The following is a 144,179-nucleotide window of genomic DNA, read 5'->3' as shown; positions in this document are numbered from 1 at the left end:
TTAGCATTTAGCGTTAGCATTAGCAGGCCACATTTTCACAAAAACCAGCAAAAACATTCAATAAATAATTTACCTTTGAAGAACTTAGGATGTTTTCAATGAGGAGACTCTCAGTTAGATAGCAAATGTCCAGTTTTTCCTGAAAGATGTTTTGTGCAGGAGAAATCGGTCCGTTTGGTGCGTCACATTTGGCTACCAAAAAACCCCGAAAATTCAGTTATCCAAACGCCGAACTTTTTTCCAAATTAACTCCATAATATCGACTGAAACATGGTAACATTGTTTAGAATCAATCCTCAAGGTGTTTTTCACATATCTCTTCAATGATGTATTGTTCCTGGAAGTATCCTTCTCCTTCTGTATTGAAAGGTAAATTGAATGCCACTGGGAATTACGCACCAATTTAGACAAAGGCCACCGGACGGCCCCCTGGCAAATGTAGTCTCTTATGGCCAATCTTCCAATGATATGCCTACAAATACGCCACAATGCTGCAGACATCTTGGATGAACGGCAGAGCGCATAAGCTCATTCCCAGCATATTCACAGCCATATAAGGAGACGTTAGTAAACACAGCGTCAAAAATCCTGTTCATTTCCTGTTAGAAGTTGCATCTTGGTTTCGCCTGTCGCATTAGTTCTGGGGCACGCACAGATAATATCTTTGCAGTTTTGGATACGTGAGAGTTTTGTCTTTCTAAGGCTGTCAATTCCATGCATAGTCGAGCATCTTTTCGTCACAAAATATCGCGCTTAAAACGGGCATGTCTTTTTATCCAATAATGACATAGCGCACCCATAGACGCAAGAAGTTAATGCGTTTGAGCCAATCAGCTGTGTTGTAACAAGGTGGGGGTGGTATACATTTGGTAAAAGACCAAGTCTATATTATGGAAAGAACAGCTCAAATAAGCAAAGAGAAACAACAGTCCATCATTACTTTAAGTCATGAAGGTCAGTCAATCCGGAGAAAATTTTAAGAACTTTAAAAGTTTCTTCAAGTGCAGTCGCAAAATTGGTTCCAACCACCGTCCCTTTGTGAGATGTAGAGTAGGTGAATGGATGATCTCCGCATGTGGGGTTGCCACCATAAAGCATGTAGGAGGAGGTGTGATGGTGTGGGGGTGCTTTGCTGGTCAAACTGTCTGTGATTTATTTAGAATTCCAGCATGGCTACCACAACATTCTGCAGCGAAACACCCTCCCATCTGATTTGTGCTTAGTAGGACTATCATTTGTTTTTCAAGAGAACAATGACCCAACACACCTCCAGGCTGTGTTCAGGCTATTTGACCAAGAAAGAGAGTGATGGTGTGCTGCATCAGATGACTTGGCCTCCACAATCACTTAGTTGAACTTCAGAGTGAAGGAGAAGCAGCCATCAAGTGCTCAGCATACAGTATGTGGGAACTCCTTCAAAACAGTTGGAAAAGCATTCCTCATGAAGCTGGTTAAGAGAATGCCAAGAGTGTGCAAAGCTGTCATCAAGGCAAAGGGTGGCTACTTTGAAGAATCTCAAATATAAAGTACTGTTTTGTTACTACATGATTCCATATGTGTTATTTCATAGTTTTGATGTCTTAATTATTATTCTACAATGTAGAGAATACTAAATCATTTTAAAAAACTTTGGTTGAGTAGGTGTGTCCAAACTTTTGACTGGTACTGTATGTGAAATATACATAGAAAGCCATTAGGTTATGTCTTGTAAATATTCATTAGAGCACAATATATCCACTGTATAGTTGAGATTTCACAACAAGTACAGGCATATAAAGGGAAACCAAAACACAACAGTCCGTCATGCTGAATTGATGTGCTCCTTGGCTGCTATAGGTCAGACTTTCAATTTCCCTCTGACGATTAGATTACTTGTGAATCAAGCCAAATGATTAACTTTTTTTTGTACGAACACATTTCAACAAGATTCTAAGGCATATTAATTAACATGCAGGACACACTGAATGGAGGAGGTTTAATGAGATTCACTTGTACTATTAGCCAAAGAAATATCATTAGTTGGTTTATATGTATTAAGGATTAAAGTTCGTATTCTAATGAAATGGGCCCAGCTCATTATTAATGAAACATACATGAAATACTTCTACACTGTTATGTTTCGAATGAATCTGTATTATTTAAAAGCGGTACGATGCTGTTAATATTCTTTCCATACAATTTAGTTAATCCTATTTCTTTTCATTCACCTAAAAAGTTTGGATGACTATTTAATAATTTTTCTTTTTTACCCCCTTTTTCTCCCCAATTTTGTGGTATCCAATTGTTATTAATTACCATCTTGTCTCATCGCTACAACTCCCGTATGGGTGAAGGTCGATAGCCATGTGTCCTCCAAAACACAACCCAACCAAGCTGCACTTATTCTTAACACAGCGCGCATCCAACCCGGATGCCAGCCGCACCAATGTGTCAGAGGAAACACAGTGCACCTGGCGACCTTGGTTAGCGCGCACTACGCCCGGCACGCCTCAGGAGTCGCTGGTGCGTGATGAGACAAGGATATCCCTACCGACCAAACCCTCCCTAACCTGGACGATGTTAGGCCAATTGTACGTCGCCCCACAGACCAACCGGTCATGGCCAGCTGCGACAAAGCCTGGGCGCGAACCCAGAGTCTCTGGTGGCACAGCTAGCGCTGCGATGCAGTGCCCTAGAGCACTGTGCCACCCGTTTCATAAGAAACACTGACAGATCAAAGGAAGAACTTGACAGTATTGTGTGGAATAATGCACTACATAACTTGGGGCCAATTCAGACTTAGGAAATGTATGCCTTTCCTACACATGACTTTCCTACACATATCTCAGTAGTTGGTATTCAGACTTATCTAATGCAGGCGAGTAATGCACTCTAGAGGTGTGGCTACCTTGCGCGCACTAAATAAATGTAATTCAACTGCTAAAACCCTCTTACTTGTTGGCCTACCAATTTGCTGGTGCAGTTTTCATTCAATATGGTTTTCAGTACATTTATCTTAAGCCATCCCTTTCGGGATCGGTGTCCCTATACCGGGATGGTTGAGCTAATGTGCGCTAATGTGATTAGCATGACGTTGTAAGCAACAGCAAACTTTCCACGATATAGACGTGTCTTATATGAGCAGAAAGCTTCAATTCTTGTTAAAATCTGTTGAGGTTCAGTGTTCCCATTTGGGAACGAGCCCATCCCACGTTCAGCTGGAAGGTGTCGCATGGAACGCAAAAATATTCGTAGAAATATTTAACCTCCACACATTAACAAGTCCAAAAGCTCAAATGAAAGATAAACACCTTGTTTATCTACCCAGCAAGTCAGATTTCTAAAATGTTTTACGGCGAAAACATAGCACATATTTATGTCAAACCACCACCGAATACACAGCTAATTTGCATAGCCAAGTTGAACAAAATATGCAATCAACAAACGCAGGATTAAAAGAAAAATAATTCACTAACCTTTTGAAATCTTCATCAGATGACAGTAATATAACATGTTACACAGTACATTTATACATGTAAATGTTTTCAATAATATGCTATATATATCCATAAATCTCTGTTTACAATGACGCATTGTTCAAAAAATGCTACTCAAATGTCCTGAGAAATGATGATAGCTCCGGCAGATAACTACAGATAACAAGCAATACACATCATAAACTTTGACTAAATATGCATGTTCTACATATATATAGAAAGATACACTTCTTCTAAATGCAATCGCTGTGTTACATTTATTTTTAACGTTACAGAATTCGTTCACTAGGCTATAATATGAGTCGGCGCTCAGAAATTAGCATTATGGCTCCTCTATCTTGGAGTCCACAGAAACCCAAATTTACCACATAAATATTCCCTTACCTTTGATGTTCTTCCATCAGAAGACCTGGAAGGAATTATACTTACCAAAAACAGCGTTTAGTTTTGAAGTCTGTATCTTTCGGTTATCAAACACGACATATTTCGGTTGAAATGCAGCCAAAATTCAAGTGGATGCGCACCAAAACGTAAAAAAATACGTATTATATGTCGATTAAACTTGTCAAACTATGTTCAGAATCAAGCTTTAGCATGTTATAAAGGTGGAAAACAATCCTGAGCTCGAACAGAAACACACACATCGTTTAGTCAATCTTGGAAGAAAGAGAGCACCTGAGCCGAGCGCGCATGAGAGTAACCTGTTTTTTCGCGCGACCGGGAAACTGTTCCTGGGTCTGTAGCTGCTTGGGAAGGGTGGGGGCGATGACGTCAAAGTTGGGCCAAATTTTCTGATGACAAGAGAGAGTTTGGGAGAATGGCTGCCCTGAGAGTTCTGCTTTACATACAGACATAATTTAAACGGTTTTAGAAGCTTTAGAGTGTTTTCTATTCAATAATAATTGTTATAATTGTTATTATATGCATATATTAGCAATTTTTGACAGATTTTTTTTCTGTTTACTATGGCACGCAATTCCTCCAAAGGGGGCAGTAGTCAGCCCTATCTTTAACAGGTTTTAATCTAATTACACTGTCCAATTTACAGTAGCTATTACAGTGAAAACATACAATGCTATTGTTTGAGGAGAGTGCACAACAACAAAAAACTTTTATCACGGCAACTGGTTTGATACATACAACTCTAATGGTAAATAATATACTTACATTCAGTAATCTTGTCCTGATTTGTCATCCTGAGGGTCCCAGAGATAAAATGTAGCTTAGTTTTGTTTGATAAAATACATATTTATATTCAAATGTAGGAACTGGGTCCTACAGTTTGAACCCCTGCTGTCTCTGGCTCCACACCCACCCCGCCCGGCCATCTAGATGTGTGAAAGTTAGTGTATAAGCTAATGATCCATCATGTATGACATTCCTGGGAGTGTGTAAACTTACATTTTGTATTGCCATATCATTATTGTATGTTTTCTATAGTTATGTACTTGAAAATGTATCAATTGACCAATTCGGCACATTTGGGCAGACTTGATTCAAAATATTGTCCAGTATTGCAATGCTTCACTGGATCAATCTGAAACTTTGCACACACACTACACCTAAACTGCACTATATTCTGGCCTTTCTCTTGCATTTCATTATTATTTTTTAAATTGGAAAACATGTTTTATTCTCCTACATTAATTTCACATTTCCACAAACTTTAATGTGTTTCCTTTCAAATGGTATCAAGCATATTCACATCCTTGCTTCAGGTCCTGAGCTACATGCAGTTAGATTTGGGTATGTCATTTTAGGGGGAAATTAAAAAAAGACTCCGATCCATAAATACGGTGTGGCCCTTAATTAGAATTTCGACCTCAGAGTCACATTGAGAGAACATGTTCCTACATAAGGGGCGCGAGTGACATTTCCCATATGATAGATGAGGATCTCCATATTGCAAATGTACGGTCCCTTACTAGACGTCTGCGGGTGTTATTAAAATAGGATGACGGCCTCAGGTCGTCCCCCAGGGCCGAGACTTCTGGGAAGTAATCAAATAAAGTATTTTGGACATTTGGTTTCCGCATTACATAAAATTCCGCCAGATGGCGACTGGCTGCTTATGGCAAATGGACAAAACATCACCAAATGGACATGGCCGTTTCTCGTAGACGGAAAATATTTCTAAGACGAAACTTGGTGAGCACAGGTTTTGCCAAATTTACTTTTAGCCCAGAAACAAGATGGCGTCGAGGCCTCAACGCTCTTTTAGTTAATGCCCATTTTCTGGGATTAAAGGTTGAAAACGGTAATACAGTGCTAATTTGACCGCTTCACGTCAAAGTACATAAACCTACGGTGTAAGGAATAATAGAACCAGCCGTTTATCTATCGTAATTTACGAGAAATCGTACAATGTCCGTTTGATGATGGTTAAACAAATGTGTTTTTTCTCTCAAAAAGGTTATAGATCCAGTTGCGGTGTGTTAAGGCGAATCCGGGTTTCGGAGCTCTTCGTGATTTGTGTGATTTTCTGTGATTTTCTGTACTCACACAAACACACAGTCAATGTGGAGTGACACCGTGTGGGCTTACAGAAACACAGAGCCTGCAATAGTTACCTGCGTTCGAACCATCAAAGAACCGTCAGACCTAGAGCTCTGAAACTGTATAAACCTGTTCCAGAGCTTCAGTTGGTAGTGCACGGTGAGTTGTGTGGCTCTAGAAGGTTCTCAGGCCGAGAAACAGCCTCGTCCATTTGCAAAAACTTCAATTCATTTGTAAAGTAGCGATAATTATGACATTTAGAAAAGTCCCAGAATCACAAGACTAGGTGCATTGAAACCGCCTCGGCCCATTGAGACTGACCCTAGATGTTTCTGGCCGATAGTTCATCCAGGGACCCCATAGCAACCCCCGAAATAAGTTCATTTTCTGCACTAATTAAGGTCACTGCTTGGGCTCCAAATGACCTATTGACCCAAACTCGGGTTTCAGGGTTGCCTCAGCTAGTCCTACGCATTGTAACGGTTTTCCTGTGGTGAAGTAGAGGCGGACCAAAATGCAGCGTGGTGGTTATTCATGTTCTTTAATGAAGGAACTATACATGAAATAACTAACAAAACAATAAATGTGCGAAAACCAAAAACAGTCCTATCTGGTGCAAGCACAGAGACAGGAACAATCACCCACAAACACACAGTGAAACCCAGGCTACCTAAGTATGATTCTCAATCAGAGACAACTAATGACACCTGCCTCTGATTTAGAACCATACTAGGCCGAAACATAGAAATACCCCAAAACATAGAAAAACAAACATAGACTGGCCACCCAACTCACGCCCTGACCATACTAAATAATGACAAAACAAAGGAAATAAAGGTCAGAACGTTACACGCATTATGTCATAACTGGATCCGCAGCTCAAATGTAACTATGTTTTTAAAGTTTTTTTAATGGTTTTAACAGAAGGCCCTATGAATTGTGGGCCAGCTCTGAAATACGTGATAGTTGTCTTCTAAATGAGTTGGACAAAGTGAGTTTTGTGTCAGTATGTATAAGTTTGGTGTCAGTATGACAGTTTAAATTTGTCCACTTCTAATGTATTTAATGAGTGATTTTCCATCACCAAATGGACAGGCTGAAATCAACACCAACGAGCCACAGGAACCACTATCACTACTAGGCCATCCCAAGTTCAACGAGCCAGTCAATTGGGCATTTCTCTAGTATACTGCAGCATGTCCAATTCATGATGGTAAATGCCCATTGTAAGACATTGGAAATGGACAGTGTACAATTGTACATTTCCAATGTATTTAATTAGGGATTTAACATCAGCAAATGGACAGGCTGAAATCAACACCAACAAGTGATTGGACAGTGTCCATTACACTTACACTTTATTGACAGTGTCCATTGCCAATGCATATCCATAAGGACTTCCCATTATGAAATGGACATACTGAATCAACATCAATGAGACATTCTTACTTCCTATGACTTCCTATGATCAAACATGACAAATAGACCTTCTAGGTTGATTCAGCGCTTAACATAGTGATATATATCATTTGGTCAGTATATATATGCCATTTGGACATTTCTCATGCCATTTGGACATGGTTCACTGACTTTTGGGTTTGGAAGCCGACTTCCTATGATCATGTATGGCAAATGGACATAACATCCTGATTTGGTACTTTCAATACTTATGTATGCCATTTGGACATTTGTTATGCCATTTGGACATGGTTCACTGACTTTTGGGTTCGGAAGCCGACTTCCTATGTCATATATGGCAAATGGACAAAACATAGGCCTAATATAGAAACTCAATAAAATAAGACAAATGTATGTCCATACGGTTACTACATATGTACAATTGCCAAAAAAAAACATTATTTTTTTTAAACGGTCCAAAATGCAATTTTTACGAGGTTTTACATTTTTGAAAAAATAAAATAATAATTGAAAATTTCACCCTTGGCACCTGACTTGTAACCATTTCCCATATAAAAATATATGGTGGAGCGTGCTCACACCCTATGGGATTTTTGATTTATTTACACTTGGCATTTGCAATGTTCCGGTTGCAATATGATATTGATGAACTGCCGTCCATTTGAATGGTATTTGTAATTGTGTATATGGTTCGCCTAATGCCAATAAGATGCCATTCATTTTTGTCCATTTCATTCCCTTACTGAATATAGGGATAAATCTAAATTCTACGCCTTCAGAAAGTATTCATCAAATAAAATAAAATAAAATATTTTTTTATTGTCACATGCTCCAAATACAAATGCTTACCTACAAGCCCTTAATCAACAATGCTGTTTTAAGAAAAATACCTGCTAAGTAAAAATTATAGATATTTTTTTTTAAGATATCAAAGTAACAAATAATTGAAGAGCAGCAGTAAAATAACAATAACGACGTTATATACAGGGGGTACCGGTACATAGTCAATGTGCGGCGGCACCGGTTAGTCGAGGTAATCGAGGTAATATGTATATGTACTGTAGGTAGAGTTATTAAAGTGAATGTGTATAGATAATAAAAAGAGAGTAGCAGCAGTGTAAAAGAGGGGAGGGGGGGTGGCAATGCAGTTGGCTCAGAACAGGGCAGCACGGCTGGCCTTTAAAAGTACACGGAGAGCTAACATTAATGACATGCATGTCAATCTCTCATGGCTCAAAGTGGAAGGGAGATTAACTACCTCATTACTTGTTTTTGTAAGGGGTGTTAACAATCTCAGTGTACCGAGCTTGTCTGTTTAAAATACATGCATACAGTTCGGACACCCATGCATATCCCACAAGACATTCCACCAGAGGTCTCTTCACAGTCCCCAAGTCCAGAACAGACTATGGGAGGCGCACAGTACTACATATAGCCATGACTACATGGAACTCTATTCCACATCAGGTAACTGATGCAAACAGTAGAATCAGATTTAAAAAGCAGGTAAAAATACACCTTATGGAACAGCATATCCACTGTACACACACATACACATGGATTTTGTGTTGTAGATATGTGGTAGTGGAGTATGGGCCTGAGGGCACAAAGTTACTGTGTTGTGAATTCTGTAATGAATGTATTGTAATGTTTTTAAAATGTTATAACTGTCTTAATTTTGTCGAACCCCAGGAAGAGCCTTGGCAGCAGCTAATGGGGATCCATAATAAATACAAATGGAAATAGTCTGGGTAGCCATTTGATTAGCTGTTCAGGAGTCTTATAGCTTGGGGGTAGAAGCTGTTTATAGAAGCCTCTTGGACCTAGACTTGGCACTCCGGGACCTCTTGCCGTGCGGTAGCAGAGAGAACAGTCTATGACTAGGGTGGCTGGAGTCTTTGACCATTTTTAGAGCCTTCCTCTGACACAAGCTGGTATAGAGGTCCTGGATGGCAGGAAGCTTGTCCTCAGTGATGTACGGGGCCATACACATTACCATCTGTAGTGCCTTGCGGTTGGAGGCAAAGAAGTTGCCATACCAGGCAGTGATGCAACCAGCTCTCGATGGTGCAGCTGTATAAATCCTTTTGAGGATCTGAGGACCCATGCCAAATCTTTTCTGTCTCCTGAGGGAGAAGAGATGTTGTCGTGCCCTTTTCATGACTGTCTTGGTGTGCTTGGACCATGTTAGTTTGTTGGTGATGTGGACACCAAGGAACTTGAAGCTCTCAACCTGCTCCACTACCGACCCGTCGATGAGACTGGGAGCATGCTCGGTCCTCCTTTTCCTGTAGTCCACAATCATCTCCTTTGTCTTGATCACGTTGAGGGAGGTGACACGGCCATGTCTCTGACCTCCTCCCTATATATAGGCTGTCTCGTCGTTGTTGGTGATCAGGCCTACCACTGTTGTATCATCGGCAAAGTTAATGATGGTTTTGGAGTCGTGCCTGGCCATGCAGTCATGAATGAACAGGGAGTACAGGAGGGGACTGAGCACGCACCTCTGAGGGGCCCCCGTGTTGAGGATCAGCTTGGCGAATGTGTTGTTATCTACTCTTACCACCTGGGGGCGGCCCGTCAGGAAGTCGAGGATCCAGTTGCAGAGGGAGGTGTTTAGTCCCAGGGTCCTTGGCTTAGTGATGAACCTTGAGGGCGCTATGGTGTTGAATGCTGAGCTGTAGTCAATGAATAGCATTCTCACATAGGTGTTCCTTTTGTCTAGGTGGGAAAGGGCAGTGTGGAGTGCAATAGAGATTGCATCATCTGTGGATCTTTTGGGGACGTATGCAAATTAGAGTGGGTCTATGGTTTCCGGGATGGTGGTGTTGATGTGAGCCATGACCAGCCTTTCAAAGCACTTCATGGCTACAGACATGAGTGCTACGGGTCGGTAGTCATTTAGGCAGGTTACCTTAGTGTTCTTGGGCACAGGGACTATGGTGGACTGCTTGGAACATGTTGGTATTACAGACTCAGACAGGGAAAAGTTGAAAATGTCAGTGAAGAGAATGCCAGTTGGACACAGCATGCTTGGATTATACGTCCTGGTAATCCGTCTGGCCCTCCACCCTTGTGAATATTGACCTGTTTAAAGGTCCGGAAAAGCTGATGCTCTCATGCATGTTTCTGTGTTACTTGCCTCGAAGCGAGCATAGAAGTGATTTAGCTAGTCTGGTAGGCTCGTGTCACCGAGCAGCTTGTGGCTGTGCTTCCCTTTGTAGTCTGTAATAGTTTTCAAGCCCTGTCACATCCGACGAGTGTCGGAGCCGGTGTATTATGATTCAATCTTAGTCCTGTATTGATGCTTTGCCTGTTTGATGGTTCGTCGGAGGGCATAGCGGGATTTCTTAACTTCTTGGTGACAGGGGGTAGTATTTTCACATCCGGATGAAATGCATGCCCAAATTCAACTGCCTGCTACTCATCCCCAGAAGATAAGATATGCATATTATTAGTATATTTGGATAGAAAACACTCTGAAGTTTCTAAAACTGTTTGAATCATGTCTGTGAGTATAACAGAACGTATTTAGCAGGCGAAACCCCGAGGACAAACCATTCAGATTTTTTTAGGTCACTCTCTTTTCAATGGGTTTCATTGGGAATCCAGATTTCTAAGGGACCTTCTTGCAGTTCCTATCGCTTCCAATGGATGTCAACAGTCCTGAGAAATTGGTTGAGGTTATTCCTTTGTGTAATGAAGAAGTACGGCCATCTTGAACGAGGGTCACTTGAAGTGTACTGTTAGATAGAGGTACATGACCAGAAAGCATGCTTCAGTTTGTTTTCTTCCTGAATTGAACACAGATCACCAATTTTATAGATTATTTACGTGAAAAAATACCTATAGTTGTATTACAAAAGTTTGAAATGTTTTGGCAAAGTTTACGCGTCTCTGTGTGTGAAGTAAAGGTGGTCTAGAGTTTTTTTTCCCTCTGGTTGCACATTTAACATGCTGGTAGAAATGAAGTAAAACTGATTCAATTTTCCCTGCATTAAAGTCCCCGGCCACTAGGAGCGCCGCCGCTGGATGAGCGTTTTCCTGTTTGCTTATGGCCGTAAACAGCTCATTGAGTGCCGTCTTAGTGCCAGCATTTGCTTGTGGTGGTAAATAGACAGCTACGAAGAATATAGATGAAAACTCTCTTGGTAGATAGTGTGGTCTACAGCTTATCATGAGATACTTTACCTCAGGTGAGCAAAACCTCAAGACTTCCTTAGATATTGTGCACCAGCTGTTGTTTACAAATATACATGGACCGCCACCCCTTGTTTTACCAGAGGCTACCGTTCTATCCTGCCGATAAAGGGTATAACCCGCCAGCTGTATGTTATTCATGTCATCGTTCAGCGATGACTCGGTGAAACATACGATATTACAGTTTTTAATGTCTTGTTGATAGGATATACGTGCTTGTAGTTCATCCACTTTATTATTGTCATGGTCGTCGTTGGAATGAGACCAAGGTGCAGCGTGGTGTGCGTACATTTTATTTTCCAAATTAGCTCCATAATATCAACAGAAACATGGCAAACGTTGTTTAGAATCAATCCTCAAGGTGTTTTTCACATAACAATTCGATAATATATCCGTCGGGACAATTGGTTTCTCATAAGAAGAGATTGGAAAAATGGCTACTTGTGTACTTTACGCAAGATTTTCTGCGGGAGCCATCATGTGACCACTTGCTAAATGTGGTCCCTTACGGCTATTCTTCAACATAAATTAGTAAAAAGACGCCACAATGCTGTAGACACCTTGGGGAATACGTAGAAAAAGTAAGCTCATTCGTAGCTCATTCACAGCCATATAAGGAGTCATTGGCATGAGGCGGTTTATAAAAATGCGGCACTTCCTGATTGGATTTTTATCTGGGTTTCGCCTGTAACATCAGTTCTGTTGCACTCACAGAACATATCTTTGCAGTTTTGGAAACATCAGAGTGTTTTCTATCCAAAGCTGTCCATTATATGCATAGTCCAGCATCTTGTTGTGACAAAATATCCCGTATAAAACGGGAACGTTTTTTATCCAAAAATGAAAATACTGCCCCCTAGTTATAAAAGGTTAATCATGAGCTTTGAGGGTACTATGGTGTTGAAGACTGAGCTGTAGTCAATGAACAGCATTCTTACATAGGTATTCCTCTGAGGTGCTCTGAGGACACGGCTAGGGATGCTGTCTGGGCCGGCAGCCTTGCCAGGGTTAACACGCTTAAATGTCATACTCACGTCGGCCAAGGAAAACTTTGTCTGTGTACTGATGTTTGCCTGTTTGATTGTCTTACGGAGGGCATAACTGGACTGTTTGTGTTCATCCATATTCCCAGTCACCTTGTTGTGGTTAAATACAGTGTTTCGCTCTTTCAGTTTTGCGCGGATGCTGCCATCTAACCACAGTTTTTGGTTTGGGCAGGTTTTAATAGTCACAGTGGGAACAAGATCCCCTATACACTTCCTGATGAACTCAGTCACCTTGTCAGTGTATATGTCAATGTTATTCACTTATTCAACATATTTAGTAAATATGGGATCGGCCTACATTTTTTATTTTGTTTCAGTCGGCTATTTAACAAACTAGGATGTAACGACTAGCATTTAAATTGGAGTTGCTGACAAAGCACTACATAAAACCTCAAATACACAATTTGAAGCAACCACATATTTAGCCATGAAGCACGTTCTGATTGGCCAGTGAGGGGTCAAACCTCGGCACAGTTCGTCTAAGTAGTAATCATGGCCGATTTACCGATCAAGCCCTGACCTCCAGGGGGCCCCCATTGATTTTGTTAGTCACTCTCGCTCAGATATTATATTAACATGGCATAAGTCATGGCAAAATGTGTAGAATTGCAGGAAATTAGCTGTAAAACTGTCCCATGTCAAAATGGGTAGAAATGGCATGAAATTAGTTCTAAAATGTTACATTTTTCTCTCTGCCCCACAATTTGCCCACGAGGTGGTGGGGCCCCCAAAAGGCCCAGGGCTCCCTGTATGCACCCACATGATAGCTTAATTGATAGATAACATAATGAAAATGCTGATTAGGCTGATAATTGGGGTAGAGAAAAGGAACAGAGGGTTGAATGTAAACACAACTCGTCAACAATTTCATGCATACAGATGATCAAAACGTTGTCTTCTGTTGGGGTTCGACAGAGTGATTTAGATACAATTTTCACTGGCAGCTGCTGGGCCTAATCCCATTTCTGCATATGCCAGTTGATAGGTGTGATGGGCCCTGATGAGCAGCCTGAGCTATAAACAGAATCATTATTAGATCCCCATTGTGATAAATGTTATTTGTTGCTGTCAAGCGGTATTAATGTTTAATTCAACGGTAGAAAATTGAAAGAGTAGACACACACAACCCAGCCCGTTCACCATGGTCAGCTATTATGACAAAGGGAACTGCTGGCCAGATGAACTTCATTGCCCCTGAGATGGGGGGGTGAGAGAGTGAGAGGATAAGGGTTTTAATTTCCGTGTTTAAAAGGGCAATGTAGTAATATGATGTTTATCTTTTCTGAAGAGTTTAATTTCTGCTGGGACCCAGAGCACACATTGTGAAACAATGCATTATGGGGGATAGTGTGTGTGTCTGTCTGAGGCCATGGGGGGTAGTGGCGGTTTAGGATCAGACTGTTGAAGTGGGGGGATGGAGGAGTGTGTGTGTCAGGGGGGGTTGAGATACATGCTCAATGATTTATTAATTAAGATCACTAACCAGCAGCAGAGCTCTTGTTTGTTGGTTGACCCTTACTGGTAAGTGTGTGAGACATGTATATCTCATTTTACATTTGAGTCAGCAACTTACAAGAGTAATTAGGGTTAAGTGCCTGACACATCAACAGATTCTTCACCTAGTAGGCTCAGAGGTTCAAACCAGCAAGCTTTTGGTTAATGGCCCATTGCTCTTAACTGCTAGGCTACCTGCCACCCATCTCCTCTGATCAATCGATCAAGGTCCTTCTTCCATTTTCTTTCACTGAGATTGCTTTGGGTTGAGCCAGATTGATTTAAATTAGTTTCAACAACAAGAAAACAAGATATTTCATTTGATGAGCTACTGTGCAAAATCATATTCTCCTCCTCCTCCTCTCACCCAACTCTGCTACTCTGGAAATATTACTTAAAAACCCTGGAACATTTTTGCTGCAGAAAAATGGCTATGCCCAAGAGGTGTGTGTTCCTGAAATAAGATGATGATGTAAAAGGCCAGCTGCTAATCTTTATTCCCTAAGTAAAACCTTCATTCATTATGTAACAGATTGCATTTGTATTCAGGCCACAGACCCTGCCAGGGTGCAGAAACAGCCAGAGATCCACTTATTTTTATTTCTACAGCTAGCGCCCCATTTTTTCTTCTCCCCCCCTTAATGGAAAGATTCTAATGGGAAACCCAGAGACAATGATTTTTTTCTTCTCCCCCCTTTAATGGAAAGATTCTAATGGGAAACCCAGAGACAATGATTTTTTTCTTCTCCCCCTTTAATGGAAAGATTCTAATGGGAAACCCAGAGACAATGATTTTTTTCTTCTCCCCCCTTTAATGGAAAGATTCTAATGGCAAACCCAGAGACAATGATTTTTTTCTTCTCCCCCCTTTAATGGAAAGATTCTAATGGGAAACCCAGAGACAAGGATTTTTTTCATCTCCCCCCTTTAATGGAAAGATTCTAATAGGAAACCCAGAGACAATTATTCCCCCCCCCCCTTAATGGAAAGATTATAATGGGAAACCCAGAGACAATTATTTTTTTCTTCTCCCCCCTTTAATGGAAAGATTCTAATGGGAAACCCAGAGACAATTATTCCCCCCCCCCCCTTAATGGAAAGATTATAATGGGAAACCCAGAGACAATTATTTTTTTCTTCTCCCCCCTTTAATGGAAAGATTCTAATGGGAAACCCAGAGATAATGATGTATTTCTTCTCCCCCCCTTAATGGAAAGATTCTAATGGGAAACCCAGAGACAATGATTTTTTTCTTGCATGTCCCCCTACAAAATGTAGAAATAAAAATGATCATCAAAAATGGATTCAATTATAATTATTTGCTTTGAAAATGAACGGGATCCTCTACGTGGTGCAGTGTGGAGAAGACTACTTTAATGTTGAAAGGAATTTCAATTTGAAGTCCAATCTGGGGTGTAATAGTCGGGTAATGAAGGCCCTTATAAAATACTTTTACTTTCCTTCAAAGTGCTTTTCCATAACATTGGTATAGGACACCAACCTAAAAGAATCGCTGCAGCTTTTTGTTGTTCTTCTTTTCCGACTAGTGCAAAAAATGTAGCTCCGCAATTTCTTTTACATAGGGCATGGAACTATATTTAACTATCAATTTGAGCTATATTACTTTCAAATACTTGTATTAATTATATTAACTATGACACAGAAATGGATTACACCTTCTTAATCTTAGCCCAGTAATTTTAGAATCACCCGTTTAGTAGCCTATCCTGTTGCATGCATTTTCTGTCCATGGGCATGGTTGTTCATACAGTGGTTACAATGTTCGGCTGACCCTTTAAAACAACACATTTCACTGCACCTATCTGGTGTATGTGACAATGATTTTTGGGGGTATCACTGATACAACATTCCCATAAAAGATCCAAGGCAAAGTCACAGGGGCAAATGACTTTGGTACAGGTACAGACACAACTAGTGTTAACAATTAAATTATAATATTTACATAAGATATTACCTCAAAACTTTAATTTCCAAAACAATTCTTACCTTGGTCAGTCACACTGCATGTTGGTGGGTGGCAAGATAAAATAGGAGCTAGCTATCTGTGTTAAGTAGTTTCACTGAAAACTATTGCTGTCAGGCAGGTCTGAACAAATGGTCTTCTTCCTCTGTCATCCACGAAGTGGAAAACCAATATTAAATCAATGTTGTGAATATTTAATCAAATAAAATTCCATTATCCATAAGAAAGATTTTTGGCGGTGACAGCTGCTCTGCTCCTTCATCGGAAGTAATTTCAAAATTGTCATGTCAGGAACATCTACACACCTACTTATTCAAAGGTTTTTCTTCATTTTTTACTATTTTCTACAATGTAGAATAATAGTGAAGACATCAAAACTATGAAATAACACATATGGAATCATGTAGTAACCAAAACAGTGTTAAACAAATCAAAATATATTATATATTTTAGATTATACAAAGTAGCCACCATTTGCCTTGATGACAGCTTTGCACACTCTTGGCATCCGCTCTACCAGTTTTATGAGCAATGCTTTGCTAACAGTCTTGATGGAGGAGGCCAGGTCATCTGATGCAGCACTCCATCACTCTCCTTGGTCAAATAGACCTTACACAGCTTGGTGGTGTGTTTGGGGTCATTGTCCTGTTATCCTGAAAAACAAATGGTAGTCCCACTAAGTGCAAACCAGATGGGATGGTGAATCGCTGCAGAATGCTGTGGTAGCCATGTTGCTTAAGTGTGCCTTGAATTCTTAATAAATCATGGACAGTGTCACTAACAAAGCACCCCCACACCATCACACCTGCTCCTCCATGCTTCACGGTGGGAACCACACATGCGGAGCTCTTCCATTCACCTACTCTGCGTCTCACAAAAACTAAAATCTTAGATTTCCACCAGTCTAATGTCCATTGCTTGTGTTTCTTGGCCCAAGCAAGTCTCTTTTTCTTATTGGTGTCCTTTAGTAATGGTTTCTTTGCAGCAATTCGACCATGAAGGCCCGATTCACGCAGTCTCCTCTAAACAGTTGATGTTGAGATGTGTCTGTTGCATTTATTTGGGCTGCAATCTGTAGTGCAATTTACTCTAATTAACATACCCTCTGTAGCAGAGGTAACTCTGGGTCTTCCTTTCCTGTGGCAGTCCTCATGAGAGCCAGTTTCATCATAGCGCTTGATGGTTTTTTCGACTGCACTTGAAGAAACTTTCAAAGTTCACTGACAATCATGTCTTAACTTCTTGCGTCGAGCCATCCCGGATCCGGTATCATGACTACAGCCTCAAGCTCATTACCATAATGCAACGTTAACTATTCATGAAAATCGCAAATGAAATGAAATTAATCTATTTGCTCTCAAGCTTAGCCTTTTGTTAACAACACTGTCATCTCAGATTTTCAAAATATGCTTCTCAACCATTGCAAAACAAGCATTTGTGTAACAGTATTGATGGCTAACGTACCATTTAGCATTAGCATTCAGCAGGCAACATTTTCCACAAAAACCATAAAAGCATTCAAATAAAATCATTTACCTTTGAAGAACTTCAGATGTCTTCAATGAGGAGACTCTCAGATAGCAAATGTTCAGTTTTTAATGAAAGATTATTTGTTTAGGACAAATCGTTCCGTTTTCTGCGTCACGTTTAGCTACGAAAAAAACCCTGTATCCAGGATTGTGTAAATCTATCAGCAAGCTCATTAGCATAACACAACGTTAACTATTCATGAAAATCGCAAATTAAATGAAATGAATCTATTTGCTCTCAAGCTTAGCCTTTTGTTAATAACACTGTCATCTCAGATTTTCAAAATATGCTTCTCAACCATTGCAAAACAAGCATTTGTGTAACAGTATTGATGGCTAACGTACCATTTAGCATTCGCATTCAACATGCAACATTTTCCACAAAAACCATAAAAGCATTCAAATAAAATCATTTACCTTTGAAGAACTTCAGATGTTTTCAATGAGGAGACTCTGTTAGATAGCAAATGTTCCGTTTTTACAAAAAATATTATTTGTGTCGACTAATCGCTCCGTTTTGTTCATCGCGTTTGGGTAAGGAAAAAATAATAATAATAAGTCATTAAAACGCAAACTTTTTTCCAAATGAACTCCATAATATCGACAGAAACATGGCAAACGATGTTTAGAATCAATCCTCAAGGTGTTTTTCACATATCTATCGACGATAAAATCCATCGTGGCAGTTTACTTTCAATTCTGAAGAAATGGAACGCGCATGGACCAACAGATTACGCACACAGGACACCGGGCGGGACACCAGGTAAATGTAGTCTCTTTATGGTCAATCTTCCAATGATATGCCTACAAACACGTCACAATGCTGCAGACACCTCGGGGAATAGACAGAAAGCGCAGGCTCATTCCTGGTGCATTCACAGCCATATAATGAGACATTGGAACACAGCGCCTTCAGAATCCGGGGCATTTCCTGTATGAAACATCATCTTGGTTTCGCCTGTTGCATTAGTTCTGGGGCACGCACAGATAATATCTTTGCAGTTTTGGAGACGTCAGAGTTGTGTCTTTCCAAGGCTGTCAATTCCATGCATAGTCGAGCATCTTTTCGTGACAAAATATTGCGCTTAAAACGGGCACGTCTTTTTATCCAATAATGACACAGCGCCCCCATAGGTTGAAGAGGTTAAAGTAATGATGGACTCTGCTTATTTGAGCTGTTCTTGCCATTATATGGACTTGGTCTTTTACAAAATAGGGCTATCTTCTGTATACCACCATTACCTTGTCACAACACAACTGATTTGCTCAAATGCATTAAGAAGGAAAGAAATTACACAAATTAACAAGGCACACCTGTTAATTGTAATGCATTCCAGGTGACTACCTCACAAATCTGTTTGAGAGAATGCTTTGAATAATCTCAAATCTGTAATATATGTTTGGATTGCTACATGATTCGATATGTGTTATTTCATAGTTTTGATGTCTTCACTATTATTCTACAATGTAGAAAATACAAAAAAATAAAGAAAAACCCTTGAATGAGTAGGTGTGTCCGAAATGTTGACTGGTACTGTATGTATATATATATGTATGTATATATATATATATATATATATATATATATACCTCTACATACTTTGTAAGTAGGAACACCTGCTAAATCAGCAGTGTATCAAATACTTGTTCTCCCCACTGTATATATATTTATAATATATATATATATATATATGGTGGTGACACGTCATTCAGGGACGGTGGGGCTGAGCCCCACCTGTTTAATGCCTGTTTTGCATGTTATTTTGGCATTAATACCTGTCACGTATCAGTTTACAAACAATGTTAAAAAAAAGAAGAAGATATATCATTGAGATATATCATCATCCTTCAAAATCTTATATATACAGTATATATATATATATATATATATATATATTGTATTTATATATTGTATTTATGTATGTGATAAATACATTTACCCAATATATTTACATCAGTGGAGGCTGCTGGTGGGAGAATGGCTCATAATAATGTCTGGAACAGAGCAAAGGGAATGGCATCAAACCATGTACTTAATGTATTTGATACCATTCCACTAATTCCGCTCCAGCCATTACCACGAGATTGTCCTCCACAATTAAGGTGCCACCAACCTCCTTTGATATAAATATATTTATATTTTATTGAACTATATTCCAATATATAATGCTGAAACAGCAGAAACAGACAGGCCTAATACTCCTTCCAGCTGATTGTGGTGTCATGAACCAGTGGATGTAGCTGCAGTTAACCATCTCTTCTCTTCACCGATATAAAGGAACAAATCACATCAGTGCCTGAAGAGAGAGAGGACTCCAGGCCTATTTCCAGCCTGGCCAGTCTGATAAAGGTGGTTGTCATCATCTAAACAGCCAAGCCCATTTGTAACCAGGTTACCAGCTATCTATCATCTGTAATTGAGAGCATGCAGCTTGAGTCGGAAGTGTATCAACAATATAAAATGTTAGCCTTCCATCAAGCAGGCTCTGACGGGAATTAATAGCTATCATCTGAGATGAAAAGAGCCCTGAGACAGACCAGAATGGGCTTTTAGTGACAGTGAAAGATGTACTCCTCTGAGCTATTATTATTACTGTGTGTGTGTGTGTGCGTGTGTGTGTGTGTGTGTGTCTGTCTGTCTGTCTGTCTGTCTGTCTGTCTGTCTGTCTGTCTGTCTGTCTGTCTGTCTGTCTGTCTGTAAAGTAAGTGCATGTGTATGTATACTTGTTTGTATGTACATGTATTTGCACACAAAATAATCAAATCTACTCCTTGAACAGTATTATACCCCAATCAGAAACAGTCAAACAGGGTCACATGAATGAAACTCAAATGACTGTCAAGACAGCAAGCTCAGCTCAGCTCAGTACACAACCTAGGATATCTTCCTTTTCTTGATTTACTTTTTTCCACACACCACAACATCTTCTCAAATTCAGCTTGACAATGCAGCTTGACACAACATCCCAGAGCTGACTTTGGAGAGCCATAGCTAGACGTGTACTTGGGATGTAGGGGGGATGTATTGCAGATACATGAATGTCAGACACAGATCCAGGCTTGTCAAGCCGTTTGCTCCCCCTCAACCCCCTCTCTCTGTGATGCTGAAATGGCTGTTGTGGTTGCAGTGGAGGAGGGGAGAGGACCTGACTCTGTCACATTTCTGATCCTGACATAAGACCATCTGATTAAAACAGAACAGTCAATGTTCCCCTCTCTGCTTTTTAGACCTTACAGACTTCTGACTAAAACAGAACAGTCTATGTTCCCCTCTCTGTCTTATAAACCTTACAGACCTTCTGCTGCTACTGCTAAACTGATTCAGTGATTACACAGTGAAGATGGATACACATAGGTTATGGTTGGTTGATAGCTTTGGTAAACAATATTGGGAGTCTGTGTATTGGTTGGACTCCCTGATTTGTGCATCATTCTGGCGATGGAAAATAACCATACCACAATATAGCCTCCACCCACATTTTTTCACCTGTCAACAAAAGCATGTGTATAAGTTCTAGGAACTCTACTTACCAGACATGAAGTGAAATGTGTCCCTCGCTATCAAATAAACTTCTGAATCCAACTTTTGTTCAAACGGCACCATATTCCTGCTTTGTAGGAAGTCTCGTGTGAAGTGTGTGGTTTAATTGCAGCCTGCTGTCTAACTTAGTAGGATCCATAGTGACACGTCATTCAGGGACGGTGGGGCTGAGTCCCACCTGTTTAGTGCCTGTTTTGCGTGTTATTTTGGCATTAATACCTGTCACATATCAGTTCACAAACAATGTAAAAAAAAAAAGATATATCATTGAGTTAATAAAGCTGCATACAAACATGGTCTGTTTTTTGTTTTCTTTTGTAAGGCAGCTCCAACGTGCAGGTGTTTCAGCCAGTTCAGTGTTTTCTTTTGTAAGGCAGCTCCAACGTGCAGGTGTTTCAGCCAGTTCAGTGTTTTCTTTTGTAAGGCAGCTCCAACGTGCAGGTGTTTCAGCCAGTTCAGTGTTTTCTTTTGTAAGGCAGCTCCAACGTGCAGGTGTTTCAGCCAGTTCAGTGCTTTCTTTGGTGGTGGGGCAGCCAGCGGAAAATGCAAAGCGTAGGGGTTGGTAATGTTCACTAGTTGCGCCATGTTTGGCTCAGTATTCTGTCAATAATGGGGACAATACGTCACCGCAAAATATGCATAAGAGGCAAAAAAATTCAAGCCCCTTGGGTGCTGCCATAAAGTTACACTAGAAGTGCCCATCCAACAAAGCTCATGGTCATTGGTCATGGTCATGTTATATCTATAGTAGCTTTGATTGGACAGATCATGTCAACATCATCCTTCCAAAATCTTAGCTAGCAAGCTAGCAGTCATCATAATGAATCAAGTCGACAATCTACTGGCAGTTCTTTTCAAACCTTGTCGTATGAAGAGAAATTATGTGCTCATCGGTGCTCATCGGCCATTGGACATAAACATTACACAACAAGTTGGAAATCGCAAATTCAACAATGAGTGATGTGGAAGGAATCATTGCAAAGCAATCACTAGCCTGCTATTCAGTGGAGTGGATGTGTGGTCCAAGTCTGGGTATAAGGGTCTTTTTTCCAAGCTTAAAAGGATAAACTTTCAACATTGGCCATGCTGTCAATCCAGCATGACTTCTGCAGCTTTCAAAACAACTGGAAAATCGGAACTTCGGTGAGTTCAAGAAAAACTGAGAACTCTGAAAAAAACTAGCTCCAACTGGGAAAATACATTTTGAACGGTCACCCAAGTCGGAATTCCAAGTCGGAAATTCGGGCTTCTTTCTGGAGCTCCAACCTGAAGATCACTAATGTCATGATTTGACCTCGTTGTCTTGTTGTCCTGAAAGCACCATCAATTCAGAGAATGCCAGTCTTTGATGACAAAGTTTGATGACAAAATTAGTCCACGAAGGACCCCTGCACCACCTTCCTATTCAAGTGAGCACAGCACAACAAGATGAGTCCAAAAAAGTATTGTTTGCTGCTGCATTAATGATGTAATATGCCAGGAATATATGTATACCGTAGGTAAGAAAGTAATACTAAGTGTTTGTTGTGTAGTAAGCTGTTAGTAGCCCATATGCCACACCCTAATAATTTGGTCCCTTTTCCCCTCATAATTTAGCCTACTGTTCTGACTTGGTGGTGCACATGTAGTCTGAAGTCTGTTTTAGAGAAATGTCAACATCGAATATCTTTCATTGTCTGCTTATATGCCCCATTTATTTATCCTACCGTTCTGATTTGGTGTACAGGGAGAATACTGTAAGAACGACCCATGTTCTGAATTCTGTTGCTGTACATTTCAAAAGTGCTGAACAAGTAGTTATATTGACTACGTCTGTCCTAGCTCGCTCATTAATGTCTTAATGTAAATTACGGATTGCATCTTGTCCACTCGTCGCCACCTTATGCCATAGTTTGTACATCTCAATTGTCAGTAGAAACCACATTTGCTTGAGCAAGTCTGTTTTTTAAAAGGCAGTAAATGAGGCTGAATATTAACATTTTTAAATGTAATTTTATTTATTTCACCTTTACTTAACCAGGTAGGCAAGTTGAGAACAAGTTCTCATTTACAATTGCGACCTGCCAAAGTAGTTCGACACATACAACGACACAGAGTTACACATGGAGTAAAACAAACATACAGTCAATAATACAGTAGAAACAAGTCTATATACGATGTGAGCAAATGAAGTGAGATAAGGGAGGTAAAGGCAAAAAAAGGCCATGGTGGCAAAGTAAATACAATATATGAGGCTGAATGAACTGTTTCACTGCCAAACAAGGCTCCGCTGATAGACAGGTGTAGCAGTGGTTAGGAACCAATATACACAGGCAGTTAGGAAAGCAAAGGCTAGCTTTTTCAAACAGAAAACACCAAAAAGTTATGTAAGGTCCATGGACAATAAGAGCACCTCCTCCCAGCTGCCCACTGCACTGAGGCTAGGAAACATTGTTACCACTGATAAATCCACGATCATTTAGAATTTCAATTAGCCTTTTTCAACGGCTGGCCATGCTTTCCACCTGGCTACCGCTACCCCGGTCAACAGCCCTGCATCCCCCACAGAAACTTGACAAAACCTTCCAAATTTCTCCTTCAGCCAAATCCAGATAGCTGATGTTCTGAAAGAGTTGCAAAATCTGGACCCCTACAAATCAGCTGGGCTAGACAATCTGGACCCTCTTTTTCTAAAATTATCCGCCACTGTTCAACCTCTCTTTCGTATCGTTTGAGATCCCCAAAGATTGGAAAGCTGCTGCGGTCATCCCCCTCTTCAAACGGGGAGACACTCTAGACACAAACTGTTACAGACCTATATCTATCCTAACCTGCCTTTCTAAGGTCTTCGAAAGCCAAGTTAACAAACAGATCACCGACCATTTCGAATCCCACCGTACCTTCTCCGCTATGCAATCTGGATTCCGAGCTGGTCATGGGTGCACCTCAGCCACGCTCAAGGTCCTAAATTATATCATAACCGCCATCGATAAGAGACATTACTGTGCAACTGTATTCATCGAACTGGCCAAGGCTTTTGACTCTTTCAATCAACACATTCTTATCAGCTGACTCAACAGCCTTGGTTTCTCAAATGACTGCCTCGCCTGGTTCACCCAACTACTTCTCCGACAGAGTTCAGTTTGTGAAATCGGAGGGCCTGTTGTCCGGACCTCTGGCAGTCTCTATGGGGGTGCCACAGGCTTCAATTCTTAGGCCAACTCTTTTCTCTGTATACATCAATGATGTTGCTCTTGCTGCTGGTGATTCTCTGATCCACCTCTACGCAGACAACACCATTCTGTCCCCTTCTGGCCCTTCTTTGGACACTGTGTTAACTAACATCCAGACGAGCTTCAATGCCATTCAACTCTCCTTCCGTGGCCTCCAACTGCTCCTAAATACGAGTAAAACTAAATGCACGCTCTTCAACCAATTCCTGCCCACACCTGCCCGCCCGTCCAGCATCACTACTCTGCACGGTTCTGACTTAGAATACGTGGACCTACAAATACTACAAATACCTAGGTGTCTGGTTAGATTGTAAACTCTCCTTTCAGACTCACATTAAGCATCTCCAATCCAAAATTAAATCTAGAATCACCTTCCTATTTCACAACAAAGCATCCTTCACTCCTGCTGCCAAACATACCCTCGTAAAATGTATTATCCTACCGATCCTTGACTTCGGCAATTTCATTTGCAAAATTGCCTCCAACACTCTACTCAGCAAATTGGATACAGTCTATCACAGTGCCATCCGTTGTGTCACCAAAACCCCATATACTACCTACCACTGCGACCTGTATGCTCTCGTTGGCTAGCCCTGGCTTCACATTCGTTGCCAAACCCACTGGCTCCAGGTCATCTATAAGTCTTTGCTAGGTAAAGCCCCGCCTTATCTCAGCTCACTGGTCACCATAGAAGCACCCACCCGTAGCACGCGCTTCAGCAGGTATATCTCACTGGTCACCCCCTAAGCCAATTCCTCATTTGGCCGCCTCTCCTTCCAGTTCTCTGCTGCCAATGACTGGAACTAATTGCAAAAATCCCTGACGCTGGAGACTCATATCTCCCTCTCTAACTTTAAGCACCAGCTGTCAGAGCAGCTCACAGATCACTGCACCTGTACATAGCCCATCTGTAAATAGCCCATCCAACTACCTCATCCCCATACTGTTATTTTTTTTCTCCTTTGCACCCCAGTATCTCTACTTGCACATTCATCTTCTGCACATCTCTCACTCCAGTGTTTAATTGCTAAATTGTAAATATCTTGACACTATGGTCTATTTATTGCCTTACCTCCCTTATCTTACCTCATTTGCACACACTGTATATAGACTTTTCTTGTGTTATTGACTGTACATTTGTTTATTCCATGTGTAACTCTGTGTTGTTGTTTGTGTCGCACTGCTTTGCTTTATCTTGGCCAGGTCGCAGTTGTAAATGAGAACTTGCTCTCAACTACTACCTGGTTAAATAAAGGTGAAATACAAAATAAAATATTAAGGTGTTTGGACTGCTGTTGGGAGTCTGCTGTTGGGACAGCTTTATGTAGGCTCAGATTGTGGGCACTGTTTGTCACCATTATAGTCCAATTCATGTAGTGTTGTGGCTTTGTTGGCATGCATCTAAAAAAACTTTTTTTTTGTTTGTCCCACCAAGATTTACATGCTAAGATATGGTGCAGTTTGGACAAAATACTGGTGACTCGTCATCCCCCGGCCCTGAATGACAGGTTGCCACTGTTCCTACCAAGTTAGACTGCGGGCTACCATTAGACCACACACTTCACACGAGACTTCCCGCACAGCAGGAATATGGTGCGGTTTGAACAAAAGCTGGATTCAGATGTTATTTTATAGCGACTGACACATTTCACTTTATGTCTGGTAAGTAGAGTTCTTATAGATTATATACACGCTTTTGTTGACACAAATCATTTTTGGTGAAGGAGGCTACATTGTGGTAGGGTTATTTTCCGTCGCAAACCACCAGAACAATGACCAACTTGTGTCCGAAAGCAAGTTGGTTTAGTATTATACCTATGATAGCAGCGTAGCCTAGCGGTTAGAGCGTTGGACTAGTAACCGGAAGGTTGCGAGTTCAAACCCCCGAGCTGACAAGGTACAAATCTGTCGTTCTGCCCCCTGAACAGGCAGTTAACCCACTGTTCCCAGGCCGTCATTGAAAATAAGAATATGTTCTTAACTGACTTGCCTGGTTAAATAAAGGTAAAGTTAAAAAAAAATATTTAAAAAAAATGATAGCCCATGTCCCTTGTTGATGTGTATATTCATCAGATTGACATAAACATTATGTGTATTGCAAGCAGTTTTCCACTTCCGATAAACACAACATGTAGTCTCTCAGTACCTTACATTAGTGTTATGAAATATCTTCAAATTTTCCTTCTAGGCTTTGGAGAATGGTCCATTTACAAGAGTGTGAAAAGGAAAAGCTGCCATAGTCTGCAATTGTGTTGTTAAGAAAACCTAAACAAAAGGATTAGAATGTGAGAGGTGTTCCCAACATCTCAGGTGGGTAGAGACAGAGAGATAGGTGAAAGAGAGACAAAAAGAGAGAGAAAGAGAGAGAGAGAACAGTGGCAGAATACCTGACCACTGCGACTGGCCCAAACTTACGGAAAGCTTTGACTTTGTACAGACACAGTGAGAATAGCCTTGCTATTAAATAAGGCCACCGTAGGCAAACCTGGCTCTAAAGAGAAGACAGGCTACAGTTGAAGTCTGAAGTTTACATACACTTAAGTTGGAATCATTAAAACTATTTTTTCAACCACTCCACAAATTTCTTGTTAATAACAAACTATAGTTTTGGCAAGTCATTTAGGACATCTAATTTGTGCATGACACAAGTCATTTTTCCAACAATTGTTTACAGGCAGATTATTTTACATAGAATTCACTGTATCACAATCCCATTGCGTCAGAAGGGGGTCACTAAGTTGACTATGCCTTTAAACAGCTTGGAAAATTCATGATGTTATGTCTTTAGAAGCTTCTGATAGGCTAATTGACATCATTTGAGTTAATTGGAGGTGTACCTGTGGATGTATTTCAAGGCCTACCTTCAAACTCAGTGCCTCTTTGCTTGACATCATGGGAAAATCAAAAGAAATCAGCCAAGACCTCAGAAAAAAATGGTTTTGTTATTCCTTGGGAGCAATTTCCAAACGCCTGAAGGTACCACATTCATCTGTACAAACAACAATACGCAAGTATAAACACCATGGGACCACGCAGCCGTCATATCGCTCAGGAAGGAGACTCGTTCTGTCTCCTTGAGATTAACGTACTTTGCTGCGAAAAGTGCAAATCAATCCCAGAGCAACCGCAAAGGACCTTGTGAAGATTCTGGAGGAAACAGGTACAAAAGTATCTATATCCACAGTAAACCAAGTCCTATATTGACATAACCTGAAAGGCCGCTCAGCAAGGAAGTAGCCAGTGCTCCAAAACCACCATAAACAAAGCCAGACTACAATTTGCAACTGCACATGAGGACAAAGACCATACTTTTTTGTAGAAATGTCCTCTGGTCTAATGAAACAAAAATAGAACTGTTTTGCCATAATGACCATCATTATGTTTGGAGGAAAAAGGGGGAGGCTTGCAAGTCGAAGAACACCATCCCAACCGTGAAGCATGGGGGTGGCAGCATAATGTTGTGGGAGGGACTGGTGCACTTCACAAAATAGATGGCATCATGAGGGCAGAAAATGATGTGTATATATTGAAGCAACATCTCAAGACATCAGGAACTTGATGCTTGGTCGCAAATGCGTCTTCCAAATGGACTATGACCCCAAGCATACTTCCAAAGTAGTGGCAAAATGGCTTAAGACAACAAAGTCAAGGTATTGGAGTGGCCATCACAAAGCCTTGACCTCAATCCTGTAGAACATTTTTGCGCAGAACTGAAAAAGCGTGTGCGAGCAAGGTGGGCTACAAACCTGACTCAGTTACACCAGCTATGTCAGGAGGAATGGGCTAAAATTCACCCAATTTATTGTGGGGCGCTTGTGGAAGTCTACCCGAAACGTTTGACCCAAGTTAAACAATTTAAAGGCAATGCTACCAAATACTAATTAAGTGTATGTAAACTTCTGACCCACTGGGAATGTGATGAAAGAAATTAAAGCTGAAATAAATCATTCTCTCTACTATTATTCTGACATTTCACATTCTTAAAATAAAGTGGTGATCCTGAATGACGACTTCAACTGTATGTGCACACTGCCCACAATATTAGGTGGAAACTGAGCTGCACTTCCTAACCTCTCGCCAAATGTATGAACATATCAGAGACACTTATTTCCCTCAGATTACACAGATCCACAAACTCAATTTTGATAAACTCCCATGTCTACCGGGTGAAATACCACAGTGTGCCCTCACAGCAGCAATATTTGTGACCTGTTGCCACAAGAAAAGGGCAACCAGTGAAGAAAAAACACCATACAACCCATATTTATTTTATTTATTTTCCCTTTTGACTTTATCTCTTTGCACATAATTACAACGCTGTATATAGACACATGACATTTGAAATGTCTATTATTTTGGAACTTTTGCGAGTGTAATGTTTACTGTTAATTTTTATTGTTTATTTCACTTTTGTCTATTTCACTTGCTTTGGCAATGTAAACATTTGTTTCCCATGCCAATAAAGCCATTGAATTGGAGAGAGAGAGAGAGAGAGAGAGAGAGAGAGAGAGAGAGAGAGAGAGAGAGAGAGAGAGAGAGAGAATGTGTGCCTGAGGCGTCAGGCAGTTTGATAGTCAGGCAGTCGTGTCTTGTTTGTCTGGGAACTGAGCAGCAACTCTTCCAGAGCTCTGCCTGTGTGTGCTCTAATTACAGTCGAGATTAGAGCGGAGCAGGCACATTAAACTGCTACCAGCCACTGTTTGTAATTGCTACAAGCAAATGTTTGTAATTATTAACAGATTGCTTTACTGTTGATAATTAAAACCACAACAGAACATACTTAACGACTGTCTGGAGATGGCACTCTCAAATTGACAAAGTAAGCCACAGAAAATATTTGTTTATATTCTCCCTTTCTATCTCATGTTTTTTCTTGTTCTCTCTATTCTCTCTCTTCTTTCTACCCGGTTTTCATTTTCCTGATTTCCCTTGCTTCCTCGTTGAAGATCAAGCGATCCTCCTCCAATCAGAAACAAAGGAAGCAAAGACTGATGGACATAGTACTTCAGTGTTGATAGGAAGACTAGTGGCTAAATAATCTAAATGAATAACTATATGTACAAACAATGCATCGTTTGCTAAGACAGCGATTAATTGAGCTTCTTCAGTCAGTATTCTTCCTATCAACATTTGAGTACTTTGTCCACTATGTCCACTATGTCCCCCTTAGCAATGTTTGGCCAATGTCCATGAGGAAAACGATACATTGAGTCCTTGGTATTATTAGCTGCAGAGCCATATTGGTAATCCAGCCACCTGTTTTTGGGTGTTTAGAATGAGTCCTATGATATACAGTTAGAGTATATAAAGTACTGGTACAGTAGTCTAAAAGCAGGAGGTGGGATCTGTTGGACAGTTAGAGTATATAAAGTACACTCTGGTACAGTAGTCTAAAAGCAGGAGGTGGGATCTGTTGGACCATTCCCTTCAGGCTAGAGCGTCAGTCTCAGACGCCAGACAGGGATTTATTGTAAATAAATAAACACGTCTCCATCACAGTCAGTTGAGAATGGCTGTATCACCATCATGGCCTGAGGTGGGTCTGGATGGAAACAACTCACTATGGGCTAGGGCCAAGAAAACACTAAGAACAAAACCTAAATTTGGTTTTAAAGTCAGTATATTGTGTGAGAATACCACATTTCTTGTGATGATGTGTCATGAATGATATTAGTTTTATTTGAGATTCTACACTTTCACCACTCAATCTCCTCAAATAAAATCCCTTCCATAAAATCCATAAATAGCCAAATAAACTGGATCAATATACATTTCCAAACGGTATCGCTGACAGTGACAGCATGACAGTGAACATTGCGGTGCACAGTGGAAAGGTGGTGTGTGATATTATGTCTGAACTGGGAAGGAGCCATGGTCTCACACTGTTCAAGCCTATCCTCTGATCACATTCCATTACCTCTCGTATTCATTATCTTTGTTGTCATCACAGTGTCTGTTGGATTTTATGTTCTAATAAGGCAGTTTTGATGTGATAACAGATGGTGTTTCATTTCACCAGGCCCCCACAGCACAAACGCCATGAGTTGTGTGTGTTTGATTTGATTAGAGATTTGATTTAACACATACATGCTACATTACTGCAACATCACCCCCATTTCTCATCTGTAGGAGAAAATGAAACTGTGATGAAATGTAATATAGTCCACCTCAGGCGAAACTGGAGGGACTGGGAATTGCAGCACAATAAATCGAATGGATATTACTGCACTCAGCCATTCCTCTGTGTGTGTGTGTGTGTGTGTGTGTGTGTGTGTGTGTGTGTGTGTGTGTGTGTGTGTGTGTGTGTGTGTGTGTGTGTGTGTGTGTGTGTGTGTGTGTGTGTGTGTGTGTGTGTGTGCGCACGCGTGCGTGCGTGCGTGCTACACAAGCATGAGAGCATGAGTGTGTGGACGTGAGCATGAGTGTGTGGACGTGCACACAAACACATGCTCGGTACTCTGGTGAACACATAGAGAGGTATTCATGCACGCACACCATTGTTTGTCTGTCAGGGACAAATGTACATGTGGTTGAAGAACCTTCCCATGGTTCCATGAAATTCACTTATATTCACCATCAGATCCATTTTACATCATCCTAATGGATTTCAATAACCAGCTCTGAACTTCAAAGCTAATGAAGTAGATGCTCTCTCTGCCAATGAACACATTCTAAACACATGACAATTTTAGAACAGAGGATAACATATATTGTTCATTATCAAGGCCATGTGAAATAAATTGCTTTTCTCCAGTCAAGGTTGACAGAGAGATAATGTAGAAGGAGGACATTGTGGAGAAGAACAAACAGTATTATACCATAACGGCAGTTCTTACTAGCTTTAGGAGGGAGCAGGTTTTGACAGAATGTAATAAGCATGGCAACAGTGATGCCTGGACGGGGATGGGGAAGGACAGCTTCTTTCCGTCAGAGTGAGAGTTAAAGGAAGAAGACAGGGATAAGGTCTTTCCTACACAGATGTGACAGATCTGAAGGTTGGTTAGGTTACTGTAGTAGCTGGAAAGGAAGATATTTTGGTCCTTTGATTAAACTTTGGAAACAAATTATGCTTTTTGAAAAAATTGAAAATATAAACTTCTTTAAACTACTGTGGTTACAACACTATCCTTGAAGATATGAAGTAAGAGATTAATAAGTATGTGAAAACAACCAATGGGTGAAATGTGTTTGGTCCTTCAGGGATATTTCCCCCTATTGAGAGTCAAAGGTCATGGCAGTAGCACTTGTCATTACTTATGTTCTCATCTCATGAATATGTATATCTCAAAAGACAGAGTCTGTTATGCGTGTTCTGAATATGAACATCTCTGAAGATAGAGTTCCCTCTCTGTTGAGTTGTCTGAACAGATGGTAGAACACCTATGCTGCATCAGTCTATTGCTCTTTTGTGCTCTCAGATATTCATAGCACCACAATGCTTGCACAATCCCTGCTGCCTTCTACAGAGAAAACATGTCCTTTACCATCAGGTTAATTGTTAAGACCCCAATTTTAAAAACCAAGAAATGCTTCTGGCCATGCTTCTACCTTACAGTTGAGGAAAGAAAGGCAGAGCAGGAATCTAATGATTCAGAATGTAATGATAAAGGGATAAGATATCAACTAACTACAGTTGATTGGTTTGTTGATTTATTTATTGGTCAGTGGACTGGTCAGAGTCAATCACCCTTAATTTTCTGACCCATGTTTTTTCTATTCAGTTAAGTCCAGTGTGATGATCTAACCACTGCTATTTGTGCCTGGGAGCTACAGAGCTCCTGTCATCCCTTCACCTTTGCCCTTGTCAAGATGCTTGTGCACAATCCACCATGGGAAGTGACATTACCAGGCGCCCCAAACACCTTGTGATTAGACAGACACACACCATGGTGTGGGGAACTTGGCCTTAATGTATTTGCCAAATTGAGTTTGCCTCAAGTGCCTATATTGTGTAAGGTTGGAGGAGGATGGTGGAAGGAGAAAAAACACAGACCCAATTGAAGTAAATGGATACATCTCAATTACTGTGTTCTTCATGAAAGTGGAAGTGAGTCGCAGAGGGATTATTAAAGTGGATAGGAGGATCAATGTCTGGCTGTCCTCTGCTGGACGCACTCAGAACAGAACAGAAAACCCAAACGCACCATGAGCATTATACAGTAGCTGTGTATGCTGCTATCATTATAAGCCTCTATGAGCTAAAGCAGAACGCAATTAATGACATAAGTAATCATTACAAACACAGCTGCAGCTCTTTTAATGGAAGAATATAATCAAGATTTTGTCATTTACTGTCTTTCTGCATCACACAAATGCATCAGCACTGCCTTGTTTAGCTGCCGCTCGTCGCTATGACAACACCGTTTGACAGAACCTTGTCAAACAAGTGTTTAATACCTCTCTGTTGAAGAGTCTCAAGCTTTGATCAATGCAACACAAGGTCAATAGATGTTTCAAATGAGACCAAGAGACAATGTTTAGACAAAAAAAATCACAGAGAAATCTATGGCCACAAACAATAGTGTCTGACCAGAGGTTGTGTTAGGTCTTCATTAGATCTCTGACAATGAGCTTGCTGGAGAGGCTTTTAACTGTGCTCATTTGCATTTAACAAGAAATCAAGTCTAAACAGCTGAAACCTGTGTGTCCAATATCCTTGATGCAGAGCCACAATGGATCTTCCAATGCTTACTATGTCACATGAAGAAGAACATCTAAACATATCCCTATGATGACATAGGCATTTCATCCTAGAACACATATGTTATTAAATATCATAATCAGTTAAATCATTTGATTATTTATCTGTTTGATGAATATTGCGTTAGAGGAGAATTCTATTAACTGGCTGCCCAATCAATCACCTTTCCAGCAGGTAACTTTAAAATGTTCTATCACAGGCTAATGCAGTTCGGTGGCTTGATGAGACAATGTCTGAGAGGCAGTGTAGATCAATATGGCACAACCAGATCTAACCCCAGTGTGATGTGTCAGTGAGGTAACCATCCCCCAGACACACAGACACACTCATGCACACACACACACACTAACAAGCGTACAATGCTGCACACAGCTTGATTCTGTGATTGTCATTAAGTTTCTAATTTACACCATATTTTCACATCAACTATTGGGTGAGACTGATTTAGATTCTCTCAACCAATGAATCCCATCTGTGTGGTATTAGAACCACGGTGTGAGTCCCAAATGTCACCCTATTCTCTACATAGTATACTACCTTGTACTATCTTTGACCAGAGTCTTATGGGGCCTGGTCAAAGTAGTGCACTATATAGAGTGCCATTTGTGACTCAGCCATGCTCTGCTCTGCTCCAGACCTGCCAATCCCACTGACAGCTGCAGTGCTAATTAGCCCAAAAGTATTCTCTTCATTACTAGTTAACCTATCACAGAGCACGGAGAGGGGACGACGACGACGCCATCGCCATCAAATCAAATGAGTTTTATATAAACAAATGTGTTGTTTCAATGTCATCCTATACAAATGAAATATCATTAGCTCATACTTTGTGTTCCCCCATTTGTATTCAGTGGACACAACTCCCGTGCAGAGTTAGCTAGGAAACTATGATGAAGTGACAGGCAATTTTCCATCTAGGATATAATATTAATATCCCCAAGGTCGTATTAGTGTGGAGCTGTGTGTCATAGCCTCCAGCGCTGGGCTATTGGGTTATGAGACTACATGGCTGGGCCAGGAAAGGACAGGAGAAGACTAGGGTTCAAATACTATTTGAAATATTTAAAATGTTGTAAGCCTTTACCCTTTCCTGCCTGTAGTGCCAGGTGGGTGGGGTTTATGCTTTGGGACTTTTTGTAGTTCCATCGCAACAGGCAAACAATCAAGCACAGCTAAAGTATTTGAAATTAATTAAAATAGTATTTGAACCCAGGTCTGGACAGGAGGTGAGGAGGCGAGTTTGAGGGTGTTGTCACCATAAATAAGCCTAAGTAGGGCCTGGGAAAAGCAAATCAAGGCCCTAAATCTGAGGAGAGGGTGGACACATGGACAGTTGTTCTCCTCTGAACATTGAACACCCAGATGGCTAGGTCTAGGGGCCATCTGTGGTCTCATCGATGTGCGATGAATAACATCATAGCACAGGGTGAGGTGGACAACCTACACTATCATTCAAAAGTTTGGGGTCACTTAGACATTTACTTGTTTTTGCAAAAGGGTTTTCTAATGATCAATTAGCCTTTTAAATGATAAACTTGGGTTAGCTTACACAACGTGCAATTGGAACATTGGTTGCTGATAATACGCCTAGGTAGATATTCCATAAAAAATCTGCCGTTTCCAACTACAATAGTCATTTACAACATTAACAATGTCTACACTGTATTTCTGATCAATTTTATGTTATTTTAATGGACCGAAAATATGATTTTCTTTAAAAAACAAGGAAGTGTCTCAGTGACCCCAAACTTTTGAACAGTAGTGTATGTAGCACACCTGTGTCTGCCATCGGACATGTACATTACATTAACAATGTGACGAATTAAAACATCTGTTCTGAAAAACAAAGTTGTTGAATAAAATGCACACTTTACTTGGTTATTGTTATCTAATTCAGTTACAGCAACAACTTTCCTCTGTGTTTATAGTAAGTAAAATAGAAAAGACGAAATCATCTGTCTCTTCTCAATAAACAAAACAAGTTTAATCAAGGCTCTAAATGTTCTATCTAAACACTCAGGTGGTTTTGTATTTGATAAACTGTCATTGTAGTCAGTTTGCATTGTTATGTGCTTCCATATTCTTTCATTTCACCCTGCAGCATGCAGACAATAGAGACAAATTGATGGGTTTTGATAGCCGTGTGTAGCTCAAAAGGTCAGTCATATGCTGATATAACTGCAGAAATATCAAAAGCGTTTTCCGATTGAATACAAAACTAACAAAAAGCCAATCAGCCTTTCATAGAGGGCTCTGTGATTGTGGGGTAGAGTTGGACACCTGAAAAACATTTGGATGGAGAGGCTGGCCAAATGGTTGATTTTTTTAACAGTCACATGGACAGGGAAAAGTAGCTACAGACATCCAGGTGTCATCTGTATCACTATTGAATGGGGGATTGATGACAGAAAGCATCTCTTAACTGATTGAAACAGGACTTAGTTTGGAGCAGATCCATTAAGCATATTGTTTTGTGGAACAAATACCAAGAAGTGTTTGAAACTACAGTAGAAACAATACATTACTGCCTGTTACAGGAGCCTCATCTGGATGGATAATACTGAGTGCGTGTGACCAATCACTATGGGAAAACTAGCTTGTCTCTAGTGAGCATGCTCACAAGACTGGTTCCAGAACTCACAGGGGTTCGACGTGACGGGCGGATTACAATCATTTAAAAAAAGGAAAGTCTACGAACAAAGCCTTTTCAAAGAACCCCTTTCATATGTTTTCAATAGAATTTTGGTGAATATTCTGTCAGCGTACTTTTGAAGGGCGCTCTGACCGTGCGGTTCAGAGAAAACGGTCATTTACGCCACAGAGTCTTTGTTGTTGTCTTCATTGTGTGTTGCTGACCCCAGGCTTCTCTAAAGAAAAACATCCCACACCTCCGATTACTGGCTCATTAGGTCTGATACTAGCTGTGAGCAGGGGAGGTGCAGGGGTGGGCGGGGAGGCTGTCGTATGTCTCTTTAGCCTTCACTCCCACGCCACACTTTAACCATTGAGACATTGTTTAGCAGTCTAAACCTGGGCACTGTTTAACCCCTCGTTTCTCACACTCTCACACTTCATATCAGGTCAGAGGGCAGCTTCAGGAGTTTGTTTAGACATTATCCCTCTAGATTTATATACTGTATGATAATCTGACTTATTCTTTACGTCTTTTAATGATATTTTTCATAATAACGCTAAGTAAAATAAGCTGCTGACTATCAAGATTCTGATTGTTTTTGTTGTTGTTTAAGATAGCTCTGGGGGTGAAACAGCAATATGATTCAGCACATTGCACAATATAAACTACCATAACATGTACATAACTTGCTATAAGAAGACTATAGAAACCTTTTGGGGTTGTGGAATTGCATTGTATTTTAAATTGTATCTATATTCATTGAATGTACTTCAAGGCAAATGCAATTTGAGAGGTGACAGTGAATAATGGTAGAAGTTCCTATGCAGGAACATCATTCACTGTGCTTGTTAAACAACAATAGTATGCACGGTATTAATTACTACATGTTGTATAACAGATGTTGAATATAAAATAGTATTTTTGATAGTTTCTCTCCCCCAGGCATTCAGCTGAGATGGAAATAAAAAAAGAGAACAGTGGAAATGCAGCAGGCACTTCAATGACCTTCCATTTCCATGGCTACGTGCCTTTGGTATATTATTATACAACTACTGTGCCGCTCTGTTTAATTTGTAATATACTCAAAATAAAGTTCTCATTCATTCAGCTCTACACCTCCTGTGCTGAGTTAATCGTTTCACTGTTGTCGTTTGAATAACTCTAATGGTGAGCCACAGTGGAGGAGAGTAAAAGGCCACTCTCTCTATTTCTACGCTCTCTCTCTCTTTCTATTTCTCCTTCTCTTTCTCTCTCTCCTTCTCTCATTTTCTCTTTCTTTCTCTCCCAGTTTATCTTTCTCTCTCGCCACTTTCCCTCTCTCTCACACTCTCTCTCTCTCTCTCTCACACTCTCTCTTTCTCTCTCTCTCACACTCTCTCTCTCTCTCTCACTCCTTCCATGTGATCCATCATAATTCTTATTTGGAAGACATTATACGTCACTACAGTGTAAATCTCGGGAATGTTAGACCGACTGCGTGAAAGTTCTTCCTGTTGTCGTCTCTTTGGCATCATTAAAGTGAAGACTGTCATTTTATCAAATCAATTCTCTGTAATTATTATTACGTGATTAAACTAATCATGTAAATGTAATTCACTAGGAAGTCGTGACACCAAGGAAAATCTTCAGATTACAAAGTTATAATTTTCCTACTAAAACTTTTCAGATATTTTAATATCTGATCAATTAGTCTTCTAATTAATGAATTATTCTTTACCTCGCGTTAGTCTCATTCCAAACGTTGTACATTGTTGGTTATCTGCACGAACCCAGTCTTCTCTATGAATCATCCATACATCAATTGTCTTAATCATTTATTTACTAACTAACTAAATAATCACAGAAATGCATAAACAAACTTACAGTAGGTATGGTTACAAGGAAATGATAGGGGATGTGCCCTAGTGGGCTAAACCGATATGACGCTTGGTAGACAAAGGGACTGAGAAGGGCGCGAAAGACAAAAGAGCCAATGCTCCACGTGGTTTGGTTAGGAATTCAACAATCGTTACAACCTTAGCTCCCTCAGATGACCGAGGAATGCATGGTCTCTTCTCAAACCTTGGCCTTCTCGGTAATCCAGGTATGCATGGTCTCTACTCAAACCTTAGCCCTCTCGGTAATCCAGGTACGCATGGTCTGAAGTGGGCTTCTCCAGGTGGGGGTTATATTTGGAACAGCAGAAAAGGCTGTCCCATGACACCAGATCAATGTCTGTGCTCATGGGGCGGGCCAATGACTCAGTTAAATTTTAAAGGGAATTGGATTCTCTTTCATTAAACAGTTTAAAATCACATTACATAATTTCACATATAGTTTCATCTTTACTCATTCATTTTATACAATAATTAGATGCAAAACTCATAACGGAGACTCTTGTATCAACAGAGTTATGGTAATGTGGCTGTATTGTCTCTCATGAGGTCACAAACATTACATAAAATGGACCGGTCATAGCTGGATTCTCCACCGACCATTTACACATTCTCCAAAACATGGACATTGTTCAGTTCTCAAGTTCTGTGATGTAGAAGAAGTTCCTTTGTTCTACTGTGAACCTTTCTCTCTCTATACTGCATGAGGGAGAGGAACTTCCCTGCGATGGAATTTTGTATCAGGAAGGGAAGGAGAACATGGGAATAACAGCAAGCATTATAGAGATTTGTATATTAGATTGTGTAACAATAACAAACAGGAATCTAATAAAAGCATGGAGTTGTATTTGTGTAGTATATGCACGTTTTCAAACCACTGTTCTATCCTACAGGCTTTTATTTTAGACTCAGTATAGTAGATAATCAGTGTATTGTTGGATGTGCATGCTCATTTAATTAAGAGCTGCTGGAGGGTTAATCAAATGGAAATACAACAACACAGATTTCAACACTGTTCGATATATATTATGTACACTGATGTCTATTGATCTGGTTGTGTCCGATGATTGGGTGGGGGTAGTATGGCTGTGCTCCTCAGTGAAGGGCTGGTCTGAGGGATTGTTGTTTGAGTATGGTCCTCTATCGTCTTCAGCTTCAATTCCACACATGCTTGTGCACAAGCACATGCACATGCACACTCACGCACAGACATTGAGAGATTGCTGTTTGAGTATGAACCTCTGTCGTCTTCAGCTTCAGCTTTACTCAGGAGAACAATCTGTACTTCACAGGCACCCGGAGAAATAGTATTTTCAGACAGTTTCTAATAAATAATGTTGTGTTGGCTGCAAGTGTTTTTTGCGTAGCACTGAAATGTTGTAAGACCTATACCCCTATATGCTGTATATGAGTTATTTGAGCATTGTCCCTCACTCTGATCTATCATATCATCTATCTTGTCTATCATAGCTATCAACTACCTTGAACAAAACACTGTATATGTCAATCAGTTGACCATGCTACCATAGCAGTACAATCATTAAGTATGAGTTCTTTAACATTACAATATTGACGTCAATGCAGGGAGGAAATACTGGAGCATTGCCAGTCATCCAACGGTAACACTAGACCATATTAGCAGACATTACAGAAGTCAAATGGCCTTTTCGTCCATTGTGATTGTTAACTGATCTTGACAGCCAGTCGTGAGCACTGCCTTCACCGTACCGCCCACTAAATCTATCAAATAAAGCAGAAATATTTGAGGTGTTGATCTGAATGAGCAGGCCCCCTGAATTTAATCTAATCCTCTCTTTCTATTTAAAAAGAAGCAAAATAGCCTTGCCTCTGCTCTCTCTCTCTCTCTCTCTCTCTCTACTCCTCTTTTTCCATGGTGGTTATTTGTCATGTGATTAGCGGTAAAGAAAAACTAGCCAAACGTGAATTAAAGAGAGAACTAACACTGTGGTGAATGACCTGGATGTCGGTCAGAGAGGGGAGGGGGGTCGAAGGGATGTCTGAATGTGGCTCAGTCCAAACCGTGTTGCAACGGAGGGGGACCCGTCAAGGCAGCAGCAGGCCCTCAGACAATGGAGCCCATCGCATGCTGATGCAGTTTGACATGTGAACGACATGCTGAATGGTTGCCATGGGTACAAATGTGTTTGGATTTATGCATGAATATTCTGTGGTGATTTTCTTCTCTAATTTTTTTCGTTCTTAACGGCTGGTGAGATTTGACTAATAGTGTGGTGATCCTAAACATTGTCCCTGAACAGAGAGCTGCATAGTGGGGAGGCTCTTCTTTCTCTCTACTAGATCCACTAGACATTATATTATAGCCCCAGCTTAATGCTAATGCATCAGAGAGTATTAGAGCACAGTCAGTCAGCGCCACGGACTATAGATTAGATGCAGAGCATGTGAACAGAGAACCAGTACATTAGGTTCTGCAGGAGGGGGCCTTCCTCTGCTAATGATCCAATGACACAGTCTAGTCCACTACCCTGTCAGGCCTCATCCCCCCATAGACCACCACATACGGGTAATAAGTGCTCAGCCACCACTGAAGAAACAGCCAAATATGTGTGTTTCGTTTGTATTCACAAGCGTTACTGTGTATGTGTGTAGCATAGTGTATATCAGTGGTTCTCAACCTTTTTAGGTTACAGTACCACCAACCGAATTTTGCTCTGCCAGGAGTACCCCTGATGTACCCCCTCATGTGCATTTTACCAGTAGGCCTATGGTCTCATGTCATGAGTCTTCTCAAGTACCCCATTGTGGATGGGCCAAGTACCCCCAGGGAACTACTTGCTTATACAACCTGATGTTGGTGGTGGCAGGTAGCCTAGTGGTTAGAGCGTTGTACTAGTAACCACAAGTTTGCAAGATCAAATCCCCAGCTTGACAAGGTAAACATCTGTTGTTCTTCCCCTGAACAAGGCAGTTAACCCACTGTTCCTAGGCCATCATCATTTGTGCTTAACTGACTTACCTAGTTAAATAAAAGTTAAAACATTTTTTTTAAAGATCAGTGGTAAAATTAAGGTGGTCCAGTACAGCATCCCAGCAAAATCAATATTGGGGTACCTCACACCGGTAAAATGTGAGCCTATCACAATTAACACAACATTCCCCAAAAACTACAGGCTATTACACCCATATTTAACATTACTGCATGTAAGCTGCTTGAAAAATTTGCAAATTGACTGGGAAACGGGTGGTATAGGCTCCAAATTGCTTTGTGGTTTGAGGAGAACACTTACCTTTTGTCAAGCGGAGATGAGTGGCCGAGACGCTCCTGGACAAGGCACACATGAGTGTTCAAGACCGAGGCGCGCATGGACAACAGTGGAGGCATCAATTCAGGCTAGAAGTGTAGGCCTAATGACAATCACAGAATTGCGGGTGCAACGTCCACTGTTGGGGTTTGGATGCTGAAATCATTTTGTGAGTGAACCAATGTGTGCAGTTAGCCTTCAGGAGCGCTTTTGTTACACATTAAAAGGCATAGGCGGTGTTACTAAGGCCAGGGGAAGATACTCTTTCCCTAAAGTAAATTGAATTAAATTGCCAAAATGATATAAGCCTGTCCTGTCTATGCATAAATAAATCCAATCATTCAAAATAGGCTATTACACCAGAAAGCATGATTTGGTCACAGAGGACCATTAGCATCTTTAAAATAAAAGTTGCCACCTAGCCTTAAGATTTTTTTTTTTTGAAGCTGTGGATTGTTTTTAATCTCATAGCCTACAGTCGGAAGGGCCCGCAATTTGGGCAGCCCATGCTGCAAATACCAAATAGATCATTGCTGAGTTGCGACTATCAGTGAAAAGAGACCCAGCTAGGCATATATGCAATATCTAAAAATAGCCTACAATTACAGAAAAACAGTCTGGAAAGCAAATGGCTATTGCTGTAAAGAGATGACAATGAAAAGACTCCAATCTGTCTTTTAGTTATTGTTAGGAATTTTATGAATAATGACTAAAAAATATCCCCATTTTAAATAGAACTGTTATTAAGTAAACTTATACTCTGTTTTATTATATCTGATTAACAATATGAGTTCATAAGTGAGGGATTGTGGAGGCTGAAACAGGGGGTAATTAAATTAAATAAATACCATTCCAGCCAGGTTGGAGAAGACTGGAAGTGTTTTTTTTAAGTAATCAGAAAGGGTCGATAACTTATGGTTGAACCGACTCAACTTAGCTCTGGGATGTTTAGATAAGGCAGTGTGTATTTTCTTTTTCTTAGGTTTTCCACTTGCTGGAACTGTCTGCTGAATGGTGATGGATGAAAACTTCAGAAGGTTTATCTCGAATTAACTTTTGAACTGTTGGGAGAAAGAATATTTTATAACCTATGACGTCATATTTTGTATATAAACTGTTGTTTGTGGTTACATGGCAGCGCGCTCCGAGAATAAATACTATTATCTATTTTTGATAAGACTGGTCTCTTGTCTATTTTATACAAATAAGAATCTTACAAATTCTCATAAAATAGACTAAGGGAATTCAATTAATGAAAACATATTGGAATAATGAAATTATATGAACAGTTATGAAAATTATTATCTTAATTGAGCGAACAGTAGCCTATCTAATTGGCACCAGCGGAGAACATCGGCCAAATCCCCAGTGAAAATGCATACTCACTGGCTTTTTGTATTATTTATTTTTTGTATTTGAAACATACAATATACTTGCAGTGAAGCCGCTCAAAATCTACATCACATTAGTCATCTAACAGACTCCCATCCAGAGTGACCCACAGAAGCAACCAGGGTCAACGCCCTGCTCAAGGGCAAATCGACAGATCTCTCACAAGGTCAAAAATGGGGACCCAAACCAGGGACCCATCAGCCACCGGCCCAACCGCTAGGCCACCAGCACTCCAAGATCCACTCCACAGTCCCCCCCTTGAGAAATAGAAAATCATTTCTCCCCCCAAGACCCACCCCCAATGCACCAACAACCAACAAAATGAACAAAAGAGAAAAAAGACAAAGACAAAGGAAAACAGAAAACCACAATGCAAAAACTAAAAGACATAAAGAACAACAAAAATCATAACAGCAAGGCAGACTGAATATGTTTGTGTGCATGTATGGCACTATTTACATGTGTGTATGTGTGTGTGTCCATGTATGTGCACATGTGTGCATTTGAATGAGAGTGTGTGTATATGCGCGCGTAAAACACCTGCACGGTATCAGCCTCAGGCAAACAGGCATTACATTTACATTTACATTTAAGTCATTTAGCAGACGCTCTTATCCAGAGCGACTTACAAATTGGTGCAAACACCTATGACAACCAGTGGAACAGCCACTTGCATCTAAATCTTGTTGGGGGAGAAGGGGGGAGAAGGATTACTTACCCTTACTTACCCTATCCTAGGTATTCCTTGAAGAGGTGGGGTTTCAGGTGTCTCCGGAAGGTGGTGATTGACTCCGCTGTCCTGGCGTCGTGAGGGAGTTTGTTCCACCATTGGGGGGCCAGAGCAGCGAACAGTTTTGACTGGGCTGAGCGGGAACTGTACTTCCTCAGTGGTAGGGAGGCGAGCAGGCCAGAGGTGGATGAGCGCAGTGCCCTTGTTTGGGTGTAGGGCCTGATCAGAGCCTGGAGGTACTGAGGTGCCGTTCCCCTCACAGCTCCGTAGGCGAGCACCATGGTCTTGTAGCGGATGCGAGCTTCAACTGGAAGCCAGTGGAGAGAGCGGAGGAGCGGGGTGACGTGAGAGAACTTGGGAAGGTTGAACACCAGACGGGCTGCGGCGTTCTGGATGAGTTGTAGGGGTTTAATGGCACAGGCAGGGAGCCCAGCCAACAGCGAGTTGCAGTAATCAAGACGGGAGATGACAAGTGCCTGGATTAGGACCTGCGCCGCTTCCTGTGTGAGGCAGGGTCGTACTCTGCGGATGTTGTAGAGCATGAACCTACAGGAACGGGACACCGCCTTGATGTTAGTTGAGAACGTCAGGGTGTTGTCCAGGATCACGCCAAGGTTCTTAGCGCTCTGGGAGGAGGACACAATGGAGTTGTCAACCGTGATGGCGAGATCATGGAACGGGCAGTCCTTCCCCGGGAGGAAGAGGAGCTCCGTCTTGCTGAGGTTCAGCTTGAGGTGGTGATCCGTCATCCACACTGATATGTCTGCCAGACATGCAGAGATGCGATTCGCCACCTGGTCATCAGAAGGGGGAAAGGAGAAGATTAATTGTGTGTCGTCTGCATAGCAATGATAGGAGAGACCATGTGAGGTTATGACAGAGCCAAGTGACTTGGTGTATAGCGAGAATAAGAGAGGGCCTAGAACAGAGCCCTGGGGGACACCAGTGGTGAGAGCGCGTGGTGAGGAGACAGATTCTCGCCACGCCACCTGGTAGGAGCGACCTGTCAGGTAGGACGCAATCCAAGCGTGGGCCGCGCCGGAGATGCCCAACTCGGAGAGGGTGGAGAGGAGGATCTGATGGTTCACAGTATCGAAGGCAGCCGATAGGTCTAGAAGGATGAGAGCAGAGGAGAGAGAGTTAGCTTTAGCAGTGCGGAGCGCCTCCGTGATACAGAGAAGAGCAGTCTCAGTTGAATGACTAGTCTTGAAACCTGACTGATTTGGATCAAGAAGGTCATTCTGAGAGAGATAGCGGTAGAGCTGGCCAAGGACGGCACGCTCAAGAGTTTTGGAGAGAAAAGAGAGAAGGGATACTGGTCTGTAGTTGTTGACATCGGAGGGATCGAGTGTAGGTTTTTTCAGAAGGGGTGCAACTCTCGCTCTCTTGAAGACGGGAGGGACGTAGCCAGCGGTCAGGGATGAGTTGATGAGCGAGGTGAGGTAAGGGAGAAGGTCTCCGGAAATGGTCTGGAGAAGAGAGGAGGGGATAGGGTCGAGCGGGCAGGTTGTTGGGCGGCCGGCCGTCACAACAACAACAGCATTAGCTGTAACAACACTTCCCCGAATTGTGTCATTCAAACTTACTTTTTATTATGTTTTATTTTGACTTTATTTTTTGACTTTTATCTTTGACTATCATTCTATCCCCCGCACAGCAACTCCACTCCCACTTGTCTCCAATTCGACATCCCAACACTGAGCTTCCCTCAGCCCATCCCACCCATCTCTGCTGGCCACCCTCTTTGGATTTCTACGCACCATATATCTTTCAACTATGCTGTGATGTTTAACACACAATTAGAATCTATCTAATCAAATAGAATCCACAGAATGCGAGTTGAAGATAAATACTTTTACTAAGAGTATTAGTAATTTGGCAATTGACTGACACTGTCTCTCCAGATCTCCCAACAATACTAGGGTCAATTTTAGATCAATGTTATGCATTTTCTGCCATTCCTGAACCTATTATCAGAAACAGCCTACCTGAGGGCAATACCAAAACTAATGGTCTATTGATTCTGTATCCTCATAATAAAATCTGCAGAGCTGCGATGATTGTATGCCCTATTCAAGTTTTTGTTGGTGGCAAGAATTCTGTACAATAATTTTAGCTGAAAAGCACAAAGTCTTGAATCTTACCTCATTTTATACAGTTGAAGTCGGAAGTTTACATACACGTTAGCCAAATACATTTAAACTTAGTTTTCACAATTCCTGATATGTAAATCCTCATAAAAAGTCCCTGTCTTAGGTCAGTTAGTATCACCACTTTATTTTAAGAATGTGAAATGTTAAAATAATAGTAGAGAGAATTATTTGTTTCAGCTTTAATGTCTTTCATGACATTCCCAGTGGGTCAGAAGTTTAAATTCAACCAATTAGTATTCGTTAGCATTGCCTTTAAATTGTTTAACTTGGGTCAAATGTTTCGGCTAACCTTCCACAAGCTTCCCACAACAAGTTGGGTGAATTCTGGCCCATTCCTCCTGACAGAGCTGGTGTAACTGAGGCAGGTTTTTAGGCCTCCTTGCTCGCACACGCTTTTTCAGTTCTGCCCAAAAATGTTCTATAGGATTGAGGTCAGGGCTTTACGGTGGCCACTACAATAACTTGACTATGTTGTCCTTAAGCCATTTTGCCACAACTTTGGAAGTATGCTTGGGGTTATTGTTCATTTGGAAGACCCATTTGCGACCAAGCTTTAACTTCCTGACTGATGTCTTGAGATGTCCTTCTGTAGCTCAGTTGGTAGAGCATGGCGCTTGTAACGCCAGCGTAGTGTGTTCGATTCCCGGGACCACCCATACGTGGAATGTATGCACACATGACTGTAAGTCGCTTTGGATAAAAGCGTCTGCTAAATGGCATATATTATTATATATTATTATATTATGTTGCTTCAATATATCCACATAATATTCCTCCCTCATGATGCCATCTATTTTGTGAAGTGCTTTTAGAGAGAGGTTTAGTGCTATTATATTTAATATTTTCAGTTCATATTCGTTATATAGATAATTATATAGTTTGGAACGATTTATCTTGTCAAAATGTGGTTTTATTCCGGAGAGTCCAGAAAAGTTATCTAGATCTTCAGTGAGACATTGCAAGGATCTAGCTTGCGGACTTAATATATAACTTGAGTCATCGGCATACATGGACACCTTTGTCATTAAGCCTTGAATTTATAATCCTCTAACTATTTGTCACGGTCTTCCTCCTCCTCCTCTGAAGAGGAGAGGCGAGAAGGATCAGAGGACCAAAATGCGGCATGTTATGTGTTCATGGTGAATATTTAATTAAAGAAAGTACTGAACACTGAATACAAAAACAATAAACCAATAATGACCGTGAAGCTATAAATGAGACCTGTGCTGACACAAGCAACTAGCATAGACAATCACCCACAAACAAACAGTGCAACCTAGGCTACCTAAGTATGATTCTCAATCAGAGACAACTAATGACACCTGCGTTTGATTGAGAAACATACTAGGCCGAAACATACAAATCCCCAAATCATAGAAAAACAAACATAGACTGCCCACCCAACTCACGCCCTGACCATACTAAATAAATACAAAACAAAGGAAATAAAGGTCAGAATGTGACACTATTCTTGTTATTTGATCTGATTTTAATAGCTAGCATTTCGATGGCCATAATGAATAGATATGGTGACAGCGGACACCCTTGTTTAACTGCTCTTGACAATTCAAAACTCTCTGAGAAGTAGCTGCTATTTATTATTTATGCCTCGGGATGCTATACATTCATTTTACCCATTTTATAAGAGAATCACAAAAATTGAAAAAATCAACTATAAATACCAGGCATGGTTTCTTAGATGTTTCATGTTGTTCTATTATTTCTAGTAGTTGTCGTATATTATCTCCAATGTATCGTCCATGTAAAAAACCTGTCCGATCAGGATGAACAATACCTGATAAAACATTTTGAATTCTGAGTGCTATGCGTTTCACTAGTATTTTTACATATATATATATATATATATATATATATTGCATTTTTGCAATATTGAAGTGTAAGAGGCCTCCAATTTTTTAGATAGACTGGATATTTATATTTGCCCTCTGGGTCTTGTTTTAATAATAGCGAAATCAGACCTTCCTACTGAGTACCTTACAGACTAACATTTCTATAGGAGTAGTTAAAACAATCCAACAATGGAGCTTTGAGTATATTAAAAAAGGTTTGACATACCGCTACCTCTATTCAGTGTCTTTATCATTGGGTCAGTGCCACTTTTGTTTGTTTTGGGACAATAATTTCCTCCTCCAGGTTAGATGGACATCATATTGTATTTGTGTCTACCCTTTTTGTAGGCCGGTTATGTGGATCAGACAATGTTGTTTTTTATTGATCTGTTTGTCAGTGACAGCAGAGTAGGCTACCCTGTCATTTTTGCAGTAGGCCTATTAAAATAAATTTGTGAGTGCACTTGGGTGTCCCTTACCGGTAAGAAATGTAATCTACTTTCACCCCTGGTTAAACTGTAATCATGATAAGCTCCAGCACAACCTGGTATCAGAGGATAGATATGGATATATAGGATATAGAGGTAGGACAACTCCCAGACGTAGTGTGTCTTTTTAGCCTTTGAATCCGGATCATTTCTTGTTTCTGGTTGAAAATCCAGTACATACAGTATAGGTACCACTTTGAGAGCTGATCTACACATAATTTTGAATGTATTAATATGGAGTTCTTTGGTATTAAGAGAGGCAGTGGTAGGCTACGCTGACTGTGAGTGTGTGTTACTGTTAACCCGTCCTCTGGGCAGATTAGATGCTGGGGCGTCCTCCACCAAACCCTGCTGATGAGACGGGAGAATTGGCACTATTTACAACAATACCACTGTCACACTCACTGCTACATAATAAAATTGTGTGTGTGTGGCAAAATAGCACAGCAACAGATGTGATGGTGACATCTTAGACATTTATCATCATTTGTCAGTCTTTGATAATAGAAGGGGATCTTACAACCCATGATTAAACCACCCAGAAGATCATTATGTCGTGTAAGGTACGGTGTGTGTGGACAGGACTGATATATAATCTTGTGGAGAGCACACTTACAAGCCAATACTGGTAAAGGATACATGACAATATATTCCATATCTCTCCAATGAGGAGAATGCCCTGAGAATATTTTATTTCACTGACCGAAGATCTACATTTAAATTACACCAGAGAAGTAAGAAATCTCTACCAGTATGATGACAGATAAACACAGCTCACTGTACACATTACCAGGGCAATAACCATCAGTGGAGCTTTATAGGCTACTGTGTATTTCCATTTATACAGTGTAATACAATTTTAGATACAGTAGGTCCAGAATATTCCCTTTACTTTATTGGCAAATTAACCTTAGAGACAGGCCAGCTCTGTTTGAAAAATTAATCAATGGATTGTTTCAATGCGTGGCAATGAAATCCCAGAAAATTTAATTTTTCAAAGGTCAATTAGGTCCTTTGCTTCTCGTTGTACAAATTTTGCTTCTTTACTGGAAACCTGGCTGCCACTCTTAGAGTAATATCAATATCAGTGGTCATAGATCATTTATAACGTGATACACCACAGCTGTGTGCTGGGTTTACAGAGAGAGAGAGAGAGAGAGATGGGGGAAGGGGAGAGAGAGAAAACGGGAGAGAGAGATGGGGGAAGGGGATAGAACACACCATTGAATGTCCCAAGCCATTAGAACAAGGGATATTTCTGGTTGACTGAGCAATTCATTCTCGACATGTCACATTGAATTTCTTCCATTATAAAACACTGCTGCCTTCTCTACTCTAAAGGCAGATTGCCTGCTCCTGTTTCACCCAGTAAAATATTGCCTCTCCCTCAAACAATCTTTTTTATCCTAGTTATGAGGAAATTCAGAACATAAGATTGATCTGTCTGTGTTCATAATGTGGACTGATTATTTGAAATAGTCTCACATTATTTTATTAGATGGATAAATATTGAAACCCCTAATGTTATCATGCCATCCTTATGAAATACATGTATACCATCCTTGTATAAAAATATCAATTGTAAGCCTTACATTTGTTCACATTTTAAAAGAAATAAGCAATCCAAATCCATTGACAGTAAAGCCAGTCTGTGTACTGTCATTTTATGACATGGTTTCTGGTGTTGTATATCACACACCTGTCCATTTTCTCTGTTATTGATGTGGTATTGGACATCAAAAAGAGAATCCATCTGTAACTGTCACCATGTATGGGGCTTTAGTGCTAACGTCTGTTTTTCACTGAACCTGCCCCATGACACATGGAGTAAAGAGTAGGATTGAGTCTCTTCTATCTGTCGACCAGCGGTATCATATCCTCTCATCCTCAGCAACATCTTGTGGTTAGCTGTTAGCTCCACCACTTCACAGCATCTCTCTTTTAGGAGCCAGGCTTTATTCTGTGACTCAGACAGTTCTGACAGCCCTGCAATACAGATTGATGTTGCCCAGATAGAACCGGGAAGGAAAGAATGCCAATTATGTCTGCCTCAGAGAAACACATGTCTGTGTGTGACGATACAAAGGCCTCCTCACTACATTGTTATCATTCTCAATAACCCAAACAGTGTTTGGGAGTAAATTGACTGTCTGCAGACATCTATCCCTCTATCGTCTTCTTCTCCTTTCTGTCTTCCACCTCTATTCTATAATGAATCTTTCTCTCTGTTGCTTTGGGTAACATGGAGTCTTTCTCTCTAAAAAAAATTGAATCACAGATTTAAAAAAATATATAGTTGTTGGACACGAGTTTGCAGATTGAATACTATTGATACACAAGACATCGTTGTACGAGAATTGGGTTTATATACAGTAAACAAACATGTATGCTTAAACCTGACCACAAAATGCTTGAATGGTTGTCTTTATCTACAATAATCCGGTACATGAACTAAGACAAACAAGAGAAGTTGTTAGTTCTGGATAAGTACAAGCCCTTTATCTGTGGGTAGCTGACAGCATACTGTATATGGGACTTATGATACATTATTTTCTAAACAGAGAATGATCTAAAAGCTATTATTATTCCAAAACCCTCATTCCATCACTTAAGATCACATTTTGGATAGTGTCCAAGTTGTAGTCTGAATATGCTCTCATCTCTGTTAGTCGTCATTAGAATAACAAAGGAGGTCACATGAGATAGTTCTGCATGATATGTACACTATTCAAATGACTAGTCAGAAGCCTATAGCTGACTACTGAAAATATAATAAACCATAAACATCAAATCCTGTACTTGTCCAAATAACACACTAACACACAATGGGTGGGGTGACTCTGAATGTATCTGACTGAGCCTGATCTTTCTGTGCTAATGGAAATGACAGTTGGGAGAGACAGACAGAGACAGTAGCAGTAGGATCCTGGCTAAGATCCAGATCCATCCACCCCTTTGTGTGAATCTCAAATAGCACCCTATTCCCTAAATAATGCACTACTTTTGATGAGAGCCCTAAGGGTTCTGGTCAGAAGTAGTGCACTAAATAGAGAATAGGGTGCAATTTGGGACTCTTACCTCTGTTGTTCCCCTGTCTAAACATGGCTGCCCTCCCTTTCTCCTGACCGAGCCAGTTCTCACAGAGCTTAATATGACACTCCACTGGTGTCATGGCAACCCTAACGCCACAGGGTAATTACTGCTGTGGAAATCAAATATCTGTATTGGGAATCAGATTAGATTGCTTGTCATAGAAAAACACTACCAATTTGTTCTGACTTGTTAGTTATATTACCATACAAGATACAACCTAATCTGTTTGTGCCCTCAACAGTGTAGATACTATTTACCTCAGCATGTTGCTTGTGTTTAGGAGCGATACACATAGAAATAGAATTACAGATGTAGGATTTTAATTTGATCACCCCGTTGCAGAACAACTTTCCTGCCATTTCAAACTTGATTTTCCCTTAATGTATCAACCCCTACAAAAAATGTCCATTAATTATAATCCACATAATAACTAATATTTCCTGTTGCTCCAGGATTATTTTGTTGCTGATGCAAACTGGCTCAAATTAGGATCCTACATCTGTACATAATTTGAATAGAATGACAGAATAACATTAGTCAAATAGAATGGCATTGGTCCAGAGGACAGGATTCTATTCCATTATATCAGTAGGAATGTCAGAATGTTGAGTTAAATGATAGCACGCCGAATTAGGATTGAATTTAACTACTTGCTACAAATCAAATATGTGACACTCAAACAGGGACAAGTCTGGGGCTTTCTTCTCTGGCAGACTCATCGATTTCAGCAAATGACACATTTACATAAAACAGAATATGAAGTCACATTTTGTTTTACACTTGTGTTGACATTTAATTCAAAAGACAACGGACCAAGAGGCCAACTCCATTCTCAGGCTACTGTTTAATGTGTTTGAATGGCTATCGTAAAGACAAGCCATGATATCATTGAGATAATGGCCAGAAAAGTGGATTCATAATTGGTTTGTAGTTTAATGTATTATGTTGTAAAAAATCTGGTTCAACGCCAACAGGAAAACATATCAAGATGAGACATTTACACAACCAAGTAGGCAGTGCTATTCTATTGCTCTTCTATCTATTGAAACAGTACAATTAAAGGGTCCCTTTCCAAGACCAGTGTCCATACCATATCACATATCATTTCGATGTGATCAGATTGCATTTCCTCAATGCTCAGGGACCAACACTACAGTAATATTCCAGGCCACGGTAGAAGCACAAAATAAATACCCCATTCAACAGCTATCTCTACTGGACACCTATGGGTAAGATAAAGTCTTCATGTATTGTTTTAAATGAGCTTCAGATTAAGCCAGCCTACAGCCGCTAGACTCCTGTGAGCTTTTCTATCCAACGGGCAATATGTAATATTCAACGTACAAGGCAGAACAGCTAACAGCAATCTGCCCTCAAGCTGTGCAATAGTGAGGGGTGAGTAGTGTTCAACTGCAGTGTTGCATAAATATTGATGAGATTCCTAGCGACAAACCCATGATATAAACATCAGAATATGACCAGTGACAGCCATTAGAGAGTGGTCACACTGAATCAAACAGAATAGCTTGTCTTTGATGCCAGTTGTCAGCATTATCACTGCCATTAGTGGACACATAAGAGGATAAATTCATTTTCTAAATAGACTCTGACTCTGGAACTCTGGCCTTAGATATTTTTTTTTGCAGCACCTTTCATGTGTGCTATGGAGATGAGAGGGTTTGGCAGCCAGGGGCAACTCTAAACTCTTAGAAAAAAAAGTGTTATTCGGCTGTTCCCATAGGATTACCTTTTTTGGTTCAAGGTAGAACTCTTGGGTTCCATGTAGAACCCTCTGTCAAAAGGGTTCTACCTGGAACCAAAAAGGGTTCTCCTATGGGGACAGCCGAAGAACCCTTTTAGGTTCTAGATAGCACTTTTTTCTATGTTAAAGTGATGCCAACACTGACTATTTTTATTTTACCTTTATTTTACTAGGGAAGACATATTGAGACCTAGGTATTTTTTTTAAAATGTGCCCTGCGCAATACAACACAAATATACACGTTATACACAAAATATACACATACTGTACCAGTCAAAAGTTTGGACACACCTACTCACACAACTGAGTTGTCAGTGGCCGTGTTATTATGAGAGTGGCTGTAACCTTTCAACCAAATCTCCTGGTGTTTGTGCTTCAACACTCTCAGTGGCTGTCGAGGTCTGTCAGTCACTACCACGTGTGTGGCAACCTCTTCAGTACCTGTGAACTGAGACGAGGATATCGGTCTGTGATATCGCAAAGTGTTTCAACAGTGGGAGTCACCGGGTCAGTTGCTGGACTGACGCCATTAGTGTCATTGACAGGGTTGACTGTCCCCCACAAAGCGGAAGGTGTATCATCGGAAGCAGAGTATACTCTGCGCATCGATGTTTTTCTTGCTGAGACGGCCACAGTGCTTGTGGAAGTGTCCGAAGGGCAAGAGAAGTTCATCTCAACTACCGTATTGCACAAATGCAAGGAGGAGAGAAGTTGCTCATTCACAGAGACAGCTGGCTCAAAATCATGACAAGAATTGTCAATCAGATTGGCTGGTGGAATGTGTCGAGATATCGTAATATCTCCTTGGATCGGATTCTGCACCAAGAGGTTTCTAAATGTCTTTTTCCCAAGGGGTGCATTTGACAGATACCCCTCGTGAATGACTGCGTTGCAGCTAGCGTAAGAGGAAGACAGTGTGGTCAGTGGAGAAGGCACTGTAGCATGTGGCCATACCTGGTTGGTTTTCCAATCCATCAATGGGAGTAACCGATCTATCAAGTCTGCTCCCAGTAGCAGGGATACAGTTTCGAGGCTGGTAACATACACAGAGTGGACGAGGCTGGTAACAGACACAGGGTGGACGAGGCTGGTAACAGACACAGGGTGGACGAGCGATACGTCCTGGAAGTGTAGTTTCAGCATGACTCTCAATGAGAGGCGAGGTAGTCTGAGTGACCCCTCGAAGTGTAGTGTCGCATCTTTCCACTTTTAACCAACGTTTAGTTGGCGTCAAAGCCCTTTTTCGATCATCAATGTTTGAGAGATGAGTGATATTGTCGCACCCGAATCAATTAGCACATGACAAGTTAAGCAGTTCTCCAGGACTGTTTCCAGGTATGGGCGTTTCGATTTGTGTTTAGTGGACATATTCCCCACAAAGTGGAGTGGTCATTCGCAACGACGTGATGTGTCGATTCTGTTCAAGGTGGAAGCAGACAGACTTTTCCGATTTTGAGTGGGCTTGGCTTTAACGAAGCGCTTGACCTTTTTCTTCGCAACCTTTGTATCAGAGTCTATAGACAAAGCCCGTGGGCTTGTTTCTTGATCAAGCGGGCCCTGGATAGGGTATTGAATGAGAGCGGGAGAGATTTGAATTTTAACGTCCTTGCTATGGGTGTTAATTCCTGCGGACCTGGTGTCCGGTAATTCCCCGTCTAGTCCTTGTGACTTATCTTTTACCCTTCTCTCAAATGTTTCTCGCTTTAGTTCTTCACGTAGTGGAACTGCTGTAGAACATTGGTCTCTGTTTTGATCATCCTTCAACCCTTTGTTAACCTTGTGCTCTGACACTTTGTGTGGGTTGGGTGCAGGAACGTAGTGAACAGGTCGATTGTAGTGGTAGTCGTTTTGATGGCGACGTACTTTACAGTAATTTCGACCGCGGTGGTTATTGGAATCATGGTTTCGTGGTAGACACTGTTGTTTGCGTCATCTCTTACCGCTCCAATACCTGATAATGCACCCTCTAACTGGAGTGAGTGCTCCTGGTCAAACTTCAAAACCGAGTGGTCAGGGCTCTTAGCGTTGCGAACTTTTGATGCCTTAAAAGCTGTGCTTGCAAGCTCTCTGAGTTGTAAGATAGGCAAGCCAATGTGGGCTGCAGGGCCCAATTAGGTAATGAAGGTGGGATACATGTTCGACAGGAACATTTGTTTAAATGGTAACAGGTCTTCCATGCCTGTTTCAGTGAGTAGGCCAAAGTAAGCTGAACGAAGCCTATGATAGTAAGCTTGTGGGTGTTCATTCCAAGCTTGTTTGACCATGTTAGCCAGTGAGCTATCGTGTTTGCGAGTCGCAGAACCACTGTATTCTAATTTCAAAGCTGTGGCAAGGTTAGCATAGTCATTTAGCACGTGTTGCTGTTGTAGACGAATGAACCTTGTCACGTGTCTATTCGATGTTCACTTCAACAGGTAAACCCTGTCAGAACTCGGGTAGCCATCCAACGCGTCCTCTATGTCAGGAAGGTCTCAGTATCGTTTGGCTGACCTGGAACGGGGTCAAAGGTGGGGAAATTCTTGACGAGTTTGTCAAGGTATTCTGCGTCAAGCGGGCGGAGAGGGTTGGTTTCATCCTTTGGGGAAAGTGGGGCCGAAAGGCCAAGTGGAGAAGCCAAGCTTTGGCCAAGAGGCTCCATATTACTCAGTGCCGAATGGCCGAGAGGAGAAAACTGAGGGACACAATGGAGGCAATGTCTGAAACCTATCGTCTTCATTCCTTTGAGTACATGGCTCCGGTTGCTTGGAAGGGTAGTCTCTCTGAGGAGTGTGACCGTTCTGGATTTCCTCCAGATGGTACCTATGGGTGGTATTCTGCTGCATTGCAGAGTCCACTTGAGCGCTTAGAGTACTGATTTTGGACACGTGAGTGTCACACTTGCTCCTTTCGGTCTCAAACTTATCTGTCATGGTTTGCAGATAGAGGTCTTGAGTACGGAGTGAGAGATTCAGTGATGAGATTTCTTCTGCTTGCTTAGAAATCAGGATTTCCATCTTCATCACCCGAGTTCTCTCATCATTCATTTGGTCAGCGACTTCAATGAGTTCTGCTGATTTGTCATCCAACTTAGTCAGTGTGTTCATCAATTGATTGTCTTTGGTCTCCAAAATTTTCAGTAGAACCGTGTTACTCTGAGTAATGTTCAACAAAACTGCCTGCATGTTATCAAATTGCGCGCTATTGTTTGTAGATAACTCAACAGATTTATCTAGTTTGGAGTGGACTAACTCATATTTAGTTTTGGCTAAATCGAGTTGTTCCTGGAGACAACGATTTTGTTGAAGAGATTGTGCTCGTTCATCGTCATAAGCATTTGCAATTACTTTTAATTGTTCAGATTTCAAACGCAGTTCCTCGACTAGCAGATGTTTTCATTTCCTGCTTTTGTCAATAGTTGCTCAGTTCTCTCCACCTGTCCCCTCATGTTAGCCATGACTGGCACGTGCTTCAGCTGTGCACTGTGGTATTGGACCGATGCCACATTTGTATGGCGATACATCAGTACAAAAGTGGGGAGAAATGTCACAAAGCCTATGGTTGATTTTGGAGACTGTTCGCAATTTCGGCTAATGGCATAATTAGGGTTGGTATCGCTGCTGAGGTCAGAGATCAATCCTTTTATGGGTGGAGGTTCACTAATTAGCGGAGGAGCGGTTTTACTTATAACCTCCTTTGATAGCTTGCACATTATTAGAAAAATGTTCTTTCAATGTTTGGGTTTGGAATTCATTGAAAGCTGATGAACTATCACTACTGTACCAATAATGTGGAAGTTGGACGTGAATGAATTTGCAAAAGCAAATTGAATTAACTAATCAATGCCAATGATTAATCCTACCTGGGTAGGCTATCTGGGTATTAAACTCTAATTAACCTGAGAAGTTCCTTCATCTACCAAACTCACTAAAAGTGGCAGTAATAAAGCCTCTCTTGAAAAAGCCAAACCTTGACCCAGAAAATATAAAAAACTATTGGCCTATATCGAATCTTCCATTCCTCTCAATTTTTTTAGAAAAGGCTGTTGCGCAGCAACTCACTGCCTTCCTGAAGACAAACAATGTATACGAAATGCTTCAGTCTGGTTTTAGACCCCATCATAGCACTGAGACGGCACTTGTGAAGGTGGTAAATTAAATTTTAATGGCATCGGACATAGGCTCTGCATCTGTCCTCGTGCTCCTAGACCTTAGTGCTGCTTTTGATACCATCGATCACCACATTCTTTTGGAGAGATTGGAAACCCAAATGGGTCTACACGGACAAGTTCTGGCCTGGTTTAGATCTTATCTGTCGGAAAGATATCAGTTTGTCTCTGTGAATGGTTTGTCCTCTGACAAATCAACTGTAAATTTCGGTGTTCCTCAAGGTTCCGTTTTAGGACCACTATTGTTTTCACTATATATTTTACCTCTTGGGGATGTTATTCGAAAACATAATGTTAACTTTCACTGCTATGCGGATGACACATAGCTGTACATTTCAATGAAACATGGTGAAGCCCCAAAATTGCCCTTGCTAGAAGCATGTGTTTCAGACATACAGAAGTGGATGGCTGCAAACTTTCTACTTTTAAACTCGGACAAAACAGAGATGCTTGTTCTAGGTCCCAAGAAACAAAGAGATCTTCTGTTGAATCTGACAATTAATCTTAATGGTTGTACAGTCATCTCAAATAAAACTGTGAAGGACCTCAGCGTTACTCTGGACCCTGATCTCTCTTTTGAAGAACATATCAAGACCATTTCAAGGACAGCTTTTTTCCATCTACGTAACATTGCAAAAATCAGGAACTTTCTGTCCAAAAATTATGCAGAAAAATTAATCCATGCTTTTGTCACTTCTAGGTCAAACTACTGCAATGCTCTACTTTCTGGCTACCCGGATAAAGCACTAAATAAACTTCAGTTAGTGCTAAATACGGCTGCTAGAATCCTGACTAGAACCAAAAAATGTATCATATTACTCCAGTGCTAGCCTCCCTACACTGGCTTCCTGTCAAAGCAAGGGCTGATTTCAAGGTTTTACTGCTAACCTACAAAGCATTACATGGGCTTGCTCCTACCTATCTCTCTGAGTTGGTCCTGCCGTACATACCTACACGTACGCTACGGTCACAAGACGCAGGCCTCCTAATTGTCCCTAGAATTTCTAAGCAAACAGCTTGAGGCAGGGCTTTCTCCTATAGAGCTCCATTTTTATGGAACGGTCTGCCTACCCATGTCAGAGACGCAAACTCGGTCTCAACCTTTAAGTCTTTACTGAAGACTCATCTCTTCAGTGGGTCATATGATTGAGTGTAGTCTGGCCCAGGAGTGGGAAGGTGAACGGAAAGGCTCTGGAGCAACGAACCGCTCTTGCTGTCTCTGCCTGGCCGGTTCCCCTCTTTCCACTGGGATTCTCTGCCTCTAACCCTATTACAGGGGCTGAGTCACTGGCTTACTGGGGCTCTCTCATGCCGTCCCTGGAAGGGGTGCGTCACCTGAGTGGGTTGATTCACTGATGTGGTCATCCTGTCTGGGTTGGCGCCCCCCCTTGGGCTGTGCCATGGCGGAGATCTTTGTGGGCTATACTCAGCCTTGTCTCAGGATGGTAAGTTGGTGGTTGAAGATATCCCTCTAGTGGTGTGGGGGCTGTGCTTTGGCAAAGTGGGTGGGGTTATATCCTTCCTGTTTGGCCCTGTCCGGGGGTGTCCTCGGATGGGGCCACAGTGTCTCCTGACCCCTCCTGTCTCAGCCTCCAGTATTTATGCTGCAGTGGTTTATGTGTCGGGGGGCTGGGGTCAGTTTGTTATATCTGGAGTACTTCTCCTGTCCTATTCGGTGTCCTGTGTGAATCTAAGTGTGCCTTCTCTAATTCTCTCCTTCTCTCTTTCATTCTCTCTCTCGGAGGACCTGAGCCCTAGGACCATGCCCCAGGACTACCTGACATGATGACTCCTTGCTGTCCCCAGTCCACCTGACCGTACTGCTGCTCCAGTTTCAACTGTTCTACCTTATTATTATTCGACCATGCTGGTCATTTATGAACATTTGAACATCTTGGCCATGTTCTGCTATAATCTCCACCCGGCACAGCCAGAAGAGGACTGGCCACTCCACATAGCCTGGTTCCTCTCTAAGTTTCTTCCTAGGTTTTGGCCTTTCTTGGGAGTTTTTCCTAGCCACCGTGCTTCTACACCTGCATTGCTTGCTGTTTGGGGTTTTAGGCTGGGTTTCTGTACAGAACTTTGAGATATCAGCTGATGTACGAAGGGCTATATAAATAAATTTGATTTGATTTGATATGAGAAGTTTAAAAGTGTCTCATTTGATTGGAAGAACATTAAGTTATGTTCAACAATTTAATTTATTAAATTGAATGAGACGATAATCCATACAATCTCCATAGATTGGATATCATAAGTGTAAACAGTAGATCAAATGTTGGAAACATTCAACACTGCGGCACTTCTCCCTAAGGCTGAAACCACATGGGATTCCCGCTGGGGCGGGGCATCTGTCAGTACTGGATTACTGAATGGTTTTTCAAAAAACAAATTTTACTGAATAGACTTGTATAGGCTATTTGGGAATTAAACTTTAACCTGAGAAGTGGCTTCATCTAGGTTCGTTTGGAAAAAGTTTACAATGTCTTATTTAGAAAACTCATCAATTTGGATATTATTTACAATATCTATTTCAGAATGCAAATAGCCAGATTTACATTTATTAGTTCAATTGGATAAGACATTGATATCCGTCTGGATATCATAAGTAATGACTTGAGTGTGACCTGAGTAATTCTTCATGAACGAATATACTGGGCACATGTCAGTGGTCAATGATTTCACACACTGAAATCAAACGGAACTACCTGGGCCGGGACTTCCGTTCCACAAGGCGGAGCAATTTCAACGTGACACAAGGGCAAAAAATGGCTATTTTCCCTTGTTAGCTTTAGCATGCAAGCTAAACCCTTCCTTGTGCCTGAAAATGCAGCACATAGGATTCCCTTGGCAATGGAAAGGTTTTACTTATAACGTATTAGGTTCAAACCCTTTTCTGCGTTTTTTGACGATGTTTTAACTGGAACACACGGCAAACAAGGAAATGCACCGTGGTCAACTCGCGTGGTCAACTCGCGTGGTCTACTCGTGAGAGACACAGAGATATATATCGCTGGACAAGCGTATATCTCCTGAATTTCTATCGGCAGGCACTTTGTCCTCGCTCGAGAAATGAATAATGACCAGGCAGAAATAGCCCTGCATTTGGCCAAAAGCTCTATTTCTCAGATTTCTATAATTAGCTTTCTCGGCCCTCATACAGAAATGTATTCGCTTACGTTACCCACTGACTACATCAGCGAACAACACGGAGGCAGGGGAATCTTCAGCACTCACACATACAATAATGCTTGTCTACCACTCCAAAAATATTATGTAATCTGTTTTTCAATTTTATACAGGCTGAATCAAAATGAAAGCACCCAGACGTGCGGCCTAGTTCCATAAATGTTCAAATCCTTTCCGGATCATCGAACAATGGTAAATTCTTAGATTACAGAGTATACTCTTGGCTAACAAGTTGAATCAGCAATACAAAATTGGGTAGAATTATTTATTTACTAAATACCTAACTAATCACACAGACTTACACATACACACAATTAATCATAACTTGATTACAAATTACATCTTAAAGGAAAACGTCCCTGGTGGGCGGAACAGATATGACAGCTTGTTACACAAAAGAAAAGGGCTGGGTTTGAGTGAAAGAGCGGGAAGACTGAGGAACAAAGGGAAGAAGCTGTGCTATCGTAAATACAGTATCTTATGCATTCTAAATGACCGCCCATTTGGAAAAGGAAAATGCTATAAATATTTACTCTGAGCTGCGCTTCAGTAGGTTGGTGGTAGATGGAAGGCCGTGTTGCCCAACCCAGTCCTTTGAAGAATGTCTCTGGTTGTCAATTGGATACGTTGAAGTAACGTCGTTGTGTGGTAGACAGGTACTCTGTCTGTTCCTTCCTAACCTGCATTTGCAGCTGCGGTTGCTAACACAACGGCTAGGAGGTATCACTTCTGTGAATAAGTGAATAAGAGTTCAAAGTTCATACCATCCGCAACCAAAGCTCACGCTGACGTTGGCTTCGTTCTGTAGTTATTATCTTGAACCATTCTGACATAGGACCGTCGTCCTACATCCCCGGAACAGCAAGCTATGTTGTCATCAAGGGCTTATAGAGGAAGGGAGAGGAGGGCATGTTTGAAAAGTTTTATAGCCCATGTCCCTTCACAGGGCGGGCCACTGATTGAGCAGCCCTATCTTATGAAAACCCACATCTCACATTTTACAAGCTAAAATCACATTTCATCCCATCACAAATAATTTCATATTCAAACATTTAAATTGAACAACAATTCCATGTGAATCCGATAATTCTGATGTGTAGACATTCCACTGTGGAGTTTATGTAATCTTATCATTGATGAGAATGTCTCAGATGACAACCGAACTGACATCATATTCATTAAGTACCACCGCATATGATCAATTGTTCGGATTACCAGAATATAGTTCATTTCCCCCCACCTACTGATGTTCCCAGAATCTCTATGTTAACCAAGGGTTTTGCAAATGTAACATCAGTAGGGTAGAGAGAGGAAAAAGGGGGGAAGAGGTATTTATGAATGTCATAAACCTACCCCCCAGGCCAACGTCATGACAGGGGGTACGTAGCTGGAGATTGAATGTTTGAAGGGGTATGGGACTATAAAAAGTTTGGGAACCACTGGATTAAGCGATGTCAAACTGGATGCAGTCTGTCACAGTGCCATCCATTTTGTCACCAAAGCCCCATATACCACCTACCACTGCGACATACCTGCTCTAATCGGCTGGCCCTCGCTACATATTCGTCGTCAGACCCACTGGCTCCAGGTCATCTATAAGTCTTTGCTAGGTAAAGCTCCGCATTATCTCAGCTCACTGGTCATGATAACAACACCCACCTGTAGCACGCGCTCCAGCAGGTATATCTCACTGGTCATCCCCAAAGCCAACACCTCCTTTGGCCGCCTTTCCTTTCAGTTCTCTGCTGCCAATGACTGGAACGAATTGGAATAATGGCTGAAGCTGGAGACTTGTATTTCCTTCACTAACTTTAAACTTCAGCTATCCGAGTAGCTAACCGAACGTTGCAGCTGTACATAGACCATCTGTAAATAGCCCATCCAATCTACCTACCTTTTCTGCCTATTTGCACACCAGTATTTCTACTTGCACATCATCATCTGCACATCTATCACTCCAGTGTTAATTTGCTCAATTGTAATCACTTGCTACTATGGCTTATAGCTTGCCTTACCTCCTCATGCCATTTGCATACACTGTATATCAACTTTTTTCTATTGTGTTATTGACTGTACGCTTGTTTATTCCATGTTGTAACTCTGTGTTGTTGTTTGTGTCACACTGCTTTGCTTTATCTTGGCCAGGTCGCAGAACTTGTTCTCAACTAGCCTACCTAGCCTATAAAGGTGAAATAAAAAATAAAATAGAGGGACAATTGAGTGCTAAGTACCAGGCAGTTAGCAAGTTTGATAGGCTACTAATGACCACGACTAAATGGTCACGTGGAATTTGACTGCGGTCATGACTCGTGACCGCCGGTATGGCGGTAATATGGTCACCATAACAGCCCTAGTAGGGCCTTGTCAATCTTTTAGCACTGTTGTACAAACTGAACAGGAACATGTTGCCATGAAAGTCACTAGCAGAATTCATTGCTTACCATTATGGCAGAAAGAATGCGTTGACACACATACTTGAATTTCAGACAACAATAGGATCAATGTAGATGGGTATTTATGCAGGAGGGTGACAGCAAGCCTGTAAACATGCTAATTTGCTTAGTTAACGATGAGATGAAGAGAAAACATTTTCATTCAGGGCACTGATGGGAAACAGACTACACAAAGACGTGACAAAGCAAATTGTGGCAGAATAATTGATTTAATTTACGAAAAATGGCAATCCCAAACTATCCATCAAAAAAGAATGTGGGTAGAAATCTCATTATGCTGTAGCATTTGGAAAATAAGCTCTTTGGGAGATAGCTATTTCTTATTTTACCTCAAGACAATCTTTAGTTTATTGTATCTGTCAATATTGTGGGTAGATCAGATTGTATACAAAGAAGTGCAGGCGTTACCCTTATACAAAAATACCATGTAAAAGTGTCAGATAATAGGATTATTTTCCTTTAGTATCACACTGACATTAATATGAAGCCCTTGTGGAGGGATCTCACAATTATATGTTTTACACACAAATTGCTGAAAGCCTTGTGAAATATGAAATGATTATAAAAACACTGAAGCATATAATGTAATTACTTCCCCGAGTTTTTACAGAATGTCAATCAGCATCATATCTCTGCATCATTTAATGGGATATTGAAATATCCACTTCCAGCATGAGACACTGGAGGCTGCTCTACTAATTAGTATGAATGACGAGCGCTAAGATTACTAATGCTGCTGAGGACAGGTTTTAATTGAGAATAATATAATGAAGTATCCTGTAGATTTGTCAGAGTTCTGTAGATTACTTTTCATTGGGCTACTTGGGGGTTATGAGAGGGGGGTAGCTAGTGTTATTTAGGTCCTGTATACAGTAATAACTGTATAATAACATAATATTAACAGTAACAGTGGTTACTGTGTAACATGTTACTTATAAACAATATGTTTAATTGTTTAAAAAGGCAGGGGGAATCAATTTGTAGAGGTTGCAATTGCAATCTTCTTAATGTACTGTATGTGTGACTCGAATAGGGGATGGCTTACTTTGAATGATTAAACTGTCTCTGAAAATAAATACAATGCTGGCCACTTAGGAGGGAACTCAAGTCATGCATATTAATTAGGGTGCTAGTATGCTCTGTATTTTGGGATGGGGTGGGGCTGAGTGGAATGGAGTTTCAGTACCTTAGTATATAGAACATCATTCAATGCAAATTGATTAGGTTTCTGGTAGACATCATTATTGAAAAGCTACACATTCTAGAGACAGATTCATCTCCCATTTCATGTTCATGTTTGAACATTTCAACAACAGTCAATGAAAATAACTGTTTCAGTTACAAATAGTTCCTAGAAACTGTCCTTTCAGGCGTTAATGGTATTACAAATGTTCAAATGCAAATGTAGGTGCCGCGGATATGATTCAGCATTGCAAGAAATGTTACACAAACATGCCCTGTGACATCACCGCATAGGCCTATCACCTTAGAGGAAGAGGATGGTTCAGTTTGGCTTTAATCTTCTCATCATTACCGAGTAGTGTAATAGAGGCAATGGTCCCCAAGAGCATGGCATGAAACGCAAACACAGCACAGCACAGCACATCTAAATCTATCTCCTGCAGGATGGACGATGCTGGCTGCTAGATATACTCAGGCTAAATGGTACCCTATTCCCTATATTGTGCACTATTTTTGACCAGGGCCAATAGGGCTATGGTCAAAAGTAGTGCGGTATATAGAGGATGGGGTGCCATATGGGACGTCATGTACCAGTCAGAACCAAGTCCTCCGGTTGCATTTAAAACAGACAATCAGCTCAGGAGACATTCAGGCTGGACTGGAAATATTACAGCCGTATGAAAGGCAATAAGCTCATGTCAGACTGCATCATGACAAATCTTCTTTTTTGTAGACACACATTCCTTTTTTTAGAACACTGTAGCTGCATTTACAAAGGCAGAGCAATTCTGATCATTTTCCCAATTATGGGCAAAGGATATGATCTGATTGGTCAAAAGACTGTAAATCATGGCACAGTATCTTGTTCTGTGGTGGAGGTATTCAAAAGGAGGTAGGGATTAGAACGATGCTTAATGACTTAATGACTGTCCACAGCTCAGGAGGCTGTCTCTTTCTCTCTGTGGGGTTTGGGTCTGCATTATCCACTTCATGTTCACTCCTCAGTGGCTAGCTGCAGGCCACTATTTATCTCCTAGGAGTGTGTGTCAGGGAGGTGTATATGTGTGTGTGAACTGACTGAGTGATTACCAACAGTGCACTAATAGAAAACTGTCATGTTAATTTGGGGTATAATTAACAGTAAAATACAGTGAAACGGTGAACTACAGGATTCTGTAAAGAATTGCTGTATTTCAAATGGTACAGTAATTCATTCCCACAGAATACAGTACCATACTGTATTATTGGAGCAGCAAAAACCTTTGACCAGTAGTGGGTACATGGTATTGTTGTTTCTGGGTTATTAACATTTGCTAAATTTGTTGCACCCGTGAGTGAGAGTGCTGTACCAATTTAAATAATATGTGGTAGTAGTGCCCCATCAATTTAAATTGTATAGGGGACAGACTGGAGTGGAAGCAAGTCTTCAACTTTTAATGGTTGAGCATTTTGCCATGTCCTTGTTTTTTTTGCACTGTAGTTGCTGCCAAGTGGAAGCTTTTGTTCAGGCCTCTAGAAGTGCAAGTGATATAAAACACCAAATATCAATTGCTATGCTGTGTTAAAACATTACCTAGCAGCGAACCTGCTTGCAACATTCCCATATAATTAAAGTAAAATACTGAAATAGAAATCTCCTCTCAATGAATTTCATTTATTCATCCATTCATTAATTACAATTACAGTACAATGAAGTCCCTTCTACAGTATTACTAGACACTACTTGTTGTGATACTACCGAGATTACAGTAGGTGTCCTACAATATAAAACACCAAAACTAACTTCAAATCGAAATCAAATCAAATGTATTTGTCACACATGGTTAGCAGATGTTAGTAATGTAGGGTATGTAAACATTATATTAAGTAGCATTGTTTAAAGTGGCTAGAGATATATTTTCCATCAATTTCCATCAATTCCCATTATTAAAGTGGCTGGAGTTGAGTCAGTGTATTCGCAGCAGCCACTCAATGTTAGTGGTGGCTGTTTAACTGTCTGATGGCCTTGAGATAGAAGCTGTTTTTCAGTCTCTCGGTCCCTGCTTTGATGCACCTGTACTGACCTCGCCTTCTGGGTGATAGCGGGGTGAACAGGCAGTGGCTCGGGTGGTTGTTGTCCTTGATTATCTTTATGGCCTTCCTGTGACATCGGGTGGTGTAGGTGTCCTGGAGGGCAGGTAGTTTTCCCCCAGTGATGCGTTGTGCAGACCTCACTACCCTCTGGAGAGCCTTACGGTTGTGGGCGGAGCAGTTGCCGTACCAGGCGGTGATACAGCCCGACAGGATGCTCTCGATTGTGCATCTGTAGAAGTTTGTGAGTGCTTTTGGTGACAAGCAGAATTTCTTCAGCCTCCTGAGGTTGAAGAGGCACTGCTGCGCCTTCTTCACGACGCTGTCTGTGTGGGTGGACCAATTCAGTTTGTCCGTGATGTGTACGCCAAGGAACTTAAAACTTACTACCCTCTCCACTAATGTCCCATCGATGTGGATAGGGGGATGCTCCCTCTGCTGTTTCCTGAAGTCCAATCATCTCCTTTGTTTTGTTGAGGTTGAGTGTGAGGTTATTTTCCTGACACCACACTCCGAGGGCCCTCACCTCCTCCCTCCCTAGCTGCCTGTAACTTACAATAAAATTCACGGCAACCCCTTTACAGTGTGTACAGTCACCTTATGCACGTCTTACAGAAGCACTGCTAGCTCATGGGCAGCCATTGTCCTCTCCCATGAAAGACTCTCCTGAACATTTAGTGTTCTCTTTCTGTAAATTAACAAATTGTCCTGATGTGGTGCTTCTTAACCAAGCATGTACAGTTGAAGTCTGAAGTTTACATACACTTAAAACTCGTTTTTCAACCACTCCACAAATTTCTTGTTAACAAACTATAGTTTTGGCAAGTTGGTTAGGACATCTACTTTGTGCATGACACAAGTTATTTTTCTAACAATTGTTTAGACAGATTATTTCACTTATAATTCACTGTATCACAATTCCAGTGGGTCAGAAGTTTACTTACATCAGACTATCCAAGGTGGCGTAGCAGTCAGATGTGTTGTCGTGTCGTGTCCCTTGTATATATATATATTTTTTTACATATTTGTCTTCGCATATCTTTTAAAACATTTTGCTAAACCTCAACATCTAAATACTCTCCTGCAACCCGCCTCACCCAATGTAGCGTGGATCTGCTTTTTTTTTCTAAAGTATTTATATTTACTTCGGATCCGGAACCCCTCAACTGAAGCTAGCCAGCTAACTACCAGCTATCAGTCAGCAAACCATTGCTAGCGGTCATCAGCTAACCTTTAGCTCGGAAAGCTCTCGCCAGTTCGAACAACGCGACTCTAACCAGAGCATAATGGACCCATTATTTTTATCCCCGGATTCCCACCGCAAACGGAACATTTTCATCTGGATCTTCACAACTAGCTAACTAGCTAACCGCAACCCCGGATGATTACTCCTGGCTAGCGTTTCCATCCACTTAGCTTGAAGCTAGCCCGGCCAGAGCTCCTGTGCTACCACCGAAGCATACTCCTGGGCTACAATATCCGGACCCACGACCGGTCTATCGATGTCACCGCATGAAGAGGCATAAACAGACTTAACCTCATCGCGACGTCCCCCAAAGGCTAACTTTCTAGCCCTTGCTATCTGCTTGCTTGCTAATTCGGCCTGCTAACTGCTAGCCTGCTCCGGTCTACTAACTGCTAGCTTGTTTAGCCCCGGTCTGCTAACTGCTAGCTTGTTTAGCCCCGGCCTACTAACTGTTAGCTTGTTAGCACAGGCCTGCTATCTGTCTGAATCGCCACGTCCCCAGCCAGCCCAACCACTCACTGGACCAATATTTATTTTCAATATCTTTTCGATTTTTTATTTGATTATACCTTCCGGTAACCTGCCTCACCCAATGTGATACGGAATCACTATTATTTAAAATTTTTAGAACACATTCAAGAACCTCCAGAAGCTAACCAGCTAACTAGCTACAAGCTATTTAGTCATTGTTAGCCACTGCTAGTGGCTTTTACCTTCTGTACAGCCAGACATTTTTTTTGTTGCCTGGATAATACTCGCCAGTCTAGCTTCCCTGTCCCATCTACCGCTGCCTCCTGGACACTGTGATCACTTGGCTACATAGCTGATGCCTGCTGGACTGTCCATTAATCACGGTACTCCATTCTGTTTGTTTATGTTTTTATCTGTCGGCCCCAGCCGCACTCAGGCTCTGTGTGTAGTTAATCCGACCCTCTCTGCCTAGTCAATGTCAATTTACCTGTTGTTGTTGTGCTAGCTGATTAGCTGTTGTTGTCTCACCTACTGTTTTAGCTAGCTCTCCCAATCAACACCTGTGATTACTGTATGCCTCGCTATATGTCTCTCTCAAATGTCAATATGCCTTGTATACTGTTGTTCAGGTTAGTCATCATTGTTTTAGTTTACAATGGAGCCCATACCCCTGATACCTGCTTTCTCGCACCTCCCACACTTGCGGTGACCTCACCCATTTCAACCAGCATGTCCAGAGATACAACCTCTCTGATATATCGCCTAGTGCCTGGGCTTACCTCCGCTGTACCCGCACCCCACCATACCCCTGTCTGCGGATTATGCCCTGAATATATTCTACCATGCCCAGAAATCTGCTCCTTTTATTCTTTGTCCCCGACGCTCTAGGCGACCAGTTTTGATAGCCTTTAGCCGCACCCTCATACGAATCCTCCTCTGTTCCGCGGGTGATGTGGAGGTAAACCCAGGCTCCGCGTGTCCCCAGGCACCCTCATTTGTTGACTTCTGTGATCGAAAATCAAATCAAATCAAATCAAATCAAATGTATTTATATAGCCCTTCGTACATCAGCTGATATCTCAAAGTGCTGTACAGAAACCCAGCCTAAAACCCCAAACAGCAAGCATTGCAGGTGTAGAAGCACGGTGGCTAGGAAAAACTCCCTAGAAAGGCCAAAACCTAGGAAGAAACCTAGAGAGGAACCAGGCTATGTGGGGTGGCCAGTCCTCTTCTGGCTGTGCCGGGTGGAGATTATAACAGAACATGGCCAAGATGTTGAAATGTTCATAAATGACCAGCATGGTCGAATAATAACAAGGCAGAACAGTTGAAACTGCAGCAGCAGCATGGCCAGGTGGACTGGGGACAGCAAGGAGTCATCATGTCAGGTAGTCCTGGGGCACGGTCCTAGGGCTCTGGTCCTCCGAGAGAGAGAAAGAAAGAAAGAGAGAATTAGAGAGAGCATATGTGGGGTGGCCCATCCTCTTCTGGCTGTGCCGGGTGGAGATTATAACAGAACATGGCCAAGATGTTCAAATGTTCATAAATGACCAGCATGGTCGAATAATAGTAAGGCAGAACAGTTGAAACTGGAGAAAATGCCTTGGTTTCATGCATGTCAACATCAGAAGCCTCCTCGCTAAGTTTGTTTTATTCACTGCTTTAGCACACTCTGCTAACCCTGATGTCCTTGCCGTGTCTGAATCCTGGCTCAGGAAGGCCACCAAAAATTCTGAGATTTCCATACCCAACTATAACATTTTCCGTCAAGATAGAACTGCCAAAGGGGGAGGAGTTGCAGTCTACTGCAGAGATAGCCTGCAAAGTAATGTCATACTTTCCAGGTCCATACCCAAACAGGGTTTTTTTTTTCATTTTAAAAATTACCCTCTCCAGAAATAAGTCTCTCACTGTTGCCGCCTGCTACCGACCCCCCTCAGTTCCCAGCTGTGCCCTGGACACCATTTGTGAATTGATCGCCCCCCCCCATCTAGCTTCAGAGTTTGTTCTGTTAGGTGACCTAAACTGGGATATGCTTAACACCCCGGCAGTCCTAAAATCTAAGCTAGATGCCCTCAATCTCACACAAATCATCAAGGAACCCACCAGGTACAACCCTAAATATGTAAACAAGGGCACCCTCATAGACGTCATCCTGACCAACTGGCCCTCCAAATACACCTCCGCTGTCTTCAACCAGGATCTCAGCGATCACTGCCTCATTGCCTGTATCCGCTACGGATCCGCAGTCAAACGACCACCCCTCATCACTGTCAAACGCTCCCTAAAACACTTCTGTGAGCAGGCCCTTCTAATCGACCTGGCCCAGGTTTTCTGGAAGGATATTGACCTCATCCCGTCAGTTAAGGATGCCTGGTCATTCTTTAAAAGTAACTTCCTCACCAGTTCAGGGAAGTCAGGAACCAATGCACGCAGTCAGTCAGGAAAGCAAAGGCCAGCTTCTTCAGGCAGAAATTTATATAACTCCAAAAAGTTCTGGGACACTGTAAAGTCCATGGAGAACAAGAGCACCTCCTCCCAGCTGCCCACTGCACTGAGGCTAGGTAACACTGTCACCACCGATGAATCCATGATTATCGAAAACTTCAACAAGCATTTCTCAACGGCTGGCCATGCCTTCCTCCTGGCTACTCCAACCTCGGCTAACAACCCCCCCCGCAGCTACTCGCCCAAGCCTCTCCAGGTTCTCCTTTACCCAAATCCAGATAGAAGATGTTCTGAAAGAGCTGCAAAGCTGGACCCGTACAAATCAGCTGGGCTTGACAATCGGGACCCTTTATTTCTGAAACTATCTGCCGCCATTGTCGCAACCCCTATTACCAGCCTGTTCAACCTCTCTTTCATATCGTCTGAGATCCCCAAGGATTGGAAAGCTGCCGCAGTCATCCCCCTCTTCAAAGGGGGAGACACCCTGGACCCAAACTGTTACAGACCTATATCCATCCTGCCCTGCCTATCTAAGGTCTTCGAAAGCCAAGTCAACAAACAGGTCACTGACCATCTCGAATCCCACCGTACCTTCTCCGCTGTGAAATCTGGTTTCCGAGCCGGTCACAGGTGCACCACAGCCACGCTCAAGGTACTAAATGATATCATAACCGCCATCGATAAAAGACAGTACTGTGCAGCCGTCTTCATCGCCAAGGCTTTCGACTCTGTCAATCACCATATTCTTATCATCAGACTCAGTAGCCTCGGTTTTTCTAATGACTGCCTTGCCTGGTTCACCAACTACTTTGCAGACAGAGTTCAGTGTGTCAAATCGGAGGGCATGCTGTCCGGTCCTCTGGCAGTCTCTATGGGGGTGCCACAGGGTTCAATTCTCGGACCGACTCTTTTCTCTGTATATATCAATGATGTTGCTCTTGCTGCGGGCGATTCCCTGATCCACCTCTACGCAGACGACACCATTCTGTATACTTCCGGCCCGTCCTTGGACACTGTGCTATCTAACCTCCAAACGAGCTTCAATGCCATACAACAATCCTTCCGTGGCCTCCAACTGCTCTTAAACGCTAGTAAAACCAAATGCATGCTTTTCAACCGTTCGCTGCCTGCACCCGCACGCCCGACTAGCATCGCCACCCTGGATGGTTCCGACCTAGAATATGTGGACATCTATAAGTACCTTGGTGTCTGGCTAGACTGTAAACTCTCATTCCAGACTCATATCAAACATCTCCAATCTAAAATCAAATCTAGAGTCGAGTTTTTATTCCACAACAAAGCCTCCTTCACTCACGCTGCCAAACTTACCCAAGTAAAACTGACTATCCTACCGATCCTCGACTTCAGCCATGTCATCTACAAAATAGCTTCCAATACTCTACCCAGCAAACTGGATGCAGTTTATCAAAGTGCCATCCGTTTTGTTACGAAAGCACCTTATATCACCCACCACTGCGACCTGTATGCTCTAGTCGGCTGGCCCTCACTACATATTCGTCGCCAAACCCACTGACTCCAGGTCATCTACAAGTCCAGATCAGTTCACTGGTCACAATGGCAACACCCACCCGTAGCACGTGCTCCAGCAGGTGTATCTCACTGATCATCCCTAAAGCCAACACCTCATTTGGCCGCCTTTCGTTCCAGTTCTCTGCTGCCTGTGACTGGAATGAATTGCAAAAATCGCTGAAGTTGGAGACTTTTTATCTCCCTCACCAACTTCAAACATCTGCTATCTGAGCAGCTAACCGATCGCTGCAGCTGTACATAGTCTATCAGTAAATAGCCCACCCAATTTTACCTACCTCATCCCTATACTGTTTATATTTATTTACTTTTCTGCTCTTTTGCACACCAATATCTCTCTACCTGTACATGACCATCTGATCATTTATCACTCCAGTGTTAATCTGCAAAATTGTAATTATTCGCCTACCTCCTCATGCCTTTTGCACACAATGTATATAGACTCTCTTTTTTTCTACTGTGTTATTGACTTGTTTATTGTTTACTCCATGTGTAACTCCGTGTTGTCTGTTCACACTGCTGCTTTATCTTGGCCAGGTCGCAGTTGCAAATGAGAACTTGTTCTCAACTAGCCTACCAGGTTAAATAAAGGTGAAATAAAATAAAATAAACACTAAGTTGACTGTGCCTTTAAACAGCTTGGAAAATCCATGTCCTCGACTAACCAGGTGAATCCAAGGTGAAAGCTATGATCTCTTCTTGATGTCACTTGTTAAATCCACTTCAATCAGTGTCGATGAAGGGAAGGAGACAGGTTAAATAATATTTTTTAAGTCTTAAGAAAATGTAAACATGGATTGTGTATGGGTGCCATTCAGAGGGTGACAAAATATTTAAGTGCCTTTGAAAGGGGTATGGTAGTAGGTGCTAGTGTGTATCAAGAACTGCAACGCTGTTGGCCCACCACCCAAAGGACATCCAGCCAATTTGAAACAACTGTGGGAAGCATTGGAGTCAACATGGGCCAGCATCCCTGTGGAACACTTTTGACACCTTGTAGAGTCCAAATTATGAGGAAATCAATTCAGTCAATTGAATTCAGTCAATTGAAATAAATAAATTACGCCTTCATCTTTAATCAATTAAATGCAATTGTGTTCATAGTCCATAACCCCACCACCACCACGGGGCACTCTGTTCACAACGTTGAAATCAGCAAACCGCTTGCCCACACAACACCATACAAGTGGTCTGCGGTTGTGAGGCCAGTTGGACATACTGCCAAATTCTCTATAACAACGTTGGAGGCGGCTTACGGTAGAGAAATTCATATTAAATTCTCTGATAACAGCTCTGGTGTTCATTCCTGCAGTCAGCATGCCAATTGTACACTCCCTCAAAAATTGAGAAATCTGTGGCATTTTGTGTGACAAAACTGCACATTTTAGAGTGGCCTTTTATTGTCCCCAGCACAAGGGGCACCTATGTAATGATCATGCTGTTTAATCAGCTTCTTGATATGCCACACCTGTCAGGTGGATGGATTAGCTTGGCAAAGGAGAAATGCTCACTAAAAGGGATGTAAACAAATTTGTGCACAACATTTTAGAGAAATAATGTTTTTGTGCGTACAGCAAATTTCTGGGATTTTCATTTCAGCTCAGGAAACATGGGACCAACACTTTACATGTTGCGTATATATTTTTGTTCAGTATACAAAGAGAAATCAAATGGATGAACGCTATGGTGCACATGCACAAAACAACCATTGGCTGGATAGATAGAGGGTTAATTAACCAATGGTCCGACAGAACAAACACAAAGCACAGGAAGCTTCCATGCTTCCCATGTCAAGGTGAGGTTGTAGCCTTGGAAATAGTGTTACAGTAGGTTGTGGATTTAGTAGAATAGTTGGAGATAATACATTTGTACATTGTCCTTGCATACATGGTGCCCTTCAATAAGGATAAAAGCTTCCGCAATGAAAGCTACATTTTGTTTTGCTGTACATGTAACAGAAATATGTTATATGTTTTGATAAAATCATCTATTCTCGTCTTAGCAAATGTAGCTTGATAATAAATGTTCTGCACATCACATTTGGTCAGGTGTTAGGGTTGCATATCTTATGTCCAACGCATGTCAGTAACTCACGTAAGTTCTCCACTTTCCTCGAATAGATTGACATTCTAACACGTATGCTGATGCAGCTGTATCCATCATGCACAATATGTGCTTAATGGGTGAATGAGATGGTAATCAGAACAGATCTGGGTATGACATGTACCTGAGCTGTTTTTAATTTGAGATGGGAAATAATGAGCATTTGATTTCACTAATGTAACACAGGATGAAAAACAAGCACGAGAATTCAGTTACAAATATCCAACAGCAGTTATTTGTTCAGGTTGCCACACAATGGAATCCCATACTTAATATGAGGAGCATCATAAATAAAGATTATTAGGTTAATTAATTATTTTTGCATTTATTACTCTTTTGTACCTCCACATAATTACTCAGCACTGATTTAATTGAATTTGAATGAGAGCCAGCGGAAGATCATTTGTTTTCAGGTTACCAAATGGTTCCAATGTTCCCTGAGAGAGCTGAGAGAGGGAGAAATGACACATGATTGCATCCCAATTGGCACACTATTCCCATCCCTGGTCAAAAGTAGTGCACTATAAAGGGAATAGGGTGCCATTTGGGACATATCCATGATAGCAAGGCATAATTCATCAGGCTGGGACACTGACACCCAACCAACAATACGGAAATGAATTCAGCTCCGCAGCTGCATGGGCGAACAACATTAAACACAGACATAAATAACAACACCAACCCAAAGACCTGCCGGAGCCAGAGCACAGCCGTGCTTTATTCAAAACCAAAACATATCTAATAACCATGAGCTATTGAATTAGAAATGTAGTGTGGCGGGCGGGCGGTGGCACTCTTATCTGATAAATTATGTGGGAGATTGTGTGGGTTTTAATGTATGTGTGCATGTGTGTGATAGTGAAAGAAATGTGATTGAGTGTATATATGTGGGTGTATCTGTATGTGTGCATGCATAATGCTTTTTTCGGGCATGTTTGCAGTTTAATCATCCAGGAACATAACATAAAAACATCCACCTTGGGTCAATGTATCCATAATTGCAAAGTATATTTTCTTTGCGAAGCTCCATGGATTTCTTTTTACATTTTACATGTTAACCATCTCAAAGCAAGCGTTGTATCGTTGGACAGCGCTCAAAACAAGGATTATCTTCTAGCATGGGCATACAGTGATGTACAGTATTTCTTTGATTCAGTCTTCAATAACACATGCTGAACACCTCCCACATTCAGAATATCTTATAAAATGAAAACATACACCAAACCTTCACCCACTTGGGACCACAAAGAAACCTTAGAACATACACCAAACCTTCACCCACTTGGGACCACAAAGGAACCTTAGAACATACACCAAACCTTCACCCACTTGGGACCACAAAGAAACCTTAGAACATACACCAAACCTTCACCCACTTGGGACCACAAAGGAACCTTAGAACATACACCAAACCTTCACCCACTTGGGACCACAAAGAAACCTTAGAACATACACCAAACCTTCACCCACTTGGGACCACAAAGGAACCTTAGAACATACACCAAACCTTCACCCACTTGGGACCACAAAGGAACCTTAGAACATACACCAAACCTTCACCCACTTGGGACCACAAAGGAACCTTAGAACATACACCAAACCTTCACCCACTTGGGACCACAAAGGAACCTTAGAACATACACCAAACCTTCACCCACTTGGGACCACAAAGGAACCTTAGATCTGAGATGTTCAATAACTCAAGATCTCCAATTCTCTAACACGTATGGCAGCACTCCATGTTTAGGTATATGTGTAGGTATGTGTTTACGAATACTTTGTCCTTAGATGTCTATGTGTGTGTGTGTGTGTGTGTGTGTGTGTGTGTGTGTGTGTGTGTGTGTGTGTGTGTGTGTGTGTGTGTGTGTGTGTGTGTGTGTGTGTGTGTGTGTGTGTGTGTGTGTGTGTGTGTGTGTGTGTGTGTGAGTGAGTGAGTCGGTGAGTGAGTGAGTCGGTGAGTGAGGGACTGAAAGGTCCGGGGTCTCTTTGTGGGTGCTAATAAGTGATGCCCCTCATTTTCATCTCTCCACTGGTCAGTATGTATGCAGCAGGCCTACTATCCTGAAGAGAAAGATGTGCAGGCAAGTGGTTGAAGTATCTAATAGGCCATGTCTCTACATGTGGCCGTATATGTTTGACTCGGCCTGACAAGAAATCAGGTTATCATTATATACATAAGAGGCCGAGCACACATAAAGTACATCTCCTCCAATCCCTGTAATGGGAGACTGACTGTTAGTTCAATCTTTTCAGAGGAGAAAATAAACAAGTAGGGCTACACATCATTGAGACATGATGATTATTGTTTGTATTCATTCTACTGTCCCATGTGGTCATATTAGGGAGGGGGCCAACAAGCTACTTCAGGCTATAGCGATCCCTAAGATTGGATTGGCTTTCAAAACCAATGTTTGTTTGATTTTCATTAAGAACAATGTTTGATTTAGTTAAGCACATAGAAACAATTATAGTAATACGGTTTATAAGGTTAATAAGAGTTTTGGGGCGGCAGGTAGCCCAGTGGTTAGAGCGTTGGGCCAGTAACCGAAAGGTTGCTGGATTGAGTCCCCGAGCTGACAAGGTAAAAATCTGTTGTTCTTTTTAGGGGTAGGATGTAATTGTCAATAAGAATTTGTTCTTACCTGACTTGCCTGGTTAAACAAAATACATGAAAAAAATATGACCAGTATATTACAAACATAAACAATTCTCAATTCGAGCAACTGCTGTAAAACCGTGTATATTGCTGATTAAGTATCTTTTATATAAAATCTGTCAATCAAAGTATCCCCAGAGACTGAAAGCCGTGTAAAATTTAACTATCTAGTGTTTTCATTGAAGCAGATGCTGGCTAAATGGGAGTGGCGTGCTGTGTTCAGGGAGTAGCCCAAGTTGTTCACACATTGTTCATCAACAGAGCCAAAGACTGAACCAAGCATCTATCTAGTGTTGTATAGCAAATCTACTAATTCCACATTATTGGTAGACCGCACAAATTTATAATTTTATTTGTCCCAAACCCCACTCTCCACTGGTGGAACACTGTAGCAGAATTCCAGGGAATACAATATCCTCATTGCTTTATGCACCTTCGCCAACTACTGTGCAAACTTGAGGAAAAACAACTTTTTGGGGGAAACGAGCGCTTTTTACGTGGATAGTCACTCTCCTGCGAGCCGGACGTCTTATTATACACATATTATAACGTTAGTTCCGTTTTCAATTTTGTTTCGCAAGCTGAACAGGGGAAAGACGATTGTGCAGTCTGTCCCTGCCGGTCGCGTGGCTTCTTTGTGTACAGCAGCTGCCTCTAAATGCATGGGCAAACATCACCGCTTGGCGCAGATATCATAAACCTTGAGGACGAGCTTGGACATAGCTCAACCGTTATTTGGGTTTCAAAACTATGAAAAGCTTCTTTAACAAGTAGAAGAGGAATAACAAAACGTCGTATTTTACCCTTTACCCCTTCTTATCCCGCTTTCTATTTCTTTGATTTACGGTCCCGATAAAGCTTGCCCGCCTCGCCGCCTTTCTCTCACTCTGTGCGCGTGGATTGTAAAAAGGTAGAAACAAATTGAGCTCTGTTCACAGTACAGCTGCGTTGTTGCCTGGTACATCATGGATGTACGGTTTTATCCGACTGCCGGAGGAAATCCTATTCCAGGAGACCCACCAAACCTGGATTTTTCCCACTGTTTGGGCTACTACAACTATAATAAGGTGAGCAATTGCGTTCTACATCGTTTTGCATACTTCTATCATGTTTCTGCACACTGTATTCAAACCCCATTCCTCTGGAGTCCGGACAGACTAATATAATGACAAATGGTGTTGTACACGATTGGGAATGTTTTCTTTGATAATTAATTAGGCTACTCCATCATCTAATCCTATTCTGCATTGGCATTTACAACGCTTTTATAAAATAGACAGAATAACACAATAAGACAAGAGGTCGTTTTACCAGTGCATTACACACTTTAATCAATTAGGCAAGTTACCATCTTCATTTGGTGCTGGAGTTCTGCATGTCATAATGTTTACGCTTGAAATGCTTTCTCATATAGCACATCTCCCTGTTGGACGAAGTTTTGGTATCCTATCTCTTGCAGAGTAAGCTATTCATGCCAGGTGGCAGTGACACTGCTACTTTACGATGAGTGATAAACTTGATTACACGTGTGACAGAGCCTTTAAAAAGTGTCTTGATCCATAATCATTTAATAATTTAATGGGCAGTGTTTATAATTTATAATTCCATCATCATCAATCAACATGCAGTTCATATGTTTTAGATTCACTGAATGCACATGATAAAGTGATGTCACTACTTATAGAGCTGGTCATATTTCAGGGCAGTTCATTAATTGTGAAAGGCATTAATTATCCTTGAAGTGAGCCGGTTGTTTATGTTTATATCTGATGTCTGATTCAACTGCTGTTGTTTCAGATCGTGATCCCTTCTTTTGCTCACAGATAATATGTCCCTGTTTACTGATGTGTTGCAGTGTTTTGAAAAAATGTCATACTGTTCCTAGTAGGGTTATCCTGAGATATCTTTACACAAACACTGTCAGACTGACAGGTGGTTTGGTACAAAACCAGCAGCAGATATTTGGTGTTTTTGTATCACAAGCACAAAGGAGTATTTGTTTTGAAAAGGATAATGGCTCTATTTGACATACATCTTCAGGATGTGGAAGCATGGTAGCTACCAAAAGAGAGACAGTCCATATCAAATGAGTTTCCAGACTTTTCCCCAGAACATCCTCTAAAACTGTTCTGAGAACCAGTAGAAAACATACTATAACCCTGTTCTGAGAACATTCTGAGACCAGAGCAGTGTTTGCGTCTGCTTAGCCAAATAGCCCAGGCTTGTTAAAGCTCCCAAGTGCAACCACATTTGTTTGACTGTCCTATAATAGATAAAGCGTGGTTTTGTGTTTGCTTGAAAACTCCTCGGGCCAAAGTTTGAGAAAGGAAATAGTATTTCTGTCAGGGATAGGCCAAAATGCAATTGTAGTCTGAGAGAGAGAGAGAGAGAGAGAGAGGAAATGAAGCACTCCCTCTGCAACATGTCTCATCACAAACCACATATCACATGCCAATTCAGAAGCCTCTGCATACTGAGTGAAAGGGAGATTTGCATGTGTTTGCATAATGCAAGACATATCATCCCTAAATTGATTCCACCAAACTCATAGAGAGGAAACATTAGTCATCCAGATGATGTGTCATGTTTTCAAGTTGTATAGACTCAAATTAACTTGGGTTGATAACAGAGTTATTTATTATAGCTTTCATGTCAAGTTACCACTCCGAGAAGCTGTGACAGTGCCTTGGTCAATGTCAATGGGTACTCAATGTGATGTATAAACAGTAACACCCTGAAATGCTGTCTGAGGAAATAATTCAGATTTAATCACAAATGGGGCCCAGAGGCACTTTCAAACATCACAGATTGTTTTTTAAATCTACAGAAACATCCATATGAGTGGCACAAACTTAATTAGGTATTACAGTCATCATGATTCATGACTAATGAATCCAGCCATGATTTGGCAATGAGATGAAGGGAATATGTTAATATCATGTACTTTACAAGGGAACAAAAACTGCTAGTAATCTAGTAGAATTGAACCTCAGACCCTTGATGATAAATGTCATTAAGAGCTGATTTAAAGCACACTTCATATAGAATACATATTATTCTATACCTTTTTAATATTTAATGGTGTGGATTGTGTTCAGGTGTATGACAGGGCAGTCTCAGCAGGGTGCCTTTGGTAAAGTGCTTTGATTTAAGCTGGGACACAAGGCAACTATGTTTAGGAGTATATACCCACAGGGACTCTTTTTAGCCACTGATTGGTTGGTAGTTGGTACTTCAGAAATTGTGTGCAGTCTTACATTACATTCAATTTATCTGGGATAATGACTTGGTTTTTACTGGCTCTTTGGTTTATACTGAGCACATGTGGTCTTAGTCAGTGAAATTTACAAGAAGCCCGGCTTCACTTGTGAAACCTTATGAATACACGCCTAGATTATTTCTGGTCATCAGGGTGTATTTTCTCTCCTTTTCTGTCGCAAAAGTTGAATATTTTATATGTCCCCCCTTGGTTTAAAATGTGGGACATTTTGTGGTCTACATAACTGTGCAAACTCTTCAGATTGGACACTACTAAAGGCTGTTATCTTTTTGGGTATTTTCTCAACTGTACTGGTTTACATTTAGCATGTCTCAAAGTCAGGTTTGATTTGACTGTTTGATTGACTGAAATGCCTTTGTTCATGAGCGTGCCCCCCACCTCCCCTGTTACTGGCACATTTATAGTCCTGTGTTATACTCCCCTGAAGTTTAATAATGTTTTATATTTAATATACATTTCATTAGCTGCACTAGTAGAGGTAATTAGTTGGTTGTTACCAGGTGTAACTGAGGAATGGGTTGCACCTGCAGCACTGCTACTACCACAGAGCTTTATTTTGTGAAACTATTACTAATACTGCCAGTAAGTGATTATAAATTGTGGATGGCTATGTTCAGATCCAAAAATTATGTAATATGCATTAGCATTGTGTTAACTGTGATTGACTGAATTATTCCGCTGTTCAGTAGCCATACTTTTCTGTTGGTTTAAAAGGTGTCATTACGGAAGAGTGATTGATTGTCTTCCAAGAATCCTTTCAGTGACAACTGCTGTAAACAGGAAGTGTGTTTCACTAAGTAGGGTTGATAGTAACAGCTGATTGGCTCTGATGACAAATGGCCTCTGAGACTCTACCAAATATACAGTATATGTTTCCTCTTATTCAAGGAAGCGCTTATCAATTGATTATATTTAAACTTTGAGTTGTATCAACCACTCGTCTGTCATACGTAATAGACTACATACACTGTAAGAACAACAAATGGGAAGTTATTCACAGCATAACACATGAGGATGGAAGGCTGCAGCTGCAGTCAGCATACTCTAGGACTTTACTGAGCCTTTAAATGAGTCATGTAGGTGAAACAAAAGCCTGATTGAGGATGGGTTTGATCCTATTGTCCCTTGCATATGTATAGGAAAGAAAGCAGAAAGGACATAAATCAGAGATGCTAAATTACAGTCCCTTCACACCAGAAAACCCTTGGGGCAATATCTCCCCATTGTCCCCTAAAGCCAGATTGGCCTAGCCTCCCGTGGTCTTTGTTGTCCCGTCTGTGGAGTGGTAGTGAAGGGGTTAAGACGCTCTTCAAACACAGTGGGCCGTGTGCATCTTGTCAGTGTACACAGTTGGTGCCATTTCACCACAAACACATTGTAAACATATCCAAACACTACTAGGACTCTAAATCGCTGGTACCCCGAGAAGCTGCTTACTTTGCAGTTTTCTAAAGTTGATGGATGTAACCGAAGTCATATGTTTCAAGGTTTAAATGTTGAGGAAGTGAAAAGCTGATGTATTTCCTGGGCATTTTAATTGCAGCTTGTCAGAAGCCTAGTTCAACAGATTTATTAAAGAGCCAGTTTTCCATTTGAGATTGGGAAAGTTAATTTTTAGCTCACTCATTTGAAGTACAGTACTTGGAACCCCTGAGCTAATGGATGCTCCGTCCGAAAGTGAGTTACTCTGCAGATTCAGACAATTTCCCCAATTCATCTGGTCCTATCTACATTAATTCAACTGATGTGTGTATGTGATTAACTATATAGTTTTTACGTTTTTGTCCCAATTATGAACTTCTATCAGCTCAGCTCAGCTCAGCTTCCTGCATGGAAGACCCTAATAGTTGTTGCTACGGAAGCTGTGTCTGGACTGTGAGTCATATACTGTATATTAGAGGTGGACTTGTGGTGGAACATTAGTAGATCATACTCTCTGCTTTCTATGGCTGCGCTGTAGATGATCTAAGCTATTACACGCATCATTCCTTGCAATGTGCGCACGCACACACACACACACACACACACACACACACACACACACACACACACACACACACACACACACACACACACACACACACACACACACACACACACACACACACACACACACACACACACACACACACACACACACACACACACACACACACACATCTAGGGAGTCCTCCTGTTTGTGTTTGAATCTCTCTGCGGTATGTACTTTTGAATTTTACAGTGACGTAAATGAACACTTAAGAGTCCTCGTCTATATGTCCACTGAACCTGTGTGCAACATTGGGACCGATTGTCTTTACAAGGTGGATTTGGAAAGAGAGGCTGTGGTTGGTGTTGAATATGTAAATATCATGCTCACACAGTCCATTACTCTGATCAGCTCTCATGAAGACCATCTTTAATCCAACCACCACCCAGTGCTCATGAATCCATTCCATCTCCTCTTCTCACATCACCATCATCAGCCAGCAGGCTGCATGTAGATAGAGTTTACACAGTATTGCTACATTTTAATATCCACCCTAGCATACTACTTAGAATGAAATGATGTAATGGGCATGCACGGCAAGCTGTACCGATGCACCAAGTCTGGAACCAGAAGGACCCTGAACAGCTTCTACACCCAAGCCATAAGACTGCTAAATAGTTTGTTAACCAATATCTATCCGGACTATTTGCATTGACCCTTTGTGCACCAACTCTTCTGACTCATCACATACACTGCTACTATTGTTTATTATCTAACCTGTTGCCTAGTCACTTTATAGCTACTGATATGTACATATCTACCTGAATTACCTCGTACCCCTGCACATCGACTCAGTACTGGTACTTCCTGTATATAGCCATGTTATTACCTTGTTCCCCTGCAAATCGACTCAGTACTGGTAATACCTGTATATAGCCATGTTATTACCTCGTTCCCCTGCAAATCGACTCAGTACTGGTACTTCCTGTATATAGCCATGTTATTACCTCGTTCCCCTGCAAATCGACTCAGTACTGGTACTTCCTGTATATAGCCATGTTATTACCTCGTTCCCCTGCACATCGACTCAGTACTGGTACTTCCTGTATATAGCCAAGTTACTCTTTGTGTATCTATTTTTCTATTATCTCTTTTTTCTTTCTCTCTGCATTGTTGGGAAGTGCCCTTAAGTAAGCATTTCACCTGTTGTTTACCAAACATGTGACAGATACAATGTGATTTGATTTTGGAATGTCCACACTAGCCTACTATATAGAACACATGCCCGATACATTGCTTCCTTTTAAGTAGCATGCTAGTATGGAACAGAGAGACTGTCTCAGAAGGTTCTTATTTCTCTCTGGACAATCCAAAAGCCGTGTCACTGTTACAGCTCCACAGCACTCACGTTGAGTCTGGATTTGCCTCTCTCCCCAACAATTTCTAGAATGTGAACACATTCCGTTCCGTTCTGATTGGTCTCAGAAACCGATGGATTGGTCCAGAGCCGGCCTACACGATGATTTCATTAACTTTGGTACTCTGATTGGTTCAACTTGTTAGAGAAGACCCAATCGCTGATGAATTAGTTCTGTACAATGCCCCTCATTTTGAAGTTACACAAACAACAGTTTCAGACTGAATGTATGGAGCGATTGATAGAGCAGAGGAATTAAATCCAGGGTGAGTCGTTAGGCAAGCCTAACATGTCTCTTTATATCACACCAGGGTCTACTAACTCACCATGAGATCTTCTTTTTCCACCACGATAAACCGTCTCATCCTATTTGTCTCGCTACATCTCTGACAGCATCAACCTCACTGACTTATTAAAGATAGAATCTGTTCACCCCAGCGCCATTGTTATTGTTTTTGTTTTGTCGACTAAACGGAGGTGAGCAACGTCCAAATGGAAATGAGCAGCGTGGTACAAGAAATTGCACTACATCAGTGGAGGCTTCTGAGGGGAGGACGGCTCATAACCATGTGGAAACCATGTGTTTGATGTATTTGATACCATTCCAGTGATTCCGCTCCAGCCATTACCACGAGCCCATCCTCCCCAATTAAGGTGTCACCAACCTCCTGTGCAGTACATATTCTGCTGTTTTATCGAAGCATGCAGTGATGTTCGAGGTAAAACAACTGTGTTCGTTGTTTGCTGTAACTTCTTTGGTGTTATAATATCCCAAATTGACGTGGCAGTTTCACCATTAAGGATTCCATCTTTAAAAATAATAATTTATTCTCTATGTGCCACAGAAACTACTTTTACTGTGAATTAAGCAGTTGGACCAGTCAATCAGTTCTGTCTGGGTGATTCAATAAATTGTGTCCTATAAATGATTAGCCTTGCAGTTAAGACACTTACATTTATTTTTAAAGCACTGTTGCAGTGAGACAGCCGTCACATTTTTCACATAACTCATTTCTAATGCCTCGTAATGGGCTGACGGAGGACTGTATCAAAACATTTAACTGATCTCCCCTGGATTTAACCTTTAATCCAACACAGATTGAATTAGTAGATAGATTAGAAATGTGACGTTTTACACAATCAAATATGCATGACCCCCTTCACTCAACACGTGAATAGGAGGTCCTGTCAAGAAAACGAGACTTAAAAGTTCAATTGTTAGAATTTTTGCCTGTGCTATTTTTCAGACCATCCCTTACTGTTCAGAATGGACGTATTTTCCGTCTCATCAAGGTATTGCTGACTGTTATTATTACATTAATTTGCAGAGCAGTGCATTGTCGTGACTATAAGTGTGAAATGTCACCTCATTAGTGAGCTATGTGCTGTAGGGACTGAGAGAGAGATATTACGTACAAGGCAAAGGAGATTTATGTGCATCCAAAATGCCACCTAATTCCCTTTCCACAACTTTTGAATAGGGCCCTGGTAAAAAGAAGTGCACTATATAGGGAATAGGGTGCAATATCAGACGCAGTCAAACTGTGGTGATTAGTCCAGCTATCCTTTGTTCATAGCGCCACCACGACCATGTAACATTCCCATAATGCTCAGTGTGTGTCACCACCAGGTCATCCTTTAGGGAGAAGACAATGTCAGCAGGTGGGCAAATATCCATTAGACCTGCTGAACAAAGACCACAGAAAATGGAGTAATACAACAGCTATTTGAATGTTTAAATGGGAGACTGAAATGAACCGCAGTAACAACGTACTGTTTTTCAATAGGTGATTTAATGTAACTTGGACCTATGCCTTGGTTACTGTAATACAGTAGTAAACAAATAATCTGTGTCACGTTTAGAACACATTGACTTTAACGGCTATGTTTATCTCCATTTCCAAACTGTTTTCTTACATTTTCCCAGCCAGTGCAGAGGTCCCCAAGCCAACAGCTGGAGTCAGTGTTATGGAAATAGGGGAGCCATGTTGGCCTCAGAAGGTCATAGTCATTGATCGTAGATCGCCCCTCCCCCAACGTTATATATGTGGTAACAGGGTAAATGTTAAAATCTCACTCTGCTAATCCAATTTTGCTGCAGCGTTAATAGTGTAGTATTTAAAGTCATCTTCACCTAATAAATAAACTTTAAGTCTCCTCAAAAGCTATTATAAATTGGAAAAGCACCATCACACTCTGCCAGATTTTAATTGGATCTTTTATAGATGTGCATTAGAATGATAAGAATATTCTATTGCAGAAAAGTCCTTTGTTTTTCCTGGAAATTTAATTTGTCATCATTTATGTTAGAATTAAATGGTAGCAGAGATCTACAGTACATAGGCACTGTGCTGACATGTCCTTGTCTGTCTCTCTGCTCTCTGTAGGCCTAGCTCTGAGAGTTATTCTTGGGAGAATGTCTCTGTTTCTTGTTGTTTATTTATGGCTTTAAATTGTTGATTGTGTCCATTGTTCTTTCACTGGATAGTAGTGCCTTTCACTGGATAGTAGTGCCTTTCACTGGATAGTAGTGCCTTTCACTGGATAGTAGTGCCTTTCACTGGATAGTAGTGCCTTTCACTGGATAGTAGTGCCTTTCACTGGATAGTAGTGCCTTTCACTGGATAGTAGTGCCTTTCACTGGATAGTAGTGCCTTTCACTGGATAGTAGTGCCTATCCATAATGTATCCTCTCTGTCAGAAAGAGTTAATCTCATATATGGATACTTAGTATTCCTTTCTTTGTGTACAGGTACACAATTGTAGTTACAACTCCTGCCTGTAGTTTCCAAAGCAGTCAGTTCACAGTGATGCCTAGAATGTTTTTCTGAATAAAAATGCTTGACTGTACAACCCAAAACTATTCATCATTATGCCAACATATGAAACAAGACACATGGTGAGTGAGCCTCAATATCAAAACAGGGAAAGAGAAAAAGCGAGAGTGAAAAACAATATTTTTCTAAAACATCAAACTCTCTCTAACATATTCAATAATCATAAAGTTGTTGTCAGCCTATGGGGTGCTCCATTACTCTCAATAAAATATCACGTCTTACAACCACACAAATCCCTCTCACATATTGGCTCTGAACCCTTCTTTTGAGATGTAACATACTCCCCCCCGAGTAGCATTTCTCTATCTGTTCTCAATGTACCACACATTTACTGTAAATCACTATTTAGTTGGAGTTCACTTTTATATATTGGAGAAAAGATAAAGACATGTAGCATTTTGTAGAAAGCACTAGCCTATGGATAGATTTTTTTTGTCCACCAAGCAACATATGGTTTATCTCATGCCCTGGCTCGGCTCTAATATGTATTTCATACGCATATTAAAACTGGAAAGTGGTCTCTTTGTAGATGGTTTCCAAAAATTATACAGTGATTGCTTCATTGCTGATTTTTATTGGCCTCAGAAGTACTGTGTGTTAAACAAAAAGCGTGCCTCCCCTTTCCCCTGCCGTAATTCAATCTTGCATTTAGGATGTACCAATAAAGTCCCAATAAGGGGACACTTTGCTGCTGGCCTCCATCTGGATCTCTGAAAGCAGTATTGATGTGGGGGGAGAAGATTCTGAAAAATCATCTGCTAGTTGGTTTAGATCTCTTTTGTCTCTTGGCAACCATTTGTGTGGGGTTTAGAGGTCACTGGTTGCAACCTCCAATTGTTTGCAAACTGATGACTTGATGAGAGTGTTCTACCATGTATTTGTCTTATGAAGTCTCCCCTAGTACATTTGGGAAAGGAGCTGATATTTTAGGCTTTTTGTTGGAGGTCATCTCTTTGTGGCAGTGCATTGCAGGGGAACTTAATGCACTGCCACTGCACTGTGACCCGGTGAACACTTCCTCACAGGTGGCTATGGTGTGGGATGCCAGTGGTAGGAACCAGGCCAAGGAGAAAGAGGCCTCGGCATTGAGGAGTTCTTTAGTTTCCTCCTGAGACTACATGCTATTGACAAGTCTTTCATACTCCATTCCTTTCTATGCAAACGATCTAGTTTCTCTGACAATGGGCAATAACCCTGAACGTTCCTCTCTCCTCTTCGGAAGCTCTTACATACGTGTGTCTTTCCAGACACATGCAGATCCTGGAAAAGGAGCTTGCTTTCTTTTTTTTTCTTTCTCTAATGAGGCACAGGTACGTTTTTCCTTCCTACCCGCTGATAAATGAGAAGGAGAAGCAGAATGATTACATTGTATCAGAGACATTACAGGCAGTTGATTAAAGCGTTAGTTGGGGAGTTAGCCAAGGTTAACAATCCATAATGAAACACTGTGAAAATAATGATACGCTGCATGGTTTTATGAAGGCTTGTGGCTGCTCAGCAGAGCTGCGTTGACCTTCCGCAGTTACACAAGCTAATCGTGGTGAACCTTCATCCCCCCTGTAGTTTCCAGCCGTCTCCATTAGCTTCTGATATGCATCTTCTAGGAGAGCAGCCTAGACTTTACAGAGTTTTTGCTTTGGGATTGGGATTGTTCTAGTGACATTGAGATTACGGGCTATTCTAAAATAGCTCTTTTCGGTAGTATCATAAGTTGTTCTTCTGACGTATACCAATACTTAGGGGTTTACCCTTGATACACCACACTTCCTTTTACATGGGTGTGGCTGGCTTGAATGGCAACAGTTATTTCAAGGAATCAAGTATTTCTTTGTTGTCATGGTTTGTTTTCAGTGAAGTCTATTAGAGTGCCATTGATTCTTCTGGAGAGAGCCAGAGATTGGTCACTGTCCAATGTCAGATCCTTTGTGTATGCTGAAAGCAGTTGCCTGGTGTTACTAAAGTCTCAACTTATTATGCTGTCAAAACAGCAGCATATCTGTATGCTTTGGATAGTAGCTTGGATCATGTTCCTACTGCTTTATCCAGACCATTTGCTACTCAACAGGCCATGGTGCTAGCGGCCTAGCACCATTAGCTTTGATCACTGACTAATAAAGCGTTCTACTATCTAGGGATCCTGTTGCCACAAAACATTGAGGATGTCAGGTGATGTCATATTTTGATTGGCCTGTAGTCTTTCCTATTGGCTAATGACAACATTAACCTGTTGCTGACCAAAATAGTAACTGTAAGACATCATGGATTACACCTACTTCTCCTCCACAAACTATCCTCCAGATGCAAATAAGATATTTAAGCAATACTTAGCCTTTATAGCGATGAACTATTGCTTCAAAATAAAATACGTTTTCTCGGCCCAGATGTGTGAAATCACAGAAAAACGGCATTGTTTACTGAAGCATGTTCCAAGTGAAGCTTCATGCATGTATACCAACATCTGTGAGTAGTGAGTATTGTAATAAACTGTGGATGAGGCAATATGCTAAAGTTAGACAGAGGAGCGTGAGTTACGGGTATCTTTCTGTAATTACCTCAGTGATTGTCCGCTGCTTTGGTTCTTATCAGACATAAACTCGAAGCACATTCCTCTGTGTAATTGTGCTCGCCATTATTACTGCAATTACTGTAAGTTATTACTCATATTGTTCTCTGTTGGACTGGTAGTTTGCTAGTTACCAAATATGGACTCTAGGGTTGGGGAGTATTCAGGTTTTCATACCTTCATACCATTTCTGTAACCTCCCAAAAAAACATTTATTTTATTTTTGACACACAAAACAATTTAGGCAACAGGGATCTTCATCCAGGGGGAATTGAATGTCTCTGCTGTAACCAAAAAGCTTGATCTTGACATCTAGTGACTTAGCCAGCGAACCAAATGCATAGCTGGAGCTGTAAGCTGGATATCATTTATTTGACACATCTTCGATTTCTTATAGTTATACTAAACTTATAAACAGTGGTGTAGCATGCACCCCCCCAACCACCACGAGGCAGGGGTGCCCCCACGTTTCCACTTAACAATAACAGAACTTTGTAACGAATCTCTTTGTCGTCTGAGGAGGAGTAGGAAGGATCGGACCAATATGCAGTGTGGTAAGTGTCCATGTTAATTTATTCGACTGAACACACAAAAACAAAATAAAGCGAATGGAAGAAACTAAACAGTTCTGTTAGGTCATATACACTAAACAGAAAACAACTACCCACAAATCATAGTGGGTACACAGGCTACCTAAGTATTGTTCTCAATCAGAGACAACGATTGACAGCTGCCTCTGATTGGGAACCATACCAGGCCAAAAGCAGAAATACAAAACATAGAACAAAACATAGAATGCCCACCCCAACTCACGCCCTGACCAACCTAAAACAGAGACATAAAAAAGGAACTAAGGTCAAGACGTGACACACTTACAGTTGACCGGGGAAGCTCTAGCAGGGCAGAAATTTGACGACATGACTTGCTGAAAAGGTGGCATCCTATTTTAGTGACACGTTGAAAATCATCACTGAGCTCTTTAGTAATCCCCTTCTACTGCCAATGGTTGTCAATGGAGATTAAATGGATGTGTGCTCGATTTTATACATGTGGCTGAAATAGCCTAATACACTAGTTTGAAGAGGTGCCCACATGCTTTTGTATATATACAGTGCCTTCGGAATGTATTCAGAGTTTCCCCACATTTTATTACGTTACAGCCTTATTCTAAAAGGGATTAAATAAAAGAAAATCCTCAGCAATCTACACACAATACCCCATAATAACAAAGTGAAAACAGGTTTAAACTTTGTTTTGCAAATATATAAATATATAAAACAGAAAAACCTTATTTACATAAGTATTCAGACCCTTTAATATGAGACTCAAAATTGAGCTCAGGTGCATCCTGTTTCCATTGACCATCCTTGAGATGTTTCTACAACTTGATTGGAGTCCAATTGTGGTAAATTGAATTGATTGGACATTATTTGGAAAGGCACACACCTGTCTATATAAGGTCCCACAGTTGATAGTGCATGTCAGAGCAAAAACTAAGCCATGAGGTCTAAGGAATTGTCCGTAGAGCTCCGATACAGGATTGTGTCGAGGCACAGATCTGGGGAAGGGTACCAAAACATTTCTGGACCATTGAAGGTCCGAATAACACAGTGGCCTCCATCCTTCTTAAATGGGAGATGTTTGGAACCACCAAGACTCCTTCTAGAGCTGGCCTCCTGGCCAAACTGAGTAATTAGGGATGAAGGGCCTTGGTCAGGGAGGTGACTAAGAACCCGATGGTCACTCTGACAGAGCTCTAGAGTTCCTCTGTGGAGATGGGAGAACCTTCCAGAAGGACAACGATCTCTGCAGCACTCCACCAATCAGGCCTTTACGGTAGAGTGGCCAGACGAAAGCCACTCCTCAGTAAAAGGCACATGACTTCACCCTACGGTGAAGCATGGTGGTGGCAGTATCATGCTGTGGGGTTGTTTTTCAGCGGCAGAGACTGGGAGACTAGTCAGGATCGAGGCAAAGATGAACGGAATAAAGTATATAGACATCCTTAATGAAAACTTGCTCCAGAGTGGTCAGGACCTCAGACTGGGTGAAGTTTCACCTTCCAACAGGACAACAAACCTAAGCACACATCCAAGACAACACAGGAGTGGCTTCGGGACAAGTCTCTGAATGTCCTTGAGTGGCCCAGCCAGAGCCCGGACTTGAACCTGATCGAACATCTCTGGAGAGACCTGAAAATAGCTGTGCAGCAAAGCTCCCCATCCAACCTGAGAGAGCTTGAGAGGATCTGCAGAGAAGAATGGGAGAAACTCCCCAAAAACAGTTGTGTGCCAAGCTTGTAGCGTCATAACCAAGAAGACTCAAGGCTGTAATCACTGCTGAATGTGCTTCAACAAAATACTGAGTAAAGGTCTGAATACTTATGTAAATATGATATTTAAAAAATGTCTAAAAACCTGTTTTTGCTTTATCATTATGTGGTATTGTGTGTAGATTGATGAGGGAAAAAACAATTTAATCAATTTTAAAATAAACAACACCAATTTCAACATCAACAGTGAAGAGGTGACTCCGGGATGCTGGCTTTCTAGGCAGAGTTGCAAAGAAAAAGCCATATCTCAGACTGGCCAATAAAAATAAAATATTAAGATGGGCAAAAGAACACAGACACTGGACAGAGGAACTCTGCCTAGAAGGCCAGCATCCCGGAGACGCCTCTCAACTGTTGACGTTGAGACTGGTGTTTTGCGGGTATTATTTAATGAAGTTGCCAGTTGAGGACTTGTGAGGTGTACTTGTCCTCTTGCTCAGTTGTGCCTCCCACTCCTCTTTCTTTTCTGGTTATTTTTCAGAACAAGAATAGACTGACGAGTTTCAGAAAGTTATTTGTTTCTTGACATTTTGAGCCTGTAATCAAAGCCATAAATGCTGATGCTCCAGATACTCAACTAGCCTAAAGAAGGCCAGTTTTATTGCTTCTTTAAAACGGGAACGTTTTTTTTCCCCAAAAATGAAAATACTGCCCCTAGAGTCGCAACAGGAAAAAATGCGCTTTTCTTTAAAAAACAAGGGCATTTCTAAGTGACCCCAAACTTTCAACGATAGTGTATATATAATAAAAAATTGGGGGTCGTGGGCTCCCCTGCCTCGTGGGGGCTGCGGAGGTGTGTGCTACACCACTGATTATAACTATAAGTTAAGTGTAACTATATGAAATCTAAGATGTGTCAAATAAATTATATCCAGCTTAGGGCTCCAGCTATGAATTTGGTTTCCTCGCTAATTTATAATTTGTTTTTGTGTTTTAGAAAATAATACCGTCTGTATTTCAAAATACCCCAGTATATGGTGTAAACGGTATATCACCCAACCTAGTGGACTCCCTCTAAGAAATAAAGCATCTTTTCAATTATTTACAGATGGGACATGCTCAAAGAATTCAAGCATATTCTTTAAAAAAATAATATAATATTTTTGCCTGTGGATAGTACATTCAGCAGATGGACTAATGATTACTTATACAGAGTCCAGTGGCTGCAGGTAGACTAGTGGTTAGAGTGTTTGGCCAGTAACCAGAAGGTTGCTGGATCAAATCCCTGTGCTGACAAGGGAAACTTCTGTTTATTCTGCCCCTGAACAAGACAGTTAACCCGCTGTAGGCTGTAATTGTCAATAAGAATTTATTCTTAACTGACTTGCCTAGTTAAAGGTTAAACAGAAATAGATTTTTTCATCCACCATGCAGGATGTGTAATGTTTTCATAACGTTAACACGTTTTCCACCAGTGTCCACCACATACCAGGCCTATTTATTCAATTCCAGGATCTCTTTCATTTTACGAACTAGCCTAATGTGCAGGGGGTTTCAGATCATGTTTGCTGATCAAAGCACAAATTCCCTTTCTATGTTTTCCTCCAGCATGTCTAACTACAAACAAGCCCTCATATTTTCCGGTTGCAGTTTTATTTTGTTTACTCAAAACAGATGAAGAGGTCCGTGACACTCCAACATGAGAGTGGGCTGTGCTAATATCTCTCCAGGCTAAACAGAGGCCTGATAGAGCCATGATATTGAGGCTAAATCACAAGTGTGTGCGCTCACATTAGCAGGCTACAGTTGGACAGCCACAAGGTTGAGTACTAATTAGTGTTTTCAAAAGCCAATCAGTTCCGCACGATGGCTGCTTAGTGCCGTCCAAAAGTGCCATTTTATTTAATCTAGGTTTCAAAGTTTATCCAGCAATGGAGTGTCATTGCAAATACAGGCAGATTGTTTTTGTTTAATTGTGAGAAGGTGGAGACTGGGAAACAATAGGACAGAGAGTGAGACTGGCTGTTGTGGTGTATTGTGGGTATTGACATTTTCAGAGAGAATATATTTTTAACAGAAGCTAATTAATAAATAAGAGTAAATGCTCCATCTGCATATTCATCACCAGGCAGGTGATGGGGTCATCTCTCTCACAACACAACAGGCAAGCCTTAAGCAGGAAAACCAAAGTAGTACATAAATCAGAGGTTTTCTCTGGCAAGGCGGAACCCCCCGGGACCTACCTTGGTGCTTCATTAGACTCCAGAAGGATCATGTTTTAAGTGGAGGTGAGCGAGTTCTGAATAACAATGACAAATTATGCCTCAGAGCATTGGGTGTTTAGGGAACATAAAAGCAACATATCCCTTTTCCTAAAAGTGAATAAATATTATTTGAGAGAAAAGATATTCACTGCACTACATCATATACGCACAGTAGGGATATAGACTATATTTAACATAACGGCTACTATTACTGTTTCTGGCAGAGTTTCCCAAATTGAGGTTGAGCATATTCCTTTCATAATTAACCATATGGGATTACAATGAATATATACTCTTTATTCGACTTCAGTGTGATGGCTTCACGTTTTAGTAATTTAAATTGTTGTCCTTTTTTGCATCTCGTCGTATTTGACCACATAATTCTATTCACTGAACTCACCCCACATACAGCACTTGTGAGGAAACACTCATGATAATATATGATCAGCCTCATGTTTCTCTTTTAATTATAAAAACATTATGTTTCTCTGTAGAAAGTGATAACAACATAACTGAGAATATGCAGCACTCTATATAAAGCTTGTAAGATAAAATACGTCCAGAGTTTGGTACACGGGTTGTCAAAACAACATACTGTAGCTACTGTGTGCTGACATAGAGGCTTTTAGAGCCCAGTCAGGCAGGCCTCTGGCTATTGTTGTTCCTGATCTTTGAATTCCTGGATCTGACAACTCTACACTGACCAGCGTAACTAGCACTGATGTCTGATGGTCTGTGGGCGAGAGAGAGCCAACAACAAATCTGAGGGTAACAAATCATCATATAAAAATGATATGGAAGAAGGATATGGATTCAGATGATGCTAGTGAGAAAGATTAACTGAACTATAATATATCACAATTTGTGATGTGCCTGTTTAGAGAGGCCTTTACAAATGAGTAATAAATTAAATAGAAAACTTTGTGTAGCCGAGTTATAATAAGAAAGCCTTTTCCAGAGTATAAATCTGCTCAATTACAGACAGACAGGAGATATATGCTGGAGCAACATTCCCATGGCTATTCAGTCACACTGAATATCCACACATGGCAGATTTGAATAAAGAGATTGTGATTATTATTGCTTCCCAGTGTGATGGTCGCCTCGTTTTCCAATCCAGGCCTTTATTTGGATTTTGGGGCCAGCATGATAGCAGTAATGCTCCCGATTTAATAAAAACTGTCAAATACAAGGAGCTAACAGTCAATACTGTTGGAGAGCTGATTTGGTCGATCTCTTCAGTTTACATGAATGAAGAGATGAATTATCTCTGTGTCCATTGATTCTGCCCCTTTCTCTCCAGGTAAATTGGCTGATGACAGGCAGGGTGATAGCTTGTATCCTCTCTCTCTCTCTCTCTCTCTCTCTCTCTCTCTCTCTCTCTCTCTCTCTCTCTGTTTAAACTGTTTAACTGTTTAACTGTTTAAAAGCCTCTCACTCTCTGTGTCTTTAAAGAAGGACGTGAAGGATAGTGAGAAGGACAGTGTAGAGTAGATGAGATGTGGGCTGCTACAGTATGAAGGAGCTGCAGCTGCTCCCAGTAGACTATACTTACAGAGATGTGGAGAAACAGTTCAAACACAAGCTTAATGAAGACGAATGGAGAGGCATGTTGGTACACACACACACACACACACACACACACACACACACACACACACACACACACACACACACACACACACACACACACACACACACACACACACACACACACACACACACACACACACACACACACACACACACACACACACACACACACAGTGGTGAGAGTGCTTGAGTTCGTTGTAGAACGTATGGTGGAACCCGACCTTAACTGAACTGTCTCATTTATTTTGGTGCAGAAACTCAGCGCAGTTCCCATTTGCCCCTAACAAGGAGGTCAAGGCTCAAATACAGCATATGTCACTGTCTGACCCCTTTCTCATCTTCCTGGACTGTTAGAAATGGGATAAAAGGAGGAGGAAAAGGAGGAAGGAGGAAGTCAATGACTTATTTTCCTATAGACAGTTAGCAGACCTTTCTGCCTCAGAGGTGGAGTAGTGTACAATATCAAATGAGCAGTGTTATTTTTAAGCGTGGAAAAACAGATACTTCCTATCTTAGAGTAGTTGTTTAAAACAAACTGTACACTACTTCATCTCTGTAGTCAACCTAATTGATACCCAGCATTAAACTGTCCATTAAAGCACCTCTACGTTGCAATAAGTAGATCCTCATGTTCTAGAACACACTAACAAATCTAATTGAACCATGATCTTAATGTAATGTATTTCACTTCATCTAGTATACTCAGTTGAAAGGGGTTGGATAGACTAATGACATTACCATGACTCTCCTACTTTCCATTCCAGAACCAGATGCTGGTTTATGGTTGTAATGTACTGTATGTGCACATGACTGACTTTATGAGTTATACCATTGGCTCATACATTAGTCGTAAAGGCAAACGCTTAGCCTCATATTATCCTGAGGGAAATCCACACTTTTAAGTGTCATGGCTGTATTTGATAGGTCACATGCTTTTTACGTGTCAGCCTCACCAAGGATATTTTTGAGAGAGAGAGAAAATCACACAGACACACAAAGAATTTGAAAACAAATCAAACATTGATAAACTCCCATATCTGTGCAATCATGGCAGCAAGATTCGTGGCCCGTTGCCATGAGAAAAGGGAAACTAGTAGAGCACAAACAACATTGCAAATACCACCAATGTTTATCTATTTATCTTCCCCTACTATTCATACTAGAACTATTTGCACATTACTAAAACACTGTAAATAGCCGATAATAAAACGCTTGAAATGTATTTATCTTTTTGAAACCTTTTTGAGTGCAATATTTACTGTTAAATTCTAATCGTTTTTTGTTAATGTTTTGTGTCTTCTCACCTTTGTTTATTGTTTATTTCACTTGCTTTGACAATGTAAACATATGTTTCTCATGCCAATAAAGCCCCTTTGAATTGATTTGAGAGCGAGAGAGACGGAGAGACAGACAGAGAGAGAGGTATATTTTCTCTTCACCTTTTTCAATGCTTTGCTAGATAAGCTCAGCTTCTCTTTTTCCTTCCCTGTAAAAAAGAAATCCTCTAAAACATTAACTCTGTGGACTGTCATGTTCAGGTTCACTTTGATCTCACTGTTCTTTCTAACATGGAGGAACGGAATCATTTTACATTGTGTCTAAACAGATGCGGCTTTCTTCTTAAGCTCTCTAAATGTCACTGGCTGCTGTGATGTGAAATAAATAGTGAAGATTAAGTCTTTGTAATTATTCAACAGTAGGTATCATAATCTTACACTTCCTTTGAAAAGTGAAATGTTAAAATGGCACTTCAGTTGTAAATAGAGTGAAAAGCATGAACAGAGCATTTAGTCTTGATGGCTTCTGTCACATAACGAAAACAATATCTGAAACTCAACAGACGCTTCTTCTTTTTGTTTTTGGAGGCCCTGTTGCCAAGAATTGTCAGTCAAATTGCTGAATGGAGGGTAGTATGCTGGAAAATACGTACTTGAATTAGCTAATATGCAGGTCTAAACAGCTGTTTTTGCAGCTGTCCTTTCATTGTGGAATAAAACAATTCATAACATGCTAGGCAGTGTATTAACATTGCTGTAATGGGTGTGTATGTGATCTTACACACCAACCCACAACGATTGTGTAGGAGAAAGATACTGTAACAACTAACAATGACTGGCAAAAATGGCAGGTATATGTTGCTCGACAACCCAAAAGAAAACATCCTTATCCATAGCATTTCCATAATTTCAGCTAATTTGCTCCAGTCGTTGCGTTAATCTGCGCCGATTTGTTGATTGTCAGTTTTCCAGACACATTTCTGTAGCCGAACACAAACAGTATTTGCAGCAGGACCTCTCTCTGTTCTGTCAGTAGTGCCAAGCAACACAGCCACAAATTGGAATGTGGTAGAGCTCTGGGAAGGCAGCCAAGATTGAAATTAGACAATAACCTCTGCTCCCCTATACTGGCTCTCTCCTCCAGCTGCAGGCAGATCCATTTGTTTAATACAGTCAGCCCTGTAGTGTATAATAGACTGATATATGAGTCACCGCTCAGCAGTTTGTGTTTCTCAGATTTATAGAGATTGAACAACTGGTCGGTTTCTACTTACTGTATGTAGTCTTATTGAGAAAAATACATGGAAAGGAAGGGTGCATGCAGCCAGCACAGCACAGCACAGCACACGGTAGATAGATAGAGTACACCCACGCCAGCTTACAGCTGTATCTTTACAATACATGCATGGAGATGGAGACAGTTATTTACCTAATCCATACTAGCCTAAAGAGTTTTGTTTTTGCGAGTAAGAAGAGAAACATGAAAGCTTAACAGGTAATACTACAGATCCTACTGATTGTACACAATGAATTTGCTGGATGAATAATTTGTTGGTACATCAGATCTATTTACATAAGCATTGGATGGTAGAAAACTTTTATACTGTCACTTTTAATCCAGGAAGCTTTTCTGCCTGAGTCAAATTATAACGGTAGCCTGGTTTATAAACGTTGTTTCAACTTCCTGAGTTAAATAGAATTTTCATGCAATTACTCTCAAAGAATTAGAGGATTAGTTTCCAGTGAGTCCCTGAAACAGTGACTGGTACCTGCATTTTGCAGTGTGTACAGAGGCAAAACCATTCTAATGAGTGTGTTAACCAGTAATAGTGTATAGATAAATGTGTCTGTTCTGCCAAGGCAATAGGAGAAGACTCCATTCTCCGCAGCTCTCAATAGGGATGGATCCAGGTCACTGAGCCCATACCCACCTGTCATATCTAGTACAGCAACACCACCATCAGCACTAATACCACTGAAACAAACCCATCTACTGTGGTGAAAAGCTTTCCTGTATGGCAATTAAACAATGCATTATCTCAGATAATGACACCTAAACCCACAATAGCCATAGACCAGAGCTAAGAGTGCAGTAAAAGTAAGCCTGGTTTAAATGATAGCATCTTGGAGCTGGAGTTACTTCAAAGCTGTCCCAAAGTAAACAGCATCTAGACATTCAAGGTTTAGAGGCGACTGCAAGACACCACCACCAAGCTGATTTGAACTACTCTCATGTCATTTCCTTATTATTATTTTTTTTAATTCTACCTTTATTTAACCAGGCAAGTCAGTTAAGAACATATTCTTATTTTCAATGACAGCCTGGGAACAGTGGGTTAACTGCCTGTTCAGGAGCAGAACGACAGATTTGTACCTTGTCAGCTCGGGGGTTTGAACTCGCAACCTTCCGGTTACTAGTCCAACGCTCTAACCACTAGGCTACGCTGCCGCCCCTTAAAGGTCCAATGCGGCCATTTTTTTTTATCTCAATATCAAACTGAAAACTTGCTGTTATTGGCAGAGAGGTGTGGAACTCTCTTTCTTATTGGTCTATTAAGTAATGTACATCCTGGTGATGTCACTAGGCAGGCCAAAACTTCATCCAGCAAAATAATAGCTGAAATTTCAAGCGGTCTTTTCAAACTGCTCTTACACTAAAAGGGCATTGTCATCATTGTCACAAATTTACAGTATTGTTCCAACCTCATAGTGTGGAAATATTGTATATATATATATAAAACACAGGGAAATCACATTTTTGACTGCACTGGGCCTTTAACGACTTGTGTGTCTGTGTCTGTGCTGCTAACAGCAGGCATTGTGGGAAAGCTTCCCCATGTTTCTGAGGCCTTATACTCTTCTCCACAGCCCTAAGCCCCTTTGTGGCGGTGGGCCAATGGCTTTGCACCCCTCTAGATCAAAGATGAAACCCCTCATTCAGCTACTGCTTTCTTTTAGGATTTGCTCTCGGGAGTGTGGACCAGACCAGACTCAGTGGTAAAGGGAGAAGAGGAGAGGGTGGTTCATCTACATAGTATGTAGACTAGCTGGATTGGACCCAGGCTAAGGACACAAATCCCTGTAGGCAAAGTGCTAGAACAGATGCTTTTGGTCATTATTGTATTGGTATCAACTAGGGATGTGGCGGTCACAAAAGTTTGTCAGCCGGTGATCGTCAATCAAATAACTGTCGGTCTCACGGTAATTGACCGTTAATTAACATAAACACATGTAGCATCTCCTGGCTTCCACACATAGCCTACAAGCCACTGATGCTGGCCTTTGGAACATATACATTTTAAAAAGTCTAATAAATCCATGTAATATAGCCTACACCTTCACAATAAATCTATTATTTACTTTAGACAGGTCTAAAGAAACATGATATTTAGAAAATGTAGTTTATTTCAACTCAATTGCAACTGCAACTCGCTGTTGACTGGGCTCCCTGCCTGTGCCATTAAACCCCTACAACTCATCCAGAACGCCGCAGCCCGTCTGGTGTTCAACCTTCCCAAGTTCTCTCACGTCACCCCGCTCCTCCGCTCTCTCCACTGGCTTCCAGTTGAAGCTCGCATCCGCTACAAGACCATGGTGCTTGCCTACGGAGCTGTGAGGGGAACGGCACCTCAGTACCTCCAGGCTCTGATCAGGCCCTACACCCAAACAAGGGCACTGCGTTCATCCACCTCTGGCCTGCTCGCCTCCCTACCACTGAGGAAGTACAGTTCCCGCTCAGCCCAGTCAAAACTGTTCGCTGCTCTGGCCCCCCAATGGTGGAACAAACTCCCTCACGACGCCAGTACAGCGGAGTCAATCACCACCTTCCGGAGACACCTGAAACCCCACCTCTTTAAGGAATACCTAGGATAGGATAAGTAATCCTTCTCACCCCCCCCCTCCCTAAACGATTTAGATGCACTATTGTAAAGTGGCTGTTCCACTGGATGTCATAAGGTGAATGCACCAATTTGTAAGTCGCTCTGGATAAGAGCGTCTGCTAAATGACTTAAATGTAATGTAAATGTAATTTCAGAAGGACAGAATAGCATACTCTAAGTTTGTCCTGATCTGGCTATGCCAAATGGCTGTAGGCTACACTAGTTCATTTAACAGATAAGATTTGCTTAGAATTCCGTGCCATTATTTTATAGTATGAAGAATACAATTGAACATAGCTGAATAATTCTCCAAATGATTTGACGGAGTGCGTTCATGCGGCTATTCTGTATTGAGCGGTTAACAAAGAAATAGTTATTCCTTTAAGCTTCATTTAGAGTTATTAATGTAACTATAGTTGTTCTACAAACGTTGGGCTATATGTTTAGATTTTTTATACATTGTAAGGCTGCATGATGCGACTTTAATGATGATTTGAAGAAAGTTGCTTGAAAGGCATGATCTCTGCTTTGTTTTTTTTTGCGCTGGCTGAACACACTTCATCAGTCACTCATTCACAACTTGACAAGCACTTAATAATGCTTAGAATTTAACGGCGGCATCTCCTTTGTGTGGCTGTAATGCACGTAATGTGCCCTCGCTGAGTGCGGCGATCAGTTAGCATGTTTGATATGCTACTAATGACCATCAGCAGCATCAGAGCTTGGAGAAGCCTAATTAACATGACTAACGGGCATGTGGAATTTGACTGCCTTTCTGACTCGTGACTGCCGGTGTGACGGTAATATGGTCACCGCAACAGCCCTAGTATCAACTACAGTGTTGAGGCTTTGGTGTGCATCTGTCACAGATCCAATGAATTTCTGACATACTTTGTGAATTGTTTTGACTGTATGGAAGTAGCTTTGTGTCATCATAATTCCGAACATGTGGTTGATTGATACAGCCTATTTATCCACATATTCCATATTCCTAAAACAGATCAAGCATGGTGTGAGTCGTAGGGGACATTTTTGAATATGTGACACAAGAGTAATAACAAGAAAAATGTAGCTACCTTTAGCGCTGTCCGTCATACGGAACCAAAGCACAACTCTCCTCGGCCCAGTGTTTGTTATGTTTATAGTGCACTATGTAGGGAATAGGGTCCCATTTGGGAAGCAGCCTCGGTGGAGTTGAGTGTGTTAATAAAACTGAGTTTCAGGTCTCAGGTGCAGGTCCCTTTAGCACTGTCCGTCATATGGAACTAAAGCACAACTCTCCTCGGCCCAGTGTTTGTTATGTTTGCTCTGCAGAGAACATGACAAAAGATGTCTGCGTCACTAACCTCAGACTTTTACTTACAGTCTCTCTCTCAACACTACCAAAACAAGCTGGCCCAGAGAAGAAACTTGACAGCGAAGTACACTATAATATCATTCAATCTCATTTCCTTTATTTTCTTAATTGACCACTTCAGTTTGTTTCCAAGTGTAGCCCATGTTTCTTAAGCCAGCAACAAGGAAGCAGTAATGTTCTTAGTTATGTCATGTACTGTAACATAGTACCTGGGAGGCTCCACTTAGGTTTAACTCCCGTCCCAAATAGACACATCTATATTAGGTGCACTCACATTTCAGCGAGAGCACCCTTGGGACTGTATCTTTCATATACATTAAAGTGAGCGTACACAAAATCTTTATCCCCATGAAGTCTTTCTGAGGGGACCTGCACCTGAGACCTGAAACTCAGTTTTATTAATACACTCAACTCCACCGAGGTTGCTTCCCAAATGGGACCCTATTCCCTACATAGTGCACTACATTTGACCAGGGCCCATAGTGCTCCCATAGGGCTCTGGTCAAAAGTACTGCTATATAAGTAATAGGGTAATATTTGGGATGCAAGACATCAAACACTGGTAGAGTACAAGTGAACAGTGAACAGGTGGTCTTTTATAGCCATGTTTATTTCCCAGCATGGGGTTAAACAATTCCATCAGGTCTGGTCCAGATTTATTAAAGCAAACAGGGCAGACTGACGACACAATGGGCATGTCCCAAATAGCAACCTATTTCCTATATAGTGTACTACTTTTGACCAGAGACCTATGGAATAGAGTTGAGACGCATTTGAGACGCAAACAATGCAGGGCCAAGCAGAAGAGAGTGGACAGGCTGTGAAAGAGAAAGACAATCAGGACACAGACTGAATAAAACTGTCATCTGTTTTTTTCCAGACTTCTGATAACACCAAATCTTTCTCTCTCAGACCTGTTCTACTGCTCCATTTGAGTCTAGTGAGGGGTGAGAGATAGGCTTGAATGGTATAACGTTTATACCGTATACCTGGGTATATGAAAATATTTTTTTCAATACTGTGAATACCATTGAAACTTTCTTTAAGGTTTTAATACATTTAAATATTTGTAGCTACTTTTTAAGTAAATACCTACGGTCAACTTGTGCAATACGTTAAAAGATTAAGAAGATCGTGTTCTTCATTTCACCTGTCACGTAATTACATTTTTAATTATAGTCCTCAGTCATGTTGTGATTGTTTACAAGCACACAATGATGAGAGACTGGAGCCTTGTGAGTCTGTTGTGCATCATACGCCAGGTGATCGAGTTACAGCATGGAATTCACAACTATATGTTTGCCAGCTAGATATCTTATAACTATTAAGTTAACTGTCTAATTTTTTAAAAATGCTATGCAGTTGTGCTTTTGATTTGCTAATTTAGTAGCTAGTTAACTATCTAGCTAAGTGGTTATCTTCTTCCGAAATCAAGCTAAGATTGGTAACAGCAGAAAAATCCCTCCTGGAGCCATGTTGTCTATTATTTGTTTTGTGCGCGCAGCAAACTGTGAGTAGCATTTATTTGTATAACTTTATGAGCTGGGATGTCTGTCCTGCAAATAATTGAGGTCAGAGACTGTATAAAATGTTTGCAATAATCTTTTTAGCATTCTCTATGCGATGTTACAGTTGAAGTGGGAAGTTTACATACTCTTAGGTTGGAGTCATTAAAACTCCTTTTTCAACCGCTCCACACATTTCTTGTTAACAAACTATAGTTTTGGCAAGTCGGTTAGGACATCTACTTTGTGCATGACACAAGTCATTTTTCCAACAATTGTTTACAGACAGATTATTTCACTTATAATTCACTGTATCACAATTCCAGTGGGTCAGATGTTTACATACACTAAGTTGACTGTGCCTTTAAACAGCTTGGACAATTCCAGAAAATGATGTCATGACTTTAGAAGCTTCTGATAGGCTAATTGACATATTTTGAGTGAATTGGAGGTGTACCTGTGGATGTATTTCAAGGCCTACCTTCAAACTCAGTGCCTCTTTGCTTGAACTCATGGGAAAATCAAAAGAAATCAGCCAAAACCTCAGAAAAAAATTGTAGACCTCCACAAGTCTGGTTCGTCCTTGGGAGCAATTTTCAAACGCCCGAAGGTACCACGTTCATCTGTACAAACAATAGTATGCAAGTATAAACACTATGGGACCACGCAGCCGTCATACCGCTCAGGAAGGAGATGTGTCCTGTCTCCTAGAGATGAACGTACTTTGGTGCGAAAATCAACCCCAGAACAACATCAAAGGAGAGTATCTGTATCCACAGTAAAACAAGTCATATATCGACATAACCTGAAAGGCCGCTCAGCAAGGAAGAAGCCACTGCTCCAAAACCACCATTAAAAAGCTAGACTATGGTTTGCAACTGCACATGGGGACAAAGATCGTACTTTTTGGAAAAATGTCCTCTGATCTGATGAAACAAAAATAGAACTATTTGGCCCTAATGACAATTGTCATGTTTGGAGGAAAAAGGGAGAGGCTTGCAATTTTTTGGAATTTTTTAATTTTACCTTTATTTTACTAGGCAAGTCGGTTAAGAACAAATTCTTAATTTTCAATGACGGCCTAGGAACAGTGGGTTAACTGCCTGTTCAGGGGCAGAACGACAGATTTTGTACCTTGTCAGCTTGGGGATTTGAACTTGCAACCTTTCGGTTACTAGTCCAATGCTCTAACCACTAGGTTACCCTGCCCCCCCACCCCCCAAGCCGAAGAACACCATCCCAACCATGAAGCACAGGGGTGGCAGCATCATATTGTGGAGCTGCTTTGCTGCAGGAGGGACTGGTGCACTTCACAAAATAGATAGCATCATGAGGGCGGAAAATTATGTGGATATATTGAAGCAACATCTCAAGACATCAGTCAGGAAGTTGAAGCTTGGTCGCAAATGGGTCTTCCAAATGGACAATGAACCCAAGCACACTAACAAAGTAGTGGCAAAATGGCTTAAGGACAACAAAGTCAAGGTATTGGAGTGGCCATCACAAAGCCTTGACCTCAACCCTATAGAAAATGTGTGGGCAGAACTGAAAAAGCGTGTGCGAGCAAGGAGGCCTACAAACCTGACTCAGTTACACCAGCTCTGTCAGGAGGAATGGGCCCAGATTCACCCAACTTATTGTGGGAGCTTGTGGAAGGCTACCTGAAATGTTTGACACAAGTTAAACAATTTAAAGGCAATGCTACCAAATACTAATTTAGTAAATGTAAAATTCTGACCCACTGGGAATGTGATGAAAGAAATAAAAGCTTAAATAAATCATTCTCTCTTCTATTATTCTGACATTTCACATTCTTAAAGTAAAGTGGTGATCTATAGAACATTTGTGGGCAGAACTGAAAAAGCTTGTGCGAGCAAGGAGGCCTACAAACCTAACTCAGTTACACCAGCTCTGCCAGGAGGAAGACCAAAATTCACCAAACTTATTGTGGGAAGCTTGTGGAAGGCTTTTGGAGCCAAATACTAATTGAGTGTATGTAATCTTCTGACCCACTCTGAACATGATGAAAGAAATAAAAGCTGAAATAAATCATTATTGTGAAAAATTGAGTTTAAATGTATTTGTCTAAGGTGTATATAAACTTCCAACTTCAACTGTACATGTACTTGTTAGCATTGCTATCCTTTGGATTGTTTTTTATTTTACTAGGCAAGTCAGTTAAGAACAAATTCTTATTTACAATGAAAGCCAGTGGGTTAACTGCCTTGTTCAGAGGCAGAATGGCAGATTTTTACCGTGTCAGCTTGAGGATTCGATCTAACAACCTTTCGGTTACTGATCCAATGTTCTAACCAATAGGCTACCTGCCGCCCCCCGGGTTATAGAGACTCGATTTTGTTCACTGCTGGTATTACAGAATGTTCCGGGATGGCACATGGTCGGTATGGAAATTTGGATACTGCCCAAGCCTAGTGTGTAAGGGACAGAGAGAGTGTGTAAGGGACAGAGAGAGTGTGTAAGGGGGAGGGGGGAGTGTAAGGGACAGAGAGAGAGAGGTAGAGAGAATGAGAGAGAGAAGGAAAGATGGGAGACAGACAGAGAGAAAGAAATTCACTTTAATGTTACTTCTTGTGTAGTCCTGGACCAGCAGTCAGTTAGTTCTTATGGGAGGGAACAGTCTGCTGTGCTGTGGGAGTAATGATTTTTAGCTTTAAACTGAATTACGGATCGATTCCTCCTGCAGATCAGAACACAGCTTGTGAGCTGACTGTGTGGACACGCTGTGCACTGGAGTCGCTTTACAAATTGACTGCCGAACACATAGTGAGGTATATATATATCTATATGTGTCAGCTTGGCATTGCATGTATGGGGGCATGCTGGTGGTGAATAGCCCCTATAATCACAGGAGGGTCCAGCTGCAGAATGTTTACCCTGAATTGGGTGGTAAATGAGCATGTATTTGGTGAGAAGGACCCAGGGAATCAGAGATTGGTGTTTACCCAAGCTGCAACTGGCCTGGTGGAGGTTGGGCAGAAGGGAAAGTGTTCAGTTTGTATTGCTAGTCTTGGTCTCCTTCCCTTCTGCTAAATGAAAGGGACAAAGCTACAGTGGCTGTCATCTTAAAGGAAATATTCAAATAAATAAAAACAACAGAGCAAATTACTTATGGTTATACTCTGGACTGAACTGGATGCTAGTGTAGTTGCAAGTTGACTAGTGTTTTATCCTTCTTACAGAAAGATGACTGGACTGGAGAACACATTAGCATAAGTATCGTGTCCTGGAGAACAGAGGCTATGCTGTGATTACTGAGCTCATAGTTGAACTGTTAAATTGCTTGTCAGCAGCTGATATGTTTCTGGCAAATGTCTGCTCATGATTGAATTAGTTTGTTGGTGTTTCTGTGAGGAGGAGGGAGGAGGAACACAGTCAAGGTGCTTACCTGCTGTCAAGCAGGTACTGATACTGATGGCTTTGGATTGTATTGTGTAACCTAAGTAGCCTATATTCTGCTCATTCTGACTCTCGTCCATCACAGAGTAGACATTGTTTTCTTTACATAGCCAATCACTTATTGTGAGGTCATTTCATTTTGATTTATTCATGAGAGTCAACATTGGAATTGAATAGTCTAAAGTGCAGATGGAAAAGGAAGATTCTAGACCCTTTGTATTAAAGTTAGTATGGAATTTTGCAGTCCAAGACTTGAGCGGAAAAAATACTTGATTTATTCTTACAAAATGTGGTTTTCGATGTCTTTTCTCTCTGTTCATGCTCTTGTGAATCTGGACTGTATGTTGACCAAACCAACGCAACAGTCCAAGCTGACTATACCAAACAGTTACAGTGGGGAGAACAAGTATTTGATACACTGCCGATTTTGCAGGTTTTCCCACTTGCAAAGCATGTAGAGGCTTGTCATTTTTATCATAGGTACACTTCAACTGTGAGAGACGGAATCTAAAACAAAAATCCAGAAAATCACATTGTATGATTTTTAAGGAATTAATTAGCATTTTATTGCATGACATAAGTATTTGATACATCAGAAAAGCGGAACTTAATATTTGGTACAGAAACTTTTGTTTGCAATTACAGAGATCATATGTTTCCTGTAGTTCTTGACCAGGTTTGCACACACTGCAGCAGGTATTTTGGCCCACTCCTCCATACAGACCTTCTCCAGATCCTTCAGGTTTCGGGTCTGTCAAGATTTTCTATTGGCTAGGCCACTCCAGGACCTTGAGATGCTTCTTATGAAGCCACTCCTTAGTTGCCCTGGCTGTGTGTTTCGGGTCGTTGTCATGCTGGAAGACCCAGCCATGACCCATCTTCAATGCTCTTACTGAGGGAAGGAGGTTGTTGGCCAAGATCTCGCGATACATGGCCCCATCCATCCTCCCCTCAATACGGTGCAGTCGTCCTGTCCCCTTTGCAGAAAAGCATCCCCAAAGAATGATGTTTCCACCTCCATGCTTCACGGTTGGGATGGTGTTCTTGGGGTTGTACTCATCCTTCTTCTTCCTCCAAACACGGCGAGTGGAGTTTAGACCAAAAAGCTATATTTTTGTCTCATCAGACCACATGACCTTCTCCCATTCCTCCTCTGGATCATCCAGATGGTCATTTGCAAACTTCAGATGGGCCTGGACATGCGCTGGCTTGAGGAGGGGGACCTTGCGTGCGCTGCAGGATTTTAATCCATGACGGCGTAGTGTTACTAATGGTTCTTTGAGACTGTGGTCCCAGCTCTCTTCAGGTCATTGACCAGGTCCTGCCGTGTAGTTCTGGGCTGATCCTTCACTTTCCTCATGATCATTGATGCCCCACGAGGTGAGATCTTGCATGGAGCCCCAGACCGAGGGTGATTGACCTTCATCTTGAACTTCTTCCATTTTCTAATAATTGCGCCAACAGTTGTTGCCTTCTCACCAAGCTGCTTGCCTATTGTCCTGTAGCCCATCCCAGCCTTGTGCAGGTCTACAATTTTATCCCTGATGTCCTTACACAGCTCTCTAGTCTTGGCCATTGTGGAGAGGTTGGAGTCTGTTTGATTGAGTGTGTGGACAGGTGTCTTTTATACAGGTAATGAGTGGAGAACAGGGGGGCTTCTTAAAGAAAATCTAACAGGACTGTGAGAGCCGGAATTCTTACTGGTTGGTAGGTGATCAAATACTTATGTCATGCAATAAAATGCTAATTAATTACTTAAAAATCATACAATGTGATTTTCTGGATTTTTGTTTTAGATTTCGTCTCTCACAGTTGAAGTGTACCGATGATAAAAATTACAGACCTCTACCTCTGCTTTTTAAATAGGAAAACCTGCAAAATCAGCAGTGTATCAAATACTTGTTCTCCCCACTGTATCTTATTTTATCTCCACATTTATGAGCAGCCTAATCTCGGGAGTTGATAGGCATGAAGTCATAAACAGTGCAATGCTTGAAGCACAGCGAAGAGCTGCTGGCAAAACCCACAAAAATGCTGTTTGAATGTATGCGTACGAGCCTGCTGGTGCCTACCATCGCTCAGTCAGACTGCTCTATCAAATCATAGACTTAATTATAACATAATTACACACAGAAATACGAGCCTTAGGTCATTAATATGGTCGAATCCGGAAACTATCATCTCGAAAACAAAACGTTTATTCTTTCAGTGAAATACGGAACTATTCCGTATTTTATCTTAACGGGTGGCATCCGTAAGTCTAAATATTGCTGTTACATTGCACAACCTTCAATGTTATGTCATAATTACGTAAAATCCTGGCAAATTAGTTCGCAACGAGCCAGGCGGCCCAACTGTTGCATATACCCTGACTCTGCGTGCAATGAACGCAAGAGAAGTGACACAATTTCACCTGGTTAATATTGCCTGCTAACCTGGATTTCTTTCAGCTAAATATGCAGGATTAAAAATATATACTTCTGTGTATTGATTTTAAGAAAGGCATTGATGTTTATGGTTAGGTACACGTTGGAGCAATGACAGTCCTTTTTCGTGAATGCGCACCGCATCGATTATATGCAACGCAGGACACGCTAGATAAACTAGTAATATCATCAACCATGTGTAGTTAACTAGTGATTATGATTGATTGATAGTTTTTTATAAGATAAGTTTAGTGCTAGCTAGCAACTTACCTTGGCTTCTTATTGCATTCGCGTAACTGGCAGGCTCCTCGTGAGGCAGGTGGTTAGAGCGTTGGACTCGTTAACTGTAAGATTGCAAGATTGAATCCCCGAGCTGACAAGGTAAAAATCTGTCATTCTGCCCCTGAACAAGGCAGTTAACCCACTGTACCTAGGCCGTCATTGGAAATAAGAATGTGTTCTTAACTGACTTGCTTAGTTAAATGAAGGTGTAAAAAATAAATTAAAAACGGGCCAAATCAGCATCCAAAAATACCGATTTCCGATTGTTATGAAAACTTGAAAACGGCCCTAATTAATCGGCCATTCCGATTAATCGGTCGACCTGTAGTGGAAAGTCTTTCCAAATAAAAACAATCCAATGAACTACTATGGTATTTACAGTACATGGAGAAAACAAATGCATCTCAGCAAATGAAGATGTAAACAGCCACAATTTCCCCTCCTCCTCTTCCAGCTCTCACAAGAGCTCATCATAGCACTATAATGTGAGAGAAGACTGCCAATTGCAAAGGATTGGGTATTCTTTCCCTTCTCAAAACACAGAGAGAAATTAAATGCATCTCTTCATTTGATTCAATGTGAGGAAAGCTTAATGCTTTTCTGTCTCTCTCTATGAGTGTTTTCTCAGACAGTACATCCTATTCAGTCTTTTTACGGCAGGATCAGGATCATGTAAGCTCTTTAATTCTCTGTTCTCTGAAACATTTATTGAAGAAAGAAATGTGCTGCTGGTGCAGATAGAGAGGAAGTGGCTGGGAGTGAAAACACTAGGTAGATGGCCGGTCAGTCAGTGTGTTTGCTCTGTCGTTTCTGTCTCTCTCACACCGTCGAGGATCGTGTTACACAGAGCTCCTTTGGCCATGGATCCACTCTGTTAATAAAAGCCTTCTATCCCAAGGCTATTTTAAAGCTCTACTCTACTCTACTGCTGCTTGTTCCCCTCTGCCAGATAGAGCCTTTAGGAGATATAGAGAGAGAATGACAGAGAAAGAGAGATTGGGAGAGGGAAAGAGAGACATCACTTGTTTTTCCAAACATGCTGGGCTTGGAGCTTGAATGTGAGGGCTGTCTAATGCTTAGTAACAGGTTTGCCTGGCCTGTTGCTGCTGTGCTCTTATGTTCCTACAGATTTTTCACCCCCAGTTCCCTGGTTCATGTAAGAACACCCCATGATAACATTTCTGTAACATTTACTCTGTCATGTTCGGGTGATAATACCCCAGACAATCTTAGTTCCACCAGTGGCAGATTTTACTGCTGCCAAAAAGCTTCCTGTGTAACATAGCGTGGTTTGGTTTTGTCCTAACGAGGACTGTAGCAGGCAGAGTTTGTTCATCCATCCTGCTCATCTCATCATTTTAATTACAGAGCGCTCATTGTCTGCTCTGACCCATTTTAGTGCAGGCTCTGCCGTCAGCTGCACAGTCCTTCCAATCACACTTCATTTCATCTGGCATTTGACTCAATCAGAGCCGGCCGTGAAACATGAACATTAAACGCCGGCGTTTCACCAAATGAATTGGGAGCAACAATATAACAATAACAAGATGTTGCTACTCGCTGTCCACTGAGGATGTGGCCAAGCGACTGCCACGGTAGGGTAGAGCTCTTAATGGTCAAGATTGATTCTGGTGGCTGGGGACCATTTCCAATGGTGTTGGTAAGAGACTGGGATGTGTCCCAAATGGCACCCTATTCATTTTATAGTGCACTGCTCTTGACAAGGGCCCAACGGTAGTGCACTACATAGGGCATAGGGTGCCATTTGGGATACAGTCTAGTTCTCAGGGGACAGTTGGACTTGTACCCAATGTGCCCTGGAACTGGAAGCACAATAAAACACATCTCATGGAAATGGGGCAGTCTTCCTAAAGAGTTTCACAATACTAATTAATGGCCTTATTGCAGTGTTTTCACTGAAGCTAATTTACTGGAACTCAGGCCAGCATCAATTGTTGTTGGTTGTTTTCCTATTGTCTCACCTTTGAGCGTGGTGTTTGTGTTATTGAGGTATAAATTCACCATGTGTTGGGAGCACACACCACAGAGGCGGTAAGTTTACAGATCTTAATTTGATCTGTATTGTCACAGCAAAATAATCCTGTGCAACAGGATTTTAATGTTTAGTCCATAATGTTGCTTGATCGGTGGTTAGGGTATTAGCTGGTCAAAATTTTCTGCGGCACTGAAAAATATTCAGCATAAAAAGAGTGATCAAATTAAGATCCTGCATCTGTATGTTGCAGGTAGTAATTGCATTGGGAAACAGTTGGATGTTGATGACGTTAATGAATAACTAAACACTGACAACCAACACACTACCTGCATGCTCTGGGAAGACATAGCCTACCTCCGCATCAGTTCTTGCCATTAGAAAGCCCACAATAACAACAAAATGATGTATTCACCTCCTTAGATCCTTATGTTCCCTCTCCATTTCCCACAATGTTCAGAGTTCTCTTGGTTCCAGGGCTATTGTTTGTTCACCCCCTAACGTCTCACTTACCAGAACAAAACCCAGGGGGGTTAGGAACAGAGGTAGCACTGCACAAAACCTTCCTATATCTTCCCACATCAACACAATGTTGCCTGTGTTTCAATAGAGAGAGATATCTCTGAGGCTTCAATGTGTAATCTAAAAGAAGAAGGGGACAGTGTAACACTTCACAGATAAGCCCAGGCTGCGTTGAGGTTAATTACTAGCCGAGTGCTGCTCAGAATGCCAGATGTGTGTGTGTCTGTGTTTGTGTGTGCTTCTCAGAATGCCTGACCATAGAATACCCTGGCCATGTCAGGTCTGAAAATACAGAAGGGGGAAGGGAGGACCGCTCCTTATTGACAGAGGTTTCACAGTTGAGGTTATCTGCAACTCTCTCTGTGTGTGTGTGTGTGTGTGTGTGTGTGTGTGTGTGTGTGTGTGTGTGTGTGTGTGTGTGTGTGTGTGTGTGTGTGTGTGTGTGTGTGTGTGTGTGTGTGTGTGTGTGTGTGTGTGTGTGTGTGTGTGTGTGTGTGTGTGTGTGTGTGTGTGTACCCCAGTGCTCAGATGCAGTTCAGTGGGACAGCAACCAGGTAAAGAGGTCTACAAACGGGTTGTGTTGAATGTATCAAACCACCTGCTTTGCCAACTGATAGTGGGGCTTGTGGCTTCCCTTCTCATTGGTGCATTACGCTGTTAACATTGCTGCTGATTCTACACGCTCTCTCTCCAAGGCATAGGCTAATTAATGGATACCATTCGTAGTTGATTAGCCACAGTTCTTTCGGTAATTACATTCGCATACTAACCACTCACAAGAAAACGAGGGGAGAAAAAAACAAAGGAGTGGAAAATAAATTAATGCACTTCTCATCTCGCTCTGATCTTAATTTGTTTCCACTATTGTTTGGCTTCCGCTTAAGATAAGAAACCATTTTTTCTCTCCCTCTATATTTGAGTTGTTCCACATTCATAATGTTTCACTAGAATGACTTTGAAATAATTACACAAAATGAGATTATTCCAGTGCTTTGTGCAAATGGAGAAAGTGTCTCACAGAGGGAGGACTCATGAAGACACAAACCTCTTCCCCTCTTCCTCCCTGCCCGGTGTAGGCTGGGGTTTGTGGGGTTTGTGCTGCTGCTGTAGCCTGGTCACAGAGAGGTGCATTGTGCTCTAGGGCCCAGCTGCTAGTGCATAATTCTTCATTCTGTGTCCCATTGTTTCTACCTGTCAGCATGCTTGTGTCTCAGAAGAAAGGAAGTGGCAGCCATTTTGCTAGGAGGGCTGTGTGTGTGGGTTTAGGGGGCTCGTCATGGACGCAAAACACAGCGCTGTTGCTATTTCTTAACTAAACTAAAGGACACATTTTGTAATAGCTCATCTAGCTACACTTATCCCCTCCATTCATGCTTGCCTTTCACCAATCCAAAAAACCACAACCGCTCCATGTCCTATTGGTACTCTCCCACCATCTTTTTTTAGTTCCTTGGCAGCATCCTCCTCCCTTGGGTTACTTGAAGTTAATAACCTGCCAGAGCATCTTGATACTTTGCTTTGTGATGCAAACCCGTGCTTAATTACCATCCCATAAGGCATGAATTTCATTATTCCAGATTCCAGATTTTCATTACCTTGCAGTGAATTGGCTACAGCTTCTCAAAAGACATATTCTACTATGTGACAATAGAGCAATGTCACCCAAGCAGAAACAACTAGAACTAAACTCAACACGTACATGTGAAAAACGTAAACGCAAGTGACACTAATTGAATGGATCTGTGAAAGGAAATATCTCTGTGACACTGATTTGACATAATCTTGGTACGAGGCCAGAGGTATAATGATGATCTGTTCTCTTCTCTTGCAGTTTGCCAACAACAACAACTACATGAACATGGCAGATGTAGCTGGTGGTGGTGATGTAAGTATCCCTTCTCCACTTTTCTCATCTATCCCTTCACGTTCTGATCCCTTCTCCATGTGCTGATCCCTTCTCCACGTTCTGATCCCTTCTCCACGTTCTGATCCCTTCTCCATGTTCTGATCCCTTCTCCACGTTCTGCTCCCATCTCCATGTTCTGATCCCTTCTCCACGTTCTGCTCCCTTTCTCCATGTGCTGATCCCTTCTCCACGATCTGATCCCTTCTCCACGTTCTGATCCCTTCTCCACGTTCTGATCCCTTCTCCACATTCTGCTCCCTTCTCCATGTTCTGATCCCTTCTCCACGTTCTGATCCCTTCTCCACATTCTGATCCCTTCTCCACGTTCTGATCCCTTCTCCACATTCTGATCCCTTCTCTATGTTCTGATCCCTTCTCTACGTTCTGATCCCTTCTCCATGTTCTGATCCCTTCTCCATGTTCTGATCCCTTCTCCACGTTCTGATCCCTTCTCTATGTTCTGATCCCTTCTCTACGTTCTGATCCCTTCTCCATGTTCTGATCCCTTCTCCATGTTCTGATCCCTTCTCCATGTTCTGATCCCTTCTCCATGTTCTGATCCCTTCTCCACGTTCTGATCCCTTCTCCACGTTCTGATCCCTTCTCTATGTTCTGATCCCTTCTCTACGTTCTGATCCCTTCTCCATGTTCTGATCCCTTCTCCATGTTCTGATCCCTTCTCCATGTTCTGATCCCTTCTCCATGTTCTGATCCCTTCTCCATGTTCTGATCCCTTCTCCATGTTCTGATCCCTTCTCTATGTTCTGATCCCTTCTCCATGTTCTGATCCCTTCTCCATGTTCTGATCCCTTCTCCATGTTCTGATCCCTTCTCTACGTTCTGATCCCTTCTCCATGTTCTGATCCCTTCTCTACGTTCTGATCCCTTCTCCATGTTCTGATCCCTTCTCTATGTTCTGATCCCTTCTCCATGTTCTGATCCCTTCTCCATGTTCTGATCCCTTCTCCACGTTCTGATCCCTTCTCCATGTTCTGATCCCTTCTCTATGTTCTGATCCCTTCTCCATGTTCTGATCCCTTCTCCATGTTCTGATCCCTTCTCCATGTTCTGATCCCTTCTCCACGTTCTGATCCCTTCTCCATGTTCTGATCCCTTCTCCATGTTCTGATCCCTTCTCCATGTTCTGATCCCTTCTCCACGTTCTGATCCCTTCTCCATGTTCTGATCCCTTCTCTATGTTCTGATCCCTTCTCTATGTTCTGATCCCTTCTCCATGTTCTGATCCCTTCTCCATGTTCTGATCCCTTCTCTACGTTCTGATCCCTTCTCCATGTTCTGATCCTTCTCTACGTACTGATCATGTCAAGGCCAACATTGGCGATGTAGGGAAGTCAATGAATCAGATGTCAAAGATAACAACTACTATTTGTCCGATAGTGGACCGGCAGACAAGCTATAGTAAATTATAGACTACAATTGTTTTTAACATTGAGTAAGGCTTTGTTGTATTGCTGTTTAATAGCTTCATACCGAAGCAAGACCCTGCATAGATTGGTAGTAAGATTAGTCAAGTTCTGAAAGCCTTGTGATGTGTCTAGCTTGACAGGACTCTGCAAGCCAAGCCAGGGTGAGGTGTCAGAAAGTTAGGGATGTAAACACCTGTTTTCCCTCGTGTTCCAAGACATGATCAAGGAGCCTGAGGAGAAACACGTGCCATCACTCACAAAACCACTCTCTGTCTTGCCTGGCAGTTCCAATGCCTTGAATGTCATGTGGCATGACTTTAGAAGTGTCTGAATGATCTGTGTATGTTATGGTAAGGACACATAGAGTAGGTTTGGGACTACTGCTGCTAAGCTGACAAACTCACATTTCATGTCCCTCTGAGCGTTGGTGACTGAGGATTCAACAGTGTGCTAAATATACCAGTGTCGTCGACCTCCACACTCTCTCCTGCCTTGTCATTAGGAAGAAGTGCACCAAAAATAGCCATCATCCATCCACAATAGTTCAAAACAGAGCAATCTCATACTGTTTAGTGTACCAGGGTGCTGTCTAAAGAGAGACTGATCTAGCCTGCTCTCTCAAACATGTATCAAGCAGCCACAGTATTGCCATAGAGAAGATGAAAACAGATGCCTTTGTAATGTTACACATCACATCTTTCTCCATGGTTGAGAAAGCTATTGTTTCTTAACTCATTTGCTCAATGGTGATGCTACTCAGTCATGCAGATACAGTTCAGCCGGGACTGCACAGAGTGACGCAACTACAAAGCTTTCATAGAGTCTTATAGGGAGATGTTTCATTTGCCAACAAATTTGCTAAAACTTAGTGCATCCATCCTCCATGTCCAGGGGCTGCTGAGGCCAAAGAAATATAATTACTTGAACCGGCATCCCCATGCAACTCAATGTGCCATGGTCAAAGGGTCTTTTTTTAACCCAATCTAGTTACTCTACTTCTATGGCTGAGACCCTCTGTGGTGAGGCGAGTGGAGTCCACACCATCACAAGCTGTTCAGAGATCATTCAGCCCAAGCTGTGAAAGCCCAGTGTGGCTGGACTGGCTGGGTGGGGGCTGGTGGTAGGGGGAAGGCAGGAGAGTTGATAGAACAGCCAAGCAGCTCATTTGCATTTGATCAAAAGGAGCAACTGTTTCCAGTGTTATGGCGCAGATGGCATTGTACTTCAGCCCACATTTTGTGTGTGTGTGTGCGTGCGTGTGCGTGCGTGCGTGCGTGTAGAGAACGATATAGAAAAATATGTCTGAGTGTAACCACAGACAGAGCACCGAATATTTATTTTTTCTAATGAAAAAAAAGGATTGGAGTGTGTAAAGTATTGTTTCTTGTAACCTGAACTGGGGGGAAATTTAAGTGACTTTCCACTTTGAATTGTGTAATTTCACACTAAAATGAGATTTCTCTCTACTGTAACGCTGTATTAATCAAGTTAATGTGACAGGCCTTGGCTCTGGGTGCACTGGAAGGGAAGGCTTCTGTACCAGCACCAGCCAAAATGGATCTGGCTCCATGATGAATGAGTGACTTTAACAGCAGCTAAATATATACAACTGCATTCTGCATAGACAATTGAGGCTAATGGTAATTGTAAAAAAAAAACCATCTAGTTCTCTTGCAACTGTATAATGCAGATCACTGAGTCATCTCTACACAAAGACTACTGGCTATTTACTCACTGGTATACTAAAACTCAGAGAACATCTTTAAATTAGCCAATATGCTTATTCAAATAGATTAAACAATATTAGATACTTAGATGACTAGTGTATCAAAATAAACCAATATGCTTATTCAATAGATAAAATAATGTTGGATATGTAGATGGCTGGTGTATCAAAATCAACCAAAACATCATATGTAACAGATAAAATAACATTGGATATTTACTGTAGATGGCTGGTGTGTTATTATTCTGAACTTACAGAATGAGATAAGATGACCTTGGTGTGCTCCTGTTAAAACACCCATCCTGACAGGGAGGATTGGCTGCTCTCCTTAGAGAGTATGATACTGTACACCGGGATTCAATTCCACTCAGCGGTGGGTATCACTTCTCCCTTCCAATCAAATTAGACAGGAGTAATGATCTATGTAGAAATGGATTCGAGATGGTTACACATTTGAAATGTTGATTACGGGCCCACTGTGATGTTATTGTTTGAGTATCTTTATGCTCCTCTGCCTCTCTAGATGTTGGAAACTGGAGTCTCAATCCTGGCTCTATTGATCCCGGGGCCTATTATATTCAGTAATTGCATGGCTCTGCCTTTAACAAGTCTTGGTTATTGCATCAGTGAATTGGATTACAGAAGTTTATTGAAAGGCTGGAGATATTGCCTCAAAAGCTTTTTCTTGCTGCTGTCTTCGATATTGGGAGTGAGAACACCATACATGTTCTAGATAGAAGGAATATGAGATAGATTGGAGTTCTCGATGGTTCACAGAAACACATCAGATCATTAGCATCTGAAACTCAACCATGCAACCATGTCTCATGCGTTTCCTGAATATTTCCATAATCCTTGCCTGTTAGCTCCAATAGTCAACACTTTAGCAGTGAGCCAATGTGTTTGTCATAAACCTGATGGCCTTTTCACCATGCACGTAATGCTGCCTGTGTATTAACACATTACATCATACAACACTGGGGCTCTGTGGCTGCCTGGGAGATTCCCTATACATCTGCCCACACATGCTGGATTGATCTGGTCTGGCCTCAGCTCCCGCTTACAAGCCCTGCTCTGCCCCCTATGCCATCGGACCCTACACCTGCCCATGGAACGACCCGTCACACAAACACACGCACACATAACACAAACAAAATGCACACACACACAGTGACTGACATGGACACACACACACACACAAACATGAAGCCAGCATCTGGTTCGCTTGGCACTTGGCTGTGCTGAGCTTTCATAACAATTTAAATGGATAACCAGGCTGCTGATGTCAAGGAAGTGGATTGTGCGTCTCTTAATCTGAGATCAAAGCCCCTCTAAACTGCTCCTGGTGCAGAATTAGCCAGGCTTTATGTGAAGTGACACCAGGCAGTAATGCTGCAATGCTGTAACAGTGTGTTACTCTCTGGGCTCCACCAGCCATCCATCCAGCCAGGCAGACAGGCACTTCAAGTCTGGCACCTCTCCCCGTCAGAGGATTTTTTTTATTTCACCTTTATTTAACCAGGTAGGCTAGTTGAGAACAAGTTCTCATTTGCAACTGCGACCTGGCCAAGATAAAGCAAAGCAGTTCGACACATACAACAACACAGAGTTACACATGGAATAAACAAACATACAATCAATAATACAGTAGAAAAATCTATATACAGCATGTGCAAATGAGGTAGGATAAGAGAGGTAAGGCAATAAATAGGCCGTGGTGGTGAAGTAATTACAATTAGCAATTAAACACTGGAATGGTAGAATGTGCAGAAGATGAATGTGCAAGTAGAGATACTGGGGTGCAAAGGAGCAAGATAAGTAAATAAATACAGTATGGGGATGAGGTAGATTGGATGGGTTATTTAGAGATGAGCTATGTACAGGTGCAGTGATCTCTGAGCTGCTCTGACAGCTGGTGCTTACATTTACATTTACATTTACATTTAAGTCATTTAGCAGACGCTCTTATCCAGAGCGACTTACAAATTGGTGCATTCACCTTATGACATCCAGTGGAACAGCCACTTTACAATAGTGCATCTAAATCTTTTAGGGGGGGGGGGTGAGAAGGATTACTTATCCTATCCTAGGTATTCCTTAAAGAGGTGGGGTTTCAGGTGTCTCCGGAAGGTGGTGATTGACTCCGCTGTCCTGGCGTCGTGAGGGAGTTTGTTCCACCATTGGGGGCCAGAGCAGCGAACAGTTTTGACTGGGCTGAGCGGGAACTGTACTTCCTCAGTGGTAGGGAGGCGAGCAGGCCAGAGGTGGATGAACGCAGTGCCCTTGTTTGGGTGTAGGGCCTGATCAGAGCCTGGAGGTACTGAGGTGCCGTTCCCCTCACAGCTCCGTAGGCAAGCACCATGGTCTTGTAGCGGATGCGAGCTTCAACTGGAAGCCAGTGGAGAGAGTGGAGGAGCGGGGTGACGTGAGAGAACTTGGGAAGGTTGAACACCAGACGGGCTGCGGCGTTCTGGATGAGTTGTAGGGGTTTAATGGCACAGGCAGGGAGCCCAGCCAACAGCGAGTTGCAGTAATCCAGACGGGAGATGACAAGTGCCTGGATTAGGACCTGCGCCGCTTCCTGTGTGAGGCAGGGTCGTACTCTGCGGATGTTGTAGAGCATGAACCTACAGGAACGGGCCACCGCCTTGATGTTAGTTGAGAACGACAGGGTGTTGTCCAGGATCACGCCACGGTTCTTAGCGCTCTGGGAGGAGGACACAATGGAGTTGTCAACCGTGATGGCGAGATCATGGAACGGGCAGTCCTTCCCCGGGAGGAAGAGCAGCTCCGTCTTGCCGAGGTTCAGCTTGAGGTGGTGATCCGTCATCCACTAGCTTAAAGCTAGTGAGGGAGGTAAGAGTCTCCAGCTTTAGAGATTTTTGCAGTTCGTTCAAGCCATTGGCAGCAGAGAACTGGAAGGAGAGGCAGGCGAAGGAAGAATTGGCTTTGGGGGTGACCAGTGAGATATACCTGCTGGAGTGCGTGCTGTGGGTGGGTGCTGCTATGGTGACCAGTGAGCTGAGATAAGGCGTGGCTTTACCTAGCAGAGACTTGTAGTTGACCTGGAGCCAGTGGGTTTGGCGAATGAGTATGAAGCGAGGGCCAGCAAACGAGAGCGTACAGGTCGCAGTGGTGAGTAGTATATGGGGCTTTGGTGACAAAACGGATGGCACTGTGATAGACTGCATCCAATTTGTTGAGTAGAGTGTTGGAGGCTATTTTGTAAATGACATCGCCGAAGTGTGTGTGCATAGTCAGTTTTACGAGGGTATGTTTGGCAGCATGAGTGAAGGATGCTTTGTTGCGGAATAGGAAGCCGATTCTAGATTTCATTTTGGATTGGAGATGTTTAATGTGAGCCTGGAAGGAGAGTTTACAGTCTTAGCAGACACCTAGGTATTTATAGTTGTCCACACATTCTAAGTCTGAACCGTCCAGAGTAGAGGTCGACCGATTATGATTTTTCAACGCCAATACCGATACCGATTATTGGAGGGCCAAAAAAGCCGGTACCGATTAATCGGCCAATTTATTTATTTTTATTTGTAATAATGGCAATTACAACAATACTGAACACTTATTACAACAACACTGAACACTTATTTTAACTTAATATAATACATCAATAAAATCAATTTTGCCTCAAGTAAATAATGAAACGTTCAATTTGGTTTAAATAATGCAAAACCAAATGTTTGGAGAAGAAAGTAAAAGTGCAATATGTGCTTTGTAAGAAAGCTAACGTTTCAGTTCCTTGCTCAGAACATGAGAACATATGAAAGCTCGGTGGTTCCTTTTAACATGAGTCTTCAATATTCCCAGGTAAGAAGTTTTAGGTTGTAGTTATTATAGGAATTATAGGACTATTTCCCTCTATACCATTTGTATTTAATTAACATTTGACTATTGGATGTTATTAGGCACTTTAGTATTGCCAGTGTAACAGTATAGCTTCCGTCCCTCTCCTCGCTCCTCCCTGGGCTCGAACCAGCAACACAACGACAACAGCCACCATCAAAGCAGTGTTACCCATGCAGAGCAATGGGAACAACTACTAGAAGGCTCAGAGCGAGTGACGTTTGAAACGCTATTAGCACGAGCTAACTAGCTAGCCATTTCAGTTCGGTTACACCAGCCTCATCTCGGGAGTTGATAGGCTTTAAGTCATAAACAGCGCAATGCTTGACGCACAACGACGAGCTGCTGGCAAAACGCACGAAAGTGCTGTTTGAATGAATGTTTACGCGCCTGCTTCTGCCTACCACCTCTCAGTCAGATACTTAGATACTTGTATGCTTGTATGTTCAGTCAGATTACATGCAACGCAGGACACACTAGATTATATCTAGTAATATCATCAACCATGTGTAGTTAACTAGTGATTATGATTGATTGTTTTTTCTAAGATAAGCTTAATGCTAGCTAGCAACTTACCTTGGCTTACTGCATTCGCGTAATAGGCAGTCTCCTTGTGGAGTGCAACGAGAGCGAGGCAGATTGTTATTGCTTTGGACTAGTTAACCGTAATGTTGCAAGATTGGCTCCCACAATCTGTCGTTCTGCTCCTGAACGAGGCAGTTAACCCACCGTTCCTAGGCCATCATTGAAAATAAGAATGTGTTCTTGACTGACTTTCCTAGTTAAATAAAGGTATAAAAAATATATAAAAAAATACAGATTGTTATGAAAACTTGAAATCGGCCCAAATTAATCGGCCATTCTGATTAATCGGTCTACCTCTAGACCAGAGTAGTGATGCTGGACGGGCGGGCAGGTGTGGGCAGCGATCGGTTGAAGAGCATGCATTTAGTTTTACTTGCATTTAAGAGCAGTTGGAGGCCACGGAAGGAGAGTTGTATGGCATTGAAGCTCATCTGGAGGTTAGTTAACACAGTGTCCAAAGAAGGGCCAGAGGTATACAGAATGGTGTCATCTGCGTAGAGGTGGATCAAATAATCATCAGCAGCAAGAGCGACATCATTGATGTATACAGAGAAGAGAGTCGGCCCGAGAATTTAACCCTGTAGCACCCCCATAGAGACGGCCAGAGGTCCGGAAAACAGGCCCTTCGATTTGACACACTAAACTCTATCTGAGAAGAAGTTGGTGAACCAGGTGAGGAAATCATTTGAGAAACCAAGGCGGTTTAGTCTGCCAATAAGAATGTTGTGATTGACAGAGTCAAAAGCCTTAGCCAGGTCGATGAATACGGCTGCACAGTAATGTCTCTTATCGATGGAGGTTATGATATTGTTTAGGACCTTGAGCGAGACTGAGGTGCACCAATGACCAGCTCTGAAACCAGATTGCATAGCGGAGAAGGTACGGTGGGATTCGAAATGGTTGGTAATCTGTTTGTTAACTTGGCTTTTGAAGACCTTAGAAAGGCAGGGTAGAATAGATTTAGGTCTGTAGCATTGGGTCTAGAGTGTCTCCCCCTTTGAAGAGGGGGGTGACCGCAGCAGCTTTCCAATCTATGGGAGTCTCAGACGATATGAAAGAGAGGTTGAACAGGCTAGTAATAGGGGTGCAACAATTTTGGCAGATCATTTTAGAAAGAGATGGTCCAGATTGTCGAGCCCGGCTGATTTATAGGGGTCCAGATTTTGCAGCTCTTTCAGAACATCAGCTATCTGGATTTCGGTGAAGGAGAAGTGGGGGAGGTTTGGGCGATGTGCTGTGGGGAGTGTAGGGCTGTTGACCGGGGTAGGAGTAGCCAGGTGGAAAGCATGGCCAGCCATAGAAAAATGCTTATTGAAATTCTCAATTATAGTGGATTTATCTGTGGTAACAGTGTTTCCTAGCCTCAGTGCAGTGGGCAGCTGGGAGGAGGTGCTCTTATTCTCCATGGACTTTACAGTGTCCCAGAACCTTTTTGAGCTACAGGATGCAAATGTTGAGCTACAGGATGAAAATTTCTGTTTGAAAAAGCTAGCCTTAGCTTTCTTAACTGCCTGTGTATATTTGTTCCTAACTTCCCTTAAAAGTTGCATATCACGGAGGCTGTTTGATGCTAATGCAGAACGTCACAGGATGTTTTTGTGCTGGTCAAGGGCAGTCAGGTCTTGAGAGTCAGGTCTTGAGGGCTATATCTGTTCCTGGTTCTACATCTTTTGAATGGGGCATGCTTATTTAAGATGGTGAGGAACACACTTTTAAAGAATAACCAGGCATCCTCTACTGACGGGATGAGGTCAATATCCTTCCAGGATACCCGGGCCAGGTCGATTAGAAAGACCTGCTCGCTGAAGTGTTTTAGGGAGCGTTTGACAGTGATCGGGGTGGTCGTTTGACCGCAGACCCCTTACGGATGCAGGCAATGAGGCAGTGATCGCTGAGATCTTGGTTGAAAACAGCAGAGGTGTATTTGGAGGGCAAGTTGGTTAGGATGATATCTATAAGGGTGCCCGTGTTTACGGATTTGGGGTTGTACCTGGTGGGTTCATTGATCATTTGTGTGAGATTGAGGGCATCAAGCTTAGATTGTAGGATGGTCGGGATGTTAAGCATGTCACAGTTTAGGTCACCTAGCAGCACGAGCTCTGAGGATAGATAGGGGGCAATCAATTCACATATTGTGTCCAGGGCACAGCTGGGGGCAGAAGGTGGTCTATAGCAAGCGGCAACAGTTTGAGACTTGTTTCTGGAAAGATGGATTTTTAAAAGTAGAAGCTTGAATTGTTTGGGTACAGACCTGGATAGTAAGACAGAACTCTGCAGGCTAACACCACCCCCTTTGACAGTTCTATCTTGTAAGAAAATGTTATAGTTAGGGATGGAAATTTCATGGTTTTTGGTGGTTTTCCTAAGCCATGATTCAGACACGGCTAAGACATCTGGGTTAGCAGAGTGCTAAAGCAGTGAATAAAGCAAACTTAGGGAGTAGACTTCTAATGTTAACATGCATGAAACCAAGGCTTTTACGCTTACACAAGTCAGCAAATGAGAGCACCTGGGGAGTAGGAGTGGGGCTAGGCACTGCAGGTCCTGGATTAACCTCTACATCACCAGAGGAACAAAGGAGAAGTAGGATAAGGGTACGGCTAAAGGCTATAAGAATAGGGGCCTGCGCTGCACTGACAGCTGACACACTCCCTCCGTACCCCAGATGAGCCTTAGCTAACTTCATGTCTCAATTTTCAGCTCCCAACTCGTGCAGATGTTAATTTGGATCATCATTAAGGACGGGAGACGAGGAACACAACCACAGTCTTTGATAGCGATCTCACTTCCTCTCTCCCTCCCTTCCTCCTTCCCTCGCTCCCTCCCTCCGTTACACTATTTAGCAGAATCTAGGAAAAAAGCATTCCTCTATTCCTGCCAGGGGCAGGTCTGTTTATCTTAAAGGTCACAGTCACATTTGCTCTGTTTTACTATAAAAATGGAACTTACCTTTGCTCATCTTCGTCTAAGGGAAGGCTGTCTCAAACCTCATCCTGCTTGCCACTATAATTCAAGCCACAATGCATCAGGCTACGGTCCAACATCCCTATCCAGCTCTGTTCACTGTCCTGGTTTAGCTTCTTCCACACAGATCTTGGCAAGTTGTACCCATATGAAAAGGTCCGAGAGTAATACAAATGAATGTAATGGTGATGTCCTTTTTTCCTCCCCTAAAGTATCCTTCTGAGGCCTGTGAAACCAGCCAAACAAACAGAGAGGCCCTTTTTACTGCACATCATTCTTCTCTAATGACTGGTTCAGATTGGTAATGAAGCCTGTGATGATGATGTTCTCTCCTGATCACTGCCATATGGCCCTGGCTGTAGCTCTACACCGTTGAGTCATGACAGTTCCCTTTTTACACTATTTATGTTTTAAACACTTTGTGTTTTCATTGTTAGGCATGGAGACAAAACAGGTTCCAGTGTTTTTTCAGTGACGTTAACATGAAATAAGATGGCAGTAGTAGAGTAGAGCACAGTAAATGGTTTGTTTAAAGCTTTCTGTCATTTATCCTGCTCTCCTCTACACTCTTAGAAAAAATATACATCTCGAACCTTAAATGGTTCTTTGGCTGTTCCTATAGGAGAACTCTTTTAAGAACCCCTTTTGAAAAAAGGGTTCCAAAATGGTTCCTTGGCTGTCTCCATAGGAGAACCCATTTTGAATACAGGTGAAACTATTTTGGGTTCTATGTAGGACCTTTTCCACAGAGGGTTCTACATGGAACCCAAAAGGGTTCTATGTGGAACCAAAAAGGGTTATCCTATGGGGACAGCCAAATAACCCTTTTGGAACCCTTTTTTCTAAGACAGTATAAAAGTGTCCGTTTGCTTCCCAACTGAAACAGTTCATGCATATATTATGATGACATTTTGTGACATTTTTGTTTGTTTTGGCCTTCGGCAAGAGTTTTTTCGTCTGTTCATGCACACAATATTTTTTTCTCAAGGCAAGCTGAATCTGTGCCCCTTCGTCTGTAATTGGTCAACAGTAGGGATTGTTCAAGGACATGTTTGTTGTCATTCAACGATAGACAACTCGTTTTCATGCAAATTTTTTAACTTGAGAAATACTAAACCCAACATCCTAGTTAGACGTAAAATTGTGCGACGAAGATCTCCTTGGCAAAAACATCAAAATGAATGACCAATTTTTTTGTCGTTGTTATCTTAGATTAGTCTTTCATTTTGAGGAATTATATACTGGCTACGGCATCTCAACTAGTAATATTGGTATTTTTTTAACATTTTTCAAGTGAAGGTCTTTTCAAGCGAAGGTCGAAGGTATGCGAGCACACTAGTTTGGTGCGCCTAGCCGAGTCCTGCTAGGTGCCCTCCAAACCCGGAGCATGAGGAAGCCTTAAGCCAGAGTCCAGAGCTGTGATGAACATGCAGTGGCTCCTTCAGAAAGGATAACTGATTGAACTGCTGTGAAACAAGCATCAGAAAGTTTAAAAGTTGTCTGAAACTAAGGGAACAGGAAAATACAACTCTATTAGCCGTCTCTGCCTCTGGAATTCATCAGAGACAGCTGCCCTGAGTAGGCAATGAATTAGTTTCAAGTGTCTGTGTGCTAAAGCAAGCAACAGAAATATTACTACTCTCTAATCAAGGACTAGGCTGGCATATTCCCTCTGCTGCCACTGCCTTGGGTTTTTTCATTGCCTGTTCTAGAAAAAGAGAGAGAGAGAGAGAGGCTGATGCACTTCTGTTCTGCCTCCCCTCTAAGCTTGCCCTGGTAAAAAGTGTATTAACACTGACATCAACACACTGACCTAAAGCTAACAGAAATATGTTTTTCAACTCGATTTAAGACCTTTGATATTGAGGAAAGAGTATTTGACTGCCATGCTAGTAGTGGCTGTATCCAATTGTGGCGCGTCCTATATGCATGTGGTCATTGTGGGTCGCTATGTGAATATGTTGGCCTTTTACAGAGTGGCTTAAGGAATGTACCAATGAAGACAAGACCAGCAGTAGGTGAACAGAGCAGTTGGTACCATCTCCAAGAATCCAAATAAGCTAATTAAGTGTGTCCAAAAGCTTGAATTCTGCAGGCAGAGGGATTAGACTGTTTGATGAGCAGATTTAAGGGTTCAACCAAGGGGAACAATGAGAAACCCTTCTGGCCAAGCGTAATATTTCTCAGAATATTTTCTTTAAACCCATGTCTCTGTGACGTGTATTTTCTTTGCACTTCAGACCCAAGATCTTCCATCCCTGAGATTAAGGGGCTTTTATCATGTATCCTCTCCTCTCTCATGATTTCTTCACTTTTTTGTAGTTGCTTTTTTTTCTCTCTTCCCTCCTTACTTTGCTCAGAGTGAACTTTAATGGGTTTTAAGAAATGTTAAATCTCTGTATGGTTACAGACAAGTGTTAGTACCACTCCACCAAACTTCTCCTCTTTTAAACAATACATCCCTGAAAGGAAGGCTTCATGCAGGTTTGAGAGATAAGAATGATTCCAACTCGGATCAAAACGTTGTCTGTTTTGTGTGTCTGATCAAATCCCCATGGGAGCATAGGAGAGTTGCAGATATTCCTTTTTTCCTTTGATTATAATTCATGGACATTTTTGTAGGGGTTGACACATTTTTCATGAGGAAAAATCTACTCTGAAATTTTGAAGTGGAAATTACAAACTTCAGAATAATTTTTACCCCTCAAATACACTACACATTTAAAATTTCCTGCATTGTAACATGATCATTGGGATCATTCCAGAGTTGTGGAAATGTATTCTTTCTTTGATACGTTCTTCTGGCCTGCACCTGATGAATTGGATGTGCATATTTTTCTATTATTTCCATGAATTATAATCCACAAAATAATTCACATTTCCTGTTGCTGCAGGATTATTTTCCTGCTGTAACAAACTGGCTCAAATTAAGATCCTACATCTGCAGATAGTTTTAGCTAAATGTCACTATAAAGTATCTAGGCTGGTAGCGTCAGTACACATACACTGATCATAAATTCATACATTGAAGTGACAGTGTGCTTTTCCTTCCTTTTTCTCGCTCAGCCAACTTTCACTACTAGTTTCCTATACAGTACACATGATCTGTATTAATTCGTAAACATGAATCCAATGATATGACCATGTTATTCCCTCTCCCTATCTGCTCTCTAGACATTCCACACCCCCAGCCTGGGAGACGAGGAGTTTGAGATCCCTCCCATCACCCCTCCTCCAGAGACAGAGTCTGGCCTGGGCCTATCGGATGTGGACTCCCCCTTCCCGGGGCACCCGCTCCAGCACAGGGGACCCTTCACCCCCCAGTTCCCCCCTCAGAGCCTGGAGCTGCCCTCCATCACCATCTCACGCAACCTCATGGACCAGGAGGGGCTCTCCAGCATCAACGGCCTGCCATTGGTGAGTACTAGACTGGACCAACACTTAGGGTTGAGGGGTTTAATAGATACTACAGTCACATGCATAGGCTCTTCAATAATTATAGGGCTAGGGCAGGTATAAGGTGTCAATCTGATGGATTTGTTCATGCACAGAGAAAATAGAGTACCAGGCATCAACACTTGGGTACAGGATCAAGGTGCTGTCATATAAACATATAAATAGAAAAAGGTCAGGAGAGCCCATGTGACCATTACAGTATGATCTGAGTACCTGGAGAATACCTTTACCCTTTATTAGGCCATAGAGTAACCTTCACTGCACTCAGTGCACACCTCCAGTTGTTACTGCATCTGGCACAGCAATTGGCCCGTTTATAAAGCTGGAGGATGGAATAGTATAACAATGCTAGCGAGACAATGGTCGCAGTATGTAAATACTGAATTCTGTTTGGGTTTATAAAGGAAAAACAAAGCCTACCAAAAGAACCCTCTTTGTAATAGGAAAATAAATGAATGGATCATGGGCATGATGGCACAATGTATTTTTTCCCCCACAGGGAGTGGTGAAAGTGAGTCCCCAAAAAGTGTCACTGTTTCATGGGTCCGTATGTTGGTTCCAGAAACCCTGTTCTGTAGATGCTGATGCATCATTCTGTCCTGTCCTGTCCCCTCCACTGTCACATGATGTGTTTCCATGCCTTTATCTACATGTTGTTATGTTCAGAGCCTGAATGCACTCAGTCAACTGACAGACAGAGCTTTGTTTGAGTTCAGAATCCCAGGTTTTGTATTTGGTTAAATATCACGATGCTACTAGAATTAACCTTTCGGTGTGAGTACTTAGAAAGGGAGTCAATGAATGGATCTCCAGCTTAGCCTTCCTGTCCATTGGTGTGGATGAAAGAATCTGGAATGGTTCCGGAACCCAGTAATCACTTTCTTTATGTTGATAGAGTTCTATGTTATAGATTTTTTTTTTAACTGATAGAAAAAGCATTCTTAAATGCCATTGAGGATGAAATGCATTGAGGAGGAAACGTGGAAATGTCACTTGCTGAGAGATGATGATATTTATGCTGTGTTTTTTGGGGGCTGAACTGCAAAAAAATCATCACATTGAACAAAAATATCATGATAGTTTTAGCCATATTATGCATGTAAAAATGTATTTCAGACCCCCCACTTTTAAACCAGACACATATGGTGAATCACATACAGTGTATGATATTACAGAATATGTATTTACATTCTGATATGGGCAGGCGCTATAACATTTCATTGCCTTTTTTCCTCCCTTCCATGCTGCTGGCATGTAAAATAATTGCAGCTTTTAAAATATCTGTGCTGCATAAGCGAGCCCCGGAAGGCTTTTGCCTAAAGAATTTTCATTTCATGGTCAGTTAAGCTTTTTTACATCTGGAGAAGAAACGGAACCTTGACACAATTACAGTCCTGACTGTTCTCACGACTTGGTGGAGGATTAGATTTGATTCTCCAACATTATTCCTCTTTAACACCATTTGCATGGCTCATGTCTCTGATTGTAAGGAGACTCTATTAAAACTACAGGGAAAGAATGTGCGGTTTCTGCTCCTTTGCCTCATGGCATTGTCACTGGGAGACTGTTGCACACTGCTCTGCTCCTTTATCACTCAGCAAACATTGTACCACAGACAGAAAGGCTTACCGACCGTGAACTCCATTATGTTCTGGATATGGGATTGAGATTGATCCCCAAAAGTCCTGAACACAGAGACAACGCAGGGAAATTACATTGATCTATGCCATTGTCTTTGGTTTGAGATTTGAATAGGGTTGAGGGAAGTAACTATTTTAATGAACTATATAGTGTTTATAAAAGTGTTATTATATTTTAGGTTAATTTTGTCAGTGGAATGACATTGGGGGACAACATTATGTACACTACACTGTTGTGTATCTCTTATTTGAAACGTCTGCAAGGACATATAAATAAACCATGCAAATAAAACATAGTAAGTATGTTTCCTAACCAGCCACAGTTTTCATATTCCCCAAATAGTTTTCTCTGTTCTCTTAGCTCTGTGGCAGTGGGTAATTCGTAACTGTGATAGCCTCTCGCTACACCATCATGACAGAAAAAAACAAACCAATGGGTGTACAATGTACCTGTACCATTTTCAAATCCCCCTCCATGTAGTTGCTCTGCCAAGTGTTCCATTAATTCCATTCCCCCAATGCTCCATGTATGTCTAGCAAATTGGCCACAAATGCTATGGTTCTACAAAGAGAAGTACATTTCTGTGGGCTGCAGACAGTCAGAAACGGCTGGCAGAAAGCAAGTCATTATTTATTTAATCTGCTCTCCTAACAAGCTTCTGACTGTCATTTGTGTCTCGCAGCATGTGTCCTCCTGATTTGGTCTCTGTCAATAGTGCCAAATACTATTGGAGGTGGAACTGGTATCTATTTATGTAGAGTTTAGAGTCTAGAGCTTAGAGTCTCTCTCTCTCTCTCTCTCTCTCTCTCTCTCTCTCTCTCTCTCTCTCTCTCTCTCTCTCTCTCTCTCTCTCTCTCTCTCTCTCTCTAATGCACTGCAAAGACCTACCAAGAAAATCTCCTTGTCTTCTCTACTGTATCTTTGCACAGAATTAGACTTTTCCTGTGGTTCCTCCCTTGTAAGAAAGTAAAAGCATGGGTGGATATGGCGGTCTATAAAAGGTCCCTTCTATGTGTCATATCTTCATAATTGGGTTAGAAATAGCCCAAATATCCCACTTGAGTACAAATGAATATGGAGTAAAATGTATCTTTCTAGGTTTGTTGCCCAAAATTGATGCAGAGATGCATGTTTATTGTATTTACATGAATACATATTGACTATTTGTCAAAATCTAGTCAGTAGGAATATAATCTGCATCATTTGCGCTATGTTCACCCTAATGACTTATTACACACACAAATTTAGCCAGCTAGACTAGTACATTCATCCACAGTTGTTTTCCTCTATAGCCAACACCCAGAAATGCCATGCAATTGGGTCTGACCTGGGGATTTGTAGCTGACTGTATGTACAGTACGGTTAATTACACCCTGATAGTCTATCAATGTAATCCCCTAGATTCTGACCCGTCACAAACCACGGTGTCTTGAAATGGAAAATATGACCACTGTTGCAGAAACAATGTTTTTTTTACACTCTCTTATCTTCCTTCCAAGCTGAGTAGCACTGACATCAGTTGTACATCCATTTCAGAGAGTGGAGATGTTGTGACATATTGGGTCAGTCAGAAATAAAAGATATTCATGCAGGCATGCAATACTTGTAATGAAATCTCAACCTGACCTTCTGTGTGATTGATTCTGTAATTTAGTTTTCTCAGGCAGCCAGCACTTGAAATGAAATGATATCATGTTGAACAACTTTTAAATACCCACAGTGCACCGGGAGAAATGGGGGAAGGAAGGGTTTTGGGACGGGGGACATTAATTGTGGGAGAAGGGGATTTGTAACCCTTCATGGTCAGATAAAATGGGGTTGTGGAAGGGAAGAATTTGTTTTTGGGCTTGGAGGTTGGATGGAGAGGGGTTAGTCAGTGGACGGACTGTGACTGTGTATATGCGCAGCAGTATAACGTGAGGTTTGTTAAAGCCAGAGACAGGAGAGAGGAGACAATTTTTCGAAAAACAATTTTTCTTCATGCTATTATAGCCTTTACCAGCATTCTAAATTCCATTTTTCTCATTTGGCTTAAGCACCAAGGTTCTGCGGGCAGGGAGCCGAAAAGGGAGGAGTAAGAAAATAAGATGTACCCGTTTAAAAGCACATACAGTAAAGGACTATGTGCAGAGGACTGATAAACTATCTTTAATAGGACTGACCTTTCATGCTGGCGAAAGTTACTGGGGGACTCATCCTTATAATTACCATATAGATGATTTTACCCCTCTTCTGCAATGGAACATTTCCAAGAGCCTCTGTCGTTGATTGAATGGAAATTGAACTTGTTAACATTCTTTTCAGCCTGTTATGGCTCACACAGTGCCACTGGTAATACATTTCCCACCTCCCCAAATTCTGATTCCAATATCTTCAAGAACAGACCCAAGGCTCTTTTCATTGACATCGCTGCTATTGAGATTTTATCTCTGGTACTTCTGAATGAGTAATGTTGCATTTTCAGTCCAGCTGCTGTGTTTATTAGCCAGTGTGTTGTGGAAGGGTCTCGGCTATTGTTTTAGTTTTTTATTGCATCTTATTCATAGTTTTTGGGATCCTTTGGTGCAGGGGAGAGGATAGGATGTGTAGTCAAAGCCAACAACCTTCTATCAAACAAGCCAATATGCTTGTGACAGCTTGACAGGTACACATAACTTGCTGTGTATCATTTTGCTGCTGGCTCCTTGAGCTTGAGGTTTTTTAAAAGGCATAGATGTTGAGAGACTGATTGATTGATTGGAGAGTAGATTGCATAGACTCTGGGTTTACTTGTGTTTGATACACATGTCCATGTACACACACACACACACACACACACACACACACACACACACACACACACACACACACACACACACACACACACACACACACACACACACACACACACACACACACACACACACACACACACACACACACACACACACACACACACACACACACACACACACACACTAGTTGGATGGAGCCTGATAGGGGAGAGAAGAGAAGGGGTTGGCTTGTCACATCTGGCCACTGTGCATTTGAGATAAGGACTTATTTACAGATTTATGATGACTATCAAGCTATCTTCTTAGATGTCTGCTGTGACTGCAGACAATATCTGCATCCCAAAGTCACCCTATTCCCTACATAGTGCACTTTGTGCCCTGGTTAAAAGTATACACTATATAAAGAATAGGGTGCCATTTGGGATGCAGATAATATTCCAATTAAAATGCAAATGAGAGGACAGAAGGACATAAATTAACAGACTTGTTGCAGATTCACACATTACAATCACAGCCACTGTAGCTGGAAATGATGATATCCTTTCTCAGGGACTAGTATTATCCAGGGGTGTTTTGATAGTATGGTTAATATAGATGTGTTAACATTAGGCCTAAGCTAGGGTAAGTTCGCCTACTCTATAATCACTCACTCCTCTTCAAACTTTGTTTGTACAGCTTGTCTGTTACATACAGCATATATGTTACACACATTTTACATACATGGTCATTTTTTAACACTGAAGTTACATAGCAAATATATATATATTTCATATAGATTACATGAATCACTCACTCTTTTAGGTAAGTAGTTCTGAGCTGTAAAGAGCCGTAGATGTATTTATAGCCACCAGTCCAGTTTATAATATTATGCAACTATAGTCTTTTTAGCAAGCTGGGTTATGTGATATTATTGTAACACTAGTGTAAGCTATTTCACCACAAACCCATTTACAAGGCCAGCTATCACTAAAGCCAGCAAACACAAGATACATTTTGAAAGGCAAACAATTTTTGAATGCTATGACCGTAGCTGTTATGAAGAAAACTCAACATTTGACACAAATGGCAGGATGTGTCATTGCTCTAAGTGATATTGCATCATTGTGATATTGTGTTGAAGTGTTGAAATGTTGTTACAAAGATAGTCATGGCTAAAGAGCTCAGTGTGTTTCATCTGTGATGCTCTCAATGAGCAGAGAGTCACTCTGAGAGCATTCACTTACTGTAGCTCACGACTGGAGGTGACAATGAGACTTACACATCAAGTGGAACGGTTTCAGACTGAAGATATGTAAGTCAACATTACATCGCTATCCCATTGCTCAAGTTTATTTCACCATTTATTCAAAGAGCGAATTGAATGGTTGGCATGATTTATTTCACTATTTATTCAAAGAGAGAATTGAATGGTTTGCATGTTTGCATCATCAGAAAAAATATGTATATAAATTGTATTCTATTCCGTCACTGGTGGAGTATTTCTATGTAAATATTGTACTGTACTGTTTTATGATAAGTAGTAGACATGGCATGTGAGAAAGATGGGAGACAAATGGATTGTAAATTCAACATGTTTCTGTTCTGAGAAGGTGTTTGAATATTGTTTTGAAGACAGGGTTCGTAAGGTTCAATAAAGCAAGGCGTGTGGGTATATGATGTGTTGATGTTGGGAGAGATGGAGTTTGTGCTGCTGCTGAATACCAGATGGATGTTACTCAGGGAGAACACATGAACACACACGAACACACACACACACACACACACACACACACACACACACACACACACACACACACACACACACACACACACACACACACACACACACACACACACACACACACACACACACACACACACACACACACACACACACACCTCCCTAACAAATCACATGTTTGTTGTGTTCGGTTATGTTTCACTATTCCCTGAACCGCTGATCATTCTCCCCTCTGAGAGAATGGCAGGCCGTGTAATTCCATCCTCTGTGCAATCAATGCAAACACCTAACTCTTCCTCTCTCTTTACACAAAGAGCTTTTGAAAGCCATAATGTTTAATCTGGAAAATATATGAGAAAATGTGAAGATGGTATGATATACCCACAACGGTAAAAAGAGGAAGAAAAATGCCCATGACATGCCAATCGTATCTTTCAGCCAGTTGATTTATAGAGTTGATTATATAGAAATATTTTTTCACTCTTTGGCAGTTAAAGTATGATCTATGAAACCTGCCAGCAGATAGCATTTAATTTCGAAACATACTGGAGGAGGTATCGTTTTGTGCCCCCATCTGCCAGCCAGGGGAAATGTATAACCTTCAAAATGTCAGACTTCACAGAAATGTATAGCATTTTTATTTGTTGCATGGGCATTAAATCCAAAATGTCTTTGAGGTAGTCATTGTGCATACAAATGTTTTTGTCCTGGCATTTGAGGTTATGTAGCCTAACCATCTCAAGGGTACTAACTCAGTCCATTATACACCAGGGTCTGAGCAGTCAAAGCTGTGCCACAGATTTCCATACAATAGAGTGTTGTGAACCGTATCAATTGAGCTGTGAAGCCATCTATTAATGGCAGATCAAACTGGCGACTCAGGTTTCAAGATAAATCATCATAGTTGATAATGGGAGAAGTTAAAGACCCAGGACCATGTGTTATGTTATGTGATGCATTGTGGCCATGTGACAGTCTGGAAGAATGTGATGACCAGATTATTTTACTGCTATGCTCTGGTCCAATATCTGTTTGTGCTGTATAGCCAAGTCCTAATTGGTTGTGATGCCAAACAAATGGCTATATAGCACAAACAGATATGGTACCAGGCTACAGATACAGTACAGTCTCTTAAAAGATGCTGTCATATTTACTGACGTTTCCCTCTTTCTCCTCTGATTCAGAACATGCAGGGCCACCTCCGCCAGTACCCCCCTAACCCCGCCATGGTCATGAGATCCATCATAAGCATGAACAACCCCAATGGTATGATGTCCCGGAACCAGCTGACCACCATCAACCAGTCCCAGCTCAGCGCCCAGCTGGGCCTGAACATGACAGGACCCAAAATCCCCCATACTTCGCCCTCACCACCAACCAGCAAGTCAGCCACGCCCTCACCCTCCAGCTCTATCAACGAGGACGACCAAGACCAGGACAATAGGGTGAGTGAGGAAAACTCTATGAAAGGGCCTTAAATAAAAACACATTTTAAAGAAGGTTGCACTAAGACTGTGCTCACTTTAGTGTGAAATAGACTTGATTGAATAGCACAGTGACTGCTTGATATTCATATACATTTGTTGAGGGTGGTTGTGTTAGTAAAGTGTTACATCCACATTTGGGCTCCTGAGTGGTGCAGCATCTCAGTGCAAGAGGCGTCACTGCAGTCCCTGGCTTAAATCCAGGCTGCATCACATCCGGCCGTGATTGGGAGTCCCATAGGGCGGCGCACAATTGGCCCAGCGTCGTCCAGGTTTGGCAGGGGTAGGCCGTCATTGTAAATAAGAATTTGTTCATAACTGACTTGCCTAGTTTAACAAAATAAAATTCCTTTGGCACTACAACATGTCACCATTGAATTACATTAATCTGTCTAAACCAGATCACTCTTCTTGTAACAGGTAATGGCGGGAGAGAAGCGCCCAGCACCAGATGCTGGGAAGAAGCCCAAGACCCCCAAGAAGAAGAAGAAGAAGGACCCCAACGAGCCCCAGAAGCCAGTTTCAGCCTACGCCCTGTTCTTCAGAGACACACAGGCCGCCATTAAGGGTCAAAACCCCAACGCCACCTTCGGAGAGGTTTCCAAGATAGTGGCCTCCATGTGGGATGGCTTGGGAGAGGAACAGAAGCAGGTAATCCATCATTATCTGTCAGAGCAATCCTACACTATGACATTTACACCACTGGGTCTGCATTCACAAAGGCTGTGTTTACACATGCAGCCCAATTCTGATTTTTTTTCTCACCAATTGGTTTTTTGACCAATCTGAAAACGATCTGATGTGATTGGTCAAAAGACCAATTAGTGGAATAAAAAACTAATCTGAATTGGGATACCTGTGTAAACGCAGCCATAGCATATCAGACTAGGAGTGTTGATGTAGAATCAGTTTAGCCTTTTAGATCATACTGAATATGATTATATATGAACAGGACAGGGGAGACTTACCAGATCCTGAATGAGCACTTCTACTCTGAGATTCTTTGTGAATACGGGCCCTTGACTTTTATATCTGATTGAGAAGCAAATGCATGATGATCAGTAATTAGCAGTAATTGCTCTAAGGGGATGCATGAAGTCATATTGTATAATTTCTCCCGCCCGCTCTTTTCCCAATCAATATGTGGAGAGCTACAGAAATAAATCGATGAATATAGACATCAAAAGTAGAAGGCTGTTTAGTCAGTTATATTGTGCTGCCTATGCCTGCATTTAGATGTTGTATCTCTTTACAGAGTGATCTTTTGTTTGTCACCTGTCGTTCACTCCTGTCCGTCTTGTCATAACAGGGCTATAAAAGCAAAACAGAGGCTGCTAAAAAGGAATATTTAAAAGCCCTCGCTGCCTACCGCGCCAGCCTGGTTTCAAAGGTGAGACACTGCTTTCACTTTTCAGCCAACAGAAGTGTGAACTGCTGGAAAGAAGCCCAATACCCCTACTTTTATTTCTGACTTTCTGACTGTTATATTTTTGATTTGACTTGATTATTATTGATATTTGTACTGCATTGTTGAGGAGCACTTGCAAGGCTGCATTTCACTGTACCATTTATACATGCAGTATCCTGTGCATGTGACAAATAAACATTGATTTGATTTGAATTTCATTGTGATAAGTAGTAAACTTACAGTTGAAGTCGGAGGTTTACATACACTTAGGTTGGAGTCATTAAAACTCGTTTTTCAACCACTCCACATATTTCTTGTTAACAAACTATAGTTTTGGCAAGTCGGTCAGGACATCTACTTTGTGCATGACACAAGTCATTTTTCCAACAATTGTTTACAGACAGATTATTTCACTTATAATTCACTGTATTACAATTCCAGTGGGTCAGAACTCAGCAATTTCCAAATGCCTGAAGGTACCACATTCATCTGTACAAACAATAGTACGCACGTATGAACACCATGGGACCACGCAGCCATCATACCGCTCAGGAAGGAGACGCGTTCTGTCTCCTAGAGATAAACGTACTTTGGTGCGAAAAGTGCAAATCAATCCCAGAACAACATCAAAGGACCTTGTGAAGATGCTGGAGGAAACAGGTACAACAGTATCTATGTCCACAGTAAACCGAGTCCTATATCGACATAACCAGAAAGGCCGCTCAGAAAAGAAGAAGCCACTGCTCAAAAAAACGCCATTAAAAAGACAGACTACGGTTTGCAACTGCACATGGGGACAAAGATCGTATTTTTTGGAGAAATGTCCTCTGGTCTGATGAAGCAAAAAATATAACTGTTTGACCACAATGACCATCGTTATGTTTGGAGGAAAAAGGGGGATGCTTGCAAGGCGAAGAACACCATCCCAACTGTGAAGCATGGGGTGGCAGAATCATGTTGTGGGGGTGCTTTGCTGCAGGAGAGACTGGTGCACTTCACAAAATAGATGTCATCATGAGAAATTAAAATTATCTCCGGACATCAGTCAGGAGGTTAAAGCTTGGTCGCAAATGGGTCTTCCAAATGGACAATGACCCCCAAGCATTACTTCCAAAGTAGTGGCAAAAAAGCCCTGACCTCAATTCTATAGAAAATGTGTGGGCATAACTGAAAAAGCATGTACGAGCAAGGAGGACTACAAACCTGACTCAGTTAAACCAGCTATGTCAGGAGGAATGGGTCAAAATTCACCTAACTTATTGTGGGAAGCTTGTGGAAGGCTACCCAAAACGTTTGACCCAAGTTAAACAATTTAAAGGCAATGCTACCAAATACTAATTGAGTGTATGTACATTTCTTACCCACTGGGAATGTGATGAAATAAATAAAAGCTGAAATAAATAATTCTCTCTACTATTATTCTGACATCGGACATTCTTAAAATAAAGTGGTGATCCTAATTGACCTAAGACAGGGAATTTTTACTAGGATTGAATTGTGAAAAACTGAGTTTAAATGTATTTGGCTAAGGTGTATGTAAACTTCCGACTTCAACTGTAGATATTCAAATCTTCCTGCACGAACTGCATCAACATCCTGAATCTTTTCAAGATTACAATCTTAGAAAAGTAAGTCTTTATAGCTTTACCTTGTTACCTCAGGCTATTGTCGAAATAAACATATTTGTTTAGTGAGTAAGTCTAGTGTCCATTCCTAGTCTGTATCTAACATGCTGTTGTTTCGCTTCCAGGCTGCCCAGGAATCAGCAGAGGCTCAGACCATCCGTTCAGTCCAGCAGACCCTGGCCTCCACCAGCCTGTCCCCAGGTCTGATGCTGCCTTCCCCACTCTCCCAGCACCCGTCCATGTCCTCTATGTCCTCCATGGCCCAGGCTCTCCAGAACGGCATGCCACGGGCCATCGCCCCCAAGCCGCTGCAGATGAGGATGGGGGGCAACCAGATTGTGACCTCGGTGACGGTGCAGCACCAGAACATGACCAACGGTGTGCCATCCCAGCTGCTGAACCAGATGGGTGGAGGTGGTGGAGGAGGGGCCATGGTTGCCGGGGCCCAGCCCACGGCCGTGTCCCAGATGAGCCCTACCATGCAGGGTGGCGTGGGGGGGCACATGCAGCAGCTGCAGCAGCAGCAGACACAGCAGCAGCAGATGCAGCAACACCTGCAGCACCACCAGATGCAGCAGCAGCAGATGCACCACCAGCAGATCCAGCAGCAGATGCAGCATCAGCATTTCCAACACCACCTCCAGCAGCAGTTGCAGCAACACAACATCCAGCAACAGCAGCAGCAACAGCAACAACAACAACAACAGCAGCAGCAGCATCAGCAGCAGAGGCATGACATGCAACAACAGCAGCTGCAACTCCACCAGATGCAGATGCAGCAGCTCCACCAGCAGCAGATGCAGCAGCATCTCCAACAACAGCAGCAACAGCACCAGTCCCAGTGTTCCCCACCACAGCACTCACCCAGCACGCCTCAATCAGTGGGGGGCTCCGCCTCCATGGGCAGTCCCCAACCCGCCCCCCAGCAGCCACACCCCTCCCAGATCCAGGCCCACGCCCAGGTTCTGTCCCAGGTCTCCATCTACTGAGCCAAATGAATGGAAGATATCTATCTTATCTCAAAGAAGAGGAATAGAAATAAAAGCATAATTTCCACATTGCTTTTCTAAGTTACACTTAAGAAGTGTGTAAGAATTAGAATGTTTTACAAAGAACTTGTCCATTGTTATAGACGGATATGAATACCTACGTAGACGTGTAAAGGGGCAGATACCTTAGCTGGATTTTGTCTATAAAATAGGCTGCGCTATGAGGATAAGTCGGTAGGCAAATGCCCATTGATTGTTTATTGTTTGTTTTCTTGTCCTTCTCCGCTCAATAGTCAATTCAAAACTGACTTTGGGCACATTTGTGAAAAAACTGGTATACCTGACTCACACAGGGGAAGGAATGCCCTGTTTTTATTTAACGATAGAGCTTTATTTATGAGGTCAAAGTTGTCCGTTCAGCTCAACTACTGGACACATTGAATGGATTTCAACAGGCATTTTTTTGCAGCTCTAACCTCTCCCAGAGAAGAACACCTGAACTGAATGACTTACAGGTACCATACTGGAGACCAGTAATCCACACATTAAACTTGTTTCCACACTGGCCATTATATTATGAGACTTTCTACATTTTCCCCATTTTTCTCTTGCCCTACATTCCTGCAGATGTAACTGTTTAACAAATTGCCTAAGGGAAACTCTCCATTAAACCATCATGCATTTCAGGCCAATGTGATATTTGAGCGCATTCATCCTATGGCATGAAGGCAAGAGACAATATCTTAAGGAAAAAGGGAACTGAAAAATGTCTTGGGGATGGGTGATTGTGGGGGTTGCTGGATGGAGGAATGGAAGAATGGACAGACAGAGACATAAACTGCCATAAGATCATTTATGTCATCAAACTGTAAATGTGACCTGCTGTAAGTGTTTTGTAGAGTTGGGGACCTCCTCTTTCCACTAAAATACCCATTTGCTCAAAAAGTGTGTGTAAAACTGGCACTCCAAAAAATCCTCCTTTTATGTATTTGTTTTTACCTCCAGATGTTTACCAATTAAATTATGTTTTTATTTGGTGTGATAAAGGGGATATTTTATGGTAAATGAAAAATTCCACGATCAAGGTTGATGGTTTCATGATTGATTGATGTATTTTTACACTACGTACTCCTTGATACTACAAAACTTATCAAAAGTAAACAGAAGAAGTAGCAGACACTTTGTTGCACTGTCAGAGCCAATTGAAAAGGCAATGAGGGTATTTTCTTGCCAGATGAAGTGATATATCCATGATGAAAAGAGAAAAGTTGTACATTTTTCATATCACCTGTTGTAAAGTTTTAATATGTGAGGCTGTAATTAAAACATTGGTAAAATTACCTGATTGCTATATCACGTAGTGCATTTCTGCTCTTTTATACTTTTTTTATGAGTTATAATAGCAGCAATTCATTTGTTTGTATTTTGCTTACAGATAAAAATCCAACTGATTTTTGAAAACTGTGCATAGAATAAATACATTTCAGTATGAATATCCTACTTGTTTTTCAGCTGTTAATAGGACATTTAATTTAACATTTGAGCTTAAATGAAAACACAACCAGAGACATTGCATCAATTATACGATACTAGCCATAATTTTGTGCGACGTCTCCTTATTGTTAGATATTGAAAAATGTGTGATTTCAACATGGAGTACCAACCATTGTAACTGTGTCAAACAAACAGTGTTGAGACTGGAAAGAGTCAGCATGTAACTGGTGCTTGTCTCAATAACAGTCCTCATTCTCACTGACAAATGTTTTGGATTCTGACTCTTTCTTCACCAGGAACTAACCGTTTCGTACCACCACATAGTAACTACTTCATTTCTAAGATAGCCTATCATCAGGGGGCTCTGAGCTTACATCAACATGGAGAGTGAGTGGGGGAGGGAAGACTGGCAAACAATAATTATCATATATCCACAATGAGCAGCAAAGCCATTAGACTATGTAGGGGGAGGGACATTTATTTTTAACCAAATCTGTAAAAATATTGTGAAATAAAACTCATGCATATTTTATACCACCGATTTATATCATTTTAAAATTGTGGCATTGTATTCAATTAGTTAGTTTGAAAAAAGGCATTTGTAATTTGGATTTTGAGGGCTGGCTGCTGCTGCTTAGTGTGTAGTGATTGGCTCTTCATCGCTGTGTGGAGCAACGGAGTCCATTTCTCCGTCCGGCGTGATTAATTGCAGCATCTGTCCTGTCAGAAGGCAGTAGTGAAGAGGTCCGCAGGAAAACTGCAAATAAGCTCTGGCAACAGTCTAAAAGCGCTTATGATGAAATGAAAATGAAAAACAGCAAGTGCCGTCCATGACCTGAATCTCAATGGGAGGGAGGTGGGGGGGAAGGAATGAGAGAAAATGTTGAGTGGGGTGTCCATGGCGACCAAACACCATGCTTAAAAACACAGTAATGAGGTGGAGGGAAATGGCTAATATTATTCTGAACAGATTCGCTGCGGAGCTTTCATTAATAATGCATGGAGCTCCTTGTTATTCCATAACCCCACAGCACGGTCACTGTGTGGACAAATATCTCACAGCCAGGGATGGAAGTTTTGGGACTGTTCAATAAAAAGGTTACAGATTTATATTCAAAACATTGTTAGTAGCCTACATCCTCAACATACATTTGAAATGATTACTGTTGAGTAAGTCTTCTTTGAGAGACTGACTGGATTAGATTGAAGACCTGAATATATTTCACTTGCTTTCAGTGGACTTCCATTGAGGTTTTCTGCAGACATTTACACTACATCATAACCAGTGTATTTATCTACATTTGCAGAAGTAGGCTAGTGCAACTTTTAATATAAATGATTCCTCCTCACAATTTGCCAGTTTTGATAACAAACCTTACATAATAAGTCATATGATAGGCTATATCAGGGATGGGCAACATTTGAAGGCCCTCTGATATATTTCCACAAAAAACTTACTGTTTACAAGTTAGAATCGTAGAATACACAAGGTGCAATTTCGAAATGTGGCTGTGCATCAGCAGTTTTTCTCTTATGTCAGTCACTGATAGTCACTCAATTAGCCCATGACAGCTAATTTCTTTTCGATTGGTAAGTTAGTCTAGCGGCCATCTAAACGTAATTATTCATGGTTAAATTACCGGCTGGGGGGCCCCCATTAATTTTGTAATTTTGGTAAAATGTGTAGAATTTTTGTAAATTAGCTGTAAAACATCACATTTTCCTCTCCGACCCAATGCCAATTCACTCCACCCTATGGGGCGGCAGCGTAGCCTAGTGGTTAGAGCGTTGGACTAGTAACCGGAAGGTTGCGAGTTCAAACCCCCGAGCTGACAAGGTACAAATCTGTTGTTCTACACCTGAACAGGCAGTTAACCCACTGTTCCCAGGCCGTCATTGAAAATAAGAATGTGTTCTTAACTGACTTGCCTGGTTAAATAAAGGTAAAATAAAAAAATGTCGAAGTGTGCAGAAATTAACTTTAAAAAATGTCTGTTTTCTCAAGAGGAGGGGCTGCTAAAATGTTTTGCTCGCAACTGCGTTTAAATTTTTTTGGCCCCTACCACCATCATAGTTGCCCAACCCTGGGCTATATGCTTCATGCATAACCTGAGCCAGTTGCCTTCATCCGTATTCGGGTCTTATGCCTCATATGCTTGGCGTTGTGTTAGAGGAAGCCTAAGAAGCCAGACGTGGAACCTGTATGATCCCTATATTTTAATGATTTATTTGGGTCCTGTGTTTTCCTGTTCAATGCACAGATACAATGTAGCCATAACAATAGCCCTGCTGCTACTAACTCCTCGTCCCCCAAACACCCAGACCCACGTAGACTTGGACCATACCCCACATCCAAGCTACAGCCAATATCTGTGTCTGGACTTGGACTCCAACTCCGGTATGCAGAGTTACTGCCCGGACACTTTGCCCATCAAAACTATGTCTAATATAAAAAGCATGCAGCCTTTGGGTGTGTCTGAAATTGCACCCTATTCCTTTCATACAGATGCAGGATCTTAATTTGATCACCCTTTTGCAGGAGAACTTTCCTGCAATAGAGGAAATGTAAAACGTGTAGTGTATTTGAGGTTTAAAAAGGCTTCTGAAGTTTGTAAATTCACCTTGATTTCAGATTTGATTTTCCTTTACAAAAAATGTATTAACCTCCGATAAAATGTCAGTTAATTATAATACACATAATAATTCACAATGCTGCAGGATTATTTTCCTGCTGTAGCAAACTCTCAAATGAAGATCCTACATCTGTAGTGCACTACTTTTGACCAGAGCCCTATGCGAACCCTGGTCAAAAATAGTACACTGTATAGTCCTAGTCTGTATTAAATAGAACGTTGCGGCCCCGCCCGCATGTGGAGAAAACAACCCATGGTTACATAATTGGCTTACAGCACAAACGTGACCTTTTTCAAACACAATTTTTTTTTGTCTACTTGTTTTAGTCAATTACAAAACTACATTTAAGAAAAATACATGTCTCAAGATTACTTTTCAACATTGCCTGCTCCCAAGCGTTCTTACTACTTAGAAAAATGTAGTATTGCAGGGCCTCCCTCATGCGCCATTTTTTGATGGTGCTAACCGAAGCCACACAACAACACAAACAAACAGACTATAAAGCTACAAGTAGTGAGTGGAGTTACAAACGGACTATACTAAACGAGATAAATGTCTTATCTGTGTTTAAATGTTTTCCATGCTTGGACACCGGGTCCCCACAATTTCCCATTCTTCCACAATGAAAACCTGAAGACACAGCGCTCTTCTCGCAGGGTCTATTTCCCTACGTGGGATTTTTTACCTGGTTACATTGACCAGCCCAGCAGCTTATTGGAAAGTGTTGTTATTTCTGTATAAGAAAAAATCTACGCCGAAGTTGGCTCTTTTACGATGGGGGTCAATGGGAAAGAAAGTTTGTTTTCCCCAATTTGTGGGCGAGGTCGAGGGGAATATCGACTTGGGGTATAGGCTGCCATTTCAGATTCTGCCTTTAGCTCCTAACACCTGGTCCTGGAGAGATGACAGTTGACCCTTCAAGTCCAATGGCAAAGCTTTGTTTATGGGAACCGTTAAGCTCACATGTTTAAAGTTCACTGGTGATCTTTGTTTATGGGAACCGTTAAGCTCACATGTTTAAAGTTCACTGGTGATCTTTGTTTATGGGAACCGTTAAGCTCACATGTTTAAAGTTCACTGGTGATCTTTGTTTAGAGAACTATTGACCCCATGGTTCAATGATGAACTTTGTTTAGGGGGGCTCGCTGGCTCTTCAGGTTTTGGGAAGATGAATTCTTGACTTCCCTGACCAATGGTAACCTTTGTTTCGGGAACTTTTGACCCAGCAGACCACGGATGGACATAGTTGATGATAAGCAACCTCTCCGGATGATAAGACTAATGTAGTGTCTGTGGGAAGCTTGTGATAACACCATACAACCCCTGTAAAACTTTCACTGATATATATCCATGATGTTAGTGTGTGGCATTTGCATTTTATTATCGCTATAATGAATTTAGACCTACTAAAAAGAGTATAATGCCTTGGGTTAGGGTCCTTTGCTCTGTTTTTGTAAAGCAAAAGAAACCACAGCATTAGTTTGCCGTACTGGTAGAATAACCAGCACATTGAAACCTAGCACACAAACACACAGGACACATACTTGCACACACACATTCTCTATCATTGTTGACAGTGATTCAGTCTTTAGGCTTATCCCCTCTTTTGTTGAATTCAGTGAATGTAAGGCTGAACTGGCCACTCTACTGACCTTGGTTGGTCTGAGATTCATGCTAAGTCACACTATATCACAGGCCTGCTATTGGCGTTAGTTTACCATACAAATATAAAATACCATATTTAGAGGGGTATCCAGCTCT

General features: G+C 41.6%; 1 protein-coding gene across 1 annotated transcript; it reads left to right on the top strand.

Annotated features, from left to right (window-relative positions):
• The first annotated feature begins 76,139 nt into the window (after positions 1–76,139).
• Positions 76,140–140,175, top strand: LOC118393993 (TOX high mobility group box family member 3-like). Its single transcript, XM_052515488.1, has 7 exons — positions 76,140–76,936; positions 112,556–112,609; positions 126,368–126,610; positions 133,969–134,229; positions 134,689–134,919; positions 135,578–135,658; positions 137,427–140,175. Exons 1-7 carry the CDS (start codon positions 76,835–76,837, stop codon positions 138,288–138,290), a joined length of 1,836 nt encoding a protein of 611 aa, XP_052371448.1. The 5' UTR covers positions 76,140–76,834; the 3' UTR covers positions 138,291–140,175.
• The last annotated feature ends 4,004 nt before the right edge of the window (positions 140,176–144,179 follow it).

Source organism: Oncorhynchus keta, unplaced genomic scaffold, assembly GCF_023373465.1.
Source record: "Oncorhynchus keta strain PuntledgeMale-10-30-2019 unplaced genomic scaffold, Oket_V2 Un_scaffold_275_pilon_pilon, whole genome shotgun sequence".
NCBI classification, from domain to species: domain Eukaryota; kingdom Metazoa; phylum Chordata; class Actinopteri; order Salmoniformes; family Salmonidae; genus Oncorhynchus; species Oncorhynchus keta.
The sequence above is the reverse complement of the archived record's forward strand: the minus strand, read 5'-3'. Positions and strand labels throughout refer to the sequence as shown.

Excerpts from the sequence above, each read along its gene's own strand:
- LOC118393993 (XM_052515488.1), top strand. The coding sequence starts at position 76,835 with ATGGATGTACGGTTTTATCCGACTGCCGGAGGAAATCCTATTCCAGGA. Across the intron at positions 76,937-112,555 it reads GCTACTACAACTATAATAAG|TTTGCCAACAACAACAACTA; the intron begins GTGAGCAATTGC and ends CTTCTCTTGCAG. Across the intron at positions 126,611-133,968 it reads GCATCAACGGCCTGCCATTG|AACATGCAGGGCCACCTCCG; the intron begins GTGAGTACTAGA and ends CCTCTGATTCAG.